The sequence below is a fragment of the Salmo trutta genome, chromosome 22 (assembly GCF_901001165.1).
Source record: "Salmo trutta chromosome 22, fSalTru1.1, whole genome shotgun sequence".
Taxonomy (NCBI): domain Eukaryota; kingdom Metazoa; phylum Chordata; class Actinopteri; order Salmoniformes; family Salmonidae; genus Salmo; species Salmo trutta.
The window spans coordinates 44,861,611-44,989,267 of record NC_042978.1 but is presented as its reverse complement, the minus strand read 5'-3'; the positions used below and the strand labels follow the sequence as shown (position 1 = coordinate 44,989,267).

General features: G+C 44.2%; 6 protein-coding genes and 1 non-coding gene across 14 annotated transcripts in view; 4 read left to right on the top strand and 3 right to left on the bottom strand.

Moving 5' to 3' along the window:
* Nucleotides 1-7,293: 7,293 nt before the first annotated feature.
* LOC115158798 (phospholipase A and acyltransferase 4) lies at nt 7,294-8,589 on the top strand. The gene is made up of 4 exons (XM_029708131.1): nt 7,294-7,369; nt 7,576-7,672; nt 8,015-8,292; nt 8,394-8,589. Exons 2-4 carry the CDS (start codon nt 7,576-7,578, stop codon nt 8,499-8,501), a joined length of 483 nt encoding a protein of 160 aa, XP_029563991.1. The 5' UTR covers nt 7,294-7,369; the 3' UTR covers nt 8,502-8,589.
* Nucleotides 8,590-18,136: 9,547 nt separating this feature from the next.
* trnaa-cgc (transfer RNA alanine (anticodon CGC)) lies at nt 18,137-18,211 on the top strand. The gene has a single exon. It is a non-coding gene; the product is annotated as a tRNA-Ala (tRNA).
* Nucleotides 18,212-33,391: 15,180 nt separating this feature from the next.
* On the bottom strand, nt 33,392-55,935 carry nr2f6b (nuclear receptor subfamily 2, group F, member 6b). Of its 2 annotated transcripts, none has more exons than XM_029708129.1 (4): nt 55,185-55,935; nt 45,262-45,356; nt 39,864-40,442; nt 33,392-35,775 (listed from the first exon to the last, which is right to left on the bottom strand). In XM_029708129.1, the coding sequence occupies exons 1-4, from the start codon at nt 55,448-55,450 to the stop codon at nt 35,501-35,503; spliced, it is 1,215 nt and encodes a 404-aa protein (XP_029563989.1). In that variant the 5' UTR covers nt 55,451-55,935; the 3' UTR covers nt 33,392-35,500. The 2 variants fall into 2 exon arrangements, with proteins under 2 accessions (XP_029563989.1, XP_029563988.1); XM_029708128.1 differs by having other exon boundaries at nt 39,864-40,445; nt 55,185-55,933.
* A 3,719-nt stretch (nt 55,936-59,654) lies between these two features.
* Nucleotides 59,655-92,105, bottom strand: ushbp1 (Usher syndrome 1C binding protein 1). 5 transcript variants are annotated; one of them, XM_029708125.1, is made up of 15 exons: nt 91,841-92,105; nt 90,389-90,600; nt 90,143-90,279; nt 88,879-89,042; nt 88,394-88,603; nt 87,816-88,153; nt 87,275-87,415; nt 84,006-84,094; nt 83,695-83,848; nt 83,301-83,544; nt 82,292-82,450; nt 79,432-79,529; nt 78,354-78,476; nt 77,795-77,970; nt 59,655-59,934 (listed from the first exon to the last, which is right to left on the bottom strand). In XM_029708125.1, the coding sequence occupies exons 1-14, from the start codon at nt 91,844-91,846 to the stop codon at nt 77,805-77,807; spliced, it is 2,241 nt and encodes a 746-aa protein (XP_029563985.1). In that variant the 5' UTR covers nt 91,847-92,105; the 3' UTR covers nt 59,655-59,934; nt 77,795-77,804. The 5 variants fall into 5 exon arrangements, with proteins under 5 accessions (XP_029563985.1, XP_029563984.1, XP_029563983.1 ...); XM_029708124.1 differs by lacking the exon at nt 59,655-59,934 and adding an exon at nt 73,466-74,122; XM_029708123.1 differs by lacking the exon at nt 59,655-59,934 and having other exon boundaries at nt 77,643-77,970.
* Nucleotides 92,106-92,985: 880 nt separating this feature from the next.
* On the top strand, nt 92,986-102,637 carry babam1 (BRISC and BRCA1 A complex member 1). Its single transcript, XM_029708122.1, has 9 exons — nt 92,986-93,114; nt 93,842-94,267; nt 94,448-94,506; nt 96,490-96,610; nt 96,840-96,918; nt 97,039-97,063; nt 97,962-98,091; nt 98,363-98,449; nt 101,760-102,637. The coding sequence occupies exons 2-9, from the start codon at nt 93,854-93,856 to the stop codon at nt 101,958-101,960; spliced, it is 1,116 nt and encodes a 371-aa protein (XP_029563982.1). The 5' UTR covers nt 92,986-93,114; nt 93,842-93,853; the 3' UTR covers nt 101,961-102,637.
* A 3,780-nt stretch (nt 102,638-106,417) lies between these two features.
* plvapb (plasmalemma vesicle associated protein b) lies at nt 106,418-110,000 on the top strand. 2 transcript variants are annotated; one of them, XM_029708119.1, is made up of 6 exons: nt 106,418-107,021; nt 107,441-107,537; nt 107,693-108,114; nt 108,506-108,802; nt 109,372-109,524; nt 109,685-110,000. In XM_029708119.1, the coding sequence occupies exons 1-5, from the start codon at nt 106,632-106,634 to the stop codon at nt 109,474-109,476; spliced, it is 1,311 nt and encodes a 436-aa protein (XP_029563979.1). In that variant the 5' UTR covers nt 106,418-106,631; the 3' UTR covers nt 109,477-109,524; nt 109,685-110,000. The 2 variants fall into 2 exon arrangements, with proteins under 2 accessions (XP_029563979.1, XP_029563980.1); XM_029708120.1 differs by having other exon boundaries at nt 106,419-107,021; nt 109,372-109,458.
* Nucleotides 110,001-117,681: 7,681 nt separating this feature from the next.
* The window catches only part of gtpbp3 (GTP binding protein 3, mitochondrial), a 32,625-nt gene continuing 22,649 nt past the window's right edge, over nt 117,682-127,657 (bottom strand). For both annotated transcript variants that reach the window (XM_029708117.1, XM_029708118.1), the window contains exons 7-9: nt 126,887-127,052; nt 120,704-121,024; nt 117,682-120,227 (exon numbers count right to left, since the gene is read on the bottom strand). In XM_029708117.1, the coding sequence (XP_029563977.1) occupies nt 119,996-120,227; nt 120,704-121,024; nt 126,887-127,052 (719 nt within the window). In that variant the 3' untranslated portion in view covers nt 117,682-119,995. The remainder of the gene's footprint in view (nt 120,228-120,703; nt 121,025-126,886; nt 127,053-127,657) is intronic.

Genomic DNA, 127,657 nt, shown 5'->3' with positions numbered 1-127,657 from the left:
CTGTGTGACCCTGATTTAGCCCACTGCAGTTAAAGGTTAATCAAGTTCATGTTTTGATGAATATAAAAGGCAAGTGTTTTAATTTAATATTCTGTTTGCTTTGAAGGAAAAATGACTACACAACCACATTGGTCTTTGAGATGGTATTTTATTCATCAGGCTATAAACAACATTTTGAATCTCTGACATTCTCCATGGACTCATGACCCAAGGTACCTATTTACTAAGTGTTTGCTGCAGCAACTGTAGAAACAGCAGCCAGTACACCAAACAGTTATGTAGTAGTAGCCAAATACTTAATGAAGTCATCTTCCTATAAGGAAAAAGACAAGCAGAAAATAAATTATGGAGTGCATCTCCTCAAGCAAAGCATTAATTACAATATTCTCTCAATTACTGTCATGGCTAGCTGTTTGGATTTGGATTGTTTGATTTGCCATAACGGAGGAAAGTAACAGAATGCTCGCAGTTGCTTCCAAGGAGGCCATATTTTATTGTTGCCTATACTTTTGTCCACTTCCTTCTGAATGACAAAAGTATTCCTTGGATTGAACAGTTTGATTTAGGTGACTTTTGCAATCGTGACATTACAGGAAAGACTGCTGCTGGATGAACAAACCCAGAAGTAACGTGATCTTGAAGGCAATAATGGAGCGGTCAACAGCCCCCGAAGGTTGTTGAGAACCCAACGAACACAGTTTGGTTGCAGCTTTTATAGATGAGTACATCCTCCTTAGTCTGGGTGACAAACAACAGATGTGGTATGTGAGAAAGGAGTAACCGCCAGCCAGATAGCATTGTCTGATGATGGCGCCAGAGAAGATGGCTGCCGTTTCACGGGCTCCCAACCATTTGTGCTATTGTGTTTTTTCGCATTATTTGTAACGTATTTTGTACATAATGTTTTTGCCACCGTCTCTTATGACCGAAAAGAGCTTCAGGATATCAGGACAGCGATTACTCACCTTGTACTGGACAAATACTTTTTCTTTAACAAGTCTGACGCAAAGGATTTACTACAGACACCCGACAAGGCCCAAATCCCATCAGTTGCATGAAGAAGAGACAGTTATCGGGGACGGGGTGCCTTGTAAGGATCCGAAGGAGAGCGAGTAATTCCCATCTACCATCAGTCTTATTAGCCAATGTGCAATCATTAGATAACAAAATGGATGAGCTCCGATCAAGACTATCCTGTCAACAGGACATTAAAAACTGTAATATCTTATGTTTCACCAAGTCTTGGCTGAACGACGACATGGATAACATACAGCTGGCTGGGTTCTGTCCATCTGCAAGATAGAACAGCTGCCTCCGGTAAGACAAGGGATGGTGGTCTGTGTTTATTTGTAAATAACAGCTGGTGCACAAAATCTAATATTAAGGAAGTTAAGGTTTTGCTCGCCTGGGGTAGAGTATCTCATAAGCTGTAGACCGCACTTTTTACTAAGAGAGTTCTCATTTATTTTTTTCATAGCTGCCTATTTACCACAAAAACGATGCTGGCCCTAAGACGGCGCTCAACAAGCTATATAAGGCCATAAGCAAACAAGAAAATGTCCATCCAGAAGCGGTGCTCCTAGTGGCCGGGAAATTTAATGCAGGGAAACTTAAATCCATTTTACCCAATTTCTACCAGCATGTTTGTTACGCACACATCTTGGAGGGGGGAATGCAACACCCTGCTACACTCAACTCCCCGTGGAGTGATAGAGGTCTGTGACTGTAGGTGCGGGTAAGGATGACAGAGGCAGAATATATTACAGTGTACAGGGAATTTATTTCCTTCACACAGTAATTTGGGGAAAAGGGTCGTGACGGAACCAAAGAAAATAAAAGTTAAAGTCCTCTCTCCTACCTTACCACTACTTAACTATCTTAGCAGCACCTGGCACGCTAACCAAAATACACGGGATGGTCCACCCAGGTCTTACCTAGTGTGCGTAGACATAGTAAATACTACGGGTATATGTATGCCCGCAGGCCTCTTGCCTAAGCACTCCCAAGGTGCCCCCCTGGGAACAAAAACAGAATAATTACAACTGTAAAGTGAACAATTTCACTAATCAAAAACAGTCCTATGGCATACGTCTGCAGGACCGGCTACAAAATACTTTACAAAACTTATATAGACCAACAACAAAACACAGAACATACCAAGAAGCTCTTCCTAACAAAGGAACACTGGCTTTTAAAGCTATGAAGGAGTCGGTAATTGCCGACAGCTGTATCCCCTAACGAGAGGGCGGGATCAGAGCTCCAATCGGCAATGGGGGCCGGCCAATCAGCTGCTTGGGGGAATCCAGGAAGCCATTTCCTGAAATACACACATACATATACACAAACCCACAACACAGAAACTGGGGAACGTAACGCGCCCACCACAAAAGCTGCAAACTTCCAGTTTGCAACAACAAAAAACACGCATCCCCAGTTACTAAACCCGCAATAGAGCGTCGGCAACCACATTCCCCGAACCCTTCACATAGTTAATCTGTACATTGTATCCTTGTACAATCAGAGCCCACCGCATAAGGCGGAGGTTCTGATTGTACATTTCCTTCAAATACACCAAAGCTGTCATCAAGGCAAAGGGTGGCATTTTGAAGACTCTCAAATCTAAAATATATTTTGATTTGTTTAACACTTTTGGCTACTACATGACTCCACATGTGTTATTTCATAGTTTTGATGTCTTCACTATTATTCTACAATGTAGAAAATAGTAAAAATAAAGAAAAACCCTTGAATGTGTAGGTGTTCTAAATCTTTTGACCGGTAGTGTATATATTATATATATTGTGTTGTATTCGGCGCATGTGACAAATGCAATTTGATTTGATTTACTGAGAAGACTGTTTGAACGCATTTTTTATTTATTTATTTTAATTTTATTTCACCTTTATTTAACCAGGTAGGCAAGTTGAGAACAAGATCTCATTTACAATTGCAACCTGGCCAAGATAAAGCAAAGCAGTTTGACACATACAACAACACAGAGTTACACATGGAGTAAAACAAACATACAGTCAATAATACAGTAGAAAAATAAGTCTATTTACAATGTGAGCAAATGAGGTGAGATAAGGGATGTAAAGGCAAAAAAAGGCCATGGTGGCGAAGTACATACAATATAGCAAGTAAAACACTGGAATAGTAGATTTGCAGTGGAAGAAAGTGCAAAGTAGAAATAGAAATAATGGGGTGCAAAGGAGCAAATTAAATAAATAAATACAGTAGGGGAAGAGGTAGTTATTTGGGCTAAATTATAGATGGGCTATGTACAGGTGCAGTGATCTGTGAGCTGCTCTGACAGCTGGTGCTTAAAGTTAGTGAGGGAGATAAGTGTTTTCAGTTTCAGAGATATTTGTAGTTCGTTCCAGTAATGGGCAGCAGAGAACTGGAAGGAGATGCGGCCAAAGGAGGAATTGGCTTTGGGGGTGGCCAGTGAGATATACCTGCTGGATCGCAGGGGGGGACTTTACCTAGCAGGGTCTTGAAGATGACCTGGAGCCAGTGGGTTTGGCGACGAGTATGAAGCGAGGGCCAGCCAACGAGAGCGTACAGGTCGCAGTGGTGGGTAGTATATGGGGCTTTGGTGTCAAAACGCATGGCACTGTGATAGACTGCATACAATTTATTGAGTAGGGTATTGGAGGCTATCTTGTAAATGACATCGCCGAAGTCGAGGATCGGTAGGATGGTCAGTTTTACGGGGGTATGTTTGGCAGCATGAGATAAGGATGCTTTGTTGTGAAATAGGAAGCCAATTCTAGATTTAACTTTGGATTGGAGATGTTTGATGTGAGTCTGGAAGGAGAGTTTACAGTCTAACCAGACACCTAGGTATTTGTAGTTGTCCACATATGCTAAGAACCGTCCAGAGTAGTAATGCTGGATGGGCGGGCGGGTGCAGGCAGCGATCGGTTGAAGAGCATGCATTTAGTTTTACTTGCATTTAAGAGCAGTTGGAGGCCACGGAAGGAGAGTTGTAAGGCATTGAAGCTCATCTGGAGGGTTGTTAACACAGTGTCCAAAGAAGGGCCAGAAGTATACAGAATGGTGTCGTCTGCGTAGAGGTGGATCAGAGACTCACCAGCAGCAAGAGTGACATCATTGATGTATACAGAGAAGAAAGTCCGCCCAAGAATTGAACCCTGTAGCACCCCCATAGCATTGAAACCAGGATGTGGCCAGACCAGTTTCCTCTCATCAGTTTTTGGCCTCAAGCCCAGAATTTATTTCAGACATTTATCGGTGTGAAACATACTAAACCAGGACATCCTCCTTAGTCTACGTGATAAACAACAGATGTGTGGAATGGGTCAAAGTGGAGCTTGCCAGCATAACGATCATACTTGGAGGGGTTGTAATTTTCCACCATAGTGTGCACATGTCAGAGTAATTGTGTGTTTTGATATTGAGAGAAATAAAGAGACAGAGAGCAAACTAGATGGTGTAGCTGATTGAATACGATCAAAGAGTTCTGACACCACCGACCTTGTTCAGATATCAGTTTTACTGTGGTGTTAGGGGCAGCAGGTAGTCTAGTGGTTAGAGCATTGGGCCAGTACTCTGCTGTTAGGGGCAGCAGGTAGCCTAGTGGTTAGAGCATTGGGCCAGTACTCTGCTGTTAGGGGCAGCAGGTAGCCTAGTGGTTAGAGCATTGGGCCAGTACTCTGCTGTTAGGGGCGGCAGGTAGCCTAGTGGTTAGAGCATTGGGCCAGTAACCGAAAGGCTGCTGGATCGAATCCCGGAGCTGACAAGGTGAACATCTGTCGTTCTGCTCCTGAACAAGGCAGTTAACCCACTGTTCCATGAGCGCTGAAGACATGGATGTTGATTAAGGCAGCCCCCCCTCACCTCTCTGATTCAGAGGGGTTTGGTTAAATGCGGAAGATACATTTCAGTTGTACAACTGACTAGGTATCCACCTACACTCTCCCCCAATTCTGTAATTGGAGTATAGGCTACCACAAATACATTTCCATAAAATATCATACCTGGAGTTACCACATGGATGACCTCTCCATTTCCAATGTACAGAGCCCAGTGGTTGTACTGACCTCTGTTTATCTCAATCATGTCACCAATCTCCATCTAAGAATAAGGTGGGTAAGAAGACATGTAATTATTTAACACCCCCCCCCACACACACACACACAGTCCTGTTTTACTAACATATTTCCTCTAACCCCTAACCCTAAAGCTGGTCCCCACAAGTATAGTTAAACATGTCCACACACACACCTTTTATGGTACTGTTGATTATTATAATTTGGCATTAGTCAAAGATCAGCAACAGTTCTTACTGTGGTCGGACTCCTGGGTTGCATGTGAATGTTGATTGTGTCTAGTTAATAAAACATCGCCCTTTGATTACAAGATCCAAAACTAACATCCTGTTATTCAATTTAACTCTTTGAGATCAAGCGTTTTTGCAACTAGCTCAACCTCTGGCTTAGAATGTTTGTTTCTCGATTCATTTTACTCACTAATTCAGAAAGGAAACACCACGTAGAAATATATTTAACCATTTATTTAAAAAAAATGAATAATGCAAGTCTTGGCGACATAGGTTCTGCTCCTTCAGGGTAGCTCACTGCCCAAGCAAAGCAGAAATATTTAAAATGACCTACAAGCAGTGAGTGCAGTAAGCTATAATAATTCCCTCAAACAGCAGAACCACACACCTGACGACTATGTGTAGCTACGGCAGAAAGATTTGTTTAGATATGATCAAATAGACCAGCTAAAGTCATCCTACCATTACAAGACTGTATACTATAGACCAGCTAAAGTCATCCTACCATTACAAGAATGTATACTATAGACCAGCTAAAGTCATCCTACCATTACAGGACTGTATACTATAGACCAGCTAAAGTCATCCTACCATTACAAGACTGTATACTATAGACCAGCTAAAGTCATCCTACCATTACAAGACTGTATACTATAGACCAGCTAAAGTCATCCTACCATTACAAGACTGTATACTATAGAGCAGCTAAAGTCATCCTACCATTACAAGACTGTATACTATATGTTTCAAAGGTTCTTTACAGCTGTTGTGCCTCCTGACCATTACCCAATCTCTCCAGGCTGGAGATCGCGATGGGGACGGTTGTCTGGGGGAGTTTGGGCAGCAGAAACCTGTGAGGTGAACAGCTCGAATATATTAAGTCAGAGCTATACAGTACTTCATCATACTGTCATCCAACAGATGCAGATCAGAGACTGAAGCTGGTGTTGACTCGGGTCCTCATGGGATGGGCCATCAGTACCTCATGTGGACTGAGGCCAGTTTTCAGGACCAGGGTGGAACACATTGAAAACAAGGCTATGGATAGCACATCCACCCAGGTAAGTCCTGTTTTGAGCACATATTTTTTACACTTTATTTTTCAAAACGCCATTGTAGAGTTCTACAAGTCCAGAACATTCCGGATGAAACAGTACATGCAAATTTCTCTTAATTTGCATCATGTCACACAATTTTCATTATCTTCGAGGTGAAATGTGTCCCCCTAGCGTTAACTAAACTTTGTGGTACACCGAGTCGTGGAACAATATCTTGTAACAGGCACTTAGCCAAAGTCTTTGCTTCCTCATTTGCTTCAATCCATTTAGAGTAACTGTCAAGCATTACCAACATATAATTCTTTCTTCTACAGGCAGGCATGTGAACAAAATCGTTTTGCATATTTACCAAAGGTCCCCAGCGGACTGGTAGGCTTGACAAAGGTCTGTACTTGCTTTCCTGCATTGTGTTCTACAACTACACTAGGTTGACTATGACCTTAATATGGTGACCTTATTAATAATATGATTTAAAACCAGTGTCAGAGGAAGGCCTGAAGAATTGTCAAAAACTCCAGTCACTCAAGTCATAGACTGTTCTCACTGCTACCGCATGGCAAGTGGTACCGGAGCGGCAAGTCTAGGTCCAAAAGGCTCCTTAACAGCTTCTACCCCCAAAGCCATAAGACTGCTGAACAATTCATCAAATGACTACCCGGACTGCTTGTAGGTCATTTTATATATTGCCGCTTTTCTTGGGCAGTGAGCTACTCTGAAGGAGCAGAACCTATGTCGCCAAGACTTGCCTTATTAATTCTTTATTAAGGGGTTAAACATATTTCTATGTGGTGTTTCCTTTCTGAAGTTGTGATTATGTAGAAACAAATAAAGAGAAATAAACATTCTAAGCCAGAGGTAGAGCTAGCTGCAGGAACGCTCGGGTCTCAAATAGTTAATTTGAATAACAGGATGTTGGTTTTGGACCTTGTAATCTAAGGGCGAGGTTTTTTTCATTAGACACAACCCACAGTGAGACATTCACATTCTAACCAGGAGTCCGACCACAGTAAGTACTGTTGCTGATCTTTGACTAATGCTAATTTATAACAATCAACAGTATCATAAAAAGGTGTGTGTGTGTGGACATGTTTAACTATACTTGTGGGGACCAGCTTTAGGGTTAGGGGTTAGAGGAAGTATGTTAGTAAAACAGGACTGTGTGTTGGGGGGGTGTTACATAATTACATGTGTTCTTACCCACCTTATTCTTAGATGGAGATTGGTGACATGATTGAGATAAACAGAGGTCAATACAACCACTGGGCTCTGTACATTGGAAATGGAGATGTCATCCATTTGGTAACTCCAGGTATGATGTTCTTCTGGAAATGTATTTGTGGAAGCCTATATTCCAATTCCAGAATTGGGGGAGAGTGTAAACATCATTTGAAGTCAAATGTTAACAGCAGAGTACTGACCCAATGCTCTAACCACTAGGCTACCTGCTGCCCCTAACAGCAGAGTAAAACTGATACCTGAACATGGTCGATAGAGTCAGAACTTTATGAACGTATTCAATCAGCTACAGCATCTGCTGTGCTCTCTGACTCTTTATTTCTCTCATCAGCAAAACACACATGTACAATTACACTCACATGTGTGTATCCACAAAAAACACACACACACCTTTTACTTTCTTCCTGTTTTGTAGATGGGCCTTCAAGAGTAGCTTTCTGCAGTGTTAGCTCATCCAGCGGCAGTCTTTCCTGTAAAGGCACGGTTACAATAGAGAAGTTAAAGGATGTGGCAGCAGGGAATTCTTACAAAATCAACAACTACTTGGATGACAAGTACAAACCAAGACCGACTGACGTCATTATGGGGGAAGTGGACAAAATGAGAGGCCGCACAATAAAATATGGCCTCCTTGGAAACAACTGCGAGCATTTTGTTACTTTCCTCCGTTATGGCAAATCAGAGTCCCAACAGGTAGACATGACAGTATAATTGAGAGAATATTCTAATTAATGCTTTGCTTGATGAGATGCACTCCATAATAATTTATTTTCTGCTTGTCTTTTTCCTGATAGGCAGATGACTTCATGAAGAATTTGTTAGCTGGTCAACTAGGCCTGTTTGGTGTACTGGCTGCTGTTGCTGTTTCTACAGTTGCTGCAGCTAGCACAGTTAGTAAATAATTTCTTGGTTCTCTCATGAGTCCATGGAGAATGTCAGTGATGCAAAATGTTGTTTATAGCCTAATGAATAAAGGACCATCTCAAAGACCAATGTGGTTGTGTGGTCATTTCTCATTCAAAGCAAACAGAATATTAAATGAATACAGTTGCCTTTATATTACCAAAACGATATTACCATGACCTTGATTAATACTGCAGGGGGCTAAATCAGGGTCACACAGTGTTTCTGTGTAGTCTTAAACAAATCAACTTAGAAACAAAAGTATACACTTCACACACATGGTTTATGGGCTTAAACAAAAGAAGACACCTGTACCATGTCAGATATAGAGTTGAAATGTATTACATTTTGAGTTTGCATCCCAATATTAGACTTTATATACACTACCATTCAAAAGTTTGGGGTCACATAGAAATGTCCTTGTTTTTGTCCTTTAAAATAACATCAAATTGATCAGAAATACAGTGTAGACATTGTTTATGTTGTAAATCACTATTGTAGCTGGAAATGGCTGATTTTGAATGGAATATCTTGATAGGCATACAGAGGCCCATTATCAGCAACCATCACTCCTGTGTTCCAATGGCACGTTGTGTTAGCTAATACAAGTTTATCATTTTAAAAGGCTAATTGATCATTAGAAAACCCTTTTGCAATTATGTTAGCACAGCTGAAAACTGTTTTTCTAATTAAAGAATTAAAACGGGCCTTCTTTAGACTAGTTGAGTATCTGGAGCATCAACATTTGTGGATTCGATTACAGGCTCAAAATGGCCAGAAACAAAGAACTTTCTTCTGCAACTCATCAGTCTATTCTTGTTCTGAGAAATTAAGGCTATTCCATGCGAGAAATTGCCAAGAAACTAAAGATCTCGTACAACGCTGTGTACTACTCCCTTCACAGAACAGCGCAAACTGGCTCCTACCGGAATAGAAAGATGAGTGGGAGGCCCAAGGGCACACCTGAGAAAGTACATTAGAGTTTCTAGTTTGAGAAACAGACACCTCACAAGTCTTCAACTGGCAGCTTCATTAAATAGTACCCGCAAAACACCAGTCTCAATGTCAACAGTGAAGAGGCGACTCCGGGATGCTGGCCTTCTAGGCAGAGTTGCAAAGAAAAAGCAATATCTCAGACTGGCCAATAAAAAGAAAAGATTAAAATGGGCAAAAGAACACCGACACTGGACAGAGGAACTCTGCCTAGAAGGCCAGCATCCCGGAGTCACCTCTTCACTGTTGATGTTGAGACTGGTGTTTTGAGGGTACTATTTAATGAATCTGCCAGATAAAACATGGTCCTGAGAACCAAATCATGACATTTTTTTCCCAATAGATCCTTTTCCAGTACACACTGACATCACGCACAGATGCGCGCAACTCTTGCGCGCAGTAAGAAAGCCATCGCCATCTGCGCCCATTCAATATAGCCTATACGTTTTTATTACTTCTAAACAAAATGACTTTGAGGTTCTCATACACTTACAATGATGTTTTGATTCTTGCTTGAACAGTCGCTAAGATTATATTTGCTTGTGATCTTTGCAAAATAACTTTTGGATGCTACAGTTGCTTGCTAGAATGCTAAAGCTCATTGATATAGGCTTTAGCAAAAGCTAGCTAAAGAGCCATTATACTGGTTGAAGTGTTGAAGTGTTTCTTTAAGTATAATGCAGTTGATTTGCGATGACAAACATATTAAGCAGGGCATTCATTCGAGCCTTAAAATCCAATTATATTCCAAAAGTAGAGTGAAATGCACTCATAAGCAACATGTAAATAGAGATCTATAAGAACTCCCTTTGTTCTGACACCAACTTGTGCACATCGTCCTCGTGCAGCAATGTTTGCAAACACAGAAAGGGGTCTATGAACAGGATTTCAGACCACCAACAGAGGGCAGTAACAGTTTACCTACTGATGTATGGGGCATGAGCACGGGACTGTTGCAAACTGTCAGACATGAGCGAGATTTGGGATTAACACAAAATGTTTATCATTTAACATAAAATCTTTGAACATTCTAGATAAGGCATTCTAGATAACATGTAAGCATGTTATATCTATGAACATTTTGAAGAATACAAGCCTCCACGTCCTGAGAAGGCTCGAGAAGTGGCTTGATTAGACTATAGATAATATCGAATCAAAATCAAATTAAACTTTATTGGTCGCGTACACATATTTGCAGATGATATCGCAGTAAGCATTTCACTGTTGTATTTTGCGCATGTGACAAATACAATTTGATTTGATTTTGTCAACCACTTTGAAAAAAATGTTGATGACATCCGCTACTCATTCGCTCAGTTCACTGGTCTAACTCACACAGAACTAACCTACGCCTTTAACCTCTTTCTCCACTTGACATCCTGCGACTAGTTAGGTCTGACCACCCGACAACCTGCCCTCTCGACACCATCCCCTCCTCCCTTATCCAGACGATCTCTGGAGACCTTCTCCCATTCCTCACTTCCCTCATCAACTCATCCCTAACCACTGGCTGCATCCCCTTCTCCAGACCATCTCTGGAGACCTTCTCCCATTCTTCACTTCCCTCACCAACTCATCCCTGACCACTGGCTGCCTCCCCTCTAACTTCAAAATGGCCCGAGTCTTTTCCCTCCTTAAGAAACCAACACTCGACTCATCTGATGTCAAAAACTACAGACCTGTATCCCTTCTTTCTTTTCTTTCCAAAACCCCTGAGCGTGCTGTCTCTGATCAACTTTCTAGTTATCTCTCTCAGAACAATCTTTCAGACCCGAACCAGTCAGGCTTCAAGACAGGTCACTCAACAGAGACTGCTCTTCTGTGTCCCGGAGGCTCTCCGCGCTGCCAAAGCTGACTCTCTCTACTACGTTCTCATCCTCCTAGATCTATCCACTGCCTTCAACACCGTGAACCATCAGATCCTCCTCTCCACCCTCTCAGGGCTGGGCGTCTCACTCTCTGCACATTCTTGGATTGCATCCTACCTGGCAGGCCGTTCCTACCTGGTGATGTGGCAAGGATCTGTCTGCACCATGTACTCTCACTACTGGTGTCCCCCAGAGCATGGTTCTAGGCCCTCTTCTCTCTACACTAAGTCACTCAGCTCTGTCATATTCTCACATGGTCTCTCCTATCATTGCTATGCGGATGACACTCACCTACTTTTCTCCCCCCCCTTCTGATTCCCAGGTAGCGACACGTATCTCTGCATCCCTGGCAGATATCTCAACTTGGATGTCGGCCCACCACCTTAAGCTGAACTTTGACAAGACGGAACTGCTCTTCCCCCCGGGGTAGGCCTGCCCGCTCAAAGACCTCGATCACGGTTGACAACTCCACAGTGTCCGCCTCCCAGAGTGCAAAGAACCTTGGTGTGACCCTGGACAACACCCTGTCGTTCTCTGCAAATATCAAAGCACTGACCCGCTCCTGCAGATTCTTGCTCTACACTATCTGTAGATGACTACCCTACCTCACACAGGAAGCGGCGCAGGCCCTAATCCAGGCACTTGTCTTCTCCCGTCTGGACTACTGCAACTCGCTGTTGGCTGGGCTCGCCGCTTGTGCCATTAAACCCCTGCAACTTATCCAGAACGCTGCAGCCCGCCTGGTTTTCAACCTTCCCAAGTTCTCTGTCACTCCGCTCCTCCGCACGCTCCACTGGCTTACAGTCGAAGCTCACATCCACTACAAGACCATGGTGCTTACCTACGGAACAGCAACAGAAACTGCCACTCTATACCTTCAGGCTATGCTCAAACCCTACACCTCAACCTGAGCACTCCGTTCTGCCGCCTCAGGTCTCTTGGCCCTCCCACCCTTACACGAGGGAAGCTCCCGCTCAGCCCAGTCCAAGCTCTTCTTTCTCCTGGCACCCCAATAGTGGAGCCAGCTTCCCCCTGTTGCTAGGACAGCAGAGTCCCTGCCCATCTTCTGAAAACATCTGAAGCCCTACCTCTTCAAACAGTATCTTGAATAATTCTCCTCCTCACCTCAACTGGCCTCCTATTGATCAGATTTTCACAACTCATTTACCAATCACATGTTTTGTCTTTTGATTGGAATACCCACAGGAGACCATTTTGAAAAATTTAAGAGCCTCCTTACTTGTTCATCTGTAAACCTGGTGAAGAGTGAAGACAAAGGCCCAAAATGCATTGGTTTTATCAACTGTTATTGACTTCCACTGTCCTCAAAGAGTTGCTGAATTTCTTCATCACTCTCACAGATGAGGTGAAATGATACAATGTATCCACTTTGCTGGCGATGTGTGCTGCTCCAATAATTATACAATTATAACGACAGCCGGAGCGAATCAGACATGAAACTTTAACAACTCTATTTAGTAGGAATACTGGTACCCTACAGCAGCGGTTCCCAACCAGGAGTACTAGGACCTGGGGATACCTGGCCTGTCCACAGGGTTTACTAGAACCCTTGGTGGTACTTACCCTATCCACAGGAGGTACGTGTGAAGACTCATGAGATCATAGGCCTACTGCTAAAATGCACATGAGGGAGTTCTTCAGGCAGAGCAGAATTCAGTTGGTGGCACAGTAACTGAAAAAGGTCTGGAACCAGTCCCCTACAGTAATGTAGTTCTTGATAAAGATCAACAGTGAAGGACTACCTCATGTTTTCCCAATAAGGGGGCTGTGCAGAGAACAATCAGACAATGTTCTTCAGACACAGTCGCCCTGTTTCTACACTGAAAAAACGGGAGAAGGTGGGCCGTCAAATTTACGAAAACGTGTTTTGTTTCTCCTCTCAATGCGATTTCATCGCTTGCAATCAATGAAACACAAAGCGCAAAATCAGATCTACTAGTTTGGGGAGTGTGAACCAATAAAGCTAATTCATGATGAGTAATCAGGAACAATTCAAACCGCACGAGAGAAGAATCTTCCAGGAAGAACGCTGGGGCGTTAGCGGAGAAGACAGTACCTAGAATCTTGGTCAAGGTAAGAATGGTGATTGATTTTATTCAACGTTTGTCTGTGTGGTTGTGGTCAGAATTGTAAGCATTAATGTTATTAGTGATTGCTCCATACCCTCATTTTGTGCTCTTGGTTCTGAAACATATTGGCATGGCAGCTAAAGGTAAAAGACGATGTTGATAGCTAGCTTCTATGAACAGTAAAACAGGACTATAGGTCAAGATTAACATTTTGCAAGGAGGTAAAGTTAGTTGGCGAAAACACCATAATATTTACCTATTCGTTAATACCTTCAAATTCACCAAGCCAAGAACTAAGGTTTGCTGAGGAGTGCACACAGCTTGAGCTTGCTAACATGCTAGCTAACTTGCTAGCTAACTAATGCTATGGTGCTTGTGCACGACATCGTCTGCAATCACTTTGCAGCAGCATTTAGTGCGCCAATTCTTTTTCTTGTGAGGCAAAAGTTACAGTTTTTCATTACATATTTAAGATCTAATGATTATACACGTAATCCTATGAGATTGGTGCTTTCATGCAGTTTAACAGTTTGCCCATGGCTGCCTTAATGTTGTAAAATGTGGTGCAAAGGTGACATACAGACTTATTGAAATAGGTATTCCTGCACTGTTTAAGCAAGAAACAAAAGCATTTCGCTGCACCTGCAATAACATCTGCAAATATGTGTACGCGACCAATAAAGTTGAATTTGATCTTGATTTGATATCATCTGTAGTCTAATCAAACCAGTTCTCAAGCCTTCTCAGGACGTTGAGGCTTGTAATCTTCTAAATTTCCATAGATATTACATGCTTTAACAGCCTTATCTAGAATGTTCAACATTTTAGGTGTTAATCCCAAATCCCGCTCATGTCTGACAGTTTGCAACAGTTCCATGCTCATGCCCCATACATCAGTAGGTAAACTGTTACTGCCCTCTGTTGGTTCATATGAATGTCCTGCATAATATGTTGGTCATTGCAAATCAACTGCATTATACTTTTAAAAAAACGACTTCAAACAGTAAAATGGCTCTTTTGCTAGCTTTTGTTACAGGGCGCAGATGGCGATGGCTTTCTTACTGCCGCCATGTCGGTGTGTACTGGAAAAGGATCTATTGGGCAAAGTATTTCATGATTTGGTGCTCAGGACCATGTTTCATCTTTATTTTCCCCCCCATAGAGATCCCGCATTTACAAAATTATACTGATTGGTCAGATAACAAGCGATTGAAAATGCACATTTTGAAAGGTCACGTCCCTAATCCCGTTTGACCTAAAGCCATGGAATTCGGTACATAGCTCCCTCTTCACAAGGATCAATTTGGCCTTAGGCACCTATACCTATAAGGTCCATAATGATGAATTTTCCGCCATTTTGAATGTTGGGAAAAACACAAAAAATGCTACTCCTCTGGCACAGAATGACTGATCTGCAGGAAAGTTGATTTGTGGCAACAACGGACAAAGGTCTCTCAACACACAATTTTTCAGAGGAGTACATAAAACAACATGGCCACTATTGACCGATAAACATTAACGTGGGCGTGGTCTGGCACAATGCATATAAATCAGTCAAGGATATTCATATTGTAGCAAAATTTGGCAAACGTGTTGCAAACCCTGTCAAAGGGGGCGCTATAGTAATCAACTGTACGTACACAAGCAATATTTCAGACACCACTGGCCTGATTTGATCCGAACTTGGGTGAATGATGTGTCTTGCCATAGAGATCAGTCATTTACTAAATGGCTCAAAGGGGGCACTGTATCATTCGCCTGGGATGACATGTTTACTGTTGTCTTGTTTAATGTAAATAAACAGCATAATGATGTCATCAAAACCCTGTTCTCCTATCTTACTGTATGCATTCAAGGAACAAGTTCAGAAAATTAAAGTGCAGGTTTCACAGACTCAGATTAAGTCTAGTCCTGGATTAAGACTCACTTTCAATTGAGATTATCCATTAACAATGCTTTTAAATCCAGGAGTAGGTTTAATCTGGGTCCCGCAATCTGTCTAAAAGTAAAAACGTGGCTAATACGTTATAACAGAATATATGATTAACATCAACTGTATGGGAGGATTTTCCATAGATCCTTTTCCTGCAGTCAATCGCCCTCTAGTGGCCTCATAGGTGGAATGTTATTAATATTTTTCATGATCTAATAACTAATGAACATAATTATTTTTTAAACAGCAGAAAATCCATTGTTTCGATGTCAAATGGTTTTGTTATATTTCAGTCATCTGTGATGTATATAAAGTCTATTGGGATGCAAACTCAAAATTGAATAATTTCAACTGTATCTAACTCGGTACAGGTGTCTTCTTTTGTTAAGCCCATAACCATGTGTGTGAAGTGTATACTTTTGTTTCTAAGTAGATTTGTTTCAGACTACCCAGAAACACTGTGTGATCCTGATTTAGCCCACTGCAGTACAAGGTTAATCAAGGTCATGTTTTGATACTAGAAAGGCAAGTATTGTCACGTGTGGGGTGGGACATGTTTAACCAGTGGTGGAAAAAGTACCAAATTGTCATACTTGAGTAAAAGTAAAGATACCTTAATAGGAAATGACTCCAGTTTAAGTGAAAGTCACCCAGTAAAATACTACTTGAGTAAAAGTCTAAAAGAATTTGGTTTTAAATATACTGAAGTATCAGAAGTAAAAGTATAAGTCATTTCAAATTCTTTATATTAAGCAAAACAGACGGCACCATTTTCTTGTTTTTTAAATTTACGAATAGTCAGGGGCACACTCCAACACTAAGACTTAATTAACAAACGAAGCATTTTATGTTTAGTGAATCCGCCAGATCAGAGGCAGCGATCTCTTGAGAAGTGCGTGAATTGGACCATTTTCCTGTCCTGCTAAGCATTCAAAATATAACAAGTACTTCTGGGTGTCAGGGAAAATGTAAGGAGTGAAAAGTACATTATTTTCTTTAGGACTGTAGTGGAGTAAAAGTAAAAGCAGTCAAATATAAATAGTAGAGTACAGATACCCCAAAAAACTAGTTAAGTAGTACTTTAAAGAATTTTTACTTGAGTACTTTACACCACTGTGTTTAACTATACAGAGGTCCCCACAACAATAGTAAACAAACAAAGAATGGGCCAACTGGGAAAAAGGCTATTTCTAGGGGTTTAGAGTTAGAATTAGGGTTAGGTTTAGTGTTGGAGAAAATAGGTTAGTATAACAGAACTGTGTGTTACATAATTACATGTCTTCTTACCCACCTTATTCTTAGATGGAGATTGGTGACATGATTGAGATAAACAGAGGTCAATACAACCACTGGGCTCTGTACATTGGAAATGGAGATGTCATCCATTTGGTAACTCCAGGTATGATGTTCTTCTGGAAATGTATTTGTGGAAGCCTATATTCCAATTCCAGAATTGGGGGAGAGTGTAAACATCATTTGAAGTCAAATGTTAACAGCAGAGTAAAACTGATATCTGAACATGGTCCATAGTCAGAATTTTATGAACGTATACAATCAGCTACAGCATCTGGTTTGCTTTCTCTGTCTCTTTATTTCTCTCATCAGCAAAACACACAATTACTCTGACATGTGCACACTATGGTGGAAAATTACAACCCCTCCAAGTATGATCGTTATGCTGGCAAGCTGGTTTAGAATGTCTGAAATCATGTCTGCGCTTGAGGCCAACAACTGATGAGAGGAACTGGTCTGGGGGCCACATCCTGGTTTCGATGCACTCAAACAGTCTTCACAGCAAATCAAATCAAATTGTATTTGTCACATGCGCCGAATACAACAGGTGTAGTCGACCTTACAGTGAAATGCTTACCTACAAGCCCTTAACCAACAATGTAGATTAAAAAAATAAAGTGTTAAAGTATTTACGAAAATAAACTGGAGTAAAAAATCTATAAATCACATTTTAAACAACAACAAATAATTAAGGAGCAACAATAAAAACAGTAGCAAGGCTATATACAGGGGGTACCAGTACAGAGTCAATGTGGAGGCTATATACAGGGGGTACCGGTACAGAGTCAATGTGGAGGCTATATACAGGGGGTACCAGTACAGAGTCAATGTGGAGGCTATATACAGGGGGTACCGGTACAGAGTCAATGTGGAGGCTATATACAGGGGGTACCGGTACAGAGTCAATGTGGAGGCTATATACAGGGGGTACCAGTACAGAGTCAATGTGGAGGCTATATACAGGGGGTACCGGTACAGAGTCAATGTGGAGGCTATTTACATTTTAGTCATTTAGCAGATGCTCTTATCCAGAGCGACTTACAGTAGTGAATACATTTCATACAGTTAACATCATTCAGTGGAAATGTATGAGACTGAAAAGAAAGCATTTTATTAAATATTTTGCTTCTTCTTTCAAAATATAATTTGGTGAATCATTTGTAACGAGTTTCTGTAAATCATTTTTTGGCAGCATTACTATGTCGAAGAGTCAAGACAAATGTTGTGCATTTTTCAAAATGTTCCATCCAATTCGCTTTATTTTTGTAATAAATTACACTGGATTGTTATTGAATAAGTACCTCAAATTCTTTTAGTTTTTCCTCTAAACTATTTTGTGCCTCTATAGTACAGTTTCCATGACCATCTACCTGCTCTGTTACTTCCTCTATTTCCTTTATTAGTCTAATCTCTTTTGACCTAAACTGCTTTATTAATGATGAGTATTGTATTGACTGGCCTCCCTGTAGCTCAGTTGGTAGAGCATGGTGTTCGCAACGCCAGGGTTGTGGGTTCGATTCCCACGGGGGGCCAGTATGGGCCAGTACGGGGAAAAAAAATAATACAAAAAAAAAATGTATGAAATCAATTGAAATGTATGCATTCACTACTGTAAGTTGCTCTGGATAAGAGTGTCTGCTAAATGACTATAAGTACATTTCAGGGTGTCCCATAAAATAAGGGGATCTGCTGTACCTACATTGTGCAAAAAAAACAAGTAGTTAAGAACAAATTGTCATCCAATAGGCTTTGATTAAATTTTCAATATCCCCATCCACGTGGAAATTCTGTAAGAGTTATATGGAGGCCAATGAGATGGTGGTCCGAACGCATTCCGTCTCCTATTAATACTTTTTATACTTTTGATGCCAACAAGAATGAGACCAGGAAGTAATCAAGACGGCTAGCTTGATTTAGCCTCCTCCATGTATATCTCACTAGGTCAGGGTTTTTCAGCCTCCATATATTCACTAGTTATAACGTATCCATGATATTCGGGATCTCCCAAAGTGCTTGAGAGTGATAGTTGGCAGTGTGATTTCCTTAAAACCGTATTATAATCTCCCACCACATTAATAGATGAATTTGTTGCTTGTGAGCTCAATAGATTATTATACATGTTTTAGAAGAAGTGTGGATCATCATTATAATAGATATAATAGTTTTATATCCAGAGCTGCTGTCACGACAAAGTACATGTCCAAGGATGGTAAGTGTATTATGATAACATAACTAATGCTGAAGAAGGTTTAGTATTGCAACATAATTCCCTTAATAACTATTAAGTGGTCCTTATATTTGAGCTCCAGCACACTTCAATTAATAAGATAAACCTAGTTGCTCTTCTCCTGGACTGTCACCTTGACACGGTGGAGAGGTTTGCATACTCCAATGACCCTGAGTGCTAAGCCGGAGGTGGTTTATACTCCCGGCAGGTGCAACCAAGCCGGTCAGGTCAAAGGGTAGGAGGAAGACAAAGCAATCCAAGGTCCTCCATGTTGGGGTTGGGCGTGGGGCTAACTACCCCACCCCAGAAAAACTGAAACATTGACGAATAGAAACCAAATAAACTGCCACAAAGCAGGACATTTTCTTGGACACATGTTACTAATGAAGGGAGAAGCTGACAATGAAGGACATTTACTTTTTGGGCTTAACTGATGATGATATTATGTTATGCTATGTTAGTGATTTTATTGTTGTTTTTTTATCTTACACATGACTGTAATTGCAGTCTTTATGTTGATTGGTTAGGCACACAGTAGTAATGTATTAGAATAGCTGACTGAAGTTGTTTTTCCTACAGTACAGACAGACATTATCACACTACTGGCAATGGGCTGGAAAAAGAGGAAGTTCACCAACATGGACCGCATCTCGGCAAAGAAGTATTTTTTTGGGGGGGGGGCTATTATGCACAGGCCATACAAACGCTTCACACCACGTGGCCGCTGCCACTCTAACCTGGTGGTCCCAGCGCGCACGACCCACGTGGAGTTCCAGGTCTCCGGCAGCCTCTGGAACTGCCGGTCTGCGGCCAACAAGGCAGAGTTCATCTCAGCCTATGCTACCCTCCAGTCCCTCGACTTCTTGGCGCTGACGGAAACATGGATTACCACAGATAACACTGCTACTCCTACTGCTCTCTCCTTGTCTGCCCACGTGTTCTCGCATACCATGAGAGCATCTGGCCAGCGGGGTGGTGGCACTGGAATCCTCATCTCTCCCAAGTGGACATTCTCTCTTTCTCCCCTGACCCATCTGTCTATCGCCTCCTTTGAATTCCATGCTGTCACAGTTACCAGCCCTTTCAAGCTTAACATCCTTGTCATTTATCGCCCTCCAGGTTCCCTTGGAGAGTTCATCAATGAGCTTGACGCCTTGATAAGTTCCTTTCCTGAGGATGGCTCACCTCTCACAGTTCTGGGTGACTTTAACCTCCCCACGTCTACCTTTGACTCATTCCTCTCTGCCTCCTTCTTTCCACTCCTCTCCTCTTTTGACCTCACCCTCTCACCTTCCCCCCCTACTCACAAGGCAGGCAATACGCTTGACCTCATCTTTACTAGATGCTGTTCCTCCACTAATCTCATTGCAACTCCCCTCCAAGTCTCCGACCACTACCTTGTATCCTTTTCCCTCTCGCTCTCATCCAACACTTCTCACTCTGCCCCTACTCGGATGGTATTGCGCCGTCGCAACCTTCGCTCTCTCTCTCCCGCTACTCTCTCCTCTTCCATCCTATCATCTCTTCCCTCTGCTCAAACCTTCTCCAACCTATCTCCTGATTCTGCCTCCTCAACCCTCCTCTCCTCCCTTTCTGCATCCTTTGACTCTCTATGTCCCCTATCCTCCAGGCCGGCTCGGTCCTCTCCTCCTGCTCCGTGGCTCGACGACTCATTGCGAGCTCACAGAACAGGGCTCCGGGCAGCCGAGCGGAAATGGAGGAAAACTCGCCTCCCTGCGGACCTGGCATCCTTTCACTCCCTCCTCTCTACATTTTCTTCTTCTGTCTCTGCTGCTAAAGCCACTTTCTACCACTCTAAATTCCAAGCATCTGCCTCTAACCCTAGGAAGCTCTTTGCCACCTTCTCCTCCCCCCTGAATCCTCCTCCCCCCCCCTCCTCCCTCTCTGCGGTTGACTTCGTCAACCATTTTGAAAAGGAGGTCGACGACATCCGATCCTCGTTTGTTAAGTCAAACGACACCGCTGGTCCTGCTCACACTGCCCTACCCTGTGCTTTGACCTCTTTCTCCCCTCTCTCTCCAGATGAAATCTCGCGTCTTGTGACGGCCGGCCGCCCAACAACCTGCCCGCTTGACCCTATCCCCTCCTCTCTTCTCCAGACCATTTCCGGAGACCTTCTCCCTTACCTCACCTCGCTCATCAACTCATCCTTGACCGCTGGCTACGTCCCTTCCGTCTTCAAGAGAGCGAGAGTTGCACCCCTTCTGAAAAAACCTACACTCGATCCCTCCGATGTCAACAACTACAGATCAGTATCCCTTCTTTCTTTTCTCTCCAAAACTCTTGAACGTGCCGTCCTTGGCCAGCTCTCCTGCTATCTCTCTCAGAATGACCTTCTTGATCCAAATCAGTCAGGTTTCAAGACTGGTCATTCCACTGAGACTGCTCTTCTCTGTGTCACGGAGGCTCTCCGCACTGCTAAAGCTAACTCTCTCTCCTCTGCTCTCATCCTTCTAGACCTATCTGCTGCCTTTGATACTGTGAACCATCAGATCCTCCTCTCCAACCTCTCCGAGTTGGGCATCTCCGGCGCGGCCCACGCTTGGATTGCGTCCTACCTGACAGGTCGCTCCTACCAGGTGGCATGGCGAGAATCTCTCTCCGCACCACATGCTCTCACCACTGGTGTACCCCAGGGCTCAGTTCTAGGCCCTCTCCTATTCTCGCTATACACCAAGTCACTTGGCTCTGTCATATCCTCACATGGTCTCTCCTATCATTGCTATGCAGACGACACACAATTAATCTTCTCCTTTCCCCCTTCTGATAACCAGGTGGCGAATCGCATCTCTGCATGTCTGGTAGACATATCAGTGTGGATGACGGATCACCACCTCAAGCTGAACCTCGGCAAGACGGAGCTGCTTTTCCTCCCGGGGAAGGACTGCCCGTTCCATGATCTCGCCATCATGGTTGACAACTCCATTGTGTCCTCCTCCCAGAGTGCTAAGAACCTTGGCGTGACCCTGGACAACACCCTGTCGTTCTCCACTAACATCAAGGCGGTGACCCGATCCTGTAGGTTCATGCTCTACAACATTCGCAGAGTACGACCCTGCCTCACACAGGAAGCGGCGCAGGTCCTAATCCAGGCACTTGTCATCTCCCGTCTGGATTACTGCAACTCGCTGTTGGCTGGGCTCCCTGCCTGTGCCATTAAACCCCTACAACTCATCCAGAACGCCGCAGCCCGTCTGGTGTTCAACCTTCCCACGTTCTCTCACGTCACCCCGCTCCTCCGCTCTCTCCACTGGCTTCCAGTTGAAGCTCGCATCCGCTACAAGACCATGGTGCTTGCCTACGGAGCCGTGAGGGGAACGGCACCTCCGTACCTTCAGGCTCTGATCAGTCCCTACACCCAAACGAGGGCACTGCGCTCATCCACCTCTGGCCTGCTGGCCCCCCTACCTCTGAGGAAGCACAGTTCCCGCTCAGCCCAGTCAAAACTGTTCGCTGCTCTGGCACCCCTATGGTGGAACAAGCTCCCTCACGACGCCAGGACAGCGGAGTCAATCAACACCTTCCGGAGACACCTGAAACCCCACCTCTTTAAGGAATACCTAGGATAGGATAAAGTAATCCTTCTAACCCCCCCCCCCCAAAAAAAAGACTTAGATGCACTATTGTAAAGTGGTTGTTCCACTGGATATCATAAGGTGAATGCACCAATTTGTAAGTCGCTCTGGATAAGAGCGTCTGCTAAATGACTTAAATGTAAATGTAAAATTATAAAACTTGTATCTGCTTGTATCAGCGTTCTCATTCTTGTTTATCTATTTCTACATGTCTGATCATTTGTCTGCAATCATGGCTCAGCTTTTTTATTATTTTTACTAGTCATCTTGATGTAGGAAACCATCAAAATGACTGTATACATTCAAGTCAAATCTTTTAGTGTGATTCACTTCAAAATGTTGAACCTTCACCTATGTTATTCCATAATTGAATAGTATTTTTTCAGAATGTCCAAAGACTGAAGGAGGAGACCAGCTTCCTTGAAGATAAGTGGTCAGAGCTGGACACCGATGACCCTGTGCTTCAGGAGTGGTTTGCTGAGGTGCAGCAGTGGCCTGAAGGTATGTTAGGTTCAGGAGTGGGTTGGTGAGGTCCAGCAGTGGACTGAAGGTATGTTAGGTTCAGGAGTGGGTTGGTGAGGTCCAGCAGTGGACTGAAGGTATGTTAGGTTCAGGAGTGGGTTGGTGAGGTCCAGCAGTGGACTGAAGGTATGTTAGGTTCAGGAGGGGGTTGGTGAGGTCCAGCAGTGGGCCTGAAGGTATGTTAGGTTCAGGAGTGGGTTGCTGAGGTCCAGCAGTTAGATCTGAACAAATAGAGCAACAACTCAAAACGGACAACCAGAAAAAGCTCAAACCAAGTTTATTCAACCCACAAGCATATATTTATACTTTCCGACTAGGCGGAGTCACCGCCTTACATGTCTAAGATAAACAATCCTTCTCTGTGGTTTGACAGAAACACAGTATGTTCCTCTTACTGGTATTGTCATGGCCTTAAAACTAGGACCCTCATGGGCCTGAAAGTGTTTGTGTGTGTGTGTGTGTGTGTGTGTGTGTACGGGATAGGACTGTAGTCAGATGGTCTTCGGGGTGGGCCCCTATGTCCCCCCCCCACCCAGCAATGTCTTCTGTCTTCAACTGTTGACTAATCCTGAGTTGAGTTCCACATCTCTCATTGTCCTAGTTCCACAGAAACTGCCTTCCTTATCAGGAACTAAAACTAGACTGCTACCCTTTGCCTCCTTCCTATATTAATATTAATATTCAGCAAAAACATGTTTGAACAGAATTTAAAGTTTCTACACTTCCTCTTGTCTCACTCAGTAACTGTCCATGCACAAAGTTCATATTCACCCTTAATTGACCCCTAAAATATACATGTCTTACACATGTAAAGTAGTCAATATGTTCTAATATGATGACAGGAATGAGTATATTTCAAGCCAGAATTCAACAGGTAGAAAGTGAATGTTTCGCTGTCTCTCAACTTCATAAATGTATTGATGTCAGTGGAGTCATGTTTGTAACCTGCCCTATGTTTGACAACCACACTTCAGGATAGTCGGACAGGAAATGTCCAGAAGAAGGCTGATGGGCTTTACCTCAGTGTGAAACAGAGGGAACACTACCTCTACCGTTCGACAGGTAAGGCCCAACAACAATATGATCTCTAACACATTATTAATCAAGCAGTTCAACTGATTTGTGAAAGAAAATACATTAGTCAAACACATCAGACCATGTTTATGATCAAATGTAGGCATGACCTATGTTATTAATTGATCTAATGTAAAACATTTAATTAAACTGAGAAATGACATGACCGTTAACAGCAGACTGCCTGGTGAGCCACTCTGCATGCCTTGCAATAATGTCATAACTGCATGACAACAAAGGCTTTAGAAATGAGTTGATTGCTTTGTTCTCTCTTTGTTTCTGCCTCTATAGTAGTTCTGTAACTTATAGTCATGTAATATATCTGAATCTACAGTGTGTCTAATCACCCCTTTTTATTCAGACGGCAACAAGAGGAAGACAAGGCAGCCTTGACAACTGCCATTGTTCAACTTGACGAGCAGCAGGCAGAGTTTTGGCTCCCCGCAGTGGATAAGCTGCTCAATACTGACAACTTTGTGTGGCCATGGGAGAGACTAGGCACCAGTAAGTATATGACTGCAGAACGTACAGTATCTATTGTGATTGAATGTTTACCTTCAGCGTAGGCTGCAGTCATTGCTGTTATTCTATTATATACCTCTGTCAGTTTACATCTCACAGGCAACAGCCATCTTGCAATCAAAAAGGCAATCTTGGACAGACGGACGTTGCTGAACAGACTGCAGGAGGAAGAGAAGATCCTGGTGCAGGAGATGAAGAGGGACTGGGAGAGCCTACAAAGAGCAGTGGGAACTCTGGAGGCATTGTTCCTGCATCTGCAAGGTCAGAGTAAGTTGAGTTTCATACAATTTTTGGACTGAACTTTTTGTCTTGCTTTACAAATATCCTCCACACTATTTTGTGTAATGGAATTGTAAATCATTTACTGCTTTACATGTGACTTTTAGGCAATGCAGTGGAGTTATCAGAGAGAGGGAGGAATGGCCTTCTCTGCCTCCTGAAGAGAAGACTGAGTGAACCGACACAAGACCAAGACAACAGCAGGAACACCTACCACAAGCTGATTCTGGGAGAAGGGGCTATTTTTGATGACTGATGATGAGAGCTCAGATGAAGATATATGTCCTATTGCTGAGAGCTCAGATGAAGATAGAAGTCTTATTGCTGAGAGTGTAACGGCTGTCGTCTGAAGAAGTGGACCAAGGTGCAGCGGAGTTAGTGTTCATTATTAGAATTTAATATAAACAACGTGAACACTATACAAAACAAGAAAAGAGCAAACCGACAGCAAACAGTCCTGTCTGGTACAAAACACTGACAGAAACAATTACCCACAAACCCAAAGGAAAAACATGCTCCTTATGTGTGACTCCCAATCAGCAGCAACGAGCTTCAGCTGTGCCTGATTGGGAGCCACACACACACACACACACACACACACACACACACACACACACGGCCCAAAACAAAGAAATACAAAAACATAGAAAAAGGAACATAGAACGCCCACCCAATGTAACACCCTGGCCTAACCAAAATAAAGAACAAAAAACCCCTCTCTATGGCCAGGGCGTTACAGAGAGCTCAGATGAAGATAAAGTCCTATTGCTGAGAGCTCAGATGAAGATAGAAGTCTTATTGCTGAGAGCTTAGATGACGACTGCTGTGCTTTCTGAAATCATACACCACCCCTCTCTCGCTCTCTCGCTCTCTCGCTCTCTCGCTCTCTCGCTCTCTCGCTCTCTCGCTCTCTCGCTCTCTCGCTCTCGCTTCTCGCTCTCTCTCTCTTGCAGGAGAGGGAGAAGGCTGCCACCACCTCCCTCGGGAGCAGCCTAGTCTCCCGATGTTGACCCCTCACCTTCTGAACCCATCCAGGGAAATGTAATTTGACTGATACGCTAGTGGAGAAGGAATGTCTAATTTCAGCGCATTTGTTGCCATGTTTCCTCTCCTCCGTTTCTTCTGGTCCTATGGCGACTATGGCGACATCAGCAGCAACTCAGAATGTTGGCTTAGGACTTCTTTACTGAGGAATGTGGTTGTTGTTAATGTTATTTTATTATTATATATATTTTTTGTATTTTCTGTGCTGCTGGGATTGTGATTTTGGTGTAATTTGGAGTCGCAAAATAGTCCTTGGTCTCAATTGGACTGCTTAAATAAATAAAGTAAAAGTCTTAATAAATAAATCAATAACAGCTCTGTGTGTGTGCTTCAATCGATTACATAGTATGAATAAATTATTTTGATGTAATAAAAAGTGTAATACATTGCTGCCCCTTTCAACATTGTAAGTACATCACCTATCTGAAATGTGACTTGCCAAATCTAACAGTAACCTATCAATCGTTTTTATGTTTGACTTTAAATCAGTTAACGGTGTATCAATGAAAATCTGATATTGAGTGGAATGTACTGCTGCCCAACCCTTTTACTTCAGCAGTGCATCGTACCCTACACCATAGTTTCAAATGGTGGGACATGGGGGCTATTTCCATGGGTCCTATTGAAGCTCCCGAGTGGCTCAGCGGTCTAAGGCACTGCATCTCAGTGCTAGAGCCGTCACTACAGGCACCCTGGTTAGAATTCAGGCTGTATCACAAACAGCCGTGATTGGGCGTCCCGTAGGGCGGTGCACAATTGGCCCAGCGTCGTCCGGGTTTGGCCTGTCATTGTAAATAATAATTTGTTCTTAACTGATTTGCCTAGTTAAATAAAAAAGTACAGCAGCTTACGATTTGATAGCTGTTTTACCCCAAAAAATTTTTACAGTATGCAGTTCACAAACTATAGCCTACTAAGACAGGCACCTGTCACAATGCTGATTGACATAGGTTATGAGCAGTGGATTGGTCTGAGCAACTTTAGTAGGCCTAGTGATTTTACTATGAGTAATGAGAAAACAATCAGCAAAAGTACTTAGATTGAATATGTAGGCATATTCTGACATCAGTGGACTTGCGTGACAGGTGTCATGAAGAAGGGCGTTTTGAAAGGGCTGATACAGTTTTGTACTATGTAGGCCACGCAGGGCTCCTTTTACCATTTGTAAAAGTGAACTAATTATTAGGCTATAGCTTATTATATTTCCCAACTGAACTTCAAATAGGCTACGCAATATAGGGCTATATGCGTTAACAAGCGCATCTTCATAGAGGAGTTTATTATTGACCCATAGTTGGCTAGGTGGATCTATTGATTATAATACATATAGACCTACGTGTATATCATCATTGTTTATATGCTGTATATATAACCTACCATGTTAGTTTGTTTATTACCTTACGGGCATTCTTTCTGAAGACTGCCCCTGCATCATATTGACATGTGGCATGTTTTGTGACAGGTGTGTTTATCTGCTTGGGTTAACAGAGGGATGTATTGTAATTAAATCATGAGGCTCCCACATTTCAAACTCAAATATTAAGGACTGAAAAACACGTTTTAAAAACTGCACCAATTGAAACATTGAGTTGGCATGTGCTGATGCAGCACAGCGTTATGTAGATTTTAATGAAGGTACATATCAATTTACAGGCATATTTTCATGATATTACCAAATATATTGATAAGAATCTGATTAGGGATAGGGTTAGAATAATAAACTACAAAATGTTTCCATATTTGCAGTTCACAATTTATCCGGTTTAGGGAAGAAAATGTCATTATTTTTGCATACACGATTTAATAAAACGGGATTCAAACTAAAGACAGATGCAGTTCCAATAATTGATGAATACTATCAAAAAGTAATATTACAAATCTGACAGGATCACATGATACCCTTCCAACAAAGAACTATCAATGTCACGTGACGTCACGCAACATAACGGAAGAACCAAGCAGTGACTCAAAACACAAAGACTACGTAGAGATGTCTGTTCGAAGTGCATGTTTACCATTCTCCCTCTTTATATGTCTGATACTTAGTTGTTGTTATGATCAGAACCTGTAAAATGTACTATTTATTTCCTCTAATTGTAATAATAATACAAGCAATTGCGAGCTTTACTAGCAAACGTCGCTGTTGGCAAAAAATATGGGACCTGTTCATCAGGGGTCAACGTTACAGAACGGTCACTTAGATATGTTTTGTGTAGAGGTATAAATAAAATTGTGTCAGCGGTACAAACTCTAACAAAACTTCAAAATTGACCAGGAACATACCGATTAAGTATGAATTTTATTGTCATCAAATAATGTATGCCCTATACATATTTGTGCAGTTTATTGACCTGAGAATTGTTCATGTTACTAAACTAAATCTTAATATCTTAATTTAACTCTGAAGATCTCTTTGGTCGCCACAGAATTTTGATTTTTGTTGGCCGTTATGTGTGGAACAATACATAGAATCCCATGCATTTAGATATTCTAGTTTTTGTTGGCCGTTATGTGTGGAACAATACATAGAATCCCATGCATTTAGATATTCTAGTTTTTGTTGGCCGTTATGTGTGGAACAATACATAGAATCCCATGCATTTAGATATTCTAGTTTTTGTTGGCCGTTATGTGTGGAACAATACATAGAATCCCATGCATTTAGATATTCTAGTTTTTGTTGGCCGTTATGTGTGGAACAATACATAGAATCCCATGCATTTAGATATTCTAGTTTTTGTTGGCCGTTATGTGTGGAACAATACATAGAATCCCATGCATTTAGATATTCTAGTTTTTGTTGGCCGTTATGTGTGGAACAATACATAGAATCCCATGCATTTAGATATTCTAGTTTTTGTTGGCCGTTATGTGTGGAACAATACATAGAATCCCATGCATTTAGATATTCTAGTTTTTGTTGGCCGTTATGTGTGGAACAATACATAGAATCCCATGCATTTAGATATTCTAGTTTTTGTTGGCCGTTATGTGTGGAACAATACATAGAATCCCATGCATTTAGATATTCTAGTTTTTGTTGGCCGTTATGTGTGGAACAATACATAGAATCCCATGCATTTAGATATTCTAGTTTTTGTTGGCCGTTATGTGTGGAACAATACATAGAATCCCATGCATTTAGATATTCTAGTTTTTGTTGGCCGTTATGTGTGGAACAATACATAGAATCCCATGCATTTAGATATTCTAGTGCCTTAAATTATTGATGGGAGACTTTTTTGAATGTGTATTTTGTGTTTTATTATAGTCTGTTTTGTTTGTAATGTACAGTACCAGCCAAATGTTTGGACACACCTACAGTACTCATTCCAGGGTTTTTATTTATTTTTACTATTTTCTACATTTTAGAATAGTGAAGACATCAAAACTATGAAATTACATATAACTCATTAAAATAAAATAATAGTCTAGAATTATGTGGAGCGAAATACAGAAACTACTAGATTATTGGTCATTTCTTATTCAATAATTTACCTTGCTTTCACTTTAAAATAGCTAGCTAGCTACCTCCAAATAAGCAGTTATGTTTATTTGTACTAATAGCCCAAACTCAGAGAGCATGGAGTTAAGGGATTCCTAAGGGGCTTGGCATTGATGTAGTTCAATGCACCATGAGTTTGTGCTGTTAGTACATAAAAACATTGTGCTAATTTGTACATATAGTACATAATTAATGAGAGACTGGGTTGTGCTGCAGCACCCTCAAAACCCTTACTTATCTCGGCTCTAAAGCAGTTATTGATTAAGCACAATACAATGTACCTCATATGATTGGCCAATAGAGGGGGCCATGTAGACAGTAAATGATCAGTCAGTGATCTAACATCAAGCCAGTCCTCAAGTCTTCTCAGGACTTGTTTGGGGTTTGTAATCTTCAACATTTTCAGAGATCTAACATGGCTACATGCATAAAATACTAATCTGGTATTTAAAAATATTTCAGGAGCTATTTATTCTAAATCACACTGGCACATTGATGACCGTACACAGCCAGCCCCCTGTTGGTCATCTGAAAACCTGTTGTATAGAACATTTAACAGAATATCTCATGATTTGGGACTCAGGACCTTAACATTTGTAATCTTTATTTACTGTAGATAAACATCTTCATCTTGTTTGTTTTTTCTATTTATGTTTTGAGGTTGGACTTTAGCGTGTAGTGCGTCACCTCGTTAGTCAGCACAGTCATCACCTTTAGTTGGTACTCCCTATCTGTTCTTCCCTGTTTTTGTTTAACTAAACTTTTTGGTTTGCTTCCTGTCTTTAAGTTGGTGTGGGTTTTTCATTAGTTTGCCTCTTCTTCGGCAAATTTAGTGGGCGCTCACAGTGGGTGTCTTTTAATTTCCAGTTGTTGTTGCTGGTCAACTTTCAGTGGAGTGTCTTTCAGAACTCCTCCTAAAACCCCACCTGTTTAGTTTTGGTTGATGGTCAGTGACTCTTTGTTAGTCCCTCCCTTCTGTTGGAGCAACGTTATTTGGTTTTCTTGCTGGGGAACATAACAACATAGATGTCATCAAAAACCTTTTATGCTACTGTATGCAAGGAACCAAGTTCAGAACATTTAAAGGTGGTTTTCACAGACCCAGATTAAGCCTAGATCTGGACTAAGAATTGCTTTCAATAGATATTTCCCATTGACCCTCAATGTTTCAGGCCATTTTTACTTTTAGGGCTGGATTGTCTGACCCAGATTAAACCTACTCCTGGACTGAATAAACATTGACAGAATATTTGGTAACAGTTTACATGAAAATAGTCTATCACCACTTCCACTGTTACTATCACCCCTTCTACTTCCACTGATACTGGCACCACTTCCCCTGTTACTATCACCCCTTCCACTGATACTATCACCACTTCCACTGCGACTATCACCACTTCCACTGCTACTATCACCACTTCCACTGATACTGTCACCACTTCCACTGATACTGTCACCACTTCCACTGCTACTATCACCACTTCCACTGATACTGTCACCACTTCCACTGCTACTATCACCACTTCCACTGATACTGTCACCACTTCCACTGCTACTATCACCACTTCCCCTTCCACTGATACTGTCACCACTTCCACTGCTACTATCACCACTTCCACTGATACTGTCACCACTTCCACTGATACTGTCACCACTTCCACTGCTACTATCACCACTTCCACTTCCACTGATACTGTCACCACTTCCACTTCCACTGATACTGTCACCACTTCCACTTCCACTGATACTGTCACCACTTCCACTGCTACTAGCACCACTTCCACTGCTACTAGCACCACTTCCACTTCCACTGATACTGGCACCACTTCCCCTGTTACTATCACCACTTCCACTGATACTGTCACCACTTCCACTGCTACTATCACCACTTCCACTTCCACTGATACTATCACCACTTCCACTGTTACTATCACCACTTCCACTGTTACTATCACCACTTCCACTGTTACTATCACCACTTCCACTGTTACTATCACCACTTCCACTTCCACTGCTACTGTCACCACTTCCACTTCCACTGATACTGTCACCACTTCCACTGATACTGTCACCACTTCCACTGATACTGTCACCACTTCCACTGATACTGATACTGTCACCACTTCCACTTCCACTGATACTGTCACCACTTCCACTTCCACTGATACTGTCACCACTTCCACTGCTACTAGCACCACTTCCACTGCTACTAGCACCACTTCCACTTCCACTGATACTGGCACCACTTCCCCTGTTACTATCACCACTTCCACTGATACTGTCACCACTTCCACTGCTACTATCACCACTTCCACTGCTACTATCACCACTTCCACTTCCACTGATACTATCACCACTTCCACTGATACTATCACCACTTCCACTGCTACTATCACCACTTCCACTTCCACTGCTACTGTCACCACTTCCACTTCCACTGATACTGTCACCACTTCCACTGATACTGTCACCACTTCCACTGATACTGTCACCACTTCCACTGTTACTGTCACCACTTCCACTGCTACTATCACCACTTCCACTTCCACTGATACTGTCACCACTTCCCCTGTTACTATCACCCCTTCCACTGATACTGTCACCACTTCCACTGATACTGTCACCACTTCCACTGCTACTATCACCACTTCCACTTCCACTGATACTGTCACCACTTCCACTGCTACTATCACCACTTCCACTGAAGTAACAAAATGCTTGTAGTTGTTTCCAATGAGGTTATAGGGAATTGTGTGGCCAACTTCCTTCATAATGACGTCAGTGTTCCTTGGTGTGTACTTGTCATCAAGGTAGTTGTTGATTTAGTAAACACGCCTTGCTGCCAAATCCTCTAACTTCTCTACTGTAACGTGCCTTTACAGGGACCGCTGGGTGAGCTACTGTTGGAGAAGCAGGCCCATCTACAAACAGAAGGAAAACAAGGAGTGTGTGTGTGTTGATGATTAGAGAGAGAGAGAGAACATCAAATGCTGAAGCTAATCAAATAAGTTCAAAAAGTTCTGACTCGAACGTTCTTGTTCAGACGTCAGTTTTACTATGCTGTTCCTGAGTCAGTTTTACTTTGCTGTTCCTGAGTCAGTTTTACTTTGCTGTTCCTGAGTCAGTTTTACTATGCTGTTCCTGAGTCAGTTTTACTTTGCTGTTCCTGAGTCAGTTTTACTATGCTGTTCAGAAGTCAGTTTAACTACGCTGTTCAGAAGTCAGTTTTACTATGCTGTTCAGAAGTCAGTTTTACTATGCCAATAGCATAGTATATATATATATATATATATATATATATATTCTTTCCCACCTTAATCTTAGATGGAGATTGGTGACATGATTGAGATCAACAGGGGTATATACAACCACTGGGCTGTGTATACTGGGCTGTGTATACTGGGCTGTGTATACTGGGCTGTGTATACTGGGCTGTGTATACTGGGCTGTGTATACTGGGCTGTGTATACTGGGCTGTGTATATTGGGCTGTGTATACTGGGCTGTGTATACTGGGCTGTGTATACTGGGCTGTGTATACTGGGCTGTGTATACTGGGCTGTGTATATTGGTACTATATATATATATATACAGTACCAGTCAAAAGTTTGGGCACACCTTTACTATTTTCTACATTGTAGAATAACAGCGAAGACATCAAAACTATGAAATAACACATGGAATCATGTAGTAACCAAGAAAGTGTTAAACAAATCAAAATATATTTTATATTTGAGATTCTTCAAAGTAGCCACCCTTTGCCTTGATGACAGCTTTACAAACTCATGGCATTCTCTCAACCAGCTTTATGAGGTATTCTACAATGTAGAAAATATAAAAAATGATTAGGTGTGTCCAAACCTTTGACTGGTACTGTATATATATATATTTGAAAAAAATAAAAAAAAATAAAAAAAATAAACTGAAAGCATTCTCAAATCAACCACAGTAAGAGTACTTAGACTTTATTTCTAGTTATGCAAAAATATCCATGGTCAGCAGTAGCAATTTTCTTTACATTTTGGTTTGACATCGCAATCAAAACATGATTCTTATGTAGAACTACACAATGAAGTCGCTAGTCAAAATCCCATCAGAGTAAAACAGATTCTTTGATTTCAGTATTCATATGTCCACTCTGAGTAAGTCATTTGGCAAAAACAAAAAAGCATGGTCACATCAAATTGCAGTCCAGGCCAATATCACTAAGAGTATGCACATAGCCTTGTGCACTGTACCATAGTGTTACTGTTAATACACAGCATACCCTTTAGTCCTTAAAGGGGTCAGTACCTTTAGTTACATTGTATGACGATCACATGAAATGTCTGATCTGAAAGCATCCACTTCCCCTAGCCCCCTACCCTTCAGGTCTAAGCAGTACGGCCATGGCTCCACCTAGCCTTCCAATAGGCCTTATGACACGGGTCGACCCTACAGTTAGTTTACTTTCAGGCTAATGACATAATGCTGGTGTGTACGATGCTTTGATCCCTTTGTGTTTGTCATCGATCACATCATGGAGGGTTCTTAGTTCTGTTTAAGAATGCATGGGTTCTATTATCAGACAATCCACTATACAATCTCTGTCATTGGTATAAAACTTGAGGTAACAATGTATAAGACAGGGGTGACTCGTTGTGACTCAGGATGCGTGTGAGGGGTTATCTATCATATACATTCACCTCTGCTAGCTTGTGCAAGTGTTCGGCACCATAGCATGTACTGTAGCATGTATGCTATTGCTTATACTATGGAGAGAGCCCGCTATTTGCATAACATTCAAAGATTTACATGACCACATATGCATAATGTACACATTACATTTTCCACTATAAGCTCAACATGAATGTAAATCAAACTCAACGATTTACATGAATAGAGGGCTCAGGACAAAACACAATACAATGGCAGTATGTGGCGTGGCTGTGGCATCATAATCACTGTGGCTGAATCTCAAATGGCACCCTATTCCCTTTACAGTGCACTACGTTTGAGTACCAGAGCCCTACGCACTGTAGCTAAGGGGAATAGGGGCCCATATGAGACCCAGGGGCCTAACACAGCAGCCAGAGAGCCACACAGAGCCTGGGGTTGGGCGCCATGGGGATGGAGGTAGTAGTGGCAGTGGGCCTTTAGTTACAGTCTGTGTTTCAGAGCCTTGTTCTGTATTCCAGAGCCCTGTTCTGTGTTCTGGGGGCCCTGTTCTGTGTTCTGGGGGCCCTGTTTTGTGTTCCGGAGCCCTGTTCTGTGTTCCGGAGCCCTGTTCTGTGTTCCAGAGCCCGGTTCTGTGTTTTGGAGCACTGTTCTGTGGTCCGAAGCCCTGTTCTGTGTTCCGGAGCCCTGTTCCGTGGTCCGGCGCCTTGTTCCGTGTTCCGGAGCCCTGTTCTGTGTTCCGGAGCCCTGTTCTGTGTTTTGGAGCCCTGTTCTGTGTTCCGGAGCCCTGTTCTGTGTTTCAGAGCCCTGTTCTGTGTTCCAGAGTCCTGTTCTGTGTTTCAGAGCCCTGTTCTGTGTTCTAGAACCCTGTTCTGTGTTTCAGAGCCCTGTTCTGTGTTCCAGAGCCCTGTTCTGTGTTCCAGAGTCCTGTTCTGTGTTCCGGAGCCCTGTTCTGTGTTCCGGAGCCCTGTTCTGTGTTCCAGAGCCCTGTTCTGTGTTTCAGAGCCCTGTTCTGTGCCCTGTTCTGTGTTCCAGAGCCCTGTTCTGTGTTCCAGACTCCTGTTCTGTGTTCCAAAGTCCTGTTCTGTGTTTCAGAGCCCTGTTCTGTGTTTCAGACAGGTCATGTAGAGAGGTCATGATACAGATCAGGAAATATACTCCAAGACAAATGTATAATTTCCTTGGAATACACGGGACAGCTAAACTACCAATGGTTTGATTCCAGCTCCATTCACTGGAAGCTCAGTGTGTGACTCTGTGTGAGTGAGTAGCAATATAGTCCTCCTCTACTGAATCCTCAAGAATTTAGACATTTATGACATCAGTGGCTAATCCCTCTCCATCCCATTCTAGGTTCCAGGTTCCTCCAGGGTACTGTGGGTCCCAGGCTCCTGTTCTCACTGCCCAGGGACGTAGGGCCAGCTAATGGAGCTCCCAGAGAGTTGCATGTCCCTGATGAGGGTCTCGATGGGGGTCTTGCCCACCAGGCGCATAAAGAAGAGCTGGGAGATGAGGTTGGCGGGCACGGCCCTGAGGGCAGGCAGGCGGAGGAGCAGACGACCGAAGCGCTGGGGCTGACCCGGGTACTGCATCCTCTCGTACTCCATCAGAGCCACCTGGGCCTTCTCCTGCAGAGACTCTACGTGGACGGGGTCTGTCAGACCGCACGCATCTGAAGAGGACAACAGAGGACACACAGACAGACAGACGTAAGCATGGATTTAAAGTCATTCAGAAGTTCAGAAATGGTCAGTGCTACAGTGCAGAACGCAGGCAGGAGCTACAGTAGAGGAGAAAATAACGTCTCACAGCCTGAGATCAATGAGACATGATGACTGAAAGAGCAGATGTGCTATTGCAGAGGTGTAGGTCCATATTTGTCATATTTCTCATATGGACAGAGATATAATGCTTTAAAAGGCTGTTCATATGAGAAATGCTGACCTACAGACTGACTTTAGAAACTGCATGACTCATTTTGTCTAAATTGAAATACTAGTGGGAGTAAAATGAACACTCATTCCAAAGTTATGAGCCTGGGCCTGTATCCCACTTCCTCCCATATTCTCTCTTTCTAATCTGAGAGCAAGGAAGAGTTATAGTGCCTTCAGAAAGTATTCACACCCCTTGACTTTTTCAAAAGTTTGTTGTTACAAAGTGGGATTAAATGGTCATTTCTTGTCAACTATCTACACACAAAAAATCATGACAAATAAAACACAAATATATATTGATTAGATAAGTATTCAACCCCCTGCGTCAATACATGTTAGATTCAACTTTGGAAGAGATTACAGCTGTGAGGGTTTCTGGGTAAGTCTCTAAGAGCTTTCCTCACCTGGATTGGGCAACATTTGCTCATTATTCTTTTCTAAATTCTTCAAGCTCTGTCAAATTGGTTGTTGATCATTGCTAGACAACCATTTTCAGGTCTTGCCATAGATTTTCAAGCAGATTTAAGTCAAAACTGTAACTCGGCCACTTCACTGTCTTCTTGGTAAGCAACTGAGTGTAGATTTGGCCTTATTTTCCTGCTAAAAGGTGAATTCATCTCCCAGTGTCTGTATTGGGGTCTTGGTTTGGGCCTTAGAGTGACGACCAACCAATATACTTTTTTATTTCACCTTTATTTAACCAGGTAGGCTAGTTGAGAACAAGTTCTCATTTACAACTGCGACCTGGCCAAGATAAAGCAAGGCAATTTGACACATACAACAACACAGTTACACATGGAATAAACAAAACATACAGTCAATAATACAGTACAAAAAAAAGAAAACAAAAATTATATTTACAGTGAGTGCAAATTAGGTAAGATAAGGGAGTTAAGGAAATAAATAGGCCATGGTGGCAAAGTAATTACAATATAGCAATTAAACACTGGAATGGTAGATGTGCAGAAGATGAATGTGCAAGTAGAGATACTGGGGTGCAAAGGAGCAAGATAAATAAATGCAGTATGGGAATGAGGTAGATAGATGGGCTGTTTACAGATGGGCTATGTACAGGTGCAGTGATCTGTGAGCTGCTCTGACAGCTGGTGCTTAAAGCTAGTGAGGGAGATATGAGTCTCCAGCTTCAGTGATTTTTGCAGTTCGTTCCAGTCATTGGCAGCAGAGAACTGGAAGGAAAGGCGACCAAAGGAGGAATTGGCTTTGGGGGTGACCAGTGAGATATACCTGCTGGAGCTCGTGCTACGAGTGGGTGCTGCTATGGTGACCAGTGAGCTGAGATAAGGCGGGGCTTTACCTAGCAGAGACTTGTAGATAACCTTTATCCAGTGGGTTTGGCGACAAGTATGAAGCGAGGGCCAACCAACGAGAGCGTACAGGTCGCAGTGGTGGGTAGTGTATGGGGCTTTGGTGACAAAACGGATGGCACTGTGATAGACTGCATCCAATTTGTTGAGTAGAGTGTTGGAGGCTATTTTATAGATGACATCGCCGAAGTCGAGGATCGGTAGGATAGTCAGTTTTACGAGGGTATGTTTGGCAGCATGAGTGAAGGATGCTTTGTTGCAATATAGGAAGCCGATTCTAGATTTAACTTTGGATTGGAGATGCTTAATGTGAGTCTGGAAGGAGAGACAGTCTAACCAGACACCTAGGTATTTGTAGTTGTCCACGTATTTGTAGTTGTCCACAAGTCAGAACCGTCCAGAGTAGTGATGCTGGATGGGCGGGCAGGTGCGGGCAGTGATCGATTGAATAGCATGCATTTAGTTTTACTTGCATTTAAGAGCAGTTGGAGGCCACGGAAGGAGAGTTGTATGGCATTGAAGCTCGTCTGGAGGTTAGTTAACACAGTGTCCAAAGAGGGGCCAGAAGTATACAGAATGGTGTTGTCTGCGTAGAGGTGGATCAGAGAATCACCAGCAGCAAGAGCAACATCATTGATGTATACAGACAAGAGAGTTGGCCCGAGAATTGAACCCTGTGACATCCACATAGAGAATGCCAGAGGTCCGGACAACAGCCCCTCTGATTTGACACACTGAACTCTACCAGAGAAGTAGTTGGTAAACCAGGCGAGGCAATCATTTGAGAAACCAAGGCTGTCGAGTCTGCCTATAAGAATGTGGTGATTGACAGAGTCGAAAGCCTTGGCCAGGTCGATGAATACGGCTGCACAGTAATGTCTCTTATCGATGGCGGTTATGGAGTCATTTAGGACCTTGAGCGTGGCTGAGGTGCACCCATGACCTGCTCTGAAACCAGATTGCATAGCGGAGAAGGTACGGTGGGATTCGAAATGGTCGGTTATCTGTTTGTTAACTTGGCTTTCGAAGACCTTAGAAAGACAGGGTAGGATAGATATAGGTCTGTAGCAGTTTGGGTCTAGAGTGTCACCCCCTTTTAAGAGGGGGATGACCGCGGCAGCTTTCCAATCTTTGGGAATCTCAGACGATACGAGAGGTTGAACAGGCTAGTAATAGGGGTTGCAACAATTTCGGCAGATAATTTTAGAAAGAGAGGTTCCAGATTGTCTAGCCCGGCTGATTTGTAGGGGTCCAGATTTTGCAGCTCTTTCAGAACATCAGCTATCTGGATTTGGGTGAAGGAGAAATGGTGGGGGCTTTGGCGGGTTGCTGTGGAGGGTGCCGGGGAGTTGACCGGGGTAGGGGTAGCCAGGTGGAAAGCATGGCCAGCCGTAGAGAAATGCTTATTGAAATTCTCAATTATAGTGGATTTATCAGTGGTAACAGTTTTTCCTATCCTCAGAGCAGTGGGCAGCTGGGAGGATGTGCTCTTATACTCCATGGACTTCACAGTATCCCAGAACTTTTTTGAGTTTGTACTACAGGATGCAAATTTCTGTTTGAAAAAGCTAGCCTTAGCTTCCTAACTGCCTGTGTATATTTCTTCGTAACTTCCCTGAAAAGTTGCATATCACGGGGGCTATTCGATGCTAATGGAGGATGTTTTTGTGCTGGTCAAGGGCAGACAGGTCTGGAGTGAACCAGGGACTATATCTATTCCTAGTTCTATATTTTTTGAATGGAGCATGCTTATTTAAGATGGTGAGGAAGGCACTTTTAAAGAATAACCAGGCATCCTCTACTGACGGGATGAGGTCAATGTCATTCCAGGATACCCCGGCCAGGTCGATTAGAAAGGCCTGCTCGCAGAAGTGTTTTAGGGAGCATTTGACAGTGATGAGGGGTGGTTGTTTGGTCACAGACCCATTACGGATGCAGGCAATGAGGCAGTGATCGCTGAGATCTTGATTGAAAACAGCAGAGGTGTATTTGGAGGGTGAGTTAGTTAGGATGATATCTATGAGGGTGCTCGTGTTTACGGATTTGGGGTTGTACCTGGTAGGTTCATTGATAATTTGTGTGAGATTGAGGGCATCAAGCTTAGATTGTAGGATGGCCGAGGTGTTAAGCATGTCCCAGTTTAGGTCACCTAGCAGCACGAGCTCAGAAGATAGATGTGGGGCAATCAATTCACATATGGTGTCCAAGGCACAGTTGGGGGCAGAGGGAGGTCTATAGCAAGCGGCAACAGTGAGAGACTTGTTTCTGGAAAGGTGAATTTTTAAAAGTAGAAGCTTGAATTGTTTGGGTACAGACTTGGATAGTAATACAGAACTCTGCAGGCTATCTTTGCAGTAGATTGCAACACCGCCCCCTTTGACAGTTCTATCTTGGCGGAAAATGTTATAGTTAGGGATGGAGATGTCAGGGTTTTTGGTGGTTTACTGACCTGGAGACAAGAGGGTGGTGGCCTTAGAGAGACGACCAACCAATATACTGACCTGGAGACAAGAGGGCGATGGCCTTGAGGCAGCTGTACTCTGCCGAGTCCACCTGAAGCCGGGTCAGCTTATCCACCTGGTCCTGGAACACCCTCACCTGGTCCATGAAGGACACAACCCTCTCTGCTGACATGGGCGAGGAGTGGAAGCCAGCGGCGGCCAGCAGTGGGGCCATGTGTAGCGGCAGGGCGGACTGGGCTGCGTTCAGGATGAAAAGCTCACTCCAGCTCAGTCTCAGCAGAGCCACCTGCTCAGAGACGGGCAGCTCAGGGAAGTAGGGGATGTTCCTGGCCCACTCAATGGTGCTGAAGAGGAGGCGTGCCGCCAGCTCACAGATGTTGTCAATGCCCATGACGGAGCCTCCTCCAGCACCTTGCATCTGCTGCTGCTGGCCGTACTGGGGACCGTAGCGGCTGCTGGGGTACGGTTCGGCACGGAGCAGCTGGGAGATGAGCTCAGACACAGGCTGGCCGTTGAAGAATTCGCCCCCTACTGGCCCGGCCCCAGTACCACCACCTCCGCCGACCAAAGAAGTGGGACTGATGCCTGAGTGGGGTGGAGGGATGCGTCCACGCTGGACTGCTGGAGGGAAGAGAAAGAGGGAGGAGAGGGAAGAGGGAGAGAGAAAGGGCTTTGTAGAGGTTATAGAGGCTGATGTAAAATAGGGGAGGGTTTAACTTTTTCTTTTGATTTGGGAAGGGTTGTTAAACTTTTTCTTTTGAATTGGGGAGGGTTGTTCACTTTTTCTTTTGATTTGGGAAGGGTAGTGTGTTTTTTTTATTGGGCACAGAGGAGCGTGGTGTTTTTTTCCCTGGTTTACATTGACCCTTCTGCAGGTTTTACTAAATCATTACAGGTTTTACTATAACATCTCTTCCACCCTTGATACATTTTCTCCTCTGCTTGCATGAGCCTCCCCTATATTAAGGTGTTTTGGTGCTTCCAAAAATGTACTATACCACAGGTCAGTATAGTCTATTCTAACGGTCTAACCTGTCCTCGATCCACCATTCATAGTGACAATAAGGTTAGGTGGATTGTTTGCCCAGATGTATAATATGCTAACTAGCATCAAACCACACATAAAATCACTCAAAGCTGCACCAATTTTTTATGTAAGCAGAGAGGCCAGGTGCGTCATTGCGCATGAAAGAACAGTGAAGACATGAGACACGCAGCTCAAAACGCTTCCTTAATGATCTTGTTTAGGGACAATTCACATATCCTTCCTAGACTAGCCTTGCAACAAATAACTGCATGATGGTTTTCAAGTGAGAACAACATTCCACTCTAGTCTGTAAACTGCATTGAAAATGTACATTTTACATTTACATCATTTAGCAGACACTCTTATCCAGAGCGACTTACAGTAGTGAATGCATACATTTCATAATCTTTTTTTTTTTCCCCCCATACTGGTCCCACGTGGGAATCAAACCCACAACCCTGGCATTGAAAACACCATGCTCTACCAACTGAACCACAAATGTAATTTGAATAATGTAGCAAAAGCCCTGTAATTTGAATATTTCATTCCATTAATTCAATTTGGATCAGTTCTGGGTCTTCTCTGGACAGTTTATAAGGTCTAGAGAGACATACTGAGATGCGCTGTCATAATGTTCCCAGGAAAGTCATGCTCTGTCTGCCTCCAAATTAGCCTAAATATTTGTCATTTCACTTTTAAAATGTATTACCTTTTAGGTGTGGCGTAAACACAACCAGTGACAATGTTTTTAGGCTATTTAAGAATGTCTCATCCCGTTAGCGGGATCATTTTCCAGCGAAAACTCCTAGCGACATTAGCATAACGAAATTCAATATTTTTTTTTTTTCAAATATAGGGCTGTCTCATATCGTTTTATAGATACACCTCTCTTGAATCGACCCTCGTTGTCCGATTTCAAAAAGGTTTTACAGGAAAAGCACAATATTAGATTATGTTAGAGGAGTACTTTGTAAAAATCGCATCATATGAATTTTCCAACCAAGCACACGCATCACATATAGCCAAAAAACAGCTAAATGCAGCACTAACCTTTTACAAACTTCATCAGATGACACACCTAGGACATCATGTTACACACAGCATGCAATCTTTTGTTCAATAAAGGTCATATTTCTATATAAAAACAGCATTTTACATCGGCACCTGAGGTTGACTAACTATTTTCCCATATAATGCGTCCCGGGAAACAGTGCTACAATTTTATAAATTACTATTCGAAAACGATTTTTTTAATATATATTGTCAATCTAAGATTTATAGATGAATATCTCTTGAAAACACCAGTCAAAACAGATTTTAAATTAACTTTACAGGGTAATCACACTTTGAGATCAAATGGGATGCGATACCCAGAAATTGAGCTCGAAAACCTAGCTCGGCGCCATCTTTGAACATTTGAGCACGTAACATCTGATATTGTATAATATCGCCAATAATCCCTCACCTTTAGTTGTCTTCATCAGAAATCACTTCCCGATGTCTCAGGTCCATGACAAATGTATTTTCGGTCGAAAAAGTCCATGCTTTATGTTCCATTAGCTTCCTCTTGTTAGCGCGTCCTAAGGCTGTAATCAAATGTCGATCCGTGGGCGGCAGCTGTCTAACGCAAAATGACTGTTTACGGTAAGTTAGGGTCGTTCAAACATGTCAAACGTTGTATCAAGAAATCGTCAAGGCCTGTTTCAACAAGAAAGCCAATCAGATTCAAGTGGGACGATTTCATTGTGTTTCAAAAAACTTCCAAAGGTGGGGGCAGACACGGCCGCCAACGTCACAATGCTCATGGCCCTCCGACTGTGACCAATTGCCACATCGTCTCTTTCACTGAGTTTCTACCGTAGAACCCTCAAAACACTTTGTAAAGACTGGGGACATCTAGTGGAAGCACTGGAAAGTGCTCAATTTTCATTTTTTTACGTTGTGATTTATAGGTAAGGCTGTGAAGTCGAGTCCACAATTCAGATTTCCACTTCCTGGTTCAATCGGTCTCGGGGTTTTGACTGCCATACGAGTTCTGTTATACTCACAGACACCATTCAAACAGTTTTAGAAAATTTAGGGTGTTTTCTATCCATATAAAATAAGTATATGCATGTCTTAGCTTCTGACTTTGATTAGTAGGCCGTTGAAAATGGGAACGATTTTTTTCCAAAATGCGCTGTGGCGCCCCCTATCCTAGGGGAACGTCAAGAAGTTCCTGTAGGAACGCGCACATTCGTCCAAAATATCCTTCCAGCATCCAAACTGTGCAGATTGTGGTGTTGAAAACGCAAACCATGAGGTTGAAGCTCCTCCACGTTGCTATGCTTTGCTTATTGGTTGTGGTGTATTGGTGGAAAGTTTGTTGCATATATTTTATATAAATATAGCATCAAAATGTTGAAAATCAGATTTCACCTAGCTCAGGGTTTTCTTGCAAGAAGAAAGATATGCTGACAGAGCTGAAGATGCCTAGCCCGGTGTTTCTCAAACTCGGTCCTGGAGCCCCCTCGGTGCACTTTTTTTTTCTCCCCCTAAAACTACACAGACGATTCAAATAATCACCAAATCATCAAGCTTTGATCATTTAAATCAGCTGTGTAGTTTTAGAGCAAAAAAAAAGGCACTGTTCCTAGGCCGTCATTGAAAATAAGAATTGGTTCTTAACTGACTTGCCTAGTTAAATAAAGGAACATGCAAGGAGAGTTAGCTTGTCTGTGGTGGTTGGCGAAGTCTCAACCTTCTGGCCTGTAGCCTGTGTGGCACATGCTGAAGTGTCAAAGTTGATATCCACATTTATAAAGACAGGGTAGCTACAGTTACACTATATATACAAAAGTACAGTATGTGGACACCCCTTCAAATGAGTGAATTGGCTATTTCAGGAGTGATGAATCACGTTTCACCATCTGGCAGTCCGATGGACAAATCTGGGTTTGGCGGATGCCAGGTGAACGCTACCTGGCCAAATACATAGTGCCAACTGTAAAGTTTGGTGGAGGAGGAATAATGGTATGTGGCCTGTTTTTCATGGTTCGGGCTAGGCCCCTTAGTTCCAGTAAAGGGAAATCTTAATGCTACAGCATACAATGACATTCCAGATGATTCTGTGCTTCCAACTTTGTGGCAGCAATTTGGGGAAGGCCCTTTCCTGTTTCAGCATGACAATTTCCCCGTGCAGAAAGCGAGGTCCATACAGAAATGGTTTGTTGAGATTGGTGTGGAAGAGCTTGACTGGCCTGCAAAGAGCCCTGACCTCAACCCCATCGAACACCTTTGGGATGAATTGGAACGCCGACTGCGAGCCAGGCCTAATCGCCCAACATCAGTGCCCAACCTCACTAATGGTCTTATGGCTGAATGGAAGCAAGTCCCCACAGCAATGTTCAAACAGCTAGTGGAAAGCCTTCCCAGAAGAGTGGAGGCTGTTATAGCAGCAAAGGGGGGACCAACTCCATATTAATGCCCAGGATTTTTGAATAAGATGTTCGACGAGCAGGTGTCCACATACTTTTGGTCATGTGGCGTATTTGTGGCCGTAAACACTATTGTGAGGGTGTCCAATTATTTTTTCAGTACAAGGGGAGGGTCATGTCAAAATATTTTTTACGTTGGGGGAGGGGGGGGAAGTCTTTTTTTTAATGACACCTCAAGTTGGACCCACCAAACGGCCAAGGTGATCCAAGCGTTTCCAGGTAATGTGGAAACACTGTGTCCTGGCTGCGTCAGTGCTGTCGTTGGGTCACTCAGAGCCCCTGCATGAATATCCCTGCTGAATATAGCTCTGGGCTGGTGTCAGCTCAAGGCAGAATACAGGCTGGGTTATTCAACCTTCACACTGCCTGGGAAATGCATCTGGCATCTAGCCCTGAATGATACGCACGACGTAGTGGTACTTAGAGACTAGGGGTCAGGAGTGTGTTGGTTAGAGGATAGAGCTAAACTGCTTTACAAATATTATGCTACATGGAATAAGTATAAAACATGTTTGTATTTATATGAAACTCTGAGACAGTTTTCCTCACCATTAACACCTTAAAATAGCTTCAGGGGTTTTAAAATGGAGCTTGATGTAGTTTACAGTGTAAATATGCTAATATTTTGGCCACCTGACAAGAGTTGTGAAATGTCAGCTCTGTTTATAACGGCAGGGGCATGTTTTTGAAAAACGATCTTGATGCAGTCAGTTACGATATATGGAACGTTTGGATTGGCCTCTGCTTTAGACATGGTCTGACTGGCAGAGATGTTGTGCAGTAGGTAAGATAGGATAGTTACCTCCTCTGCTTTAGACATGGTCTGACTGGCAGAGATGTTGTGCAGTAGGTAAGATAGGATAGTTACCTCCTCTGCTTTAGACATGGTCTGACTGGCAGAGATGTTGTGCAGTAGGTAAGATAGGATAGTTACCTTCTTTGCGCATGCCAACACGGAAGCATTTCTTCAGCCGGCAGTATTGGCACTGGTTGCGGTGATGCTGGTCTATCTGGCATTCTCGATTCGACCTGCACAACAGAACATTAAACATAGAACTTAGAACACAGAACGTGTTATCATAACGAACTTAGAACATAGAATGTGTTATCATCACGAACTTAGAACATAGAACGTGTTATCATAACGAACTTAGAACATAGAATGTGTTATCATAATGAACTTAGAACTCTGTCTGTCTGTCTGTCTGTCTGTCTGTCTGTCTGTCTGTCTGTCTGTCTGTCTGTCTGTCTGTCTGTCTGTCTGTCTGTCTGTCTGTCTGTCTCTCTCTCTGTCTCTCTCTCTCTCTGTCTCTCTCTCTCTCTCTCTCTCTCTCTCTCTGTCTCTCTGTCTCTCTCTCTCTCTCTCTGTCTCTCTCTCTCTCTCTGTCTCTCTCTCTCTCTCTCTGTCTCTCTGTCTCTCTCTCTCTCTGTCTCTGTCTTTCTTTCTCTCTCTCTCTCTCTGTCTCTCCCTCTCTCTCTCATTTTAATTTTTGTTTATTGTGTTATAGCGTGATATAAGCAGAATTCAATATAATTCAAATGCAAGAACCTAAATGACGCTCCTGGGCAGTAGCTACACATCGTTATGTTTCATCATAAAATACATTCATTCTGGCATCCCGAGTGGCGCTGCGGTCTAAGGAACTGCAGTGCTAGAGGCGTCACTACAGACCCGGGTTCGATCCCAGGCTGTGTCGCGACCGGGAGACCCATGAGGGGGCGCACAATTGGCCCAGTGTCGTCCAGGTTAGGGGAGGGTTTGGCCAGCTGGGATGTCCTTGTCCCATTGCGCTCTAGCGACTCCTTGCGGTGGGCCAGGCACATGCACGCTGACCTGTGTTGTATGGCGTTTCCTCCGACACAATGATGCGGCTGGCTTCTGGATTAAGCTGGCAGGTGTTAAGGAGCGCGGTTTGGCGAGTCATGTTTTGGGGGACGCATGACTTGCCTCTCCAGAGCCCGTTAGGGAGTTGCAGCGATGAGACAAGATCGGAATTGGATATCCCGAAATTGGGGAGAAAAAGGGAGTAAAATAAAAATAAATAAAACATTTGATTCATTCTATTATGGTATTCTTGGTACAATATTTGTTTTCATGGTTGTAAATGGAACTGTGTGCCATATCCCAACCTGTTGCTGAAGCGGGTCTATAGGCCTATTTACTTGGCAAGACCGCTGTGCATGGCTGCATCTCACTGTAGTAGGCTGTAGGCTGCATCTCACTGTAGTAGGCTGTAGGCTGCATCTCACTGTAGTAGGCTGTAGGCTGCATCTCACTGTAGTAGGCTGTAGGCTGTGTTTTGGTTATTTTGATCTCCATTCGCCTTTTGTTTACTGTGTTGGTTTACTGTTAATGTAACTAGCCTAAATATAGATTGTCATTATCGATCTGATATTTAGTTTACTAGGCCTACAACTTAGTACCACTGGTTTGTTCTGTTCGCTTTCATCCGTTAGCATTTGCAGTTGTGTCGGCATTGTTAGCCAAACTATTTGAATGCTTGAATAACAAGGCTACTACTTTCAGCATTTAGTTAGCATTATTTAGGTAAGACAGCTGTGTGTACGGCTGCATTCACATATGCTGTTTGTAATAGGTGAATTATAGCCTATATTCATTGTCAAAATGCCCTTGCTTTACTGTGTAAAACCATTGTACCATTGTGCTGAAACAGTGCAGTGGAGATGGGCTGGAGGATTCGCGCCAACCTGTTTCTTCAAAAGTCTCTTTGTTTATTGTGATATAGCGTGAAATAAGCAGAATTCAATATAATTCCCATGCAAGAACCTAAATAAATTGTGCCCCCTCACCGATTTCAACTGCTCTGTTACTCACTTTATCCTGGCACTGGGTCTGTATAGCTGTCTAGGCCTGTATAGATGTCTAGGCCTGTATAGCTGTCTAGGCCTGTATAGATGTCTAGGCCTGTATAGCTGTCTAGGCCTGTATAGCTGTCTAGGCCTGTATAGCTGTCTAGGCCTGTATAGCTGTCTAGGCCTGTATAGCTGTCTAGGCCTGTATAGATGTCTAGGTCTGTATAGCTGTCTAGGCCTGTATAGATGTCTAGGCCTGTATAGATGTCTAGGCCTGTATAGATGTCTAGGCCTGTATAGCTGTCTAGGCCTGTATAGATGTCTAGGCCTGTATAGCTGTGTAGGCCTGTATAGCTGTGTAGGCCTGTATAGCTGTGTAGGCCTGTATAGCTGTCTAGGCCTGTATAGCTGTGTAGGCCTGTATAGCTGTCTAGGCCTGTATAGATGTCTAGGCCTGTATAGATGTGTAGGCCTGTATAGATGTCTAGGTCTGTATAGCTGTCTAGGCCTGTATAGATGTCTAGGCCTGTATAGATGTCTAGGCCTGTATAGCTGTCTAGGCCTGTATAGCTGTCTAGGCCTGTATATATGTCTAGGCCTGTATAGCTGTCTAGGCCTGTATAGCTGTGTAGGCCTGTATAGATGTCTAGGCCTGTATAGCTGTGTAGGCTTGTATAGATGTCTAGGCCTGTATAGATGTGTAGGCTTGTATAGTCGTATAGCCTGTATAATCTTGGTTACCCAGAAGTAAAATTATCTTGAGAAAGTTTGTCATTTCATATTTGACTTCTGGGGGGAATGTCCTGTATTATTCAAAATGTAGGAAACAGATTAAGAGCATTTTAACCACTGTGTAGTAGTATAGTAACAGGTCAATGGACAGAGAGAAGGGAAAGTTAACCATAGGAACGTTGTCATTTGGGTAATTTGTAAAATGGCGGTATTCAATCTGAACTGGATAACAAGTAAGCGTAAATCTTCCCATGCAGCGTGTTTGAGACAATGTGCAGTTGAGCTTATTTTTCCTTCACACTGTAAACATAGAGTAAACACTGTAAACATAGAGTAAACATAGAGTAAACATAGTGTAAACATAGTGTAAACACTGTAAACATAGAGTAAACACTGTAAAATGAGTAAACACTGTAAACATAGCGTAAACATAGAGTAAACACTGTAAACATAGAGTAAACATAGAGTAAACACTGTCAACAGAGTAAACACTGTAAACATAGCGTAAACACTGTAAACATAGCGTAAACATAGAGTAAACATAGTGTAAACACTGTAAACATAGCGTAAACACTGTAAACATAGCGTAAACATAGAGTAAACATAGTGTAAACACTGTAAACATAGTGTAAACATAGTGTAAACACTGTATAAATGGTGTAAACACTGTAAACAGAGTAAACACTGTAAACAGAGTAAACACTGTAAACATAGTGTAAACATAGTGTAAACACTGTAAACAGAGTAAACACTGTAAACATAGAGTAAACACTGTTAACATAGAGTAAACACTGTTAACATAGAATAAACACTGTCAACATAGAGTAAACACTGTCAACATAGTGTCAACACTGCAACCACCAGCTCCATGAATCTAAACATGCTTTCTTACAGCACAGGACCAATATTTATTTATCCCTGACAGCACTGAAACCAGTTTGGTGGCTTTTTAATTGAACATAGCCCTTAGATAGTAAACAATAAACAAAGGGTCATATTCCTCAGGAGTGCGATGTGGTAGTGCAGTCAATATATTATTGACTGTAAACTAGGTGGGAGTGGGAAAGGCACATTTGTATGGTTCTGATAAAAAAAAATATGTATTTTGCCATGTGTATATTATACACCTGAAAATCTAAAACATAAACCTGAGTCAAAGCTGCAACACAGCCTAACCCAGAGTAGAATCCCTTTAGGGAAATATGATCTAACAAGTTACATGTTCTATATTTATGCTGTACATATGATTTATACAAAGGGTGTGTCTAATCCTGAATGCTGATTGGTTAATACCACATTCCAGCCGATATCTATTCCACAAGTTACCACAGGCTAAATCTATGACGTTAAAATGCCTATTTACTCTGTTCTATCTGACTGCGCAATCCACTGTTTCATCAGCCCAGCCAGGCAATTTATATACTTGATGTCCACTATATAAAGCATCTAGGCATTATTTATTTTAGACTAACATTTAGTTATCAACAGTGTAAACCTTGCTGTTTGTCTCTCCGATATTTGCAACATTGTTTCAATATTCAAATTCGATCTCCAGCTGTCCCATAGTAAGGAACGTGTTGGGACTCGGGACGAGACAGACAGGCATGCAGCGTTTCTCCGCCAGTCAAAATCATGAATCAGCTGGCATCATTTTTATGGATATATACAAAGAAATGTCAATGGAAAAAAGTGCAGCTAGTTTGCAGTGTTTCCAGCTTCAGTTTGAAGTGATTGTGTTAGCTGTGTTGTTGGCTAGCTCCTCTGAATAACAGTGTCCTGACGAGAGAGCACATTTTTTTATGCCAGGTGAAATTGCTCATCATTAGCTCATTGCTATGGATGTATCCAAATAAATGTCACTAGAAAACAGCTTAAACAAATGCAAATGTAGCTACTTTGCTGTTATTCTAGCTGTTTTTTTATGTGACTGTAAATTAGCTGTAGATGGCTAGCTAGCAAGCAAGGGATAATAATGTTGCCAGCCAGTAAGGAAATGGAACATTTAGAACCAATGACTTGGTCGTGTCCATAGATACAGAACAAAAATACTGAACAACTGAGTCGCATCTCTAACGAACGACCAGCCGGCTTGGGTAGCGACCCTAGATTTGTGTCAGGACTATATCTTGTGGAAGGATGAAATAGTATGAATAAATCCTAAAAATAACGTTTTTTATGAAAATATGTCAATCATTATTTGAATATGTTGGTAACCCGTTGTATAAAGGTGATAATGCGCTCGTAGCCGGTGTTTGGAGGCTATATTGGTACGGTTTGCAGCACCCATGCCAATATATCCTCCAAACACCGGCTTCGAGGGCATTTTCACTTTAATGAACACTATGAGCAGAATATGAATTTTTGAGATCCATTAAAGTGCACAGTAACCTTTGACATTAACTTATGTGTTTCTTGAACTTTTTCTAAACCTTCTTTTGTTTATTATGTTATTGTTTTGCACATTAACATATTTTCTTGTGAATATACAGTGGCTGCACCTACCTGCAGAGCCGCCGGAAAACGTGTGGCGAGACAGAATTTGCACCAGTACTTTTCAATCTGACCACACCACTTTCAAAGCAGCAGCACTTTTCAGCACATTTTCACAGTTCTATATTTACCTGCTGTGTCGCAGTCTACCATTGAAACAATTGAAGACTAAAATGCAGAAAAATTGTGGCATTAGGCGCCATTTAAAAAAAATTATGAGCATGGGCTTATTTGTATTTGTATTTATTATGGATACCCACTGCCTAGGCAGCAGCTACTCTTCCTGGGGTCCGGCAAAATTAAAATAGTTATATAACTTTAAAAACATTACAATACATTCATAATATATTTCACAACACACTAAGTGTGTGCCCTCAGGCCCCTACTCCAATAACACATTCTACTGCTTGCATCACTTACCTGATGTGGAATAGAGTTCCATGTAGTCATGGCTCTATGTAGTACTGTGCACCTCCCATAGTCTGTTCTGGACTTGGGGACTGTGACATGTCTTGGTGACATGTCTTGTAGGGTATGCATGGGTGTCTGAGCTGTGAGCTAGTCGTTTAAACAGACAGCTCTGTGCTTTCAACAAGTCAATACCTCTCACAAATACAAGTAGTGATGAAGTGAATTTCTCCTTTACTTTGAGCCAGGAGAGATTGACATGCATATTATTAATGTTAGCTCTCTGTGTACATCCAAGGGCCAGCCGTGCTGCCTGTTCTGAACCAATTGCAATTTTCCTAAGTCCCTCTTTGTGGCACCTGACCACACAACTGAACAGTAGTCCAGGTGTGACAAAACTAGAGCCTGTAGGACTTGCCTTGTTGATAGTGTTGTTAAGAAGGTAGAAACTAGAGCCTGTAGGACTTGCCTTGTTGATAGTGTTGTTAAGAAGGTAGAAACTAGAGCCTGTAGGACCAGCCTTGCTGATAGTGTTGTTAAGAAGGCAGAGCGGCGCTTTATTATGGACAGACTTCTCCCCATCTAGCTACTGTTGTATCAATATGTTTTGACCATGACAGTTTACAATCCAGGGTCACTCCAAGCAATTTAGTCACCTCAACTTGCTCAATTTCCACATTATTTATTGCAAGATTTAGTTGAGGTTTAGGGTTTAGTGAATGATTTGTCTTAAATACAATGCTTTTAGTTTTGGAAATATTTAGGACTAACTTATTCCTTGCCACCCATTCGGAAACTAACTGCAGCTCTTTGTTAAGTGTTGCAGTCATTTCAGTTGCTGTAGTAGCTGATGTGTTTAGTGTTGAGTTATCCGCATACATAGACACACTGGCTTAACTCATAAACATTGAAGAAAGTAAGGGGCCTAGACAGCTGCCCTGGGGAATTCCTGATTCTACCTGGATTTTGTTGGAGAGGCTTCCATTAAAGAACACCCTCTGTGTTCTGTTAGACAGGTAACTCTTTTTCCACAATATAGCAGGGGGTGTAAAGCCATAACACATAGGTTTTTCCAGCAGCAGACCATGATCGATAATGTCTAAAGCGGCACTGAAGTCTAACAAAACAGTTCCAACAATCTTTTTATCATAAATTTCTCTCAGGCAATCGTCAGTCATTTGTGTAAGTGCTGTGCTTGTTGAATGTCCTTCCCTATAAGCATGCTGAAAGTCTGTTGTCAAATTGTTTACAGTAAAATAGCATTGTATCTGGTCAAACACAATTTTTTCCAAAACTTTACTACGGGTTGGTAACAGGCTAATTGGTCGGCTATTTGAGCCAGTAAAGGAGGCTGTACTACTCTAAGGTATCGGAATTACTTCTGCTTACCTCCAGGCCTGAGGGCACTTTCTAGTATGCCTAAATTGAAGATATTGCAAATAGCATGTGGCAATATCATCCTCTATTATCCTCAGTAGTTTTCCATCCAAGTTGTCAGACCCTGGTGGCTTGTCATTGTTGATAGACAACAATCATTTTTTCACCTCTTACGGAATTCAAACTTACAATTTTTGTCTTTCATAATTTGGTCATATATACTTGGATGTGTAGTGCCACACAAGCTCACAGAACAGGACCGCCGAGTGCTGAAGCGTGTAGCACATAAAAATCGTCTGTGCTCGGATACAACATGTTCCAAACTGCCTCTGGAAGCAACGTCAACACATTAGCTGTTCGTCAGTAGCTTCATGAAATGGGTTTCCATGGCCGAGCAGCCGCACACAAGCCTAAGATCACCATGCACAATGCCAAGGGTCAGCTGGAGTGGTGTAAAGCTCACCGCCACTGGACTCTGGAGCAGTGAAAATCCATTCTCTGGAGTGATGAGTCACGCTTTACCATCTGGCAGTCCGACGGACTAATCTGGGTTTGGCGGATGCCAGGAGAACGCTACCTGCCCCAAGTGCCAACTGTTAAATTTGGTGGAGGAAGAATAATGGTCTGGGGCTGTTTTCATGGTTCGGCCTTAGTTCCAGTGAAGGGAAATCTTAACGCTACAGCATACAGCATTCTAGACAATTCTATGCTTCCAACTTTGCCCTTTCTTGTTTCAGCATGATAATGCCCCTGTGCACAAAGCGAGATCCATACAGAAATGGTTTGTCGAGATCGGTGTGCAAGAACTTGACTGGCCTGCACAAAGCCCTGACCTCAACCCCATCGAACACCTTTGGGATGAATTGGAACGCCGACTGCGAGCCAGGCCTAATCGCCCAACGCCAGTACCCAACCTCACTAATGCTCTTGTGGCTGAATGGAAGCAAGTTCCCTTAACAATGTTCCAACATCTAGTGGAAAGCCTTCCCAGAAGAGTGGAGGCTATTATAGCAGCAAAGGGGGGGACCAACTCCATAATAATGTCTATGATATTGGAATGAAATGTTTCACGAGCAGATGTCCACATACTTTTGGTTATGTATTGTATCTCTCGCTCTCTCTCTGCTGCTTCTCCTTCATTTTTAAAGAAATTACTTTGTTCAAAGCTGTTCAACTATTGTTTTTCTCTCTCTTTGAGTCAACTAGTCACCACATGTTATACAATGCAGTGCTAGCTAGCTGTAGCTTATGCTTTCAGTATTAGATTCATTTTCTGATGCTTTGATTGGATGGACAACATGTCAGTTCATTCTGCAAGAGCTCTGATAGGTTGGAGGCTGTCCTCCGGAAGTTGTCATAATTACTGTGTAAGTCTATGGAAGGGGGTGAGAACCATGAGCCTCCTAGGTTTTGTATTGAAGTCAATGTACCCAGAGGTGGACGGAAAATAGCTGTTCTCTGGCTACACCATTGTGCTACCCAGTGGTGTAAAGTACTTAAGTAAAATACTCCAAAGAACTACTTAAGTTGTTTTTTGGGGTATCTGTACTCTACTTTACTATTTATTTTTTGGAAAACTTTTACTTTTACTTCACTACATTCCTAAAGAACAGAATGTACTTTTTACTCCATACATTTTCCCTGACACCTAAAAGTACTCGTTACATTTTGAATGCTTAGCAGGACAGGAAAATGGTCCAATTCACACACGTGGTTATCCCTACTGCCTCTGATATGGCGGACTCACTAAACACAAATGCTTAATTTGTAAATGATGTCTGAGTGTCGGAGTGTGTCCCTGGCTATCCATACATTTTAATAACAATAAAATGGTGCCAATCTGTAAGTGATTTAAACTTTTACTTAAGTATATTTTTGCAATTTATTTACTTTTGATATTGAATTATACTTAGAACCAAATACTTTTAGACTTTTACTCAAGTAGTATTTTCCTGGGTGAATTCAACTTTTGTTTGAGTCACTTTCTTTATTAAGGTATCTATACTTTTACTCAAGTATCACAATTGAGTACTTTTTCCACCCATGGTGCTACCCTACAGAATGCTATTGAGACCACTGTAGACCTTCATTGAAAAACAGTGTCTTTTAATCAGTTATTTGGTGACGTGAATATATTTGGTATAGTTGTATCTAAAAAGGAAAACCTTTTTTATGTTTCACTATTTTTATTATAATGAAATTCACTGAGTAGCACGGTCCTCCTCTTCCTTCTCTGAGGAGCATCCACTGCTGAGCAATATGATTGGCTATTCATTCAAGCACCACCTCGCTCCTGCGAATCACCATTTCTCGAGCACTGAGCAGCACGCTACATAAATTGATAGCTACGTTTACACAGCACAGGTGAGCTGTCCTTTGTAAAAAGAAGTGCCCATCAATCTACTCGCCAGACTTATTTGATTTAGGGAAAGTGATTTACAAAAGTAAACATTCAATAGTGAACATATCAACAATGTGGTGGCTACTGTTGAAAGCCAAATAAAAATCACTGTAGCGTTGATCTTGACTAGCCTACTGTAGACAAGTCAGTATCTCTTTTGGAACGCCATTGTCTTAAAGGGGCAGCATCCTATTTTAAAATGTAAAAAAACAAAAACGTCTCAAAATGGCATACTTTAGAAACAAACATGAATGTGATTAATACCAAGAAATTATAAAGAATAGAATAATGACTTTCATTGCTAAATTATATTAATCAGCTTTTTATCACAATAGCCAAATGTAGCCTATTAATATCTGACTAAAGAGAGGAAGCATGCCAATCTATAGGCCCTGCATGACCCCAATCCATTAAAAAATACACCATGTCTGCACCAGTAGAAATTCTGTTCGGGCCAGTAGATTTTTGGCCAACTGGCCCGGTTGGGTTAACTTTGAACCCTGTCATAGCCTACGAATTGGACCCAGAGTTTTACACAAACAGGTCATGAGATCAAGAAAAACTCCAGGCCCCAGAAAAGACATGCACAAATTTTGCCACTGCAGTTTTGATCTCGTGGTGCCACCTTTGCCTACCTGCAGGAGTAGCTGAGGTTCCTTCTGATGCTCCTCTTGAAGAAGCTCTTACAGCCCTCGCAGGTGAATACGCCGTAGTGTTTACCACTGGACTTGTCCCCACACACCACACAGTCCACCACGCACGCCTTGTCTTCGTCTCCCACCTCCACATCACTCCCGGCCTGGGGCGAGCCCTCCTCATCCCCACGCAGATAAGCCTTCTCCCCACCCAATCCGTTGGTCTCACGGTTAGGATTGCCCCATCCCCCGCTCACCATGGCCATATCTGAGCTAAACGGCCGACACACACACTCTCTCTTACACACGCCTGTCTACTCACCAAGTGCTCTACTCTTTTCTGTGAAAATCTTCAGCTACAACACTTTAGTTTCTAATCATACTAAATACGTTTTTGAGTTCACTTCCAGGAAAAGTAATAGAGTTGACCTCTTTCCCCTTCTGTCTCTGTGAAATGACCCGGAGGTCCTTCTCACTGCTCTAGTTCTCTACCGTCGCTCTCCTTTTCTTCTCCTTCTCTCCCCTGTCTTTCCTGTGACCCAAGTCAATGACTCCTCCTAAAAGTTCTGACACAACAAGCGGTTCAGAGTTCAGGAGGGGGAAAAGGGTGCAGCCTGCCCTTTCACAGAAAACAATACATTACACTTAGAGGCTTAGGCTCTCCCTCTCTCTGTTTCTCTGTCTCTTTCTCTCTCTCTGTCTGTCTCTCCCTCTATCCCTCTCTCTTTATCTCTCTCTCTCTCTCTCTTTCTCTCTCTCTCTCTCTCTCTCTCTCTCTCTCTCTCTATCCCTTTCTCTCTCTCTCTCTCTCTCTCTCTCTCTCTCTCTCTCTCTCCCTCTCTCTCTCTCTCTGACCCTCCCAGAGAAGAAAAAAAACACCTATTCCGTAGGATTACTTTACTACTTACAAACTAGTCAGACCAGTTCTGGGCTGTGTAGAAAGTGCCATCTATCAATCTAACAAGCAGAAGCACAGTTTTAGCTCAGCAGTTAGAAACACAGAACTCATTTCTGTCAAGAATTTCTGATACAAGCAGATATTCAGAGAATGTTAGAAATGGATTGCTGTCATTCAACCCCCATTAGAAGGTTGAGTTACTTTGTCTTTGGTCTGTTGCTAGTAGTATATGTTGGGTTAACAGTTTACACATGCTCACACCCTCACAAACTTGTATAAACAGCACTTTTGGTTTCACTAGCTGGGCAGAACTATCCTATCTCCCCAGACAGCCAATACTCAGAGACGATAGACAAATCCAGAGAACAACCAGACTGAATCTATAGGCAGACTGAATCTATAGGCAGACTGAGTCTAACGCAGACTGAATCTATAGGCAGACTGAATATATAGGCAGACTGAATCTATAGGCAGACTGAGTCTAACGCAGACTGAATCTATAGGCAGACTGAATCTAATGCGGACTGAATCTATAGGCAGACTGAATCTAACAGCAGACTGAATCTAATGCAGACTGACTCTATAGGCAGACTGAATCTAATGCAGACTGAAGCTAACAGCAGACTGAATCTATAGGCAGACTGAATCTATAGGCAGACTGAATCTATAGGCAGACTGAATCTAACGCAGATTGAATCTATAGGCAGACTGAATCTATAGACAGACTGAATTTAATGCAGACTGAATCTATAGGCAGACTGAATCTAACGCAGACTGACTCTATAGGCAGACTGAGTCTAACGCAGATTGAATCTATAGGCAGACTGAATATAGGCTGACTGAATCTATAGACAAACTGAATCTAATGCGGACTGAATCTACAAACAGACTGAATTTAATGCAGACTGAATCTATAGGCAGACTGAATCTATAGGCAGACTGAATCTATAAGCAGATTGAATCTATAGGCAGACTGAATCTATAGGCAGACTGAATCTATAGGTAGACTGAATCTAACGCAGACTGAATCTATAGGCAGACTGAATCTATAAGCAGATTGAATCTATAGGCAGACTGAATCTAACGTAGACTGAATCTATAGGCAGACTGAATCTATAAGCAGATTGAATCTATAGGCAGACTGAATCTATAAGCAGATTGAATCTATAGGCAGACTGAATCTAACGCAGACTGAATCTATAGGCAGACTAAATCTAACGCAGACTGAATATATAGGCAGACTGAATCTATAAGCAGATTGAATCTATAGGCAGATTGAATCTATAGGCAGACTGAATCTATAGGCAGACTGAATCTAACGCAGACTGAATCTATAGGCAGACTGAATCTAACGCAGACTGAATCTATAGGCAGACTGAATCTATAGGCAGACTGAATCTATAGGCAGACTGAATCTAACGCAGACTAAATCTAACGCAGACTAAATCTATAAGCAGATTGAATCTATAGGCAGACTGAATCTAACGCAGACTGAATCTATAGGCAGACTGAATCTATAGGCAGACTAAATCTATAAGCAGATTGAATCTATAGGCAGACTGAATCTATAGGCAGACTGAATCTAACGCAGACTGAATCTATAGGCAGACTGAATCTATAGGCAGACTGAATCTAACGCAGACTGAATCTATAGGCAGACTAAATCTGTAGGCAGACTGAATCTATAGGCAGACTGAATCTAACGCAGACTGAATCTATAGGCAGACTGAATCTATAGGCAGACTGAATCTATAGGCAGACTGAATCTATAGGCTTGCTATTTAAAACACAGAAATGATAAACAGCTCCTTCTGGTCCTGCTAGTCTGGGAAAGTTCAAAGTGCAGTGACGTCCCCTTGCTCTGTCTGTTGTGAAGCAGCATCTGTTTCTTGTTCCTCTCTTGCTCCCATATATCTGTGGCTTCAATAGTTCAAACCACCAGAACAAACACAGTGAAAACACAGTTGAGAAAAGGAGGAAAAGAATCTCTCTACTATCCCTTAAACAGAATGCAAGTCTCCCCTCTTCTCTCTCTTTTTCTCTCTCTTTCTCTCCCTTGTTTTGTCAGTGCTTGTCCATCCAGCATTTGAGGCCTAAGTCTCTCTGCATTCCCTTAAGCACAGTCACAATCTCCTTCTTCCTCCTCTCCTCTGGCCCCGGCTTGAATAAATTAGGCAAACCAGCAGAGGAAAAACACGGTCACAGACGATAGCCAAAGCTAGCTGCTAAGGTGGAGCGCAGTCTAACAGCCTCTTCTGCTGGTCTTCTCTCTCTCTCTCTCTCTGTATGCCTCTCTCCCTCCCTCCTTTCGCCCAGTGAGTGAGTAGGGAGCATGTGTCTGTGTGCTCAAGCCCTCTGGTTGCCATGGCACTCATTGCCTTATAAGGCCATTGGAGTCAAAGAGCAGAGAGTGGGCTGTAGAGGGAGCTACACTGGAGGGCTCTCTCTCTCTCTCTGTCTCTCTCTCTCTCTCTCTCTCTCTCTCTCTCTCTCTCTGTCTCTCTCTCTGTCTCTCTCTCTCTCTCTCTCTCTCTCTCTCTCTCTCTCGCTGTCTCTCTCTCTCTCTCTCTCGCTCTCTGTCTCTCTCTCTGTCTCTCTCTCTCTCTCTGTCTCTCTTTCTCTCTCTGTCTCTCTATCTCTCTCTCTCTCTGTCTCTCTGTCTCTCTCTCTCTCTCTCTCTCTGTCTCTCTCTCTACACACACACAGAGAGAAAGAATGCCGCTGCCTGCTCGCCCCCGTCTCTAACTAAGCCCTGACCCCAGGCTGCCTCCCAGCACTAGGGGAGTTAACCCTGACAGTGCCAGCAAACAAAAGGGGGCCGCTGGCCAGCACACCAGGCGCATGACAGGGCTTTTTTTTTTTACTCGTTTCATGTTCTTCTCTCCAATACGCCCGGCTGACTTCCTCTGACTTTGTTGACCCCATAATAGCGAGGAAGAGGTTTGTTGTTATGGAGGAACTTGGTTAAAGGTCATACAGTCTATTCTGGAATCTTTGACAGACTTACTTTGACACTGTTTGGGTTGGAGTCTTGTAGGCAGGATATTTAAATAAAAAGGAATGCAAAGAAAGTGTTCATCGTAACATATGATTTAGTACATATTTATACAGTGAGTGGACAAAACATTAGGAACACCTGCTCTTTCCGTGATATAGACTGTTCAGGTGAAAGCTATGATCCCTTATTGATGTCACTTGTTAAAAACCACTTCAATCAGTGTAGATGAAAGGGAGGAGACGGGTTAAAGAAGGATTTTTAAGCCTTGAGACAATTGAGACATGGATTGTGTATGTGTGCCATTCAGAGGGTGAATGGGCAAGATAAAAGATTTAAGTGCCTTTGAACGGGATATGGTAGTAGGTGCCAGGCACACTGGTTTGACTGTGTCAAGAACTGCAACGCTGCTGGGGTTTTCATGCTCAACAGTTTCCCGTGTGTATCAAGAATGGTCCACCACCCAAAGGACATCCAGCCAACTTGACACAACTGTGGGAAGCATTGGAGTCAACATGGCCCAGCATCCCTGTGGAATGCTTTCAACACCTTGTAGAGTCCACGACCTGACGAATGAAGGCTGTTCTGAGGTCAAAAAGGGTTTGCAACTCAATATTAATCTTTTGTACACTCAGTACGTTATAATATATAATATGGTAAGGCTCAATATTGTCTGCATTGTTAACTTTCCATCCTAATCTAGCAACTATGGTTAAGAAATGTGTGGGTGTGTGCACGTGTGCGAGTGAGTGTGTGTGTGTTTATGTATTTGTGTGTGTGTGTGTGTGTGTGTGTGTGTGTGTGTGTTTTGTGTGTGTGTGCATGCCATGCCAACAGCATTGTCCTTTGAAGGTCTCCTGGAAAAGAGAGGAGAAAATAAACAGAGGGACCCTGCAGCCAAGGAGTCAGATAACAGCCTAACAACCTGCATGTTACAGAGGCAGCATTCAATAAACAGAGGGAACCTGCAGCCAAGGAGTCAGATAACAGCCTAATAACCTGCATGTTACATAGGCAGAGGAGCAGAGTAGAACAGAGAGGAGTAGAGTAGAGCAGAGAGGAGTAGATCAGAGTAGAGCAGAGAGGAGTAGAGTAGAGCAGAGAGGAGTAGAGTAGAGCAGAGTGGAGTAGATCAGAGTAGAGCAGAGAGGAGTAGAGTAGAGAGGAGTAGATCACAGTAGAGCAGAGTAGAGCAGAGAGGAGTAGAGTGGAAATGAGAAGAGTAGAGATGAGTAGAGTAGAGTAGAGATGAGTAGAGTAGAGATGAGCAGAGATGAGTAGAGATGAGTAGAGCAGAGATGAGTAGAGATGAGTAGAGCAGAGATCAGCAGAGCAGAGATGAGTAGAGCAGAGATGAGCAGAGTAGAGTAGAAATGAGCAGAGATGAGTAGAGATGAGTAGAGATGAGTAGAGCAGAGATGAGTAGAGATGAGTAGAGCAGAGATGAGCAGAGATGAGTAGAGCAGAGATGAGTAGAGATGAGCAAAGTAGAGTAGAGATGAGTAGATATGAGTAGAGATGAGTAGAGCAGAGATGAGTAGAGCAGAGATGAGTAGAGCAGAGATCAGCAGAGCAGAGATGAGCAGAGCAGAGATGAGCAGAGATGAGTAGAGATGAGTAGAGTAGAGTAGAGATGAGTAGATATGAGTAGAACAGAGATGAGCAGAGCAGAGATGAGTAGAGCAGAGATGAGTAGAGCAGAGATGAGCAGAGATGAGTAGAGATGAGTAGAGATGAGCAGAGTAGAGTAGAGATGAGCAGAGATGAGTAGAGATGAGTAGAGCAGAGATGAGTAGAGCAGAGATGAGCAGAGATGAGTAGAGATGAGTAGAGATGAGCAGAGTAGAGTAGAGTAGAGATGAGCAGAGATGAGTAGAGCAGAGATGAGTAGAGATGAGTAGAGATGAGTAGAGATGAGTAGAGCAGAGATGAGTAGAGATGAGCAGAGATGAGTAGAGATGAGTAGAGATGAGTTGAGCAGAGATGAGTAGAGATGAGTAGAGCAGAGATGAGTAGAGATGAGCAGAGATGAGTAGAGCAGAGATGAGTAGAGATGAGTAGAGCAGAGATGAGTAGAGATGAGCAGAGATGAGTAGAGCAGAGATGAGTAGAGATGAGCAGAGATGAGTAGAGCAGAGATGAGTAGAGCAGAGATGAGTAGAGCAGAGATGAGCAGAGATGAGTAGAGATGAGTAGAGATGAGCAGAGTAGAGTAGAGTAGAGATGAGCAGAGATGAGTAGAGATGAGTAGAGCAGAGATGAGTAGAGCAGAGATGAGCAGAGATGAGTAGAGATGAGTAGAGATGAGCAGAGTAGAGTAGAGTAGAGATGAGCAGAGATGAGCAGAGATGAGTAGAGCAGAGATGAGTAGAGATGAGTAGAGATGAGTAGAGATGAGTAGAGCAGAGATGAGTAGAGATGAGTAGAGCAGAGATGAGTAGAGATGAGCAGAGATGAGTAGAGCAGAGATGAGTAGAGATGAGCAGAGATGAGTAGAGATGAGTAGAGATGAGTTGAGCAGAGATGAGTAGAGCAGAGTAGAGTAGAGTAGAGATGAGTAGAGCAGAGATGAGTAGAGATGAGTAGAGCAGAGATGAGTAGAGATGAGCAGAGATGAGTAGAGCAGAGATGAGTAGAGATGAGTAGAGCAGAGATGAGTAGAGATGAGCAGAGATGAGTAGAGCAGAGATGAGTAGAGATGAGCAGAGATGAGTAGAGCAGAGATGAGTAGAGATGAGTAGAGCAGAGATGAGTAGAGATGAGTAGAGATGAGTAGAGCAGAGATGAGTAGAGATGAGTAGAGATGAGCAGAGTAGAGTAGAGTAGAGATGAGTAGAGATGAGTAGAGCAGAGATGAGTAGAGATGAGCACAGATGAGCAGAGCATAGATGAGTAGAGTAGAGTAGAGCAGAGTAGAGCAGAGATGAGTAGAGTAGAGCAGAGCAGAGATGAGTAGAGATGAATAGAGCAGAGATGAGTAGAGATGAGTAGAGATGAGCAGAGTAGAGTAGAGATGAGCAGAGATGAGCAGAGATGAGCAGAGATGAGTAGAGTAGAGCAGAGATGAGTAGAGATGAGATGAGCAGAGATGAGATGAGTAGAGTAGAAATGAGAGGAGTAGATCAGAGTAGAGCAGAGAGGAGTAGAGATGAGTAGAGATGAGTAGAGCAGAGATGAGTAGAGCAGAGATGAGCAGAGATGAGTAGAGATGAGTAGAGCAGAGATGAGTAGAGCAGAGATGAGTAGAGCAGAGATGAGATGAGATGAGTAGAGCAGAGATGAGTAGAGCAGAGATGAGTAGAGCAGAGATGAGTAGAGATGAGTAGAGTAGAGATGAGTAGAGCAGAGATGAGTAGAGATGAGCAGAGATGAGTAGAGATGAGTAGAGTAGAGATGAGTAGAGCAGAGATGAGTAGAGATGAGATGAGTAGAGCAGAGATGAGTAGAGATGAGCAGAGATGATTAGAGATGAGTAGAGCAGAGATGAGTAGAGCAGAGATGAGTAGAGATGAGTAGAGATGAGTAGAGATGAGTAGAGCAGAGATGAGTAGAGCAGAGATGAGTAGAGATGAGTAGAGTAGAGATGAGTAGAGTAGAGATGAGTAGAGCAGAGATGAGTAGAGATGAGTAGAGTAGAGATGAGTAGAGTAGAGATGAGTAGAGCAGAGATGAGTAGAGCAGAGATGAGTAGAGCAGAGATGAGTAGAGATGAGTAGAGTAGAGATGAGTAGAGATGAGAGGAGTAGATCAGAGTAGAGCAGAGAGGAGTAGAGCAGAGAGGAGTAGAGATGAGTAGAGCAGAGATGAGTAGAGATGAGATGAGTGGAGATGAGTAGAGATGAGTAGAGCAGAGATGAGTAGAGCAGAGATGAGCAGAGCAGAGATGAGCAGAGAGGAAGGAGTAGAGATGAGTAGAGATGAGTAGAGATGAGTAGAGCAGAGATGAGTAGAGATGAGTAGAGATGAGTAGAGCAGAGATGAGTAGAGCAGAGATGAGCAGAGCAGAGATGAGCAGAGAGGAAGGAGTAGAGATGAGTAGAGATGAGTAGAGATGAGTAGAGCAGAGATGAGTAGAGCAGAGATGAGCAGAGCAGAGATGAGCAGAGAGGAAGGAGTAGAGATGAGTAGAGTAGAGATGAGAGGAGTAGAGATGAGTAGAGCAGAGAGGAGTAGTTCAGAGTAGAGTAGAGATGAGTAGATCAGAGAGGAGTAGATCAGAGTGGAGTACATCAGAGTAGAGCAGAGAGGAGTAGATCAGAGTAGATCAGAGTAGAGCAGAGAGGAGTAGAGTAGAGCAGAGAGGAGTAGACAGCCACCCTAAATCAAAAATAGGTTTTGTGTGACTGTCTGAGGGTGGAGTATGTGGTTGTGTATTGACCACTTTTTGCAAGAGAATGTGTGCATGTGCTTGTGCATTCATGTGTGCGACTCTCTGTGTGTGTCCCTTGCTCTTTGAACTGCAGGTCGGGAATGCATCTGTTTTCTGCATGGAGTCTGCTGAGGCAGGGTCTGTACATTCTCAACACATACAGAAGCCCATAGCAGAGTAGAACAGAGAGGAGCAGAGTAGAACAGAGAGGAGCAGAGTAGAACAGAGAGGAGCAGACACACACACCTCTATATCTCTATACCTCTTTACCTCTGTACCTCTATAGATCTATACCTCTATAGATCTATACCTCTATAGATCTATACCTCTTTACCTCTATACCTCTTGCTCTATAGCTCTATACCTCTATACCTCTATAGATACCTCTATACCTCTATACCTCTATAGATACCTCTATACCTCTATAGATACCTCTATAGATACCTCTATAGATACCTCTATAGATATACCTCTATACCTCCATACCTCTATACCTCCATACCTCTATAGACACCTCTATACCTCTATAGATACCTCTATACCTCTATAGATACCTCTATACCTCTATACCTCTATACCTCTATACCTCTAGCTCTATACCTCTATACCTCTATAGCTCTATACCTCTATAGATACATCATTACCTCTATACCTCTATAGATACCTCTATAGATACCTCTATACCTCTAGCTCTATACCTCTATACCTCTATACCTCTATAGCTCTATAGCTCTATAGATACCTCTATACCTCTATATATACCTCTATACCTCTACATTTACATTTACATTTAAGTCATTTAGCAGATGCTCTTATCCAGAGCGACTTACAAATTGGTGCATTCACCTTATGATATCCAGTGGAACAACCACTTTACAATAGTGCATCTAAGTCTTTAGGGGGGGGGGGAGAGAAGGATTACTTTATCCTATCCTAGGTATTCCATAAAGAGGTGGGGTTTCAGGTGTCTCCGGAAGGTGGTGATTGACTCCACTGTCCTGGCGTCGTGAGGGAGCTTGTTCCACCATAGGGGTGCCAGAGCAGCGAACAGTTTTGACTGGGCTGAGCAGGAACCGTGCTTCCTCAGAGGTAGGGGGGCCAGCAGGCCAGAGGTGGATGAGCGCAGTGCCCTCGTTTGGGTGTAGGGACTGATCAGAGCCTGAAGGTACGGAGGTGCCGTTCCACTCACGGCTCCGTAGGCAAGCACCATGGTCTTGTAGCGGATGCGAGCTTCAACTGGAAGCCAGTGGAGTGTGCGGAGGAGCGGGGTGACGTGAGAGAACTTGGGAAGGTTGAACACCAGACGGGCTGCGGCGTTCTGGATGAGTTGTAGGGGTTTAATGGCACAGGCAGGGAGCCCAGCCAACAGCGAGTTGCAGTAATCCAGACGGGAGATGACAAGTGCCTGGATTAGGACCTGCGCCGCTTCCTGTGTGAGGCAGGCTCGTACTCTCCGAATGTTGGAGAGCATGAACCTACAGGATCGGGTCACCGCCTTGATGTTAGTGGAGAACGACAGGGTGTTGTCCAGGGTCACGCCAAGGTTCTTAGCACTCTGGGAGGAGGACACAATGGAGTATACCTCTATATATACCTCTATACCTCTACCTCTATACCTCTATACCTCTACACCTCTATACCTCTATACCTCTTGTGGCAAAGAAGGGGGTCGAGTGATAAATGGCAGATATGTGAGGGCAGAACTAATAAACGGGCTCTGCCCGATCACTAAAATGGCCACCCCGATCAGAACTACATATCACAAAATGGCCGACTGCCAAAACTACAATTCCCAGAAGCAAGGGGAACCCTTAGAAGGTGGAGCCGACCCACAGATAAAAGGTCAAGAAAAACCAGGAAGAGAGAGAGAGGGTGGGAAGGATCTATGAACCATAGAGAAAGAGACAATCTACATTGGCTGGATTTACCGTGTACGAGCTGGACTGTTTTGGACTTACCTGTTGGCGTTTAGACCTGGACCTACCGAGAACCAGATTTGTGTACCGAACCCTGCTATCCTTGACCTTACCTGTGGCCTGGGTGGACCAGGACAGCGAAACAAACACACAGGTACTGTCATGTTCGAAAGAACTTTCATTCTGGGCTGACTTTGGTGACAGTTTCCCACTTAATTTGTGACAAACGCTCCTAACTTTGAAGAGGTTTGCCACACGTGGTGGAGAATGTGGGCAGTAGATTAACCATACCGCTGGTTAGGTAGAAGAAAAAAAAGAAAAAAAAAAGTTTAGTTAGCACTCCAAAGGGGAGTCAGGTTTTTTTTTTTTTTGGCTTTGTTTGGTTAGGACAGTTTTTTCAGGAAAATGAGTATGGAGGGAGCCATACAGGCCCTGTTATAAGCGGCGGCCGCCCAACAAGAGGCAACTAGAGCTCAACAAATAGCTCATCAGGATGCAATGCGAATGTATCAGGACACGTTACAGGTCCAGCACCGCACCAACCAGCTGCTCAGAGAAGAGCAAGAGAGAAACACCCGGGAGTTAAGAGAAGGCCTAAAGGGGCTAGCGGACCAAATTGGGGCTCAGTTACCAGCTGTAAATACCCAAAGGTGGGCCAATCATTTTCTTCAAAAAATGACAGCGCAGGATGATGTGGAAGCATATCTTACCACCTTCGAAAGGACGGCAGAGAGGGTGAAGTGGCCGAAAGAAGAATGGTCAGGGATTTCTGGCACCATACCGGGCAGGGGACGCTCAAAAAGAATATTTTGACCTGGAGTTGAAGGATGCACAGGATTACGATAAACTAAAGGGAGAGATTCTGACTAGACTGGGAGTGACCGATACCGTGAGGGCACACCGCTTCCACCAGTGGTCCTACAGACAGGGACAACCCCCCCCCCCCCCCCCCCCGAACACAGATGTTCGACTTGATTCACCTGGCATGGAAATGGTTGCGACCGAAGACCCGTTCGTCCGCCGAGGTCGTCGAGACCATCGTACTCAACCAGTTTCAGCGAGGTCTACCCCAAGAAGTGCGACGATGGGTTGGCCAGAACGATGTACTTTCCACCGACCATCTCGTGGGCCTGGTTGAACGGTATTGTACGGCAGGAACAGCTGAGCAGGCGCAGGAGGAAAGATTCCCATTCCCCAGGCCTGGGCGAACCAGCGGACAGGGTAAGACTGTCCCAACAGGTGGAGGGGGAGGAGAGCAGCGTGGGGCCATGAGGAAAGAATCAGAATCGGGCCGAGACACTAAGGGAAAAACCGGAAACCGGGACTGGGGGTCGAGGAGGTCTCCCCCCCGAAACACTATTATCTGTTACAATTGTAATCGACCGGGACATATTACAGCCTACTGCCCTATTAAAGAAGAGCCAATGCAATGTAACCTCAGTGAAAAAGATGAGATATGGTTTGCATGTCCCATGGTAACCACTGTACTTGAAAGATCAAGAAACAAACATATGTGCAGGGTGAAGGTTGAAGGGAAAGAGGTTGAAGCACTACTGGATTCCGGCAGTATGCTAACCCTGGTCGTTGCAAACCTAGTGCCGACGCTTAAACTGGATACAAGTCAGGATATCAGTGTTACGTGCATTCATGGGGATACCCGTCTGTACCCCACAGCATTAGTGAGCATACAAACAGAGGACGGTCTGCTGGATTATGAGGTCGGCGTGGTCCCAAAGATGCCATATGATGTAATATTGGGTAGATACTTTCCTAACTTTGCGAAGTTAGGCCAAAAGAACGGCATATTTGAGAAGCCAACAACACTGACCAAGCAGGAAGAAGCATGGGGCCTTCAACCAAGGCCAAGAAAAGAGGTCTCCCAGGGGCCAACCTCACAGGTACTAGTAGGGGAGGATGAGGATGAAGTGGCAAACCTCGTTGATAATGAACAGCCCAGTACTAGTGGGGCTGGGGTCGATCTGAATCCAGAGGACGACTATCTAGAACCAGCAGATCTGGCAGGGTCCATGACTAATTTCGGGACGGCCCAACACCAGGATCCAACCCTGCAGCAAGCCAGAGCAGACGTGCAGGTCGTAGATGGTACTCCCATAAATGATAGGATGATGCCTAATAGTTTTCCCCACTTCATCATGAAAAATGGTTTGGTGTACAGAGTCTCAAAAATAGGGGTTGATGTGGTGGAACAGTTGTTGGTCCCCACCCGGTACAGGAAGACATTACTGGATCTAGCTCATGGGCACATTCTGGGTGGACACCTTGGTATCGATAAAACCCGAGACCGGATTGTAAGGAGATTTTACTGGCCAGGAATTCAGGCTGAAGTGGCTCGGCATTGTGGAGAGTGCCCGGAGTGCCAGGTAACAGCTCCCCGACCAGCGTTTAGAAGCCCGTTAGTGCCACTCCCCATAATCGAAACGCCATTTGAGAGGATAGCGATGGATATAGTGGGCCCACTACCCAAATCTGCCAGAGGGCACCAATACACTCTGATCATTCTAGATTATGCCACTCGCTACCCAGAAGCCATTCCCCTTCGGACAATGGCTTCCAAAAATATCGCCAAGGAACTAGTGCTATTGTTCACCAGGGTCGGGGTCCCAAAGGAGATCCTTACTGACCAGGGGACCCCCTTTATGTCCCGCCTTATGGCGGACCTTTGTAAATTGTGGCAGGTGAAACAGTTGAGGACATCGGTTTACTATCCACAGACGGGCGGGCTGGTTGAGAGATTCAACCGGACCCTGAAGTCAATGCTCAGGAAGGTAATCGACAAGGATGGGAAAAACTGGAATTGCATGTTGCCATATCTGATGTTTGCCATTAGAGAGGTTCCTCAAGCCTCGCTGGGGTTTTCTCCCTTCGAGCTGGTATATGGGAGGCACCCCCGGGGAATCTTAGACATCGCCCGGGAAACCTGGGAACACCAATCCACCCCGTATACTAGTGTCATAGAGCACGTCACGGCAATGCAAAACAGGATAGCCACAGTCATGCCCATCGTCAGAGAGCACATGAGACAAGCACAAGAGCACCAGCGGCACACTTATAACCGGCAGGCTACCCTGAGGGAATTTCAACCGGGAGATAAGGTGTTAGTGCTGATCCCCACGGTAGAGTGCAAATTACTAGCCACATGGAAAGGACCATATGAAGTACTGGAGAGAATAGAAGTTAATTATCGGATCCGACAGCCAGGTCGACGGCCCCAGGAACAGATATATCACATAAACCTGTTAAAAGCATGGAGAGAGAGAAACACTAATGGTCACGTACCCCACACACACTCAGGAGACAGCCAAAGTAAATATTTCACCTACTTTGTCCCCAGCACAAGTACAGGAAGTAAAGACCCTGATCCAGAAAAACAGAGATGTGTTTTCAGAGGTACCTGGCCGAACTGAGGTTACAGCACATGATATCGTTTCCCTACCAGGGAGAAAAGTGAGCATGAGGCCATATCGGGTACCCGAGACTCGACAGGCAGCGATTAGAGCAGAGACGCAGAAAATGTTGACAGCTGGAGTGATCGAAGAGTCACATAGTGAGTGGTCTAGCCCAATTGTGATGGTCTCCAAGCCCGATGGGTCTTTGCGGTTCTGTAATGACTTTCGGAAGGTAAATGAAATCTCCAAGTTTGATGCCTACCCCATGCCCAGAGTAGACGAACTACTGGAGAAAATTGGTAAAGCTCGGTACATTACGACCCTGGACCTGACAAAAGGGTACTGGCAAATTCCTCTGACCCCCAGGGCCAAAGAAAAGACAGCCTTTGCAACCCCTGACGGTTTGTTTCAATACACTGTCATGCCATTCGGCCTACACGGGGCCCCAGCCACCTTTCAACGGCTCATGGACAAGGTCCTAAAACCGAGGAGGAAACGGAGTATCTGGGATACACAGTGGGAAGAGGATTAATCAAACCCCAACGTAAGAAGGTGGAGGCAATTAGAGAATGGCCGAAACCAGTAAATAAGAAGCAGGTTCGAGCCTTCCTAGGGCTGACCGGGTACTACCGGAAGTTCATCCCAAGTTATGCCACAGTGGCCGCCCCACTCACCGACATGACTAGAGCCAGAGGGCCAAACATGGTCAAGTGGGATGAAAGGGCCACCAAAGCATTTAGGAAATTCCAGGAGGCCCTTTGCTGTAATCCAGTGCTGGTGGTACCAGACTTTGAGAGAGAGTTTGTGGTTCAGACGGATGCCTCAGAGGTCGGCTTGGGAGCAGTGCTGTCCCAAGAGGTAGAAGGGGTGGAACACCCCATCCTGTTTTTAAGCAGGAAGCTGGAACCACGGGAAACCAACTACTCAGTTGTTGAGAAAGAGGCGCTGGCAGTAAAGTGGGCTCTGGAAAGCCTGAAATACTACCTGCTGGGGCGCCACTTCACCCTCATCAGTGACCATGCACCACTCACCTGGATGCATAGGGCTAAAGAGAAGAACGCTCGGGTGATGCGGTGGTTTTTGAGTCTCCAACCGTTTCACTTTGACTTGAAACACAGAGCAGGAAAGGAAATGGGAAATGTGGATGGGATATCCCGCATGCACGCATATTTTGCTGCGGTAGCCCGACCTAGGGGGTCGGATCTAGGGGGGGAGATGTGTGGCAAAGAAGGGGGTCGAGTGATAAATGGCAGATATGTGAGGGCAGAACTAATAAACTAAAATGGCCACCCCGATCAGAACTACAGATCACAAAATGGCCGACTGCCAAAACTACAATTCCCAGAAGCAAGGGGAACTTTCATTCTGGGCTGACTTAGGTGATAGTTTCCCACTTAATTTGTGACAAACGCTCCTAACTTTGAAGAGGTTTGCCACACTCTATAGATACCTCTATACCTCTATAGCTAACAAGATAATAGCTAACAGGTTGACACATGCTGGCAGTCACTGGCTGATGTTCATAGCCTTACTAGTGATTCCTTCTCCTGACCCACCTGGCCCGTGTCTCTGTTCTACCACTCTCTCACCCACCCAGGGCCTGTGTCTCTGTTCTACCACTCTCTCACCCACCCAGGGCCTGTCTCTGTTCTACCACTCTCTCACCCACCCAGGGCCCGTGTCTCTGTTCTACCACTCTCTCACCCACCCAGGGCCTGTCTCTGTTCTACCACTCTCTCACCCACCCAGGGCCTGTCTCTGTTCTACCACTCTCTCACCCACCCAGGGCCTGTGTCTCTGTTCTACCACTCTCTCACCCACCCAGGGCCTGTGTCTCTGTTCTACCACTCTCTCACCCACCCAGGGCCTGTGTCTCTATTCTACCACTCTCTCACCCACCCAGGGCCTCTCTGTTCTACCACTCTCTCACCCACCCAGGGCCTGTCTCTGTTCTACCACTCTCTCACCCACCCAGGGCCTGTGTCTCTGTTCTACCACTCTCTCACCCACCCAGGGCCCGTCTCTGTTCTACCACTCTCTCACCCACCCAGGGCCCGTCTCTGTTCTACCACTCTCTCACCCACCCAGGGCCTGTCTCTGTTCTACCACTCTCTCACCCACCCAGGGCCTGTGTCTCTGTTCTACCACTCTCTCACCCACCCAGGGCCCGTCTCTGTTCTACCACTCTCTCACCCACCCAGGGCCCGTCTCTGTTCTACCACTCTCTCACCCACCCAGGGCCTGTCTCTGTTCTACCACTCTCTCACCCACCCAGGGCCTGTGTCTCTGTTCTACCACTCTCTCACCCACCCAGGGCCTGTGTCTCTCTGTTCTACCACTCTCTCACCCACCCACCCAGGGCCTGTGTCTCTCTTCTACCGCTCTCTCACCCACCCAGGGCCTGTCTCTGTTCTACCACTCTCTCACCCACCCAGGGCCTGTGTCTCTGTTCTACCACTCTCTCACCCACCCAGGGCCTGTCTCTGTTCTACCACTCTCTCACCCACCCAGGGCCTGTCAGTTTTGACATCACTGGAAACAGAGAGTGAATTGATGTCTTAATCTAATGAACTGTCAAGGTTACCACATAAACCTACTCACTTTTGTTTCCTTCTTCAATCTTGTCTAAAACTTCCATTAAAACTTAAAGCATGCTGCACCTAAAATAGACAGAAAAGGTCCAAACTAAATGAAGCATACCTCAGTGTTTGTCCCAGGTCTGGTATCATGACCATGCTACTGAATGTGCTGCGGGTGTGAAGGAATTTGGCCAGCGGGTTTAAAGTTTAACCCTGTTTGTGGACTGACTCTCTGGCTGACTCCCAGCATGCTCACCCATTAGTTCCACTAACCTTTGGCCTACAAGTAATTATCTTTCGCTCGCTCGCTCTCTCTCTCTCTCTCGCTCTAATTCTGTATTCCATCATGATCTATTTCTATTCTTCTCTTTCCTGATCTCCTCTCCTTCTCTCCTTTCCTGCTCTCCTCTCCACAGATCCTTTGACCTCTGTAGAACCTCCTCCGTACTCCTCTAAACAGGGCAGTGGAACCTGCTTCAGAACATCATCCACCCCGCGACCGGGAGACCCATTGGGCAGCACACAATTGGCCCCGCGTCGTCCGGGTTAGGGGAGGGTTTTGCCGGCAGGGATGTTCTTGTCCCATCGCGCATTAGCGACTCCTGTGGCAGGCCAGGCGCAGTGCACGCTGACACGGTCACCAGGTGTACGGTGTTTCCTCCGACACGTTGGTGCAGCTGGCTTCCGGGTTAAGTGGGCATTGTGTCAAGAAGCAGTGCGGCTTGGTTGGGTTGTGTTTCAGAGGACGCATGGCTCTCGACCTTCACCTCTCCCGAGTCTGTACGGGAGTTGCAGCGATGAGACAACACTGTAACTACCAATTGGAAACCACGGAATTGGGGAGAAAAAAGGGTGTAAAAAAAAAAAATAGAATAAAAAAATGAATAACTAAAAGAAGTCAAACATTACTAGTGTGTTTCCAATCAACTAAATATTTTGTTCAACAAATAAGAAATTAAACTGATCTACATACAGTTATATATTTGTTAAAAATATTTTAACACATTAAATAGCGTCATAACAGAAGACTGCTCTCTGCAGATAAGTAAACACACGTCCCAACACGTTATTTAAAATAACATTGAATCATCATCTTCTAACAAGCTTTACGTTTTAAGACTAAGCATTACCCATAACACCCTGAGGCAGACACAACAGTTTGGACATCGGTGTCCATCTCCATTTCTTCTCTCCTGTTAAATCTCCATTTCCAATCTGTTGTTCAGTAGTTACTGTGGATGGATGGAGCGGAAGGCAAGACGGTGGAGAACGGGTTAGCTGATGCCAGGCAGACAGAGGCCCTGGCTAATGGGTCTAAGACATCTCAGAGTTAAACTAACTGGATTATCTGCCAGCCCAGAAGACAGGAACCACTCCCCTCCATGGCCTTCACCTCTCCAGACCTTAGTCCCATAATCCACCTCTTTACAGAGAGGCTGAAGCGCTAAATGACCTTAATTAGGTTGGTTGCTCTCCGTGATGGCCTTATCTGGGACCCGACATGATCAGGGCTTAGGTTCCATCCCAAATGGCACCCTATTCCCTATATAGTGCACCACTTAGTGCCATAGGGATCTTGTCAAAAGTAGTGCACTATATAGGGAATAGAGTGCCATTAGGGACAAACATTTGGTTATAAAGCCCTTTAGGTCATTGAATGTAGGCTAAATCCTACTACACCCTACAAAAGCAACTTGTTGTTGTAGGCTGCCCTGGTTCCAGTCCTGTGTGTCTGATAAGGAAGTGGCGAGACCCATTTGTGACTATTATAACGGTCGGCCATTGTGTTTCTGAACAGACGCGTGTGTGTGATTGTGTTGTGGAGTTGCCTGGGTCACCCTATCTGTCTGGGCTCAGTGATGACGGGATCATTTGGCTGCTGGCGATGTGGATTGTCGGGCGTCATTACACGCGTGGGCGAGAGCACAAAGCAGATGTGATAGGTCATTTTAAATCGACGTCAGAGAAAATCTCTGACCCCTCTATAGTGCTCTGCCCTGGCAGGCTGTGTCATCATATCACTAGTCAGTAACGTTACAGGGGGAGAACAGAGAGGGTGCAGGGAGAGAGAGAAAGAGGGATAGCCTCTGAAAGAAAGGAGCAGGGAACAGCCGGTGATCTCTTTATACGGCTTAGCAGGACAATTTATTTAAATGAGATACGGATGCAGAGAGTAAATGAGGTGACCTTCAACCCTAGGGTTATTGCCCTCTGTGTGTGTGATTGACAGCCTCTGTCATTGTGTAATAATGTTCCCAGGCATCTACAGATCCCCTTTTTCCCTATCCTCAATCTGTTCACAGATCATTTTTGTACATGGCGGTGGTGTGGAACATTTTTGATATATCCCTTATGCAAAGCAAACACACTTCATATCCACATTTCCATCATTACACCAGGATTATATTAAACTTGTACTTTTTCAAATAGATTCAATATGTCTTTCAGTAGCATGATTTCATTCCAAACCAAGGAGATAAGATCATTCAATAATTCAACAGTCATTTTGAAACACATTCCAGTTCATGAAAATACATGATCATCAGCTGGACCCTATCATACAGCAGCTGAATCCTGAGACTGTAGAGGAATCACACATTACTATAATGACAAGCCCAAGGGTTCTTTCCACATGATGTTTACTGTAACAACGCTATAGGTATGGGTGAGTGCATCAATATCTCCTTCTCTTTTCCCCTTCTCTTTTCCCCTTCTCGTGACATCTTTTGCCAGGAAAGCGGAGTCAACCAGAGGTTAGAACCTGGATTGAGACCCTTTGATGAGCAGGAGGCAAACGCACAGCAGTGAGAACGAGAGAGAGAGAGAGAAAGTAACAGAGAGAGAGAGAGGGAGACAGAGACAGAGAGAGGGCGAGGGAGAGAGAGAGAGAGAGAGAGGGAGAGAGAGAGAGGGTGGAGAGAGAGAGGGTGGAGAAAGAGAGAGTGAGAGGTGAGAGGGGAGAGAGAGAGAGGTGAGAGGGGAGAGAGAGAGAGAGAGAGAGAGGTGAGAGGGGAGAGGGAGACAGAGAGGGAGAGAGAGAGCGACAGAGACACAGAGAGAGAGAGAGAGAGAGAGAACAAAATGGAATGATAATCATATACTATGTTCTAATAGCAGCTATTATAACAATGGTCATTAAGATCCAGGGAGACCCAAGGAGACCCAAGGAGACCCAGGGAGACCCAGGGAGACCCAGGGAGAGGGGTACAGGGCAGCAGACCCACCCTAATGACCCCTGCTGCCATAGAGGGCAGGCTCAGGCAAGAGTCAGGGTAGCAGGGGCTCACCTCCTAGTCTGGCCGCCTGAACCCTCCATTCAGAGGTTGACACAACAGCCAGGCACCGCTGTGACCCGGTGGGTGTGACACTCAACCTTTGCCTTAACCTCCTGACCGCTGGTCACAGCTGCAGCTGGCCGGCCGCCTCAGACAGGGCAGAGGGGGAGAGAGAGAGATGAATGAAGAGAGGGCGGGAGAGAGAGATGGGGAGAGGAGAGAAGGAGAGAGTGAATGAGATGGAGGGGGGCAAGAAGATGGAGAAAGATGAAGAGAGGGAAAAGGAGAGAGAGAGAGGGAAAATGATAGAGGGCATGAGAGAAAGAAAGAAGAGGGAAGAGAGAGAGAAAGATTGTGAAAAAGCACCAAAAACAAGACAAGCGGTGAGCGTGGACACATCAGACCTGATCACTTCTCCACTGTCAGATCAGAGGAGCAGGTCCAGGATTCATAGAGTCAGGCTGTGTGGGAAAATAACCCATGACCTCAGGGTCAAATCCTAACCAGGCTCAGAGCTGCTGCTTACAGCTCTCTGGATCTGAGCATGTGGATAATTCTGCCATTTTCTTGAATGAAGATAGCACACCATCGTCTCTCTATGGCCAGAATTGAGGCAGGGCTGGCAAGAGGAGTTGCCTCTAACCACAGATCAAGGATCAGATTATTTGATCATCAGTCCAATCCTTACTTGGCCTCGTACTACCATCCTGATTTCGCAAGCTTAGTAAAGTAGATTAGTAAAGTAGCTTAGTAAAGTAGCTGTATTTATTTCACCTTTATTTAACCAGGTAGGCCAGTTGAGAACAAGTTCTCATTTGCAACTGCGACCTGAAGTAAAGTAGCTGTAGTAAAGTAGCTGTAGTAAAGTAGATGTAGTAAAGTAGCTGTAGTAAATGTAGTAAAGTAGATGTAGTAAAGTAGCTGTAGTAAAGAAGCTGTAGTAAAGTAGTTGTAGTAAAGTAGCTGTAGTAAAGTAGTTGTAGTAAAGTAGCTGTAGTAAAGTAGCTGTAGTAAAGTAGCAGTAGTAAAGTAGTTGTAGTAAAGTAGCTGTAGTAATGTACAGTTGAAGTCAGAAGTTTATATACACTCAGGTTGGCGTCATTAAAACTAGTTTTTTAACCACTCCACAAATTTCTTGTAAACAAACTATAGTTTTGGCAAGTCGGTTAGGACATCTACTTCGTGCATGACACAAGTAATTTTTCCATCAATTGTTTACAGACAGATTATTTCACTTATAATTCACTGGATCACAATTCCAGTGGGTCAGAAGTTTACATACACTAAGTTGACTGTGCTTTTAAACAGCTTGGAAAATTCCAGAGAATGATGTCATGGCTTTAGAAGCTTCTGATAGGCTAATTGACATAATTTCAGTCAATTGGATGTGTACCTGTGGATGTATTTCAAGGCCTACCTTCAAACTCAGTGCCACTTTGCTTGACATCACTGGAAAATCAAAAGAAATCAGCCAAGACCTCAGAAAAACAATTGTAGCCCTCCACAAGTCTGGTTCATCCTTGGGAGAAATTTCCAAATGCCTGAAGGTACCACATTCATCTGTACAAACAATAGTACGCAAGTATAAACACCATGGGACCACGCAGCCGTCATACCGCTCAGGAAGGAGACGTGTTCTGTCTCCTAGAGATGAACGTACTTTGGTATGAAAAGTGCAAATCAATCCCAGAACAACAGCAAAGGACCTTGTGAAGATGCTGGAGGAAACGAGTGCAAAAGTATCTATATCCACAGTAAAACGAGTCCTATATCGACATAACCTGAAAGGCCGCTCAGCAAGGAAGAAGCCACTGCTCCAAAACCGCCATAAAAAAGCCAGACTACGGTTTGCAACTGCACATGGGGACAAAGATCATACTTTTTGGAGAAATGTCCTCTGGTTTGATGAAACAAAAATAGAACTGTTTGGCCATAATGACCATTGTTATGTTTGGAGGAAAAAGGGGGAGGCTTGCAAGCCGAAGAACACCATCCCAACCGTGAAGCATGGGGGTGGCAGCATCATGTTGTGGGGGTGCTTTGCTGCAGGAGGGACTGGTGCACTTCACAAAATAGATGGCATCATGAGGAGAGAAAATGATGTGGATATATTGAAGCAACATCTCAAGACATCAGTCAGGAAGTTAAAAGTTGGTCGCAAATGGGTCTTCCAAATGGACAATGACCCCAAGCATACTTCCAAAGTTGTGGCAAAATGGCTTAAGGACAACAAAGTCAAGGTATTGGAGTGGCCATCACAAAGCCCTGACCACAATCCCATAGAAAATTTGTGGGCAGAACTGAAAAAGCCTGTGCGAGCAATGAGGCCTACAAACCTGAGTTACACCAGCTCTGTCAGGAGGAATGTGCCAAAATTCACCCAACTTATTGTGAGAAGCTTGTGGAAGGCTACCTGAAACGTTTGACCCAAGTTAAACAATTTAAAGGCAATGCTACCAAATACTAATTGAGTGTTTGTAAACGTCTGACCCACTGGGAATGTGATGAAAGATATAAAAGCTGAAATAAATCATTCTCTCTACTATTATTCTGACATTTCACATTCTTAAAATAAAGTGGTGATCCTAACTGACCTAATACAGGGAACTTTTACTAGGATTACATGTCAGGAATTGTGAAAAACTGAGTTTAAATGTATTTGGCTAAGGTGTATGTAAACTTCCAACTTCAACTGTAGATGTAGTAAAGTAGCTGTAGTAATGTAGATGTAGTAAAGTTGCTGTAGTAAAGTAGCTGTAGTAATGTAGATGTAGTAAAGTAGTTGTAGCAAAGTATATGTAGTAATGTAGCTGTAGTAAAGTAGCTGTAGTAAAGTAGCTGTAGTAAAGTAGCTGTAGTAAAGTAGCTGTAGTTGTAGTAAAGTAGCAGTAGTAAAGTAGCAGTAGTAAAGTAGCAGTAGTAAAGTAGCAGTAGTAAAGTAGATGTAGTAAAGTAGATGTAGTTGTAGTAAAGTAGATGTATTAAAGTAGTTATAGTAAAGTAGATGTAGTAAAGTAGATGTAGTAAAACATATTTTATGTAAACTCGCGAGATCAGGATGGTAGTACGAGGCTAATCCTAACTCTCAAATCCCAATTTCATCCTAACCATTTTTGGAGGATAATATCTGACCCTGTACCAGAAGTTAGGACCAATGTCCCAGAAGCTGACCTCAGCTCAGTCAGAGTACAGTCTCCTCCCTCCTGCACTCCATGGCCTCCAGCGTGGCCTTCAGGGCCCCGATCTGGGTCATGTGACGATCTGACATTGCTGACACCTGACTCTCCAGCCTCCACAGCTTCTCCCTGTACTTCCTGCGAGCGTTCCGGTACGACCCTGTGGCCTTGCTGCAAAACAGAGACAGATGGCTGTCAGAGCCACTCACTAAGTTTATTGATTGATTGAATTGATTAGCTAATTAAAAGTTACAGGATGCTCTAGCCAGAGACAGCATTTATAAAACAGAGAAAGATGGCTGTCAGAGTCAAGCGAAACCGGATTTAACTCCAGCTCTAATCTAGCTAACATCTGACTCCATTTATCAGCTGCACATCAATACCTTGAATAACTGAATCAGGTGTTTTAGTGTAGGGATACAGCAAGAAACCTGCACACCCACTCGCTCTCTGTATGTCAAAGAGATACTATAGAGAGCGAACTGGAAGTAGTCATAGAGGTAGGTAGTGGACAGGAAGTGGTCATATAAGAAGGAAGTGTGTTTCCTGGTTACCTGTGAGCTTGTGCGAGCCGAGCCATCTGCTCATCATTGTCTCTCCTGCGAGAGGAGCTGTCGGAGAGAACCAAGTCCAGAGACTCCCTCACCGCCGACACTCTCCTCTTCAGCACCTGCTCCCTGGGAGAGCCCAACACCAAAACCACAACACAGGGGTGACTTTACTGTTCCACAAAGCTTCGTAGTGGATGTGGTCCTTCATTTCCCTCAACATGACGACCCAGCCCCATTACTGCAAGTAAAGCAGGGTGCATTTTTTAAGTATTTGAACAAGGCCTGAGGCACAACAAAACACTCTCTCATTCCACACACACCCAACTTCAAGGACCCTCAGTGCTGATCTGGAAGGAATAAACCCCCTAACAGTAAGCCCCAGTAGACAGCCAGTAACAATTTACATCCTCAGTCTGCATTTCTCCTGATACCGTTCCTAAGCAACAGTCTAACACCCGGCAACAGATGCCCTGAGAGATGGGCTGAAGTGATTCTGATCAGCTGAATACCTCTTTGTAAGTACACACACACACACACACACACACACACACACACACACACACACACACACACACACACACACACACACACACACACACTACAGAAGACCTTTTGTTTAAGATACATGCTCAATGCAAGTAAAGCTAGTACCCCTTGATGATAAACATGCCTTTAGTGTACAGTCAGTTAAGGACTTATTTTCTCGTTATACATTCTATATTCAATGTAAAGTACCAATACTATATGTCTACAAACAGATAGGCCTCCAGGGAAGGTTGTGATATGGCGGAGAGACACAGCTAGTTTGGATCCCTGAACCCGTCACTGGGAATTGTGTTCCTCAGAGTTCTATTTGTCCTCAGTGTTCTGAGAATGTCCCTTAGAGAACATTCCAGAGCAGTAACATTTGGGTAATGTTACTTTGACCTTGATTCATGGAGCAATTTTTCTTTTACATTGTTTGGAACATTTCTGGAACTTCACACTTGACTACAAAGTAGTGTCATCTTAAAATGTTATCCCATAACCTGGAAACCATATGAAAATATTCCCTTAAATATTTTTTTTAAGTGTTTCTGACCGTTGCAGGACAGCCTGTAGCTCTCGAAGGATGGTGCGGTTTTGAGGCCCAGGGATGTCTCCATTGCTGCTTAGCTTATCCTCGTTCTCAGAAGTCCTCTGGAACACACAACAGGCAAATAGATGACAGGTAATTAGATCCTCATTAGCTCCTAGCGTGCTGAGCTGTATATCCCTCTGATGCAATATGGTGTCATAGGTCGTCTACAATAACAACAACAGAAACACATTGGGCCTGTGTCATTGAACTCATGACTTCAGTTAAAGTTAATGGATGCGATTAAGGGGGAATTCCCAGACCAGGGTTTGAACCTGCTACACAACAGACGCAAAGCATTGGTAAGATGTAGTGATTCTACAGACAGACAGACAGACGGACGGACGGACGGAGGGAGGGAGGGAGGGGCTACCCGTCTATTATTTATAATTTTTTGATACGTTGTTTGTTGTTTAAACAATAGAAAACATACACATGTAAACAGCATACAGACGCACACCAACATCAACAACATCACACCTGCCCAGAACCACCTGCTCACACCCTGCCCAGAACCACCTGCTCACACCCACCTGCTCACACCCTGCCCAGACCCACCTGCCCAGACCCACCTGCTCACACCCTGCCCAGACCCACCTGCTGCATCACTCTCCACTACATGACCTCAAACTGCACCATTTTGTTTCTCTCCGTCGCCCACAAACTTTCAACATTTAGATCATAAAGCATGTGACCTTTCCGTTGTGTTAACGATGGAGGATTGTTTGATTTCCACTTAAGTACACGTTTCTCCAAGATTATTGACGAGAAATTCAGATTTTAAATAATCTCTGTAGGTCTAATAAATCACTGTGTTTATTTCATGAAAACCACCTTCAAATATATATTTTTTATAATGTATTTCCCTGAGCCTCCTTTTGAAATGCTCAGTCTGATTCTGTGGGTGTTGGTACATTTTCACAACTCCTAGTACAAAACTCATAACAGATCATTAAAAAGGCAGTTATTTCAAAACTATAAGCATATTTTTAATTGACTAAGTACAACACACACAATCATAAAGTTACTTTTCTACCAAACGCAATCAGTGTTTCATCTAGAAATACACAGTTCACAATACAAGACATATCAAATAATTATATAAAGTAATTTCCTTTCGGCATGCTCACATTACTTTTTATAGAATTGTCTTGTCATTTGTTCAAATGCATTTTACTATTACTTAATCACACTGCTCTTAATAAATAATTTATGCCTATAGATTTTAAACTAGTTTGTCTACTACAGATTGAGAACTACATAATGAAAATGTATGTTTGTAAAGTATAAAGAATTTAAGTATGATATATACTGTAAAGTATTATTATGATATTGACAAGAGATGAGATGCACTGTATGTTACAAATGGCCTGTACAGTAAACATGAAGTTGCTGGGGTCTTCTTGATAGAGGGTTTCACACCGCTTTACTAAAACTGCATTGGCCAATACTGTACTGTAACACCATAATATATGTAATTTACATAGCAGACGTCACACTTTATCCAAAGTGATAACAATGCATTGTCCTATTTGACCCCAGTGGGAATCGAACCCACAACTCTGGTGTTTCTAGTGCTATGCTCTTACTAATTGAGCCAGACAGGTCCACAACAATATACAAGTACAATACAATACGGTAAAATATAAATATAGGATTACTATACATGTGAAAGGATCATGTTTTCCATCACCAATGAGCCACCCTCCTTCTGGCCATTGATGAGGCACACGATGATGACATCAATTCAGACCAATGTCAAGCTTGGATTCGCCATGCCGAAAGGTTTTCCCCCCCAGCTGCGTGAACAATGAGGACATTTACTGCGATATCGATGAGAACCTATGGCCAAAGGCTCAAGACAAGCTTGATGCAAATCAGTGCCTGCTAAATGTTATGTTTCTTTTCTTTCATTACATTTCATTTGATTACAGTACATCTATGCTGTAATGATATTGGAACAGTACATTTACTTTTCACATCAATGATTGTGAAAAACGTCTTCAAGTATCCCACCTTGGATCACACACGGCATAGAGATGATGGAAATTGGATTTTCAGTCAATGTTGATGGGTAGTGCCTAAAGTGCTGTAATTTACAGCACTGTGGCATATTAAATTCAAAGGTCAATTTTGAGACACGTACTGTATCTTGCCTATTGGATTAACTGGTTGTTATATCAACTAAATTGAGATGTTAACGTTGTTGTGTTTTGGTGATTTACATCAATGTTCTCATGGTATTTTACAGTGAACTTATATTTTGGATCAATGGTTGTGTGGTGAAAGATGTCTCCAAACAAAATGAGTGCACAATAAAAGGCTTTGTATATAAGACTTGCTGCATTACAAGTATTACCAGCCTGGTCTCATAGACAAGATGTAATATAGTACATGTAAATCCAGGGGACTGGAATTAGTATGATATATTTTGTTTGGTATGGTCACATGAGACAGATGGTTACTTAAAAGTAGGGTGGTTGGTCAGGGTTGATGGGTGAGCTTATAACGCGAACCCAAAGGTTAAGAGTTCAAATCTCATCACGGACAACTTTAGCATATTTTGCTAATTAGCAACTTTTCAACTACTTTCTATTGTTTAGCTACTTTGCAACTCCTCAGGGTTACAGTTAGGGGAAGGGTTCGCTAGGGTTAGGAGGATACATATGCAAGTAAAAGATGACTGGTCATTGATCAGAAGAATCAGATCAGATTGTGATGTCCTGCTACCTGCTGTTCTGTCCTGCCCTCTATCTCCTCAGCGAGGCTCTCAGGTGGTTAGGTTAAGGTTAAATTAAAGTTAGGGATAGGTTAGGGTTGTTACCTGCTGTTCTGTCCTCCTGTCCTCTATCTCCTCAGTGAGGCTCTCAGAGATCAGGGCTCCAGCTGCATCCTGGGCCTTCTGGGCCATTAGACTCCAGTCCAGACACCTCCGCTCCTTCTCCGTCAGACGGATTAAACCTCGCAGCTCCGACATCTCCTCCTGTATAATAGATCATATAATAATGGATTCCCTTCAGCAGATGCTTTTATCCAAAGCGTCTTGTCTTACAGTCAGTCAGTCATACATGTTTTACCTATGGGTGGTCCCGGGAATAGACCCCACTATCGTGACAATGCAAGCGCCACACTCTACCAACTGAGATAAAGAGGTTCACAAAGATAAGACATGACCACATAGTCAAGCTCAGACATTTCTCGAAGACACACTAGTTGTTAGTGAATGATTCCTTTTAGGTCGAGACAAAAAAAGTGGGTCGAGACTATAAATATTGGTTTTGTTTTTTTGTGCATCAGAGGAAGCTTCCAAAGGGCTCACAGCATAAAAAAAGGTGTTAAGACAAGCACTAATATAGACTCAATTGGTCCGTCCAGAAATATCTGTCTGGAAATAGCTGTCTGGAAATATCTGTCTGGAAATATGTGCCTCTATAAATAGTTTGGCCTCTCCTGGCTATATGCAAATGAAGATGAATTAAGCAGCCTTCTGAATTTAAACAACTGAATTATTCTTCTGAAATGATTATTCTGATTCCACACCATGGTTCTGGGCTATGCTCATTACACTGTGATTATTATGTTCATATCTTCATCTCTGGATCTTACAGTCTACTACTGTGTAGTTGCTTGTAAAACAAAAAAAACAGTCATTGTATCTCTCTTTGATCAAAACTATACACACCATGTATATAGCAAAGTTATAGTTATACTGTTGGATAGTCAAAGACAGAAATAGTCTGTGCAAAATTCTAGTATTCAGATTCATATTTCATGAATTGAATGTAAAGCCGACACAGTACAGTAAAGTGTGTAGTACAATGTATATCACCCACCCTGACAGTGACCAGGTCATAGAGCAGAACAGCCTTCTCTCTCTTGGTGCTCTGGGGGTTGGAGGTGTCCTGGCCCCCCTGTGCTCCGCGGCTCCCTCTAAGCCCAGCCAGGGTGCCTGTATCTGGGCTGAGATTCCCCTCTCCCCCAGGCCCTGGCTTAGGGACACACACTGCTGCCCTGTCCTGCTTCAACCGCTCAATACGCTCCCGAATGTCCGCCTCGCACCCCTCTACCTCGGACCCCCTGTGGTGAGAGTAGGTCGTGTTTTATCAGACAATGTTTTGATGTTGTTTCAGTTTTAAATGTTTGTCAATGTTATTTCATGAAGCCAAAGGGAGATAACAGTTTTTCTATTATAGTCAGAAAATGCTATTTGATCTGCCACAGACAGACCTGGCTGGATAATAAAGATGGAACCTGGTCTGGATGTGTGTTTCTGTCTCAGCAGCACCCCCTGGTGTTGAGAAGGAGGTTGACAACTCCTCAGTTCTTAGACTCCTAAGGGACGGCCTGGGACTGTTGGGCTGCTGACTCTCCATGACCGGGCCTGGGAAGAGGAATGAACTGCTATGAGTGTGTGTGTGTGTGTGTGTGTGTGTGTGTGTGTGTGTGTGTGTGTGTGTGTGTGTGTGTGTGTGTGTGTGTGTGTGTGTGTGTGTGTGTGTGTGTGTGTGTGTGTGTGTGTGTGTGTGTGAGTTAGCCACCTGCTGTGTGTCTCCAGTGTGGTGTGACCTGCTGTCTCCTGCCCTCGTACACAGACAGTAACTCACTGTAGGCCTCCTCACACTCCTCGCTGTCGATCAAACAGGGAAAACGTTTCATCAGTATATATAGCAGCAGCATAACACTCTCAAAGCACATGGTCATAGAGGAACAGGTGTCACCACGGAATGTATGTAAATGTAACACAGATGTAGGTTACAGTGCTACATAACCTCCCCAGGCTCCATTGCTACCACATATGTTTGCTAGAGAAAGAGCCGGCTGGTGGACGTAGCGTACGACTCCAAACACCATCATCAAGTTCGCTGACGACATGACCGGCGGTAGGACTGATCAACGATGACGAAGAAGGCAGCCAACAGGGAGGAGGTCAGAGACCTGGACCTGTGCTGCCAGGACAACAACCTCTCCCTCAACGTCATTAAGAGAAAGGAGCTGATGGTGGACTACAGGAAACGGAAGGGGCGAGCCCCTCATCCACAGCGATGGCGGAGCAGGTCTTACACATTCGAGTTCCTCAATGTGTCCACATCACTGAGAAATGAACATGGTCCACACAGTTGTGAAGAGGGCACGAAAATGTCTTTTCCCCCTCAGGAGGCTGTAAAGATTCATCATGGGCCCTCAGATCCTCAAAAACATGGACAGCTGCACCAATGAGAACATCTTGACGAGCTGCATACCCACTTGGTACGACAACTGCAAGGCGCTACAGAGGGTAGTGCGTATGGCCCAGTACATCACTGGGGCTGAGCTCCTTGACATCCAGGACCTCTATACCAGGCGGTGTCAGAGGAAGGCCCCAACACTTGTCAAAGACTCCAGCCACCAAAGTCATAGACTGTTCTCTCTGCTACCACACGGCAAGTGGTACCAGGAACCAACAGGACCCTGAACAGCTTCTACAACAAACCCTTAACTAAACAAGACTGCTAAATGGCTAATCAAAGGGCTACCCAGACTACCTGCATTGACCCTTTTTTGTACTAACTCTCTTTCACTGATTCTATATACACACACTGGACTCTACCCACACACTGGACTCTACCCACACACTGGACTCTACCCACACACTGGACTCTACCCACACACTGACACACACTGGACTCTACCCACACACTGGACTCTACCCACACAATGGACTCTACCCACACACTGGACTCTACCCACACACTGACACACACTGGACTCTACCCACACAATGGACTCTACCCACACACTGGACTCTACCCACACACTGACACACACTGGACTCTACCCACACACTGGACTCTACCCACACACTGGACTCTACCCACACACTGGACTCTACCCACACACTGGACTCTACCCACATACTGACACAATGGACTCTACCCACACACTGACACACACTGGACTCTACCCACACACTGACACACACTGGACTCTACCCACACACTGACACACACTGGACTCTACCCACACACTGGACTCTACCCACACACTGACACATACTGGACTCTACCCACACACTGGACTCTACCCACACACTGGACTCTACCCACACACTGATACACACTGGACTCTACCCACACACTGATACACACTGGACTCTACCCACACAATGGACTCTACCCACACACTGGACTCTACCCACACACTGACACACACTGGACTCTACCCACACACTGACACACACTGGACTCTACCCACACACTGATACACACTGGACTCTACCCACACACTGGACTCTACCCACATAATGGACTCTACCCACACACTGATACACACTGGACTCTACCCACACACTGATACACACTGGACTCTACCCACACACTGAACTCTACCCACACACTGATACACACTGGACTCTACCCACACACTGGACTCTACCCACACACTGACACACACTGGACTCTACCCACACACTGACACATACTTACATTGACACCTCAACACACACATACAGACTACAAACGCCTGCACACACTTAACACATACACACATGTATATGCCACACACACACACACACACACACACTCACACATACACACATACACACACTCATACACACTTTCACCCTCACCACATACACTGCTGCTACTGTTTATTATCTATCTTGTTGCCTAGTCATGTACATAGCTACCTCAATTACCTCCCCTCCCCCTGCACATGGACTCGATTTTTATACTTCCTGTATATAGCCATTGTATTGTCTACTTCCTGTATATAGCCATGTTATTTTCTACTCCCTGTATATAGCCATGTTATTTTCTACTCCCTGTATGTAGCCATGTTATTTTCTACTCCCTGTATATAGCCATGTTATTTTCTACTTCCTGTATATAGCCATTGTATTGTCTACTGCCTGTATATAGCCATGTTATTTTCTTCGTCCTGTATATAGGCATGTTATTTTCTACTTCCTGTATACAGCCATTGTATTGTCTACTTCCTGTATATAGGCATGTTATTTTCTACTTCCTGTATACAGCCATTGTATTGTCTACTTCCTGTATATAGGCATGTTATTTTCTACTTCCTGTATACAGCCATTGTATTTTCTACTTCCTGTATATAGGCATGTTATTTTCTACTTCCTGTATACAGCCATTGTATTGTCTACTTCCTGTATATAGCCATTGTATTTTCTACTTCCTGTATATAGCCATGTTATTTTCTTCTCCCTGTATATAGCCATGTTATTTTCTTCTCCCTGTTTATAGCCATGTTGTTGTAACGGTCGTCGTAGGTAGTGGACCAAAATGCAGCGGGTTGAGTGCTCATTTTAACTTTATTAGAACACTTACTAAACAAAACAAGAAAAACGAACTGACGACAAACAGTAATGCAGGCTACACACAGCTATGCAATAACAACCTCCCAGAATTCCCATAACAAACACACCCCTAATTATAGGACCTTCAATCAGAGGCAATGAGAAACAGCTGCCTCCAATTGAAGGCCCCAATCCCAATAAACTAAACATAGAACTAAACACCCTAGATCAGACATAGAAATACACAACATAGAACGTAACCAAAAACCCCGGACTAATCTAATCAAACACCCCTCTACATAAACACATACTCTAACACACCCCGAACCACATAAAACAAACAGCCCCCTGCCACGTCCTGACCAAACAATAATAACAAAATAACCCCTTTACTGGTCAGGACGTGACAGTTATTGTCTACTTCCTGTATATAGCCATGTTATTGTCTACTTCCTGTATATAGCCATGTTATTGTCTACTTCCTGTATGTAGCCATGTGTGTGTCTGTACCAGTATTGGAGAGCCATCTGCAGGGCTGTGCTGTCAGCTTCGTGTCTGCTGAGCGTCATACTGATCTGCTCAGACTCTCCCTTTCTCCTGTCCAGAGCTGCAGTCAGACGCTCGTTCCGGGCCTTCAGCCTTTCTATACACCTGTGGGGGTTATCGAGGGAGGTCAGGGCCACGACACCCAACACAACACACACCACACAACACACACCACACAACACAACACACACCACACAACAACACACAACACAACACACACCACACAACACAACACACAACACACAACAACACACACCACACAACACAACACACACCACACACCACACAACACACACAACACAACACACCACACACCACACAACACACACCACACAACACACCACACACCACACAACACACCACACACCACACACCACACACCATACACCACACAACACACACAACACACCACACAACACACCACACCAGTTGGCAAACACTGACCCACACCAGCAGATCTGGGATCTATTCCATGTTGTAATTTAACCCTCTCAGTTGTACGTACCTCTGTAGTCTGTCTGTCTCACCCTCCAGGCTGACGCTGGGGTTGGGGCTACGACAGGGGCTGCCTTGTGGGACACTCCCAGGCCAGGGGGAGGGTGATGGAGAGGCCGAGGAGGATATGTCCCCCCCAGTTGAGAGGGCCGGGAAGATCCCCATGGCGATGGGTCTCCTGAGGAACAGAGGTGACCCGGGGAAGGGAGGAGAGCCAAGGAATGAAGGGGAACCAGGGGAACCAGGGGAGGCCCAGCCAGGACTCAGAACCACACCACTGGAGCTCCCTGAGGAGCTGTAGGGAGGAGAGAGGCTGCCTGATCGCCACGCCTTATGGAGACCCAGTAACTGGCACCAGACCCATAGACAGAGAGAGTTTAGCCATTCGCCAGCAGACAGACATAGTTTGACCATTGTGGTTTCAACCAAAGCATTATGATGCTAGATCAGAAAGATACAGTAAACTGTATGGTCATAGCTCTCCCTAGCTCTCTGATTGGCTAGTTTGTGGAGTTTTCACCAAATTGATTTCACAAATCCTTTTAGATCTAGGATTATTGAGATGTAGCCCGTTGCACTTCCACCTACCCTCTCATGTAGACTGTTCCTCTCAACCTCTATGTCTCCCACCGTGACCTTTGCCCCCTCCAGTTCTTCCTGTCTGCTTTGCAGGCTGCTGCGCAGGTCACAGTTCCGCTGGTGAAGTGCCAGGATGTCCTTCTGGTATTGCTGACGCTCCTCAGGGGGCAGACCAGACGGGTACGAGATCCCAAACTCTCTCTCCATCTCCTCTAAGACCTGAGGAGAAGTTTGAGGTCACACATAACTTAATTAGTTAGGCATGATTCCATGGTAATTAGGTTTTGAGGCCCACGTGGTAATTGGCCTACATAGGTCACTCAACTGGTAGTTACAGCACTGTAGCCCGTGTTTCGAAAATATCCTGTTAGTGTGTCAAAACAAAGTTACAAGTTTAAATATAGTTCACATTGATAAAGTGTTATTCCAACTAGCTTGTTACATGGTAATAAAAAATGATGTTGTGATGACCATGTCTAGTGACCATGTCTCACCTGTGTTACTTGTACCCAGCTGTCCCTGGTGGCTGTGAGGTGTTCCGTCTGTCTGTCCTGCCCACAGGCAGTGTGAGAGGCAGCCCAGGCCCTCCTGGTGTTGATGGAACCCTCCAGAACAGACATGGCTCCCTGGAGTTCTGACCATACTTCACCACTACCCTCTGCAGGACAACACAGAGCAGACACGCTATTACTGTCATCACTAAAGATCTGTACACCATTTAGAAAGTCTATATATTCTATTCATTATAAATGTTGTGAAAGGATGTGGATAACCTACTGATGGCTACTCTTTGTAGTCAACTGCTAACATTTGGATATTGGTAATCCCGTACCCAGGCAGCTCTGCAGTAGCAAACAATTAAGCCTGGGGATGAGGTTAGGATATGGGTAAACTGAGCCTGGGGATGAGGTTAGGATATGGGTAAACTGAGCCTGGGGATGAGGTTAGGATATGGGTAAACTGAGCCTGGGGATGAGGTTAGGATATGGGTAAACTGAGCCTGGGGATGAGGTTAGGATATGGGTAAACTGAGCCTGGGGATGAGGTTAGAATATGGGTAAACTGAGCCTGGGGATGAGGTTAGGATATGGGTAAACTGAGCCTGGGGATGAGGTTGGGATATGGGTAAACTGAGCCTGGGGATGAGGTTAGGATATGGGTAAACTGAGCCTGGGGATGAGGTTAGGATATGGGTAAACTGAGCCTGGGGATGAGGTTAGGATATGGGTAAACTGAGCCTGGGGATGAGGTTAGGATATGGGTAAACTGAGCCTGGGGATGAGGTTAGGATATGGGTAAACTGAGCCTGGGGATGAGGTTAGGATATGGGTAAACTGAGCCTGGGGATGAGGTTAGGATATGGGTAAACTGAGCCTGGGGATGAGGTTAGGATATGGGTAAACTGAGCCTGGGGATGAGGTTAGGATATGGGTAAACTGAGCCTGGGGATGAGGTTAGGATATGGGTAAACTGAGACAAGTATGAATGCTTTCTACTGTTTCTAAACGAGGATTCAGAAGAGTATGACCAAGAAACAAAAACAGGCGGATTACCAAGAAAATGAAAACCTCCCAAATGATAGAGGCTGTTCTTTTCTTTGGACACACAAATAGATTATATTTGGTCTGGCACAGTAGCCAGAACTACAACCATCATCCCTTTCTGCTCAATGCTACAAAGCACAGCACACACAGAGAGAGAGAGATGGATGTGTGGGTATTGTGAATTGTGAAGTCATGCCATGGAGCCTATGCCAACCTCTGTTGGTTACTGGTGTTTTAGATGCGGTGCCAGTGCGTTTCTCTGGGTTGCAGAGGGATGGAGAAGGGCTGGACAGGGAGGCTGGAGCCGGAGGGAGGATGACTGGCTCCTGTGGTTTAAGGTCATCTGGATCACTGAAGAGGAAAGAAGTACATGTTTCTATGAGCACGCAGCTCAGGGCAAGTCTAGTGATATTTTACAGCTCCATGAAGAATGTTCTCTCTCTCTTTCTCTAACACACACCTTGGTGCTTGTAATGCACCCATTTTCCTGTTGAGTTCAGCAATGATGCTGAGTAGAGTTCCGACCTCCGCCTCACACTGAGCCAGCTCTGCCTGGGAGGGCTCAGAGTTCACCTCGGGGTCAGGGGTCATTGTGGCTACCAGGGTAACCGGGGTCATCTCCTCACCCTCTGACTGTATGTCCAGGGTATCAGATCTCCCTCGTTTGAACTCCTGTGTGGAAATAATGGACATTTTTTCTGACTACATTTTGTTTCATAAAATATATTGGACCTGAGTCAATTCAATGACCTTTGTTTTTCCCGGTAAACAAACACTAAGGATTTGATATGACCTTTCTTTTTTACTGGACACAAACACTAAGGATTTGATATGACCTTTGTTTTTTACTGTAAACAAACACTAATGATTTGATATGACGTTTGTTTTTTACTGTAAACAAACACTAATGATTTGATATGACGTTTGTTTTTTACTGTAAACAAACACAAAGGATTTGATATGACCTTTGTTTTTTACTGTAAACAAACACTAAGGATTTGATATGTCCTTTGTTTTTTACTGTAAACAAACACTAAGGATTTGATATGACCTTTGTTTTTTACTGTAAACAAACACTAAGGATTTGATATGACCTTTGTTTTTTACTGTAAACAAACACTAAGGATTTGATATGACCTTTGTTTTTTACTGTAAACAAACACTAAGGATTTGATATGTCCTTTCCATAGAGCTCTCCATTAAATGACTGACAGCTGCTGTGCTCATGACATGGAGGTTATTGTTGTTCTCTTTGGACAACCATTGTTTTGAGAAACGGAAGTGGAGGAAACAGAAGCATCCTGCAAAACCACTTCCCGCTCAGAAATATGTAGCCCAAAAAAACACCTATAAGTCATGCCAAACTGAAAACAACATCACTCTTTTACAACTACTTGCTTTAATTCTGATAGTGTATAAAATGTACAAATCAACCTACTTGAACTGTTAAACACAGTTGTCTTTTAAGCAACGTATAAGGAACATTTGTGACTGTGGTACCTGTACAACACACACAGTAAGCAGTGGACAGAAGGATGTGGAAGGTTAGAGTTTGAACCACAGATGATATCAAGCTCTCAAAGACAATCATACAACCAGATAGATACACAGACAGACTTCAAAGTAATAAAAGAAGCTGTTCCCTGCATTATCTGACACACAAATGTGTCCAATGAAAGACATCAATGGTGTGAGTTCATTGCAAAATGTGGGTTACTGTACAGGTACACGTAGCCTTCACGGTAAATAAAGCACTCTAATGTGACTGTTAAGAAGGCTACCCCCTCTAATGTTTTCATGCTAGCAGTCAGCACCTTTCAATGTGTGTCATGCTTGGTTTGGTACAAGATCAAATTGACAACCCCTCCCCCCCAAACAAATTCAGTTAGCAAAGAGGACATGATAGACTTACCTCCATGGCTTCTGTGTCAGAAGTTCACTGTGATTCTCCTGTTTCTATCTGTTGTCCACTAACTTCCATTAAACACTGGAGAACTGAGCTAACCTCTGTGGTGCTGCTGCAGCCAGACACTGCTATCCTGTTGCCTGTAGTTTTGTATAATTATACCTTCCAATGGTTCCTCCGTTTCTCTCTGTTGTAAAACTTCTGCCTGCCTGTGTGCTGCCTACCCTGCTCGACTGGGAGCCCCCCCCCATATCTCTCTCTCTCTCTCTCTCTCTCTCTCTCTCTCTTTCTCTCTCTCTCTCTCTCTCAGACACTCACCATTTCTCTCTCTCTGTCTATTTCTGTATTTCTGTATCTCTCTATCTGTGTGAAGCCTCTGGTGTATTGGTATTTTAGTTTTAGGAGTTCAGTGACATCACTCTGTCTGTTCCAGCTCCATCTCAGCTCCAGGATATCACAATACATAGAATAGGGCGTTTTGGCATCTAGTAGCAAATGGAAAAAACATCAGATAGTGATCCCAACCCAACCCTTGTTCTCCCTGGCATTGGATCTCTTCCTGTCTGTCTCTGATTTTATACTGTGTTTTTATCTCCATTGAGATTCCCACTTTCAGAAGCTAAGCATAAACATTTGAGTGACGATATGGTTGGTAATCCTTCTTAATGCGCTTCCAAGTCCACTTCATGTTTATGAACACTCCAGTGTTTAATTGCTAAATTGTAATTATTTCGTCACTATGGCCTATTTATTGCCTTACCTCCCTAATCTCACTACATTTGTACACACTGTATATAGATTTTTCTATTGTGTTATTGACTATATGTTTGTTTATACCATGTGTAACTCTGTGTTGTTTGTGTCACACTGCTTTGCTTTATCTTGGCCAGGTCGTAGTTGTAAATGAGAACTTGTTCTCAACTGGCCTACCTGGTTAAATAAAAAATATGAACTAATAAACTTCATGTTGTTTTATTATTTACTTGAATTGTGTCATCATATAAAGGGGAAGTTACTTGTTTGCTGAAAATAAGTGGACCCATTGACATAATATTAGCAACAATGTATCTGATTACATACAGTATTATATGATTTTACAGGACAATTTCATATTTGGACTACAATAACCACAATTCCCCGCTGCCGGAAATCCTGAATGACATCCTTCCGATCAGGAAAATGGCCGTACACAACAAATAGTTAGCGAAATATGAACTATATTTCATTTGTTTTCTTCGTTTTATAGACGTATAACCGAGGTATTTCCTGGGAAAAAAAATGTAAGTTAGCGTTTTAAATATAACTATGCATATCTATGCTTTAGTTTCGATGCTGAGATTGCTAACGTTAGCTAGCCAGCCTGCTGCCTGAGCCGGTGTCTTGATTGTGTTCATTTACATTGCTAGTTCCAATATTTAGCTAGCTGGTTTGTTAGCTATGGATTTATCTTGATTCATCCCCTGTATGTATTCAATATGCAGCCTCGCCCGCTGTTTTTGAGATTAGGCTCACATTTTGCCCTGTCCGGCAACGGTTGTACAGTGAAAAGGGAACTGCTATTTGATTCACTGTTGCTGTCGATAGGCTGGCTGCTGCGTCACTGACTGATTCATTTGGCCCCCTGACAGCCGAGAGGATTTCTGAGGAAGGGTTGTGAACTTCTAGACTAGAGGATGCGCCCTGGTTCCCGACACTCGCACTAGGGCTACAGGCCAAATATATCACCTCTCCCCCCGACACCAAATCCAGTAGCAGGCCAGCCAATGCATCACACGGATTGATGTCTGAACAGGTTCCTTGGGACGTCACCCCATTGAAGTTGATATTTAAAAGGATTAGAGTAGGGGTTAGACTTCAGGGACGTCTCAAGGATCTCGGAGAGCACTAACCCACACGGATGCATCACACGTGTCATTCATTGTGTCCATATTTTAAGCTCATCTGTTTCCATCAAATAACCTTTAAAATAAAGTAATAACTAAAATATGTGATGATATATCCCCGCAGAAACCAGTATCCATGGAGACCCCACAGCCCGGCCCAGCAGACGGAGAGGAGCGATCAGTGGAGCTGCGGCCCAGAACACGCTCCAACCCGGAGGGTGCAGAGGACCGGCGCAGCAGCACTGGTAGCCTAGGCAACAGCAACCCCAGCACCCCGCAGCCCGCAGTGGGCAGCCGAGTGGAGGGAGAGGGGGAGGCCTCAACCAGCGACAGTCCTCCTAGCTCCACCACCACCACAGTCTCTGCCACCACAGCCCAGACCGTAACCCCTATAGTGGCAGCTACGGTCAATGCCATAGTAGGCCTGCCCACCCCTACGGCAGTGGCCAAGGACAGGCCCAAACCCACCCAGGCTCCTCTGACGCCCCCCATCCCTCCCACGGCAGAGTTCCAGCTACGAGCACCCCGCGTCAACTGTCCAGAGAAAGTGGTGCGTGGTCCTGTATTGTTGATGACTAGAAACGGAATGAGATCAAAGGGATGTCATTGTGAGAGATATTGGGCTAATGAAGTTCACTCCTGGGATTTAGGCTGATGAAAGGACGTACAAAGGGGTTGGCTCAGACCAGGTTGTTATAAGATTGTAATCCTATATTTTTTATTATGACAGATCATCTGTTTGGATCTCTCTGAAGAGATGTCATCACAAAAGCTGGAGTCCTTCAATGGGTCTGTTCTACTTCTGGTCTTGTTGACATATTTTATATTTTTTAATTAACCTTTATTTAACTAGGCAAGTCAGTTAAGAACAAATTCTTATTTTCAATGACAGCCTAGGAACAGTGGGTTAACTTCCTTGTTCAGGGGCAGAATGACAGATTTTTACCTTGTCAGCTCGGGGATACGATCAAGCAACCTGTCGGTTACTAGTCCAATGCTCTAACCACTAGGCTACCTGCTGCCCCTAACAGCAGAGTACTGGCCCAATGCTCTAACCACTAGGCTACCTGCCGCCCCTAACAGCAGAGTACTGGCCCAATGCTCTAACCACTAGGCTACCTGTCGCCCCTAACAGCAGAGTACTGGCCCAATGCTCTAACCACTAGGCTACCTGCTGCCCCTAACAGCAGAGTACTGGCCCAATGCTCTAACCACTAGACTACCTGCCGCCCCTAACAGCAGAGTACTGGCCCAACGCTCTAACCACTAGGCTACCTGCCGCCCCTAACAGCAGAGTACTGGCCCAATGCTCTAACCACTAGGCTACCTGCCGCCCCTAACAGCAGAGTACTGGCCCAATGCTCTAACCACTAGGCTACCTGCTGCCCCTAACAGCAGAGTACTGGCCCAACGCTCTAACCACTAGGCTACCTGCTGCCCCTAACAGCAGAGTACTGGCCCAATGCTCTAACCACTAGGCTACCTGCTGCCCCTAACAGCATAGTACTGGCCCAATGCTCTAACCACTAGGCTACCTGCTGCCCCTAACAGCAGAGTACTGGCCCAATGCTCTAACCACTAGGCTACCTGCTGCCCCTAACAGCAGAGTACTGGCCCAATGCTCTAACCACTAGGCTACCTGTCGCCCCTAACAGCAGAGTACTGGCCCAATGCTCTAACCACTAGGCTACCTGTCGCCCCTAACAGCAGAGTACTGGCCCAATGCTCTAACCACTAGGCTACCTGCTGCCCCTAACAGCAGAGTACTGGCCCAATGCTCTAACCACTAGACTACCTGCCGCCCCTAACAGCAGAGTACTGGCCCAACGCTCTAACCACTAGGCTACCTGCCGCCCCTAACAGCAGAGTACTGGCCCAATGCTCTAACCACTAGGCTACCTGCCGCCCCTAACAGCAGAGTACTGGCCCAATGCTCTAACCACTAGGCTACCTGCTGCCCCTAACAGCAGAGTACTGGCCCAACGCTCTAACCACTAGGCTACCTGCTGCCCCTAACAGCAGAGTACTGGCCCAATGCTCTAACCACTAGGCTACCTGCTGCCCCTAACAGCAGAGTACTGGCCCAATGCTCTAACCACTAGGCTACCTGCTGCCCCTAACAGCAGAGTACTGGCCCAATGCTCTAACCACTAGGCTACCTGCTGCCCCTAACAGCAGAGTACTGGCCCAATGCTCTAACCACTAGGCTACCTGTCGCCCCTAACAGCAGAGTACTGGCCCAACGCTCTAACCACTAGGCTACCTGCCGCCCCTAACAGCAGAGTACTGGCCCAATGCTCTAACCACTAGGCTACCTGCCGCCCCTAACAGCAGAGTACTGGCCCAATGCTCTAACCACTAGGCTACCTGCTGCCCCTAACAGCAGAGTACTGGCCCAACGCTCTAACCACTAGGCTACCTGCTGCCCCTAACAGCAGAGTACTGGCCCAATGCTCTAACCACTAGGCTACCTGCTGCCCCTAACAGCATAGTACTGGCCCAATGCTCTAACCACTAGGCTACCTGCTGCCCCTAACAGCAGAGTACTGGCCCAATGCTCTAACCACTAGGCTACCTGCTGACCCTAACAGCAGAGTACTGGCCCAATGCTCTAACCACTAGGCTACCTGCTGCCCCTAACAGCAGAGTACTGGCCCAATGCTCTAACCACTAGGCTACCTGTCACCCCATATCTTTATCTGCTTGACGACATGTGAAGTGGCCACTCTCTAACTATGTCCAAGTTCTGAATCCTTTCCCCTCTCCCTTCAGATCCAAGACCAACGCTCTCAATATTTCCCAGAAGATGATTGAGATGTTTGTGAGAACAAAGCACAAGATTGACAAGCGCCATGAGTTTGCCCTGGTGGTTGTTAATGATGATGCCTTGTGGGTGAGTGTTGTTGACCCATTCACTTTAAGTAAATTTATTTTTCCTGAAGGCCACAACCAAACCGTTATTATTATGCTCAGTTATCACATGGTACTGTATTTCCAATCTGAGTCTAATACTATTCCATCCTTTCCGTATGCATGTGTGTGTGTGTGTGTGTGTGTGTGTGTGTGTGTGTGTGTGTGTGTGTGTGTGTGTGTGTGTGTGTGTGTGTGTCGCTCTCTCTTAGCTGTCAGGTTTCACCTCTGACCCCAGGGAGCTGTGCAGCTGTCTCTATGACCTGGACACCAACGTGTGTGAAACCTTCAGTATCCTTCCTCTGTCACAACAACAACAAGCCATTCAGCCTGTAGTGTAGTCTAGCGTGGTATTGTATTACTGTTGGGGCTAAACATCCTGGAAGTTGTCTCCTTAATATCATTCACCAGATCTAGAGGATCTTCTTAGTGTTATGTAAGTTACATCACTTCCTCCTTTAATCACCTCTACTTTTCCCTCCTGTTGTGGTTAACTGTTGTCCTGTATCCTCTGCTGTGGTTGTAACTGTTGTCCTGTATCCTCTGCTGTGGTTGTAACTGTTGTCCTGTATCCTCTGCTGTCCGTGTAACTGTTGTCATGTATCCTCTGCTGGGGTTGTAACTGCTGTCCTGTATCCTCTGCTGTACTCTGCTGTCCATGTAACTGCTGTCCTGTATCCTCTGCTGTCCGTGTAACTGCTGTCCTGTATCCTCTGCTGTGGTTGTAACTGCTGTCCTGTATCCTCTGCTGTGGTTGTAACTGTTGTCCTGTATCCTTTGCTGTGGTTGTAACTGCTGTCCTGTATCCTTTGCTGTGGTTGTAACTGCTGTCCTGTATCCTCTGCTGTCGTTGTAACTGCTGTCCTGTATCCTCTGCTGTCCGTGTAACTGCTGTCCTGTATCCTCTGCTGTGGTTGTAACTGCTGTCCTGTATCCTCTGCTGTCCGTGTAACTGCTGTCCGTGTAACTGCTGTCTGTGTAACTGCTGTCCTGTATCCTCTGCTGTCCGTGTAACTGCTGTCCTGTATCCTCTGCTGTCCATGTAACTGCTGTCCTGTATCCTCTGCTGTCCGTGTAACTGCTGTCCTGTATCCTCTGCTGTGGTTGTAACTGCTGTCCTGTATCCTCTGCTGTCCGTGTAACTGCTGTCCTGTATCCTCTGCTGTCCATGTAACTGCTGTCCTGTATCCTCTGCTGTGGTTGTAACTGCTGTCCTGTATCCTCTGCTGTGGTTGTAACCGCTGTGCTGTATCCTCTGCTGTCCGTGTAACTGCTGTCCTGTATCCTCTGCTGTGGTTGTAACTGCTGTCCTGTATCCTCTGCTGTCCGTGTAGACGTCAGAAGATAGATCTTCCTCTCATGGATAACATCCAGACCATCCCCCCTCCGTTTGTAGTCAGGACTCTCCTCATCTACAGTAGACACGCTGGACAGCTGCAGTTCAGCCCCTCAGACGCTGTCAATGTAAGGGACAATACTGGACCACCACTGTATCAACCTACTACTGTTAACTCTACTACTATACCACCACTATCAACCTACTACTGTTAACTCTACTACTATACCAACACTGAATCAATGACCTTATCAGATGTCTACTGCTCTGACTCGTCACTGAATACTATTATGTACAGCTGTGTATCATGTGTCTTATATCTGTCGTGAGACCTAGCTCTTTCAGTGTTTGTGTTATTATACGAACAGAGACACTAACTGTCCTTGTCTCATCCTGTAGAGCATGCTGCTGTCTCCCTACTTCTTCTTTGATGTGGTTTACCTTCACAACGGGGCTGAGGAGCAGGGGGATGAGGCCAGCTGGAGGGTGAGTGGTTGAGGAGAGGGAGGGGATGGAGGTATTCAATGAGAACAACGGCACAGACATTCATCCAAGCTCTGAAATGTTACTGTGTAAGATTGTGATGCCTGCTGAAAAACACTATTCCATCTTTTAGTGGCACCTTACAGCTCATATACACTACATGACCAAAAGTAAGTGGACACCTGCTCGTCTTACATCTCATTCCAAAATCATGGGCATTGATATGGAGTTGGTCCCCCCTTTGCTGCTTTAACAGCCTCCACTCTTCTGGGAAGTCTTTCCACTAGATGTTGGAACATTGCTGCGGGGACTTGCTTCACAAGAGCATTAGTGAGGTTGGGCACTGATGTTGGAGCGATTAGGCCTGGCTCGCAGTCGGCGTTCCAATTCATCCCAAAGGTGTTCGATTGGGTTGAGGTCAGGGCTCTGTGCAGGCCAGTCAAGTTCTTCCACACTGATCTCGACAAACCATTTCTGTATGGATCTCGCTTTGTGCACGGGGGCATTGTCATGCTGAAACAGGAAAGGGCCTTCCCCAAATTGCTGCCACAAAGTTGGAAGCACAGAATTGTCTATAATGTCATTGTATGATGTAGCGTTAAGATTTCCCTTCACTGGAACTAAAGGGCCTAGCTCGAACCATGAAAAACAGCCCCAGACATTATTAATCCTCCACCAAACTTTACAGTTGGCAGTGTTATGCATTGGGGCAGGAAGGGTTCTCCTGGCATCCACCAAACCCAGATTCGTCTGTTGGACTGCCAGATGTTGAAGCGTGATTCATCAAATCAAATGTTATTAGTCGAATACAACAGGTGTAGACCTTACAGTGAAATGCTTACTTATGAGCTCCTAACCAACAATGCAGTTTAAAAGAAACAAAAAGTTAATTAAGGTAATATGTACATGTAGGTAGAGTTATTAAAGTGACTATGCATAGATGATAATAACAGAGAGTAGCAGCGGTGTAAAGGGGGGGACAATGCATATAGTCTGGGTAGCTTTTTGATTAGATGTTCAGGAGTCTTATGGCTTGGGGGTAGAAGCTGTTTAGAAGCCTCTTGGACCTAGACTTGCCGTGTGGTAGCAGAGAGAACATTCTATGACTAGGGTGGCTGGAGTCTTTGAACATTTTTAGGGCCTTCCTCTGACACGGCCTGGTATAGAGGTCCTGGATGGCAGGAAGCTTTGCCCCAGTGATGTACTGGGCTGTACGCAGTACCCTCTGTAGTGCCTTGCGGTCGGAGGCTGAGCAGTTGCCATACCAGGCAGTGATGCAACCAGTCAGGATGCTCTCTCTGGTGCAGCTGTAGAACCTTTTGAGGATCTGAGGACCCATGCCAAATCTTTTCAGTCTCCTGAGGGGGAATAGGTTTTGTCGTGCCCTATTCACGACTGTCTTGGAGTGCTTGGACCATGTTAGTTTGTTGTTGATGTGGACACCAAGGAACTTGAAGCTCTCAACCTGCTCCACTACAGCCCCATTGATGAGAATGGGGGCGTGCTCGGTCCTCCTTTTCCTGTAGTCTACAATCATCTCCTTTGTCTTGATCACATTGAGGGATTCATCATTCCAGAGAACGTGTTTCCACTGTTCCAGAGTCAAATGGCGGCAAGCTTCACACCACTCTAGTCGACGCGTGGCATTGCGCATGGTGACCTTAGGGTTGTGTGCAGCTGCTCAGCCATGGAAACCCATTTCATTAAGCTCTCGACGAACAGTTCTTGTGCTGACATTGCTTCCAGAGGCAGTTTGGAACTTGGTAGTGAGTGTTGCAACCGAGGACAGACGATTTTTCAGCACTCGGCGGTCCCGTTCTGTGAGCTTGTGTGGCCTACCACTTTGCGGCTGAGACGTTGTTGCTCCTAGATGTTTCCACTTCACAATAACAGCACTTAGAGTTGACTGGGGCAGCTTGAGCAGGGCAGAAATTTGACAAACTGACTAGTTGGAAAGGTGGCATCCTATGACGGTACCATGTTGAAAGTCACTGAGCTTCTCAGTAAGGCCATTCTACTGCCAATGTTTGTCTATGGAGATTGCATGGCGGTGTGCTTCATTTTATACACCTGTCAACAACGGGTGTGGCTGAAATAGCCGAATCCACAAATTTGAGGGGGGGTCCACATACTTTTGTACAGTGCATTTGAAAGTGTTCAGACCCCTTGACTTTTTCCACATTTTGTTATGTTACAGCAGTTTTCTAAAATTGATTTAAATTGGGTTTTTTTCCTCATCAATCTACACACAATACCCCATAATGACAAAGCAAAAACAGGTTTTTTCGACATTTTTGCAAATGTATAAATAAATAACATCGCTGAACAGCTATTTCCAGGTCTCTTCAGAGATGTTCGATCCAGTTCTAGTCCGGGCTCTTGCTGGGCTACTCATGGAAATTCAGAGAATTGTCCTGAAGCCGTTCCTGCTTTGTCTTGGCTGTGTGCTTCGGGTCATGAGCGCTCTGGAGCAGGTTTTCATCAAGGATCTCTCTGTACTTTCATCCGTTTATCTTTCCCTCGATCCTGACTAGTCTCCCAGTCCCTGCCGCTGCAAAATATCCCCACAGCATGATGCTGCCACCACCATGCTTCACCGTAGGGATGGTGCCAGGTTTCCTCCAGACGTGACACTTGGCATTCAGGCCAAACAGTCTGAGAGATTCTTGTTTCTCATGGTCTGAGAGTCCTTTAGGTGCCTTTTGGCAAACTCCAAGTGGGCTGTCATGCCTTTTACCGAGGAGTGGCTTCCGTCTGCCCACTCTACCATAAAGGCCTGATTTGGTGTAGTGCTACAGAAATGGTTGTCCTTCTGGAAGGTTCTCCCATCTCCACAGAGGAACTCTAGAGCTCTGTCAGAGTGACCATTGGGTTCTTGGTCACCTCCCTGACTAAGGCCTTTCTCCCCCTATTGCTCAGTTTGGCCGGGTGGCCAGCTCTAAGAAGAGTCTTGGTGGTTCCAAACTTCCATTTAAGAATGACGGAGGACACTATGTTTTTGGGGGCTTTCAATGCTGCAGAAATGTTTTGGTACCCTTCCCCCAGATTGTGCCTCAACACAATCACCTGAGCTCAATTTCGAGTCTCGTAGCAAAGGGTCTGAATACTTATGTAAATAAGGTATTTCTATTTTTTATAACTTCGCAAACATTTTCATTTTTTCCCCATACATTTTAGAATAAGGCTGTAATTCTGAATACTTTCCGAATTCACTTCCTGTTCTATCACTGAAACCTGAAAAACTGTTCCACTTAGAGGAGATATCCTTTCACAATTACAAACTGTAATTTCTTCCGTGTTTTTCTCTCTGTAGGACATCTACACATCGTTCTGTAACCTGGACTCTAAAGGCACCTGTTACCACTTCGAGGTATCTCTGTGTGGGCCGGCCATCGAGCTCCACAACTGCATGGCCAAGCTGCTGTCCCACCCCCTCCAGAGACCCTTCCAGAGCCATGCCTCCTACAGCCTGCTAGAGGGAGATGACCCCCAGGATGTAGAGGCCACCGTCTAACTGGAGGTGCCTGGTAGAGCGACGGACCCCCAGGGGAGGCCAGTGTTTAACTGGGGGTCTTCAGAGTACCCTGGTCCTGGAGAGTTACAGGGTCTGCAGGCTTTTACTCATTTGACACTGAATCAAGAGGTATGTTAGTGCAGGGCTGGCGCAAAAGCCTGTTGAGTCAAGTGTGTTAGTCCCGGCGCTGGACTAAATGTCTGCATACGTTGTAGCTCTCCAGAACCAAGCTTGGAGAACAATGCTCTAACTGGACAAGGAGATGGGTTGCTAGGAGATGGGTTGCTAGGAGATGACAATGGGGGAAATTAGGAAGTGTGTGTGTATGTATTCCATTTTGTTTTAAACCTGATCTGGGGACAGTGTTTTCCCTACAAGTCTTAGAGTGAAATCCATGGCAGCACTTCTAGGCCTACACAATAGATGTCACCCATTTCCATGGCAATAACTAAATATAGCTATATACACTGTCAGGAGCAAGGTTGTTGTAATGGGCTGTTTGGGAAGGGTTGTACTGATTAATTTTCTGGTTTTTACATCCGTACACCCTCTGATGGGTACGTTTGCCTTGTCAGATCAACTGTTTATATTCCCACTTATGTTGCTTGTTTTGTTTTGTCAATTGTATTTTCGTTGATCTGTATCTGATGATTAAAAGATAAATGTTGTTTAATCCACATGTTGTTTTTGTGTCCCAGACCCAGTATGTCTTTTCACCACTAGGTGGTAGTATGTATATGTGTCCTTTAGAAAGTTTACCCCTATACTCAAGGGGCTACAGTCTCTTTTTAATATTTCACTGGTAATATACTGCTTTGTAGGGGTATCTATTGAGATTAGAGACCCAGGTATAATTAAATATTTGATTTAAAAGGCAAGGATAAACATCCCTCAGGGACCACAGTCTTATTTTAGAGTTACGGAGCCAAAGGCAGCTTTGACTGTTTTTGTTTCAGAGATGACCTGTATCTCTGACCTGTATCTCATAACACTTCAACATTTATCATGTTTTTATAAGCATCTCCTATCTTGAGAGGTTATGGCTTCAACAAAAAACATCACAAATCACAGCCTCTCTAAAATGGATTTAAGAACAGAAATGAAATATGTCAGTAGCCGGCCACTGGGCTCACCCTGGTTCAATCATTGGAATTTGGCAACGTGTTGTGATGTGGAATCGGGGCCTAAAACTCACTTTTTTGTTTACCAGCCACTATAATCTACCAGCCATTATAATCTACCAGCCACTATAATCTACCAGGCACTATAATCTACCAGCCACTATAATCTACCAGGCACTATAATCTACCAGCCACTATAATCTACCAGCCACTATAATCTATCATAATCTACCAGCCACTATAATCTACCAGCCAGTATAATCTACCAGCCACTATAATCTACCAGGCACTATAATCTACCAGCCACTATAATCAGCCACTATAATCTACCAGCCACTATAATCAGCCACTATAATCTACCAGGCACTATAATCTACCAGCCACTATAATCTACCAGCCACTATAATCTACCAGCCACAATATTTGTTTCCACCATAATTACACCAAAAAAATAGATGAGCACGCTTAGCAATGTTTCTAAAACATGAAATGTATTACTAGTAAGAAGTAATGTGGTATATTGCTCGATTTAATTTAATATTCCGTGATCTGAGTTTTCTAACCAAAATATCACAGACAAAATATTTCGGCTGCTGCTTGGAGCCAGCGGCATACCACCCTGCACCCCACTGCTGGCTGGCCTCTGAAGCTAAGCAGGGTTGGTCCCTGGATGAGAGACCGCCCTGCACCCCACTGCTGGCTGGCCTCTGAAGCTAAGCAGGGTTGGTCCTGGATGGGAGACCGCCCTGCACCCCACTGCTGGCTGGCCTCTGAAGCTAAGCAGGGTTGGTCCTGGATGGGAGACCGCCCTGCACCCCACTGCTGGCTGGCCTCTGAAGCTAAGCAGGGTTGGTCCTGGATGGGAGACCGCCCTGCACCCCACTGCTGGCTGGCCTCTGAAGCTAAGCAGGGTTGGTCCCTGGATGGGAGACCGCCCTGCACCCCACTGCTGGCTGGCCTCTGAAGCTAAGCAGGGTTGGTCCTGGATGGGAGACCGCCCTGCACCCCACTGCTGGCTGGCCTCTGAAGCTAAGCAGGGTTGGTCCTGGATGGGAGACCGCCCTGCACCCCACTGCTGGCTGGCCTCTGAAGCTAAGCAGGGTTGGTCCTGCATGGGAGACCGCCCTGCACCCCACTGCTGGCTGGCCTCTGAAGCTAAGCAGGGTTGGTCCTGGATGGGAGACCGCCCTGCACCCCACTGCTGGCTGGCCTCTGAAGCTAAGCAGGGTTGGTCCTGCATGGGAGACCAAATGCTGCTGGAAGTGGTGTTGGGGGGGCCAACAGGAGGCACTTTTTCTTTCCTCTGGTCTAAAACAAATATCCCAATGCCCCAGGGCAGTGATTTGGGATATTGCCCTGTGTAGGGTGCTGTCTTTCGGATTAGACGTTAAACAGGTGTCCTGACTCTGTGGTCACTAAAGATCACGTTGCACTTATAGTAAGAGTAGGGGTGTTAACCCCGGTGTCCTGGATAAATTCCCAAATCTGGCCCTCCGACCACCACGGCCACCTAATCATGCCAAGGTTACAATTGGCTCATTCATCCCCCTCCTCTCCCCTGTAACTATTCCCCAGGTCGTTGCTGTAAATGAGAATGTATTCTCAGTCAACTTTACCTGGTTAAATAAAAAATGAAGGTTACCTTGGTAACAGGTCCAGTGAGTAACTAGTAGAGGTCTTTTTTTGCTAGCAGTGGAAGCAAACTGAAACATTGAAAAGCAACCTAGCTTGAGAACAAATCAATGTAAATAGCCAAGAAACACAAGAACAAAGTCTCACTTTAGTAGACTTTCCAGTATATTAGACCAAGTTTTATGCCTGTACGCATTGCTTCTAAAAACAAATCTTTCAGCACTTCACTCACAGTGCTCACAGCAGCCCCCCAGACACAGGCATTCTCTTCAATCATCTTGAAATAACATATACTTAAACACTGGAAATCAACCAATCAACCAAAGGTCAAATGCTTTATTATCTAAATGTTGAAAGTGCGTGGGCAACAGAGAGAAACACTATTGTGCAGTTTGAGGCCATTTGGCAGAGAGGAGATGATGGGGGGGGGGGGGGGTCTGGGCAGGGAGATGTGCATGTTGGTGTCTGTATGTTGTAGTTTTGTATGTGTATGTTTTATATTGTAAAATATTTGAACAATCGTACAAAATTATATTACAAAACAGAAATTCCAGTAACTTCTGATTAATTATAGACAATCACAATTCGGAGTAAAACGGCAGATATCACGCTAAACAACTAAAATGCCAAATTCCTGATCCCATTCCATCCACAAATGAATGAACAATGTGATCCACACATGCAGATGCTATTTCCTGTTCCCCAGGCAGCACACAGACACAGGGGCAGCTACGATAGAGGAGTTAACAGAACAACAATAAGGAACTGTCCTCCTCTCAGGGATCACAAAATAACAACTATTCCCCACAGTGCTGCACGGGCCACGTCCACATTTGGTGTCTAGGAGGGGCGAGAGAGGTCTGACTGTGAGAAGCCTGGGCTGGTGTCTAGGAGGGGCGAGAGAGGTCTGACTGTGAGAAGCCTGGGCTGGTGTCTAGGAGGGGCGAGAGAGGTCTGACTGTGAGAAGCCTGGGCTGGTGTCTAGGAGGGGCGAGAGAGGTCTGACTGTGAGAAGCCTGGGCTGGTGTCTAGGAGGGGCGAGAGAGGTCTGACTGTGAGAAGCCTGGGCTGGTGTCTAGGAGGGGTGAGAGAGGAAGAATACAGAGTCTGGGCTGGTGTCTAGGAGGGGTGAGAGAGGAAGAATACAGAGCCTGGGCTGGTGTCTAGGAGGGGTGAGAGAGGAAGAATACAGAGTCTGGGCTGGTGTCTAGGACAACGTATCTCCCAACATGATATCTCAACCTCATTTCCAATTATTTTTTTGTAATGCTTTTTATTTTCAAATGAAAAGACTGGTATCTCAGCTCCTATTGGGTTGACATGATAAAACAATAAGAGAGATGTTCCCACTAACATACCAAGATAGATGGATCAGTCCTTCAGCCATGCCCCATCTGCAAATAACTCATGACATTACTGTATGGATTTACCCTGTCTATGCACATTGTTGTTTTATTTCAATATATTCAATATGTTATTCTGTGATGATAGTCTCTGACAATTGTAGGAGGGCTGTGCAGTGCTAGCAATGTGAAAGTGATGTGAGCCCAGACGTCCCTGACTGCAGGGCAGGGTGAAGTTATGATAACCTCTGGAGCGGTGCGCTGGCTGGGCCGGGCTACCCAGGGGCCAGGGGAGGGCCAGGAAGGAGTCACAGCGTAGGAAGTGTGCCTCAGCGTTAATAAACCTGGTCCTCAGGGTCACCCTTTACATAGATACAGGACTACTGACAAAGAGAATTTGACTCTGGCTCGTTTTAGACTTTAGTAACCTAAGAGTTTACTCATTTTGAGGCTTCAGCACCTTTTGAGAGAGCACCAAGAGAGCTTTTGAAGGAGGGAAATTCCCCTGAGAAACCAAAGAGACCTCCATTGACTTTTCAATACCCTCGTCTTGACCACACCGACATCCAGCAGAGATGTACAGTAGCAACAGCTACTCACAGGCCAAGTTTGGCCTGGAGGCCAAGGACATCCACAAGGCAAAGGGAAAGAGCTGCGGCTATTACATGAGGGTGGTCTTCTTCTTCTCCTCTCTGATCCAGTCCCTCATCATCGTGAGCCTAGTGCTGTTCCTGGTCTACGGCCAGCCAGAGAAGTCTGCTGAAGAGAGGAGAGTAGAGGAGCTGGAGCAGAGTTTGAACAAGATCAGCGAGAACAACATTAACCTGAGGAAGGATAAAGCTGACCTGGGAGCTGCGCTGGTGGCCAGGAAGGCTGAGAAGACAGCCCTGGAGGGAGAAGTGGCTGTGCTAAAGAAAGCAGCTAATGCCTCCGGGGTGCAGATCAAAGCCCTCATACTGAAAGCGGTGAGGAGATGGGACTGTAACATTATGATGCAATATAAATAGATACTAGCTCATTTTTTGTTCATTTTGTTATTGTGAGCTGACATACAGCACTAGACGCATTTATTGTGCAGGAATTACTTTGGCATTAGATCTGAGAAATAATTAATATACAGAGAAAATTCTACATTTATGAACAATTTGTTAAACTGGTTCTACTGCAAAAATGGTATCAGTTCTCTCTTGTGAAATTGATTTATGTTTTATCTCAGAGCTTAGAAGGTTAGATAAAAACAAATGTTTTTGCACTTACATGACTATAATGCAAGGATATCTGCACACTAACTTTTCCCCCAGAAAGTGACAGTTTATTTCAATTAGTGAAGCATAGCTAACATTTATGAAGACAAAACCTGACGCTTTCTTTCTTTCCTCCACAGAGCCAGTGTGAAGCAGACAAGAAGAAAATAGAGATGAGCCATGTCCGGGGTCCCAGCACCCCTTATCAAAACACTTTCATCGTCGCCACTCCTAACAGTACGTTACTATTTCCCCTTTGTCACTCAGGCAGAGCGTTGTATCCTAATACTGTGATAGAGACCTGACACAGTGACACAGTACATTCACCCAAACATTTCAATCTAATAACAACAAGTAACAACAATTTCTGCTGTAATATCTTTTCTCCTCAGCTGAGGTAAAAACCCTCCAGTCTCTGAACTCCCAGCAGGCATCAATAATCAAACTGATCGAAGCCAACTTCACCAAGACCAGCCAGTACATCCGCATCGAGAGGGACAATGCCATCAAGGACCGTGACGCCCACAACCTTAAGACCATCTCTCTGCGGAGGGAGAACAACAACCTGAAGGAGCACCTGACTCTCTACACCCAGAAGTGTAAAGAAGACTTTGCCAAGTCTCTGGAGGGGATCCAGATGGTGACCAGTAACTTCCTGGTGCGCATCGACAACCTGTTCCCCAACTCCATGACCTTTCACCTGACCTGTGAGAAGCAGACAGAGCAGATGGAGAACATCAGGGCCAGATGCTCCAACCTGTCTAAAGAGGTAGAGGACAAGTTCCAGAGATACCTGGACAACGTGGGGAACAAGGTATGTAGAGTACACCAGACCTGGGTCAAATATATATGTAAAATACTTTGAAAGTATTGGTATGTTCAATTTAGCTTGGAGTTTACAGGTTAGCCAGTGTCCCAGTCTGTTTCTGCTTTACCCAACTGCCTACAATATCAATCAATTAATCAATAAAAGTATATTTGCATATCGCTTTCTACAAACAAACATACAGCAACCTGCCTCTGCAGAGCATCTTAATGAAACAGAATATAGTGACCTTAAGCCAACACCTAGCGACCTTGTCAAGAGGTTCGGGCCTCTTAGCGTAACAGTTAAGGTGTTGGCTTGACAGTCGCTGGACCCGGGTTCAAGTCCTGGTTGGGGATACCCCAAGAATTTGCTACAATATGTTAACATCTTCATCCAGGTGGCAAACATCCAGGCCCAGTCCAGTCGCCTGGAGGTCCAGAACAGCCACCTGACCCTTGACCTCCAGCAGTGTCATCAAAACCGCAGCGTGACAGCGGCGGAGGGCAGCAGGCTGCTGCTAGAGATCCGGGAGAACCACGATAGGCAGGTAGAGACCCTGCTGAAGGAACAGAACCAGCTGAGGGAGGAGAAGAGCCTGCAGGGAGAGAGACTGGTTCTGAGGGAGGCTGAGGTCAAAACACTCAATGGGAAGGTCGAGTCACTCACCACCGCTATAACCAACTGTAACCCTAAGGTAAGAGAATAATAACTGTGCACACTATCAGAACTGTAAATAACTTTAGATAGCAAGCAGATCCAACCAAAGAAGCTTGTTATCAGTGAGGACCGTATGGTATGAGTGAACTACATTACCAGCACACTACAACCCTACATTAGCAGTTGAGCAATGTAACCCAAGGAAACACTGTGACCCTACCAGCCTCTGGAATGGGATTTGTGGCCTTCAATAATGATTGTCCCGGTGCATAGCTGAGGAGAAAGACTCAGTCAGCATAATAGTGGTGTCGGGGGGGGGGAACACAGGAAGAGACAGACAGACTAGATAAACGAAAAGGTTTGGACAGACAATAACAACCACACGTCAGGAGGAAGCACAGTTTGACCGATGGTTTGTCGGTAGCTACGGGCTATGGAGGTCTCATGCCGATTAAGAAATTCACTGTTTCAAGTGTGTGTGTCTGTGCATTTTTTATATATTTCTGGCTACTTCACAAGTATTATGACGAGTCCATAAAGCGTTGTGGATGAGGAGGATCTGCTTGTAAAACTCAATCCGTTTGTGATGTTTTGTCTGTAATGCAGCTCACCGGCCAAAAGCCTGCTGGACTGATGTCAGCCTGGAAGGGGGGGCCATCCATTGCAGCACCAGTGATCAGTAAACCCCCCATGGTACATACACACCCCTGACTCTCATAGTCACTGGTGTTACACTCACTGTCAACTGCAGAAATAAAGGTTCAATAAATAACTCATTACATGTTCAAAATATCAGTTTGAGCTGATCTCCTAATGCTAGACGTTAGTAATGATAAACCCAGTTTAGGTATTAAAATGGAATCAATCAGACACCACATCGTAATCATGTTACTGATGGCGGCTATGTTTGGTCCTTCAGGTGAGGTGAGGAGAGACGGGTGTGAGGAAGATGCCCCAGTCACACAGCTCTACCGAGGCCATGACAGAGTGAGAAAATGAAGGCATTTACTGATATGGTCCCTGGAGAATTGGGTGTGGTGCCTTTCCGTGATCAACGTGTGCTCTTAGACCTTAAAATGTCCATGTGTAAATACTACAGACACTATAGGTTGTATCTACTGTCCTACATCATGTACACTGAACAAAAATATCATTGCAACATGTGAAGGTGTTGGTGCCATTTTTCATGAGCTGAAATAAAAGATCTCAGAAATGTTCCATACGCACAAAAAAAACGTATTTCTCTCAAATTGTGCACAAATTTGTTTACATCCCTGTTAGTCAGCATTTCTCATTTTCCAAGATAATCCATACACCTGACAGGTGTAGCATATCAAGAAGCTGATTAAACAACATGATCATTACACAGGTGCACCTTGTGCTGCGGACAATAAAAGGCCACTCTAAAATGTGCAGTTTTGTCACACAACACAATCCCAAGTTTTAAGGACTACCTGGCATGATGACTCCTTGCTGTCCCCAGTCCACCTGGCCATGCTGCTGCTCCAGTTTCAACTGTTCTGCCTGCGGCTACGGAACCCTGACCTGTTCACCGGACGTGCTTGTTGCACCCTCGACAATTACTATGATTATTATTATTTGACCATGCTGGTCATTTACGAACATTTTAACATCTTGACCATGTTCTGTTATAATATCCACCCGGCACAGCCAGAAGAGGACTGGCCACCCCTCATAGCCTGGTTCCTCTCTAGGTTTCTTCCTAGGTTTTTGGCCTTTCTCAGGAGTTTTTCCTAGGGAGTTTTTCCCAGCCACCGTGCTTCTTTCACATGCATTGCTTGCTGTTTGGGGTTTTAGGCTGGGTTTCTGTACAGCACTTTGAGATTTCAGCTGATGTACGAAGGGCTATATAAATAAATTTGATTTGATTTGATTTAAGGGAGTGTGCAATTTGCATGCTGACTGCAGGAATGTCCACTGGAGCTGTTGCCAGAGAATTGAATGGTAATTTGTCTACCATAAGCCACTTCCAATGTCATTTTATCGAATTTGGCAGTACATCCAACCGGCCTCACAACCGCAGACCACGTGTAACCACGCCAGCCCAGGACCTTTACATCTAGCTTCTTCAAGGGATCGTCTGGGGGGGGAGATGCTGAAGAGTATTTCTGTGTGGGAAAAACTCATTCTGATTGGCTAGGCCTGGCTCCCCAGTGAGTGGACCTGTCTCCCAAATGGGTGGGCCTATGCCCTCCCAGGCCCACCTATGGCTGTGCCCTTGCCCAGTCGTGAAATCCATAGATTAGGGCCTAATGAATATTCCTTCTATGAAGTGTAACTCAGTAAAATCATAGAAATTGTTGCATGTTGCGGTTATATTTTTGTTCAGTCTAAAAACTGTATCTACAAATGTACACTGAGTGGACAAAACATTATGAACACCTGCTCTTTCCATGACATAGACTGACCAGGTGAATACAGGTGAAAGCAATGATCCCTTATTGATGTCACTTGTTAAATCCACATCAATCAGTGTAGATGAAAGGGAGGAGACAGGTTACCTTCAACTCAATATCAGGATGGCGTCTTTAATATTTTGTACACTCAGTGTATACAGTACATATCGCTTTTAAATGTAATTCATTTAATAATGAATTTAATAGGGTTGACTTTATCCTTGTAATTCCACTTGTGTTTGATTGCTGAGTTTAGGCTGGGAATTCACTGTCTACTGGCATTCACCGTTTACTGGGATTCACCGTTTACTGGGAAAAGCGTTTGTGTTCTCCTTTAACTTTATACTCAGGTTAAAAACAATAAATGTGTACAAATAAAGTTAATGTGATTATATGTAAATAATTTTTCCTAAGACGCAATTCAATGTTTATTAAATGTTTCTGAAAGTGTGTTGGTTTTGAGAAAATAAAAGTTTGAATTTGCAGTTCTTTAAAGAATATTCTTCCTCTTTGAGTGATCTTTGTTATACACGTGTAGTCCTCGCCACCAGTTGAAGAACTGCAGCAGTGGCCTTTGTGAAACACGTATATTTTTCTTTTTTTGGCAAATTTCAAAGAATAGTGGAAGAATTGGAGAGAAAATAATGTCTATAGCCTTGTTATGCAAAATGAAGTCTGTAAATAGCTCCACATGGGAAAACTGTTATCACAGCTAGTATAACAGAGGTGAAATCCCATGATATACACACATCCGTAAATCCATACATAATGTATCTACATCCTGGTCTGGGGTGTCTATATATCCATACATAATGTATCTACATCCTGGTCTGGGGTGTCTATATATCCATACATAATGTATCTACATCCTGGTCTGGGGTGTCTATATATCCATACATAATGTATCTACATCCTGGTCTGGGGTGTCTATATATCCATACATAATGTATCTACATCCTGGTCTGGGGTGCCTATATATCCATGCATAATGTATCTACATCCTGGTCTGGGGTGTCTATATATCCATACATAATGTATCTACATCCTGGTCTGGGGTGTCTATATATCCATACATAATGTATCTACATCCTGGTCTGGGGTGTCTATATATCCATACATAAAGTATCTACATCCTGGTCTGGGGTGTCTATATATCCATACATAATGTATCTACATCCTGGTCTGGGGTGTCTATATATCCATACATAATGTATCTACATCCTGGTCTGGGGTGTCTATATAACCATACATAATGTATCTACATCCTGGTCTGGGGTGTCTATATATCCATACATAATGTATCTACATCCTGGTCTAGGGTGTCTATATATCCATACATAATGTACCTGTTGTCCCAGTGTATCTAACCTGCTGTCCCAATCTACCAAATGCGAACAGAAAATATGGTTTTGACTCAGTGTACACAAATGGGTGTGTACCCCAATGACACTTCAATTAAATTTGATTGATTAGGAAACATCTGAGGATTTCAGAAATGTATCGGGTTAATATGTTGGATAGATGTCTGAAGAGGTTACAGAAGATGGAAATGAAAAAAGTGCCCCAATTATTCTGAATTCACTCAACAGTATTAATAGTATTAATAACAGTACAACAAAACTGTATATAGTACTACAAGATCCAGGTCCCTGCCAAACCTAAGTACAGGGGGTTCCTAATGTAAACTGGATCTCTTTCCTCCAATGGAAAAGCCTATAAGACTGTTCTACTCTAGCTACTCCATATTGTCCTACTTTAGCTACTCCGTGCTGTCCCACTTTAGCTACTCCATATTGTCCCACTTTAGCTACTCCATATTGTCCCACTTTAGCTACTCCATATTGTCCTACTCTAGCTACTCCATGTTGTCCCACTTTAGCTACTCCATGTTGTTCTACTCTAGCTACTCCATGATGTTCTACTTTATCTACTCCATGTTGTCCTACTCTAGCTACTCCATGTTGTCCTACTCTAGCTACTCCATGTTGTCCTACTTTAGCTACTCCATGTTGTCCTACTCTAGCTACTCCATGTTGTCCTACTCTAGCTACTCCATGTTGTCCTACTCTAGCTACTCCATGTTGTCCTACTTTAGCTACTCCATGTTGTTCTACTCTAGCTACTCCATGTTGTCCTACTCTAGCTACTCCATGTTGTCCTACTCTAGCTACTCCATGTTGTTCTACTCTAGCTACTCCATGTTGTCCTACTCTAGCTACTCCATGTTGTCCTACTCTAGCTACTCCATGTTGTCCTACTCTAGCTACTCCATGTTGTCCTACTCTAGCTACTCCATGTTGTCCTACTCTAGCTACTCCATGTTGTTCTACTTTAGCTACTCCATGTTGTCCTACTCTAGCTACTCCATGTTGTTCTACTTTAGCTACTCCATGTTGTCCTACTCTAGCTACTCCATGTTGTTCTACTCTAGCTACTCCATGTTGTTCTACTTTAGCTACTCCATGTTGTCCTACTCTAGCTACTCCATGTTGTTCTACTTTAGCTACTCCATGTTGTTCTACTCTAGCTACTCCATGTTGTCCTACTTTAGCTACTCCATGTTGTCCTACTCTAGCTACTCCATGTTGTCCTACTCTAGCTACTCCTTGTTTTCCTACTTTAGCTACTCCATGTTGTTCTACTCTAGCTACTCCATGTTGTCTTACTCTAGCTATTCTGTTATCCTACTTTAGCTACTCCATGTTGTTCTACTCTAGCTACTCCATGTTGTCCTACTCTAGCTACTCCATGTTGTCCTACTCTAGCTACTCCATGTTGTCCTACTCTAGCTACTCCAAGTTGTTCTACTCTAGCTACTCCATGTTGTCCTACTCTAGCTACTCCATGTTGTTCTACTCTAGCTGCACTGTGCTGTCCTACTTTAGCTAGCTAGGGTTGGTATAGCGGGACAACAACAACAACAAAAAATACACAATTCAATTACATTAAAACACAATATTGCCAACTTTTTAATGTATTTTGATGCACCAGTACATAGTATGTACATATACATCAGAATTCGGCAAAGTGCATTATTTATGGAAGTTTTATAACTTTAACATCAAAACAGGAAAAAAACTTTGTGCTTGGGGGGTAGCTTCCTGTTTGAAGCTTGCTCTGCCGCACTCTTATGATGTTGCAAACATGAAGTGATGTGATTTTTATCATGTGGTTTGTCTGCAAGGGCTTAGTAACATACAGCCATTCTATACCCTAATAACACACAGCCACTCTATAGCCCAATAACATACAGCCACTCTATACCCTAATAACACACAGCCACTCTATAGCCCAATAACATACAGCCACTCTATAGCCCAATAACATACAGCCACTCTATACCCTAATAACATACAGCCACTCTATAGCCCAATAACATACAGCCACTCTATACCCTAATAACATACAGCCACTCTATACCCTAATAACATACAGCCACTCTATAGCCCAATAACATACAGCCACTCTATAGCCTAATAATGTACAGCCACTCTTGGAGGAGAATAATAGTTCAACTAAAAAGTGATTGTTTATAAGATACATCTTGCTGGGACTGCGTCTGTTCATCATGCATGACAGAACTACAGGTGAAGGAGCATCTACTGTTCTCAGGAAATCCTTTGTTTAAGGACTGTTTTTTTCCCCCTGTGCGGTCAGTCAAAAACACACACACACACACACACACACAGTCTGTCTTACCCTGGGTCAAACAGGGGGAGTGCGCACACAGAGCACATCTGTGAATGTGAACCCGAATGCCCCCAATTACACTCTATTGCCACCCTGTTCCTCACAACACAAGTACATGCTCACAGACGCACAAGCACCTCCGTCAGAGGAAACACAATTACCACACAGGTTCCTCTACACTCATCACTCAACCATGACACGTCCATTGGTGTCTTGTCATAAAGGTAATGTTGAAAACGTCCATATAATAGAGAAACAAGAATATTCAATTATGTTCTTGTTTTCATCACTTTGTTGTAAAAGCACACGTTTATCCTGGTAATCACTAAGCCGAATTCCAGGTGTTCTTCACCTAGGTAAAATAGTTTTTTATATTGGATATTCGGTTCTCTCATCAATAGCTATTGAACCAAGCATGCCATGCCAATGAAGATGGTATATTCTGAATCAGGGGCGGATGGACAAAAATCCATGTGTTTTTTAAAACTTTTTTTTTTGCTTTCAATCTTCAATAGCTCTTACACAAAAGCACATGTCCCCAGAAAAAAATCAAAATGTCTACAAAAAAGGTGTGGATTGTTGTCCATCCTCCCCCGATTCAGAATATATCCTTTTCATAGTCACAGAAGGCATTGTTTAAGACCATCTTCATAGATGACGGTTTGCTTGGTTCAATGCTATTGATGAGAATATCCACCGAGTATCCAATATAAAACTAATTTTACCTTGGTGTGTTCTTCCAGTTCTAACAAATCAAATTTATTTATATAGCCCTTCTTACATCAGCTGATATAACAGACTTATTAAAAATAGATTACAATACTATATGGACTTTTTTTTTTATCAAACACTTATCAGGAACATTGTTTCTCAGAAGATCAGAGAATTCCAGGTACCAACAATCCTGTTTCTTAGGAAAAACAAGCAGCCTTTTCCAGGATTTCCAAGGTTAATGATAATAACATATCAACTGGTTATCATTATCAAAATGTCGGCTCATTGCCACCCATACATGTAGACTTCCTTAATTCCAATAACTTGCCTTTTGTTTTGTTACTTACTGTTCTCCATTGTGCTCTATTGATTCAGCAGTGTTATACAGCTGGGTTAAACACATCCCCTAACTGCTGGAGAAAACATCAAGGCCCGAGTAGATGCCAAACAGAAAGGCATTTCAATATAGAGGTCTGCGCGCCACTGATTTATTCATCCCTCTCCCACAGTTTTTCATATCGCACCAGGAATAACTGGACCTGAACTCAACCGTAGGCCCGCAACGTTCATTTAGGCGTATGTGAGGACACAACTCACTTGTCAGCTATGGTCCAGAAATTTTGCGCCCTATAGGCAATATCAAAATCCATCCAAAATAACCTAAGAAATAGTTTAAATTACCAGAGATTCTCACGAATCAGCCAAGAGGGTAGATGTAGTTTACTGAGTTGGAGACGTTTGCACTTTCTCTTAAGCAACGTTTTATAGCCTACCTTTTAGGAGTGGGACGATTTTCAGACAGAGACAAATATGGGTGATCAATAATTATTTTTAGGCAATGTAGTAAACTATAGCCTAATCATATTTAGGAAGTACATTTCCTTGGAAAGATATCTGCCCATTCTTCTCCCACCCCAGCATAGGCAGTCTACTCTATTGCATTGGGACCACACCTACACTGAGTGTACAAAACATTAAGGACACCTTCCTAATATTGAGTTGCATCCCACAGTTGTCTGGTTTGAACGGCCGCTCCCGACCGCAGCATGAACAATACAGACTGCGCCACAATGATCTCTGTCGGGACCCACAGCCCTCTACTTCAACACCCGCAGTAAACAATGTGACAGAGAGACAATGTGACAGAGACACAATGTGACAGAGAGACAATGTGACAGAGACACAATGTGACAGAGACACAATGTGACAGAGACACAATGTGACAGAGACACAATGTGACAGAGAGACAATGTGACAGAGAGACAATGTGACAGAGACACGGTGTGACAGAGAGACGGTGTGACAGAGAGACGGTGTGACAGAGAGACGGTGTGACAGAGAGACGGTGTGACGGTGTGACAGAGAGACGGTGTGACAGAGAGACGGTGTGACAGAGAGACGGTGTGACAGAGAGACGGTGTGACAGAGAGACAGTGTGACAGAGAGACTGTGTGACAGAGAGACGGTGTGACAGAGAGACGGTGTGACAGAGAGACAGTGTGACAGAGAGACAGTGTGACAGAGACAGACAGTGTGACAGAGACAGACAGTGTGACAGAGACAGTTTGACAGAGACAGACAGTGTGACAGAGAGACGGTGTGACAGAGAGACGGTGTGACAGAGAGACGGTGTGACAGAGAGACTGTGTGACAGAGAGACTGTGTGACAGAGAGACTGTGTGACAGAGAGACTGTGTGACAGAGAGACTGTGTGACAGAGAGACAGAGAGACAGTGTGACAGAGAGACTGTGTGACAGAGAGACTGTGTGACAGAGGTGAGAAGGAGTAAACTGGGGAAGAGGGGTGAGGAGTTCAGCGAGGAAACATAAATATTTAATCAAGGCCAGATTGAGGGAAAGGGCACAGAGATGATCACCTACCAAACTGTCTCTTTCCCATAGAACAGAGATGATCGCCTACCAAACTGTCTCTTTCCCATAGAACAGAGATGATCGCCTACCAAACCGCCTCTTTCCCACAGAACAGAGACGATTATTTATTTCCCACAGAACAGAGATTATCGCTTATCAAACTGTTTTTTCCCCCACAGAACACAGAGACAATCATCTCTTTCCCACAGTAAAACAGAGATGATCACCTACCAAACAGTTTATTTCCCACAGAACACAGAGATGATCACCTACCAAACCGTCTCTTTCCCACAGATCACAGAGATGATCACCTACCAAACCGTCTCTTTCCCACAGAACACAGAGATGATCACCTACCAAACCATCTCTTTCCCACAGATCACAGAGATGATCACCTACCAAACCGTCTCTTTCCCACAGAACACAGAGATGATCACCTACCAAACCATCTCTTTCCCACAGAACACAGAGATGATCACCTACCAAACCATCTCTTTCCCACAGAACACAGAGATGATCACCTACCAAACCGTCTCTTTCCCACAGATCACAGAGATGATCACCTACCAAACCGTCTCTTTCCCACAGAACACAGAGATGATCACCTACCAAACCGTCTCTTTCCCACAGATCACAGAGATGATCCATCTATATCTGGAGATTAGATTGCTGTTTAGAAAGGATTTTAGCAGTTAACAAATGCTATTTCTATATCGTAACACTAGATCCTTTAACATCAAAAAGAAGAAACGTTTCTGCCTGGTGTAGTGGGCTATCAACAAAGCTGAAGAAAAGAATGTTATGCTGAATGTCCCTCCCACTACCCACAGAGGGGTACAGGAGTTCTGGGAGGTGGGCTTGTTGTCCAGAGTGGACCAACTTAAACTTAATCATCTGTTTGATATAATAAATGATTGTGCCCCAGACCCAGGTTATATGACAAACCACATTGACATGGTCTATAACCAGCACAGTTAAACCACATTAACATGGTCTATACCCAGCACAGTTAAACCACATTGATATGGTCTATAACCAGCACAGTTAAACCGAATTGATATGGTCTATAACCAGCACAGTTAAACCACATTGATATGGTCTATAACCAGCACAGTTAAACCACATTGACAGGGTCTATAACCAGCACAGTTAAACCACATTGATATGGTCTATAACCAGCACAGTTAAACCACATTGATATGGTCTATAACCAGCACAGTTAAACCACATTGACAGGGTCTATAACCAGCACAGTTAAACCACATTGATATGGTCTATAACCAGCACAGTTAAACCACATTGATATGGTCTATACCCAGCACAGTTAAACCACATTGATATGGTCTATAACCAGCACAGTTAAACCGAATTGATATGGTCTATAACCAGCACAGTTAAACCACATTGATATGGTCTATAACCAGCACAGTTAAACCACATTGACAGGGTCTATAACCAGCACAGTTAAACCACATTGATATGGTCTATAACCAGCACAGTTAAACCACATTGATATGGTCTATAACCAGCACAGTTAAACCACATTGACAGGGTCTATAACCAGCACAGTTAAACCACATTGATATGGTCTATAACCAGCACAGTTAAACCACATTGATATGGTCTATACCCAGCACAGTTAAACCACATTGATATGGTCTATAACCAGCACAGTTAAACCACATTGACATGGTCTATAACCAGCACATTTACAGTACCAGAGCTGGTGTTATGTCCCAAGACTAAACAGTAATGTGAAGAACAAGTTTTTCTATACAGGCATTTGCCTATGGAATAGCCTTCCCTTAGAGATCAAGCCAACAGATAACAGAAATAGCTTTAAAAACCAGGCCAAGGGTTTCATTTGGACCAGGTTGTCTAAGAGAAACCACTCCAGTACCCCCTTCATTAGCAGGCCAAGGGTTTCATTTGGACCAGGTTGTCTAAGAGAAACCACTCCAGTACCCCCTTCATTACTTCTACTGCTGGTCAGGTTCTATTTTGTAACAGATAGGAATGATGTGCAATGAATTAGTTTAGAGTTAAAGTGCCACTTTTTAGGATGTCAATTTGATTTCATGTAACGTGTTTGTTTGTAATTTTGTCGTGTCTTTTAACTATTATATGTTCTATATGGTTTACAAGAGGACCACTTTGGAAACAAGTGTTTTCATTAATACTTTTAAGTTCTATCCTCTGGGAACACATTGTGTTGTATGTCTTTTGCCCAAATAAAATTCACTGATTGCCCACCAAACCGTTTCTTTCCCACAGAACACAGAGCGATGATGACTCAAACAGTGACTCAGTAGAGAGTCACAGATGATCTGCTAAGATGTTTACACTTCTTCAGTCTGGCTGTGGCTAGAGTTGAGATCTACCAGTTCAAATGATCAGGACGAACAATGAAATACACAAGTTACATTTTGGTTTTTGCTAGAGTAACTACATTTAAAGTCTGTGTTAGTGTTCCACCCTGTCACATGATCTAGTGTGAGGGTGTCCTTTCTGCATGACATGTATCCATGTTCAACCATTTATTTCCCTATACAGAAGTCTCTGAATATAATGTCCAGAATCTCTTCGGCTCCGACCCGTCCTGTAATGCGTCCCAGGTGGGTGAGGGCGAGGCGGACCCCCTCTGCGGCCAGGGCCAGGTCCTGGTCTCTATACTGGTGGTACTGGTTCAGGGCCTGGACACTCTGCTGGAGGTGGGCTCTGTGACGAGCCTGGGTCAGACTGGGAGCTCCGCTCAGAGGGTCACCACACCTGGATGGAACAGATGTGTTATAACTGATGTACTGTATGTAGGTGAGCCGGCCGGCCGGCGCTGCCAAATGTTTCAAAAGAATGGGGTGTTTGATCTTCAGTCTGGGAGCTGCTATCAGCGTTACTTTCTTGAAAGACTCAGGATGTATACAATCTAATCAGAGTTTATTCCTCATATCCACAGGATACGGCGGGCTGTAAACGACACAATGAAACTCTTACCGTAGGGTAAACACAGGGTGTATAACGTTATGACAAGTCATGCATGATATTATCAAATGCTTAGGGACCAATCCTAACTTACTTGCAACATAAAAGTGTTACCTAAGTAAAATTTTGAATGAATTGCACAATGAATCTATCAATCAGAGTTAGGATTCCGCCCATGATGACTACCTGATATACAGGAAAACCATTTAAAAAACTTACGTAGAAGCATACAGTAACATTCACACAGAACTGTACTCTATACTCACAGAGTCTTGACCCGGCTCTGCAGCACAGTGAGGAAATCCTCCAGCCCTGTACTGGTATAGCAGGACAGAAAACATGCAGGAGGGAGACCCGGGCTCTCTCTCAGCTCTCCCTCTGTTCTCTCCCTCTGCTCCTCAGGTACCAGATCACTCTTGTTGAGCACCAGCAGGACCCTGTCTGAGGCAGCCTTCATGCCGGCCTCAGGGCTGAGGCTGGGCAGCACAGTGCTGAGGTGCTCCTGGAGGAAGGCTGGTACTAGCTGAGGGTCTGGGGGTAGCTGGGTGGAGTCCACCACTACTAGGGTCAGATCAGCCTGCTCCACCCTGAAGGGAAAATGCACAATCAAATAAAATGTTATTTCTCACATGCTTCGTAAACAACAAGTGTAGACTAACATGCTGACTAGACCGGGCGTGCGAAGGCGTGCATCCACGTGCACCATCACACGCATGTTGATTTTGTCCACACACACCAGACGTGATCAGGACATGCAAGTTGAAATATCAAAACGAACTCTGAACCAAATATATTAATTTGGGGACCGGTCGAAAAGCATTAAACATTTATGGCAATGTAGCTAGCATGCTGTTGCTAGCTAATTTGTCCTGGGATATAAACATTGGGTTGTTATTTTACCTGCAATGCACAAAGTCCTCTACTCTGACAATTAATCCACAGATAAAAGGGTAAACCTCCTTCGTCTTCTTCTTCTTTGGACTTTATATGGAAACCAACTTTAATGTGCATTACCACCACCAACTGGATTGGAGTGTGGACCTCAGTTCATCTTTCAATCACCCACGTGGGTATACAGTATGCTCCTAAAAACCAATGAGGAGAAGGGAGAGGCGGGACTTGCAGCGCATCAAGCGTCACAAATAGAACCAAGTTCTATTGTAGCGCCTGGCTACACAGACGCTCGTTAACACGCACGAGCAGTTTGGAGCAATGATTGAATAACATGTCTAAATTTGTTTTGCAACGCTCGCGCAAGTATCGCGAGCGCTGTGGTCAGCATGTAACAGTGAAATGCTTACTTACCGGCCCTTCCCAACAACAGAAAATAATATAAACAAATAACACAAATAATAAATATGTGATGAGTAACGATAACTTGGCTATATACACGGGGTACCAGTACTGAGTCAATGTGTATGGGTACTAGGTAATAACTTGGCTATATACACGGGGTACCAGTACCGAGTCAATGTGTATGGGTACTAGGTAATAACTTGGCTATATACACGGGGTACCAGTACCGAGTCAATGTGTATGGGTACTAGGTAATAACTTGGCTATATACATGGGGTACCAGTACCGAGTCAATGTGTAAGGGTACTAGGTAATAACTTGGCTATATACACGGGGTACCAGTACCGAGTCAATGTGTATGGGTACTAGGTAATAACTTGGCTATATACACGGGGTACCAGTACCGAGTCAATGTGTATGGGTACTAGGTAATAACTTGGCTATATACACGGGGTACCAGTACCGAGTCAATGTGTATGGGTACTAGGTAATAACTTGGCTATATACACGGGGTACCAGTACCGAGTCAATGTGTATGGGTACTAGGTAATAACTTGGCTATATACACGGGGTACCAGTACTGAGTCAATGTGTATGGGTACTAGGTAATAACTTGGCTATATACACGGGGTACCAGTACTGAGTCAATGTGTAAGGGTACTAGGTAATAACTTGGCTATATACATGGGGTACCAGTACGAGGGTACAAGGTAATTGAGGTAGATATGTACATATACACTACATGACCAAAAGTATGTGGACACCTGCTCATCAAACATCTCATTCCAAAATCATGGGCATTAATATGCTGCTATAACAGCCTCCACTCTTCTGGGAAGGCTTTCCACTAGATATTGGAACATTGCTGCGGGGACTTGCTTCCACTTAGATGTTGAAGTGTGATTCATTACTCCAGAGAACGCGTTTCCACTGCTCCAGAGTCCAATGGCAGCGAACTTTACACCACTCCAGCCGACGCTTGCCATTGTGCATGGTGATCTTAGGCTTGTATGCGGCTGCTCAGCCATGGAAACCCATTTCATGAAGCTCCCAGACGAACAGTTCTTGTGCTGACTTTACTTCGAGAGGCAATTTGGAACTCGGTAGTGAGTGTTACAACCGAGGACAGATGATTTCAGTGGTCCCGTTCTGTGAGCTTGTGTGGCCTACCACTTCGCGGTTGAGCTGTTGTTGCTCCTAGACCTTTTCACTTCACAATAACAGTACTTACAGTTGACCAGGGCAGCTCTAGCAGGTCAGAAATTTGATGAACTGACTTGTTGGAAAGGTGGCATTCTATGACGGTGCCACGTTGAAAGTCACTGAGCTCTTTAGTAAGGCCATTCTACTGCCGATGTTTGTCTATGGAGATTGCATGGCGGTGTGCTCGATTTTATACACCTGTCCTCAACGGGTGTGGCTGACATAGCCGAATCCACTAATTTGAATGGGTGTCCACAAACTTTTGTACATATAGTGTAGGTAGGGGTCCTGTTCAGGGTCCTGTTGATTCCAGACTTGGTGCATCGGTACTGCTTGACGTGCGGTAGCAGAGAGAGCAGTCTATGACTTGGGTGGCTGGAGTTTGAATTTTTAGGACCTTCCGCCTGGTATAGATGCCCTAGATGGCAGGGAGCTAGGCCCCAGTGATGTACTGAGCCGTACGCACTACCATCTGTAGCGCCTCGCAGTTGCCATACCAGGTGGTGATGCAGCCAGTGAAGATGCTCTTGATGGTGCAGCTGTAGAACCTTTTGAGGATCTGAGGGCCCATGGTGAATCTTTTCAGCCTCCTGAGGGGGAAGAGGCATTGCTGTGCCTTCTTCACGACTGTGTTGGTGTGTGTGGACCATGTTAATTCCTTAATGATGTAAACACTGAGGAATCTGAATCTCTCGACCCGCTCCACTACAGTCCTGTCTATGTGGATGAGGGGCGTGCTCGGCCCTCCGTTTTCTGTAGTCCACCATCAGCTCCTTTCTCTTAATGACGTTGAGGGAGAGGTTTTTGTCCTGGCAGCACAGTTCCAGGTCACTGTGAGTACAGGAGGACTAGGCACGCACCCGAGGGGCCCCCGTGTTGAGGGTCAATGTGGCAGATGTGTTGTTACCTACTCTCACCACCTGGGAGTGGCCCGTCAGGAAGCCCAGGATCCAGTTGCAGAAGGAGGGAGGTGTTCAGTCCCAGGGTCCTGAGTTTAGTGATGAGCTTGGAGGGCAGTACGGTGTTGAACGCTGAGCTGTAGTGAATGAACAGCATGCTCACATAGGTGTTCCTCTTGTCCAGGTGGGAGAGGGCAGTGTGGGGTGCAATAGAGATTGTATCATCTGTGGACCTGTTGGGGTGGACTGCGAAATTGGAGTGGGTCTGGAATGATGGAGTTGATGTAAGCCATGACCAGGCTGTCAAAGCATTTCATGGCTAGAGATGTGAGTGCTACGGGTCGGTAGTCATTTAGACAGGTTACCTTGGTGTTCATGGGCACAGGGACTATGATGGTCTACTTGAAACATGTAGGTATTACAGACTGGGTCAGGGAGAGGTTGAAAATGTCAGTGAAGACACTTGCCAGCTGGTCAGCTCATGCTCTGAGTACGCATCCTGGTAATCTGTCTGGCATTGCGGCCTTGTGAATGCTAACCTGTCTAAAGGTCTTACATCGGCTACGGAGAACGAGATCACACAGTCGTCCGGAACAGCTATTGCTCTCATGCATGGTTCAGTGTTGCATGCCCCAAAGAACACATAGAAGGCATTTAGCTTGTCTGGTAGGCTCGCGTCACTGGGCAGTTCGCAGCTGGGTTTCCCTTTGTAATCCGTGATAGATTGCAAGCCCTGCCACATCAGAGCCTGTGTAGTAAGATTCAATCTTAGTCCCATAATTAATGAAGCCGGTGGCTGATGTAGTATACTCCTCAATGGTATTGGATGAATCCGGAACTTATTCCAGTCTGGGCTAGCGAAACAGTCCTGTAGCTTAGCATCCGCTTCATCGGACCACTTCCGAATTGAGCGTGTCACTGGTACTTCCTGTTTGAGTTTTTGCTTGTAAGCAGGAATCAGGATAGAGTTATGGTCAGATTTGAAGGTGAGGGAAAGCCTTGTATGCATTTCTGTGTATGGAGTAAAGGTAATATAGTTTTTTCGCCTCTAGTTGCACAGGTAACATGCTGGTAAAAATGAAGTGAAACGAATTTCAGTTTCCCTGCATTAAAATCACCGGCCACAAGAAGTGTATTTGCTTATGGCCCTATACAGCTTGTAGTGCCAGCATCGGTCTGTGGTGGTAAATAGACAGCTACGAAAAATAGTAAATAGTATGGCCTGCAGCTTATCATAAGGTATTCCAACTCAGGCGAGCAAAAACTTGAGACTTCCTTAACATTAGAGATCGCGCACCAGCTGTTGTTAAAGAGGCACCCCTCCCCTTCTCAGCTTACCCGAGGCTGCAGACCAGTCTTGATGATGCATGGAAAAGCCAACAAGGTGTATATGATCCTTGTCCTTGTTCAGCCACAACTCCATGAAACATAGAATATTACAGATCTTTAGGTCCCATTGATAGGATCGTCTCGAACAGAGCTTGTCTAGTTTATTCTCTAGTGACTGTACGTTCGGCAACAGGCGGTTGCCTGTTGCAGAGGAAGCAGAACATCCAAAGTAAGCAGAACGTCCAGAGGAAGCAGAACGTCCAGAGTAAACAGAACATCCACAGGAAGCAGAACGTCCAAAGTAAGCAGAACGTCCAGAGGAAGCAGAACGTCCAGAGTTAGCAGAACGTCCAGAGTAAGGAGAACGTCCAGAGTTAGCAGAACGTCCAGAGTAGGCAGAACGTCCAGAGTTAGCAGAACGTCCAGAGTAAGGAGAACGTCCAGAGTTAGCAGAACGTCCAGAGTAAGCAGAACGTCCAGAGTTAGCAGAACGTCCAGAGCTACCGACTCGTTGAAGTACAAACTGGAATCCAAATGGAGGTTAGTGATCGCTGTTCTGATCTCTAGAAGGTCATAGGAAATGATGGCGGAGACATTATGTAAAAACATTTTTAAGATCAGCGTAAAAAAACACAAAATAGCAGAACTGGTCAGGAGTCTGTAAATTTGTTGCTATCCACTGCAGTCCCACTTTATAATCCCCCAGATTAGAATAGAATTGCATAGCATTGTCAATTTTTTATGTCAATTTTTGTTGAAACAGAAGCATAGGTAGGGAATCTAGAGACAGACACATAATTAACTGTATCTCTGTGGGGACCCCCCTCCCCAGAGACTGTCCCCCCCTCCCCAGGGACTCTCCCCTGCCCCCAGGGACAAGCAGCAGCAGTAGCAGCAGGATGCTTATTCTGACTACTTCCTTCCTGCCCTCTCCCAGGTCATGAGCCCTGGATCCCCTGACAGACATACAGAAAGTCCCTTTAAGCACAAGAACTGCCTGCACTTCCTACTCTCCCCTCTATCCCTCCCCTCCCCTCTCCCTCCCTCCCCTCCCCTCTCTCTCTCTCCCCTCTCGTCAGCCTGGCCAAGTCTGTGGAGGGTGTGTGTGTGTGTGTGTGTGTGTGTGTGTGTGTGTGTATATATTCAGGGAGGAATATATACATTGCTGCTGCTATTCTACACTGGTGTAAACAATGGAGGCAGCCGTCAGTGTGTGTGTGTGTGTGTGTGTGTGTGTGTGTTTGCCTCACCCTCTGTATGGTAAATATTAATGTGCATAGTGCCACATCCTCCCACCTCCTGAGTGTGTTTACGTCTGGTATTTATATCCATACATTCTCTTTACACTGAGGAACAGGAACTGGAGCCAAAATACAACATATGGAAAAAGCCTTGAATTATTTATTTGTATTCGAGGATTTTCAAGTATCTTGTTCATTTTGTTCATATTGCCCATACAATGTAGACAACACTAGGCTTTGTTCTGTACAGAAGTCACAATTCACAGGAAGAGACTCCCAATAATTCGCCATAACGTATTGTTTAACGTCTTTCCATATCCTAGTCCTGATGATAAGAATTAGTGTATTCATTTTAGGTGAAATGCATAACAAAGATATTGAATTAGTTGAAATGGAACATGCATTTTGACCATAATGCTTTGTACCATATACAGTATGTGGTGCAGTGTATACACGTTGATATTGATTGATAAGCACCTACCTCTGGCGGGCTCTGCGGACCCCCTCTCTCTCCACGCTGTCTGAGGAGTCTCTGAGCCCTGCGGTGTCACTCAGGAGGACAGGGAAGCCCCCAATGTCCAGAGAGGTTTCCACAATGTCCCTGGTGGTGCCCGCGATGGGGGACACGATGGCTGCTGGACGCTGGCCTGGACAGAGAGGAATGGAGAGGAAGATGGAGATAGACAGAGAGATGGAGAGGGAGAGAGAGATAAAGAGGAATTGGGATATGGAGAGAGAGAGAGAAAGAGAGAGACAGACAGACAGACAGACAGACAGACAGGGAGAGAGAGGGAGAGAGAGGGAGAGAGAGGGAGATGGAGAGAGAGAGAGAGACAGACAGACAGGGAGGGAGGGAGGGAGGGAGGGAGGGAGGGAGGGAGGGAGGGAGGGAGGGAGGGAGGGAGGGAGGGAGGGAAGGAGGGAGGGAGGGAAAGATGGAGAGAGATAGACAGACAGACAGACAGACAGACAGACAGACAGACAGACAGACGGAAAGGAATTGGGATAGAGAGAGACAGACAGACAGACAGACAGACAGACAGACAGACAGACAGACAGACAGACAGACAGACAGAGAGGAATTGGGATAGAGAGATGGAGACAGACAGACAGACAGACAGACAGACAGACAGACAGACAGACAGACAGACGGAAAGGAATTGGGATAGAGAGATGGAGAGAGACAAACAGACAGACAGACAGACAGACAGACAGACAGACAGACAGACAGACAGACAGACAGACAGACAGG

Excerpts from the sequence above, each read along its gene's own strand:
- LOC115158798 (XM_029708131.1), top strand. The coding sequence starts at position 7,576 with ATGGAGATTGGTGACATGATTGAGATAAACAGAGGTCAATACAACCAC. Across the intron at positions 7,673-8,014 it reads CATCCATTTGGTAACTCCAG|ATGGGCCTTCAAGAGTAGCT; the intron begins GTATGATGTTCT and ends CCTGTTTTGTAG. Across the intron at positions 8,293-8,393 it reads GCAAATCAGAGTCCCAACAG|GCAGATGACTTCATGAAGAA; the intron begins GTAGACATGACA and ends TTTTCCTGATAG.
- nr2f6b (XM_029708128.1), bottom strand. The coding sequence starts at position 55,450 with ATGGCCATGGTGAGCGGGGGATGGGGCAATCCTAACCGTGAGACCAAC. Across the intron at positions 45,357-55,184 it reads AACCTCAGCTACTCCTGCAG|GTCGAATCGAGAATGCCAGA; the intron begins GTAGGCAAAGGT and ends TCTGTTGTGCAG. Across the intron at positions 40,446-45,261 it reads TGTTGGCATGCGCAAAGAAG|CAGTCCAGCGTGGACGCATC; the intron begins GTAACTATCCTA and ends TCTTCCCTCCAG.
- ushbp1 (XM_029708125.1), bottom strand. Across the intron at positions 87,416-87,815 it reads GAGACAGACAGACTACAGAG|GTGTATAGAAAGGCTGAAGG; the intron begins GTACGTACAACT and ends TAACCCCCACAG. Across the intron at positions 79,530-82,291 it reads ACAGGAGGACAGAACAGCAG|AGGACTTCTGAGAACGAGGA; the intron begins GTAACAACCCTA and ends TGTGTGTTCCAG.
- babam1 (XM_029708122.1), top strand. The coding sequence starts at position 93,854 with ATGGAGACCCCACAGCCCGGCCCAGCAGACGGAGAGGAGCGATCAGTG. Across the intron at positions 96,919-97,038 it reads CAACGTGTGTGAAACCTTCA|ATCTAGAGGATCTTCTTAGT; the intron begins GTATCCTTCCTC and ends ATCATTCACCAG. Across the intron at positions 98,450-101,759 it reads GGGATGAGGCCAGCTGGAGG|GACATCTACACATCGTTCTG; the intron begins GTGAGTGGTTGA and ends TTCTCTCTGTAG.
- plvapb (XM_029708119.1), top strand. The coding sequence starts at position 106,632 with ATGTACAGTAGCAACAGCTACTCACAGGCCAAGTTTGGCCTGGAGGCC. Across the intron at positions 107,538-107,692 it reads CATCGTCGCCACTCCTAACA|CTGAGGTAAAAACCCTCCAG; the intron begins GTACGTTACTAT and ends TTTTCTCCTCAG. Across the intron at positions 108,115-108,505 it reads TGGACAACGTGGGGAACAAG|GTGGCAAACATCCAGGCCCA; the intron begins GTATGTAGAGTA and ends ATCTTCATCCAG.